Source organism: Mercenaria mercenaria, chromosome 11, assembly GCF_021730395.1.
Source record: "Mercenaria mercenaria strain notata chromosome 11, MADL_Memer_1, whole genome shotgun sequence".
Lineage (NCBI taxonomy): Eukaryota > Metazoa > Mollusca > Bivalvia > Venerida > Veneridae > Mercenaria > Mercenaria mercenaria.
Window position 1 is genome coordinate 36123477 of NC_069371.1, and position 128723 is coordinate 36252199.

At 35.3% G+C, this 128723-nt stretch overlaps 4 protein-coding genes across 10 annotated transcripts; all 4 read left to right on the forward strand.

Moving 5' to 3' along the window:
- The first annotated feature begins 514 nt into the window (after positions 1-514).
- Positions 515-3271, forward strand: LOC123532906 (uncharacterized). The gene is made up of 3 exons (XM_045314508.2): positions 515-1315; positions 1737-1925; positions 2298-3271. Exons 1-3 carry the CDS (start codon positions 562-564, stop codon positions 2516-2518), a joined length of 1164 nt encoding a protein of 387 aa, XP_045170443.2. The 5' UTR covers positions 515-561; the 3' UTR covers positions 2519-3271.
- Positions 3272-9356: 6085 nt separating this feature from the next.
- LOC123530680 (ceramide synthase 5-like) lies at positions 9357-31991 on the forward strand. Of its 5 annotated transcripts, XM_045311417.2 has the most exons (12): positions 9391-9512; positions 10069-10149; positions 16724-16975; positions 19376-19493; positions 19919-20025; positions 21678-21735; positions 22143-22193; positions 23768-23860; positions 24397-24525; positions 28671-28777; positions 29563-29722; positions 30325-31991. In XM_045311417.2, exons 3-12 carry the CDS (start codon positions 16779-16781, stop codon positions 30493-30495), a joined length of 1191 nt encoding a protein of 396 aa, XP_045167352.2. In that variant the 5' UTR covers positions 9391-9512; positions 10069-10149; positions 16724-16778; the 3' UTR covers positions 30496-31991. The 5 variants fall into 5 exon arrangements, with proteins under 5 accessions (XP_045167351.2, XP_045167354.2, XP_053373125.1 ...); XM_045311416.2 differs by lacking the exon at positions 10069-10149 and having other exon boundaries at positions 9357-9512; XM_045311418.2 differs by lacking the exons at positions 9391-9512; positions 10069-10149 and adding an exon at positions 9868-10009.
- A 4236-nt stretch (positions 31992-36227) lies between these two features.
- LOC123531585 (ceramide synthase 2-like) lies at positions 36228-60941 on the forward strand. The gene is made up of 12 exons (XM_045312675.2): positions 36228-36575; positions 37321-37452; positions 38748-38980; positions 46709-46826; positions 47399-47505; positions 49092-49149; positions 51478-51528; positions 53122-53214; positions 57534-57662; positions 58693-58799; positions 59262-59421; positions 59908-60941. The coding sequence occupies exons 3-12, from the start codon at positions 38784-38786 to the stop codon at positions 60022-60024; spliced, it is 1137 nt and encodes a 378-aa protein (XP_045168610.2). The 5' UTR covers positions 36228-36575; positions 37321-37452; positions 38748-38783; the 3' UTR covers positions 60025-60941.
- A 23027-nt stretch (positions 60942-83968) lies between these two features.
- Positions 83969-125041, forward strand: LOC123532589 (ceramide synthase 2-like). Of its 3 annotated transcripts, none has more exons than XM_045314049.2 (11): positions 83970-84331; positions 84727-84936; positions 99610-99730; positions 103872-103978; positions 105470-105527; positions 107733-107783; positions 108976-109068; positions 110164-110292; positions 110689-110795; positions 113912-114071; positions 119600-125041. In XM_045314049.2, exons 2-11 carry the CDS (start codon positions 84740-84742, stop codon positions 119678-119680), a joined length of 1104 nt encoding a protein of 367 aa, XP_045169984.2. In that variant the 5' UTR covers positions 83970-84331; positions 84727-84739; the 3' UTR covers positions 119681-125041. The 3 variants fall into 3 exon arrangements, with proteins under 3 accessions (XP_045169986.2, XP_045169984.2, XP_045169985.2); XM_045314050.2 differs by lacking the exon at positions 83970-84331 and adding an exon at positions 84466-84592; XM_045314051.2 differs by lacking the exon at positions 113912-114071 and having other exon boundaries at positions 83969-84331.
- The last annotated feature ends 3682 nt before the right edge of the window (positions 125042-128723 follow it).

Consider the following 128723-nt stretch of genomic DNA (forward strand, 5'->3'; position numbering starts at 1 on the left):
TTTCTTATAATTCTAGACCATATTATTTGGTATTTACTACATTTTTTACTAACTGTTATCAAATACCTTATTATTTCAAACTAAAGCTCTCTGGAAATACCTTATCATTACTTATGATGCTAATTGTTCTGGTTTTTGAACACACTCAAAACTTTTAAAACAAAATTCAGCGTATTTTGCTACTTCGACAAATCTTGGACAGCTAAATTGGTCGCGAATAAACTGTTTAATATTGTAAACAAAAGAGAAATTATGGTCCATTTGCTCAATCCTTTTACGACTTTACTTAAATCATAAATTCATTCAATGTAGAAAACGTATATGCTGACAAAGCTACTAGCTGTTTATCGATTCCATAAACCATAATGGTAAGGAAAAAAATCTGTTTTACCTTTTTTATCATGAACACCCCAAATTTATCTAAATTAGGCTTATTTTGGCTTGAAAACGGCATTTTTCATTTTTGCAGAATGCAAACATTTGACCGTCGACAATGGATATGTGTTCGGGAATATTCGTTATTTAAATGCCAGAGTCCGTATAAGATGTAATGATGGATATATGGAAAGCAACGGGGTTGTAGAGAGTACCTGCAAAGCAGATGGAAATTGGAGTTACACCCCTACTTGTGTTTTACGATCACTCATTTCAGCGCCAGCGACGGCCACTACACCAGCAAACGAAGTAATTACAACATCATTGACACAAGCAACAACAATTATAGCAACAATACAAAATAAAGAAACAACACAAACCGAAGCAACAATAACAACTGAAGCAACAACCGTAGAAGCTGAAAGAACAACAGAAGCTAGGTCAACTGAAGCAACAGCAGAATTAACAACATCTGAAACAACTACAGTCAAATCTACAAAAAAAGAAGCTGCATCAGTTGAAGCAACAACAACAACCAAAGAAACAACACCAGCCGAAGTAATAGTAACTACAGAAGAAACAAGCACAGAAGCTGAAACAGCAACCGAAGCTACGTCAATCGAAGTAACAACAGAATTAACAACATCTGAAACAACAACAACCGAAGAAACAACACCAACTGAAGCAAAAGTAAACACAGAAGAAACAAAAACATATGCTGCAACATCAGAAACTACATTAATGGAAATAAAAACAACATCAACAACAAGTACAACCGAAGCAAATACGATCGAAAATGCAACAATAAAAACTCTTAAAACAACAAGAACAGAAGTAGCGACAACCGAAGGAACAACAACAGAAATTACTAGAACACTAGAAGCTACAACAATAACGGAAGTGGCAACGACGGGTCATGCATTAAATTCAGCAGAAACAGGTGAAACTTGAATAGGTACTTGTACTGTGTGACACAATTAATAATCAAGGTCCATCTCCCGAAATGTCAGATGTTCCTTTCTTTTGGTGCTTCTAAAGCCAGTTGTCAGCGCATTGGAGTGGCCTGCTTTGCTGACAATATTTGGTTGTGCTTATTCAAGAATGGTGTTTCTGTCTGTTTATTTAATTTTGAAGAAGATTGCAGTTACGATGTTTTGCCTTTAACGCTGTGAACACAAGTAATGTAGTAAAACATTCTTGTTTCACATTTTCCGAGACAGAATGATACAACTGTGTCAAAAGTGTACCACGATATCATTTGTTTATACATTCTATTGACACGTTAATAATGACAGGTCACATATCTCTATACGTTAACAAAGTATGCTATTTTACAAATAGTCCTAATTGTACATTTGCAGTTTGCCCATCTGTTAGCGGCGACTGGATACATCCAACATTTGACCAAACTTTCGAAGTCAGTATATCCAAAACGTCTGTCAAACAAAATGGGGCGACTACGGCATGTACCGGGCTTGCTTCCAGTCTCGTGAAAATTGATATGGAGTGGAAACAGATTTTCCTTGCAGATTCGCTTTCAAATTGCACAGGTGCATGTATATTTCAATTATGCAAAACTTTCATATTCGTCAAACCTTAAACAGTTCAGCATATGTGTTGTCAGTCTCGTGCCGTACAATGTATTTGCTGTTGTTGTTAAAATTTAATCTTTACGTAGCTGTATATGCATGTCTTAAATGACCCGAATTAGAAATTTGCTGAAAACTGTAAAGTAGTTGAACATATTATGTTATTATTTAAGGTACTCGCTGTCCTCCTTTTTTGCTACTATGACAGAATCAAATGAAATTCTCTAAAGCAATAAGAAACGATTTATATGTCCACGCAATAGAAGGCAATGCTATTTTTTGTGTGTTTACACTTGAAGCTTATCTTATTTCAATATAAGTTATTTTATGCAGGCTATTCTACAATCTGTTACTGGATAGACGGGTCGAAAGTTGGATCTTCGTGGCAGTTTTCGGATTCAAGCGCCATGCCAACTGATAATACGGTATTCTGGGATACTGGAGAACCGACAACTACTGGTGGAGTTGGTTGTGTAGCTATAAATACTATTCAACGCTGGAGTGCTAAGAACTGTAATAACAAATGTGGCTACATTTGTGAGCTTACAAAATAGTAAATTGATTTTGATGATAATTTGCCCTGAAGGTGTATGAAAATGTTCCACCTCTTTTCAAAAATTTACATTTGTACGTGTGAAATCAGTATCTTGAAAGATACCTATTACAATGCATTTTTGTGTCTTCACTTTATGAATAGTTTTATAATAATAATTTGTAATATGAATTGCACTTGCAAAATATATTATACAATTATTGAATGACTTACAGGTCAATAATCAAAACTATTGTCTGATGTCCCAATGACTGAGGGTCAATAGTTTTTAATATTGAGGGGCAAACCATTAAATAAGTGTTTATTACGTGACATCTTCGAGTTTGGATTTAGTCCAACTAAATTTAGTGTTGAACTTTATTCCGATCAAAAGCACATACTATGGACCAGCGATTTATATGGGTCATTTAAAGAATTTAAATATTATGTATTTCACGTGCAATTCTAAAGAAAATATCTCGCGTATCAAACTGATATTTTTATTCTGCCCTAGATTAATATTTTAGTAAGTAATAACTGTTTGTATTCTCAGAATAGATAAATAAATAAATACATAGAAGGAGGAATGTACTGTTGTTGATGACATAAATAATACTGGACCTATTGAGGAATCAGCGTGTCTGATAATGCCCAGCAGAAAGCATTAAGGCACTTGGAACACATTAAGTTATACTGTATATGCATGGACTTAGTAACATTTTGTCTACATTTAATCGTGCCCAAGTTGAAAGCTTGTCTGTTGCGTCTGTCGTAATTTCTGACCAAAGAATATATCTGTTGAAAACTTGACGTGTGGAATAGTTTAATACTGATCTAGGTTTAGTGCTGATGAATAACTGATGAATAATAATTTGCACTTGCACAATGTAATTCTTTTTAAGTATACTGATTACTTGTACATTGTACCTGATGTATTTTGTGTAAAAAATAAAAAGATACTTTGCATTTTAATTCTTGTTTAAACTGTTTCCATGTAGAATAATTCTGTAAAGGCAGCCAATAGAATACTTGATTATCCGCATTCTTGAGTTTGCATAACCGTAAATTAAACTCAACAATTAATGCCACCCCACTATTAAGGCAATTTTTACCCGGAATCGTAGCTGTCAATAAAGGAATTTCACAGTATGTATTTATAATTTCCCTGAAATTTATGTCAATGCTATTAGGTCAAAGTATGGAGAAACTTAATACTTCTAATTAAATTTCATATAACTGGCGAAGGATATAATGGAAGACCATACAATAATTATCAATGTTGTATAATTTTACTTGTATTGCAAACACGTCTAAATCGTAACCTTTTTATTATATTGATTAGGTAATTATTTGTCAAATTTAATATCATAGGTTTCTATTTTTTGGTCTGCTATACAAATGTGAAAGTTTAATAATTATATGATTTTGAAATGAATTACTAATTACTCCAAAACATCCCTTAAGCGTGTTTTAACAAAACAAACGGAAGAATATGTGATCCGGCTTACAGCAATATCTCATTCTGGTTTAAGGTAGTGGACGGTAATGCCATTCAGAAATTTCCGTACGATGGCGTAATCTACGTATGCTATTTCGTCATTCTTCGGTCATAACAGAAAACTGTCGCTTTTGAATAACAACCGGAGAATGGCGAAATCTCATACGGAGAATGGCGAAATTTCATATGGAGAATGCCGAAATCTCATACGGAGAATGCCGAAATGTCATACGGAGAATTCGTAATTGAACGGAAAATGCCGATTGTCAATCAGTGTCACACTACCTTAAGAAACTCGAAAGTAAATGTTGAAACCATATTTATTTTAAATTCAAATCATACAAATGTGTTTTTGCGCTATACATAGGTTGATTCAGTATCCTACACGAGCGTGTAGTTATGAGACCAACTATGATCCGGTACTTTGGTAGTTTTAGATTTTGAGGAGAGGTCATCGAAGGCGACTGGACAGTGTAAGAAACTGAAATATGTCACGACTTTGACCATATCCGGCAGGTTTTTGACCAAGTTCGAGCCTCTATCATTGGAATATACTTTAAATGTAATTGTAGGTATATGCCCGCCCTGGATACGGAAGCTCAAGATGCTAGTGTAGGTCAAACTTTATATGGTAGTTTGTGTTCAACTTCTTACATGCTGGTTACAACATATGAATGTTTAAGTAGATGTATCCAATTAACATTCATACGGGTCAGTAAAAGTAGCCAATTAACAATTGTGGCCTTTGACAGACGGACAGACGTTCAAATTTTGCTGTTAAAAAGGCAACATACTAAGCCAAAAGTTCGAGATACTTAATTGTAATTTCGAGTTAGTAACTCAGATTTTAATCTAATATTTATTTTCACAGATTAACAAGCTTGATGTGCAAATGACCGTAAAGGAAGGAACCTTTGCTGTGACATTTTACCGCAGATATGGCCCTTTGATAGTTTTGCTATATAGAATAAAGAGAAGATTCTTGTGTGTCCAACACCTCCAACACTATTAGTCTGACTGGCTTTCAACTTTCACATATGAAGGGCCTTGATGTCAATATGACCATAAATAATGCACTTTTGTCTGTGGCTATTTTTTTTAAATTATGGCCATTTCCATATTTCACAGAAAAAGCCATAGTGAAGAATTTGGTGTGTTCAACTCCTCATACACTTTTTGAAGGAATGGATTCAAAGTTGCTTAGATGCACAACCTTATCTGAATATGACCATAAAGGATGACACTGTATGTGTGGGCATCTGTGTCCTATTGACATAATTCTAATTTTTATACATATATACATTCTGTTAATATGTCTGACCGTATATCAATTGTAACCAAGGTAACACTTTTAGGTCTCGTACATTTGTAGCAGATACATTACTTTTAAAAATGATATACAAATATAATAATAAACATTCTAACATGGCTCGATTTGATTTCCAGTTAAACAAAGAAGAAAGTCAAGCTCTGTACATTCTGCGATAAACAACGGTTGACACGCGGACCGGTAAGAGAGTATTATGACGTTATTTATGACGTCAAATTCCCGCATGACGTCCTGTACTTTTATCAAAATTTCAAAGTTCATTGAAATTCAAGGCCCTTTTGAGCATCTGATATAAACATAACATATCATACAACATGGCATATTAAACAAGATATATTTATGGTTAACAATGTACGAGGAGGATGAGAAATGTTATCAAGGTAATGGACCCGCAATCACAATCGGCGAACTACACATCCTCCATACACGATCTCAGCACTCTCCGGTTTTAATGGAAAGGCATGGGAGCAAGAAGCAAATTCTACATCCACAGAATGCCGAGCCGCCCAAGTAGGACAAGCAATCACTCGGATATCGCCAAGTTTGCTTACGGGTCCATCACCCCAAAACTTAAAAATTGTCTAAAACAAGACATTATATTTTTACATAAGACTGCCAATTTAAGTAAAGTCGTTCTATTTTCACAATTCATAAGTTTGGAGAATGCAATAGCATTAGGATGTTTAAAGCAATAGTCATGTTGTTCGTTTTTTTCAAACATTATTAAAGTAAGTGCAATTGAAGATATAATGAAATTCATCAACTCACAAGTTATTGTTACATAATTGACAGATTCTTTGTTCTCTAGCAATACTGTACAATCTTCCTTTTCTACAGGTAATTTATGATTCATACATCTGAATTTACATACTGTGGCAAGATCGATTGGCAGAAGTTTGAAATATTTCTAAGTTACAAATTCATGCTTATACATGCTGTAATTCAAACATTTACTAGAATTATTAACAATACTATCGATGTTACTCACTGTAGACCTGGAGCGGTCTTCTGCGCATGTCCGGAAGTGGTAACCATTCGGAGCGCACGGCAAAAATACGCAGATTACTGCATGTCCGCACTTAATTAGTGTATAGGTTATAACACACTAAATAGTTGTTGTTCTTTATTCTATAAAAATTGACCTAATTCCAATTCGGAATTATACTGGTGGTGTATGATCTACGTTTCCATGAAAAATTTTGTAATGTTGTTATTTCATTATGAAAATGCTACCTACATGTCAAGCATAGATCTGTCATGTGATTTTAGCAAAAAAAAAATGCAAAGAAAATAAGGTAAATAGCTCTACAGAGCAAAACAACTGAGGACTATTTGTATCCGCCATTATGCGGCTACCATTTTTTTTCGCGCCATTTTTCTTTTTAGTGTCTGTATGCCATTATAGGCTATAACACACTAAATAGTTGTTGTTCTTTATTCTATATAAAATTGACCTAATTCCAATGACCGCAGCACACATCAGGACCCATTTTAAATTTCTGTAACCTACATTTTCTTGAAGAATGTTGTCAGTACTAACTAAAAATCAAAAGAAAAGTGGGGGTAATGTTTGATGCAAAAAAAATAATTTCAGTCAAACACACCAACTGCAAAATCAGCTAAAAAATGAGACCCCAAATTATACTGGTGGTGTATGATCTACGTTTCCATGAAAAATTTTGTAACGTTGTTATTTCATTATGAAAATGCTACCTACATGTCAAGCATAGATCTGTCATGTGATTTTAGCAAAAAAAATTGCAAAGAAAATAAGGAAAATAGCTCTACAGAGCAAAAAGCTGAGGACTATTTGTATCCGCCATTATGCGACTACCATTTTTTTTCGCGCCATTTTTCTTTTTAGTGTCTGTATGCCTATAATATACTGACTAAAGGTTAGGGTATGGATTACTATGGTTACAAAATATATACATTAAAGATACTTATCATTCAAATCGATTGAATACGGTATATACCAGAGTCAGTAATTTATCACAGGCACTCCTGTAGCTTAAGATCTTCAGCTCTCTCGGTTTATATACTGGATTTGGACGGGAGAGCTGAAGTGCACTCCGTAGGGAAATCATACCAATAATCGTGCCAGAAATCTGACACGCTCGCGTTTGTACATTTTAAAAGAAATCGGCAGCAGCACTTTCTGATCAGTTAATATATAGTAAAATCTATCATTGTGCCAAATTTTACGCATTAAAACCCATAATTGATGGCAGAACTACCTGACAATTTCGAACTGGTCTGAAACGTTTACTCTACGCCGCCATCTTGCTCCTTTGAAATACGAGACTGACCTTTCACCCGCGCGAACCGCTAAGAGAGCACTCACATGTGCCGCTTCGTATTTGAAGTTGCATCAGCATCCCGGTGGCACAACAACTTGGGAAAATGGTTATTTTTTATTGAAATTGATTTGAATTATTACTTTCATAGATAAATCCTTAAGAAAACTTGTATGTATAAATCATTTCTTTTGTTTACAAGGTGCTCTAGAGACTCTACATGTGTATTTTTAGCGGCTCGCGCTGTTACGTCATGCGAGAATCTCGTTGTAGCTATTCAACAATGGCCGCCGAAATGATGCTGATCTGGCAGTGACTTGTAAAAATTGGCGATTTTATTGTAAGATTTGCTTCCAGAATTTGATAAATGGTGTTAACTGATGTAGAAGTGATTACTTTATCAAGATATCCATACATCTTCGTTCAAAATTTCAGTTGACTACGTTTGCGACGAAAAGTTGGACAACTTTTTATTTTGGTATGGTTTCATAGTAGGCCTGGTCCAAAACTCTAAAGCCGCAACTATGAAAAAAATAAAATATAAAAAAGCGGCATTTAGAGTTTTGGAAGCCAGGACTAGCACTCCAGTTCCTTTTCAGTCACAACATATTCTTTTATACTTGGATAAATGAAGCCTTGGATAAATGAAGCCTAGCATTACTTTTATCAAAATATTTCAGTGAACATGTAAGAATGAAAACAATCAAGGCCTTCTTGTTGTTTGTCGTTTAATTTACCACGCCCTCGTGGTTCAGTTCCTGCGCATCTGAACCGTGAAAAATTAGACAACAAACTACTCGAAGGCCTTGATTACTTAATAAATAAAATCTAACAAAAGACATCGTTGTTGATAGTTATGGTATTAGTCTATGAATTTTAACGACCCTCATAGGCCTAATGCTGTATGCCAAATACTTAATGTTAACTTTTAAAAGTGTAAAGCTAATTGCAAAGTGATTACGGCTAAATAGTAATTGCAAAGTGATAACGGCTAAATGCTAATTGCAAAAATCGGAATCTTTATGGATTACAAATCTATATTTTTATATGTCTAGATTTTATGGTAAATGCATGTTATCTTCAACCTATCATATTGTATCAGTCTGATAGAAAACAATCTAACATGATAGCTGGATTTGATTGCCAGTTAAACAAAGAAGAAAGTCATACTCTGCGATAAACAACTGTTGACGCGCGGACCAGTAAGAGAGCATTATGGGTCATGCTAATATAGGACAAATACTGTTTAAGAAGTGTTGAAATTATGTACTGAAAGTATTCATCTATCTCCGCAGCTGCTCTTTACATATATATGAGCACTTAGCAATAAGCACTAAATTTTGTCATTTCAAATTCAACAGTTAGCATTCGTCATTTCGCAATCAGTATTTGGCAAACTGTATTCAATATTTAGCGTTTCGATTTCGCATTTGACAGTTGATATTGCGGACCGGCCTTCCATAGTTTTGATCATTTATTCATTTATGAATTTTGCAACATGTAAGTCAGATGTCTAGCATACGATATCAATTAACATATTAAACTTATCATACGCTTTTAATTAACTTGTGTAAAATAAATTTATGTAAATTTATACGTCTTAAAGCACAAAGAAAAAGCCTAGCCTCTAGACCAGCCTTGGAGCATCCAACGCCCTTAACTGTGACAAGCATGTATATATCGTTTTTATTATATACTCGTACAGTTATCTCTGTATCTGTAAAACCGTTGTACTACTTCAGAATCTTTCGATCATGTGAAGTTGACATGCACGAAAGATGAACCCGGTCACGCGACAAAATATTTAAACTTCGCTTACGCTAATATCGGACATGCATGAACAGCGTCGTAGTTTAAGGATGAATTAGGGAATGTAAATGAACACATTAATGTAAGTTGTTACTTTTCTAGTATTTATGTTGATAAATGAAGAAAATCATTCTAAATATATATAAAGTTGTATGTTTTTCCCCTCGATTTGCTTTCTCTGTTGATATTTTGTTGTTCACTTTATTTACATAAGCACGATTACAACTAAAAATTGTCTTAATAAGCTTTATCGAAAAACAAAAAATTTACTGTTACGCATCAATTATAGGAGGTCGGCGGATGCACTTTAAGTAGTCATTAACGTTAGGGAGTAAAATTTTGAGTACTTTCAAAAGTTTGTTGTTGTTTTTCTTTCAACGGATGCTTTATATACATTGCAAGATACTGATAATTGTTTAGGGACAATCGAGTTTGTTTCCTGTATTTATTGTTTACGCGAAATGAAGTAGTGTTAAATGAAACATGACGAACGCCCTTGGCATAAAAACCATGTCGTGTGATACAGCGATATTAATAACACAGATGTTACAATATAATTACATTATTTCTTCGCATGAGGTAGGCTTGAAATTAATATATCTTGTTAATAACTCTTTTTTTTTTCATAACATATGTAGGTTGGATGTTGTGAAATCAAGATTCAAGATTTATGACAGATTTGTATAACTTAAGAAATCAACTTCATTCGCTAAAAAAAGGTAAAATTGTGTGATTCGGAGAGTTTTAGGACATCAAAGAAATGAATCATTACATATATATAGTAGCAGTGAAAAATATGAAAAAAAAAAAAAAAGATAAACGCGTTGAAAGCAAAGTTAAAATGTCCATAAAATAAGACAGGAGATAAGTAAACTTAATATGTCTATAACGCATGTAATGTAAGGACATAAAATATGATCTACACAATGTAATTAACATACAATAAAAGTCGATGTAAAGATCAGTGAAGCACATACTTCCTTGTCAACTTATTCACTTACCAGAGAAAGAAAACGGACTTATATCGATATGCAATTTTTAACTATCACAACAGTAGTATTTATGCGTCGTGTTGCGGCTGTCAAAAGTCTCCCCGTATTTGGACGCAGTGTTGTAATATTTTTTGGTCCTTTTGGATCGTGGAGTCGTCCAGTTTACTATTATAACAGAACTCTGCTTAAGCCGAAAGCCTCGGCTTGCCGGTCAGTAGTCCAAACTATTTGCCAGTGTTACATTAAATACTGACCACGTTGAAAATAGACACCATGGGTCCTTTTTCAACGTTGAGAATTGATTTGTTTGTTTGTTTTTGGGTTTAACGCCATTTTTCGACAGTATTTCAGTCATGTAACGGTGGGCAGTTAATCTAACCAGTGTTCCTGGATTCTAAACCAGTACAAACCTGTTCTCCGCAAGTAAATGCCAACTTCCCCACATGAATCAGAGGTGGAGGACTAATGAATTCAGACACAATGTCGTTTGACCCCGTAAACGTTTCAACATTAAATTTTAATCAAAAGGTCCTTTTTCAACGTTGAGAATTGACACCGCCAACATTTTAACATTAAAATTTGATCAATGGGGTCAGTTTTCAACGGGGTCAATATTTAATGTTACACCGGCAGCCTGTTATCAATAGCCATCCTAAACTGACTACAAAAAGATTGAGCTATTTTAAATTGCTGAAGTACTGAGGAAGTATTGTTGAATAAGATGGTAAAAAAAAATTGGGGTGACCCTAATCAAACCGCGCAGGAGACTCTTAGGTTTGTCCTGTTACGTACGTCAGCCCGTTCGTCCGTCCAAATTTGTGCAATGCATATCTCGATAAGTATTTGACATGGAGTAATCAAGTATCATTGAAGCTGTGGTCATTGCACATGGGTTTGGGGACAGGGGGCATTTCACTCAGCAAGACCACAGTTATTGCCCTTTTTGCATAAAGGACCTAAAAGTTTGTATCGCATATATCTCAAGAAGTATTTGAAACAGAATCATGAAACATTATAGGATTGACATTCAGTGTGTGAAATTGTGCACCTGTGGTTATGTTTGTGTCGCATAAATCGGAAAATAGCTTTGAAGCATAGAATGCAACCAAGGAAAATAATAGCAGACTTGGTTTGATTAAGTTTGTTCATGGGAGGTAATGAAATATGCAACATTAATTACGCCCCTTTGTTTTCATTTTACTGATTCTGCCATTGAAAGTAAGAACATATATAATTTATTTTATTATACAAATTTCCCATTGGTTTAACGTGAATAATATATCATTTTATGAAGCGATTTAATAGCGCACAATCGTTATTTTCTTTTCTGCGCGTGTGATATGGGTTTATTGTTTCGACGCCCAGCAATGGAAATTAGAAGTAGAGATAGACCCTGAAATTTTCAACGATAGAAATACATTAAATAAAGTCTAGAAATTGATTTCCAAATGCTTGAAATAACCAAAAATGATTTTACAAATGTGAAATTATGATAGTTATGCTAATATCAATAACATATTAATATCAATAACATATAATAGTTATGTTAATATCAATAACAGAAGTTGTAATAACTTGCCTTAGGCCCGTACTTATAAGCAGAGATATCTTATTAGTTTGCTTCCCTTGCAGTTCAACAATTGAGTGGAAAATGTAAACGGTTTAAGACACAATGTGACAATGTCATACTTTTTGCACAACAAAAATATTTAGGATTTATTCATGAGTTTCATTTACCTCATATGATTTTGTCAGCCTACTTATGGTAAAAATAATTTTTACAAGCCGATAATAACATGAAATACCAGTTACTATCTTATAGTTTTGCTTGTATCAAAATGTCACAATAGAAGCACTTTTGTAATACAGAACAGGTAGGATTAATGAAGGTGCAATTATATTGATCTCTATTTCCTATGCTTTCTAAAAGAAAAAATATCTGAACTTTGTTATGCTAATTACATTGCCACAAGAATGGTTTTTAATAACACAGCAGGTCGGGGATTTTTACACTCTGGTGGTTTTAACGTGAACTATTCCGTCAGGCTGTGCTATCTAATTATAGGCACATGTGTGTTTGAAGTTGCAGCAGCTGGTACAAAAAAAGCATGTGTATTTTCGATGCCAACATGTGGTGTTTTAATCATTTCCATTTATATTGAGTTTTGTTGGGGTTTTTTTTAATAAATGTGTCGAAATTTTAACTTTTAAGAAAACGTGATTCAAAGAGTTTTGAGCAGTATTTATTTGTAGAAGCAATGGAAATACTCATTTAGGCTGTAAAATATCAAAGGAAAGCTTGTACGTAAGTCAAATACAATATGAGCCGCACCATGAGAAAACCAACATAGTACATTTGCGACCAGCATGGATCCAGACCAGCCTGCTTATCCGCGCAGTCTGGTCAGGATCCATGCTGTTCGCTTTCAAAGCCTATTGTAATTAGAGAAACCGTTAGCGAACAGCATGGATCCTGACCGGATCCATGCTGGTCGCAAATGCACTATGTTGATTTTCTCATGGTGCGGCTCAATTATCACTGTTCCTTCTCAAGAGAAGGAACACTTATGGTGAACATGTCACACTTGACTGAGCATGTAATGGATACAAGGGTATCGTCAAAGGAATACGATTTCCCGTAGGGCGCCGCCATCTTAGACTCATGCATATTCATTACAGATAGCCTCTAGCCCAATATGTGTTTACGCATAATCAATCTTTATTCCAATCTTTAAATAGTGCAATACAACTACGTCAAATAACAGAACAAGAAGACACAATAATAAAGTTTAAATCATGTAACTCCTCGATTAAATATATCATAGTAAAGAATCGAGATTAATGAAATGAATATGCATCATCTAAAAATAGACTCCAGCCAAAACAATTACGTAATAAAATTGTCACTGGTCACGTGATTCCTTTAGCTTCTAACGTTTCAAATTTGCAAGTCATTTCTTTTGTGTACTTTTTTACTTTCTGGTTTGTTTTTTCGAATCGTAAACGAATGTACGAAATTTCTTTGTGTTTTAAAAGTGTGCGGGTACTTGCTGGTGTAGTCGCGTGATGAAAATATCCGGAAGTGAAATACAGACTGCAAGACAAATGCTTCCAATAGCATAATATGTACCGCACTTGCTTATATTAAAAAAACAGCTTTGGGTTATGATAAAACTGTTAATACTTAGATTAGTTTTTAAATAGATCTAGATTAAGTTTGCACAAAACATATTTTTCTCATTGCATTATTAAACATTTGTAACATTATGCTAAAACAATATCCCTTAAAAAGAATATTTAATATGTGCTACAAGGAACCTTTTGGTAAGCTAAATCTTGTCATAAATAATATTTGTGTTGCATAATGCAATGTGTCTGTGGTATGCCTGTATGATATAGATGTCATTCTGTAAAATATTATTGCAGCCTTATATTATGTATTTAATAATTTGAATCTCTGGATAGTACGCTAACTTCTAAGAGAGGCTATGGCTTCGCAGTATAAGTACAGCCATATACCACATAAATATTACTTAATGCATTTGGTCATAGATTTACGATTTTTGACTATAGTAGTCTTTGGTAAACAATACATCGGGATGTACATCCGGGATCCGTTTCACAAAAGTTCATATGTTTAATCCTAAGTTCTCTCCTACGTATAGACTTTGAAATAGGATCTTTGTATCAACTTAAAAAGGTGTCGTTAATTCAGTTTTAGGGCATTTCGTTCTATTTTATGTTCGGCACAGCTTTTAAGAATAGATGAATAGTAAAAATGAAACTGCTTCAAATGATGTTCGTGAAACACCTTACGCTCCAGGACCAAAGATCAGCAAAAAATGTTTAAAGACCTGTCTCGAACTACGGCATGTGATGGACTGACTTTGAGCTCAGTTTTCAAACTGGCCATTTTTAAAGCTACATTCTAAAACTGGTCTCCAAACTCGAGTTTATAACATTGAGCTTTGGCATGGAGGTTATAAAACTGAATTCGGAGACCAGTCTGAGCGTGATTTCTTGTCACGTGTCAGTTTAAATTATTATGATTATTATTATTATTATACCAGATTTATATATATTTATAAATATTGTTCAAATGTTTGAGCTTTGAAACTGGTTCCCAAATTCAATTTATGTAGCCTTGGACCATGTTACGTATAAAGTTTTAATATTGATGGGTGAAAAACAACGGTGGAACCAGTTGCATTAAATTTCGAAAAGGACAACAAACAAATGAAACATGCCTACAATTATAATGAACATAGATAAAAGGAAATCAACAGCAGCAGTGAAAATATATTTAAAAAAAAAATTGATAACGGCTTGAAAAGCATAGTCAAAATTTCATTTGAATAAGGCAGGAGATGAGACTATTGTAACAAATTTCAAACACTTTATTGCTGTATCATAATTATCAGTTGAGTTTATCTTATCTCAAATCAGTAGGTCGCATACTCACGATAAATTAACGTTTTATCAAGGTACATTGTACCTAACTTACGAGAAAAAAAAACTGTCTTCGTCATCTGAGTATATACATACTTTTTAAACTCTTAACATTAACATCATTTCAAATTCGGAATAATAATGACAGCATCTGAAGGTAAAGAGACAAATAGGTTGAAGTCAATAAAACAGCAAAAAACAAAGTTTATCTCAATAAAGAATACAATAAATGATGATTAATGTTGTTTGTGTTTTTATCCAAAGGGAGAAATAGATTGTGAATATGTTTTATATTGTTATGGTATTTTTATGGATATCGTTAAAACATAAAAATGCCAAATACGCTTTATTGCTAATTACCAACCCAAGGGATTTTTCAAAGTAATTTGTTATCAATTCTTGTCACGTATTTATGAATATCAGTATTAATATACATCTGAGTATTATAAACTAAGTATAATTGATGTGTTGAGCACAACTTGTTTAAATATGCATATTTTGCCTCGTAATTACAAATACTTTTATTTACTTCACTTGGTCCATGTCTTCTGGCCTTTTTCGTCGGGTCCTTAAAGATATTTTCCTTGTTACCTTGCCGTCTGCAAAACCATTGCGTAAATGCATATATATGGCTTCATATTTTTGAGTTTTACTTATCGTACATTTTATGACCATTTCTAAAATGGACTGGTCCATCATCCAATTTGGGCAATACCATTTATTATTCAAAGGGGTGTTCACTGAAAATTTACTGACTGAAAGCGAACAGTGCAGACCATGATCAGCCTGCACGGATGTGCAGGCTGATCTTGGTCTGCACTGGTCGCAAAGGCAGAAGCACTTGCTGCCAGCAGGCTAAAGGTTAAAACAGCGAAAAGACCGAAACTTCCGAATCCCGTGGAGGCTTTTTTTCCCTCTAATTATATGCGCATGCGTATTCTTTGGAATGTATATATGCTCGAGCAGAAAATATCCTTAGAATAATCCTAGACCGATAGTCGTATCGGTGACATTCCGTGCTTTAGTGAAGGTGTTGTGTTTTAAAAAAGAAATGTTGCTGTATTGTTACAAAATAAAGAGTGAACCTCAGTGATCCACTGATAACGAATTAAGTACACCATCTTGTTCTATCGCGCTGTATTTTCTTGTTCCGTGGTTTTGTCGGGACGAGACAACGAAGCGACGAAAAAAACCAGCAAAATATCGTTCTGTCTTTGTAGCGAGGGTAAAAGAATGACACAAAAAAGGCAGCAAATTAATATACTGTCATTTTGAAGGTGACGACAGAGGAATGAGATGTTGCGACCGGTAGAAACCAGACTGTGTATTGAACATAAAGAAATACGTACTCTGGTTTTACTGCCGAACAGATCAGCCCATCATAATCAATTATGCATTGTTTTCACGGTCAAATTAATGGAAACACGATAGCAACTGGTAGCGAAGCATTTCTGTTTGAATGTTGTTAGGCAATAATCTTCATAAGAATGTATCGGGTCAGATTTGACGTTGTTGGATATCAACAGTCTAGGCTGACTGACAATAGTCAGATGTGTGATCGGAAGTTGCAACAGCTGGTGTGAAATACTATGATATGGCTTATAGTAAATGGAATAAATATTATTGAATATTATACTGTTATTGATAATATATTCCCTCGGTGCTGGGGAAGAGATTAAAAACTGTCGTTCACGGTCTTTCGGCCTCTGTATCGGACTCCGTATCGGACTAAGGCAACATGTGTAATGCCATCCTCACTAACTCGGGAAAATAGTTTTAATTATTCCTTTATCATTCATTAAATAATTAAATATGTTTCGAAATTTCAAACTAATATTTGACATGCTTGCAGGAAAACTGATTTGGACTGACCCAACCAACGATGATATTAATTAGTATCTAGGACGATGGCACTGAATAGTATTTACGACTTTGTCTGGGACGACAAATGGTGGTTCCCTAACAAAATATTTGGCAAACATTATGGCTGGAAGGATTTGGAGAACCAACCAGGATCCGAAGATTATTATCCACAGGTCGGAGATCTGCAATGGGGTATACTGCTTGGAGCAGGATTGGTTATACTGAGATTTATCCTCGAAAGGTGAGTTCATTTAAATGACATTGGATATGTTGACATTTCTGCTGGAAAGGCCAGTGCATTTTGAGTAGGACTGGGACTGTTGACATTTCTGCAGGAAAGGTCACTGCATTTTGTTTAGGACTGGGACTGTTTGACATTTCTGCTGGAAAGGTCACTGCATTTTGTTTAGGACTGGGGCTGTTTGACATTTCTGCTGGAAAGGTCACTGCATTTTGTTTAGGACTGGGACTGTTTGACATTTCTGCTGGAAAGGTCACTGCATTTTGTTTAGGACAGGGACTGTTGACATTTCTGCTGGAAAGGTAACTGCATTTTGTTTACGACTGGGATTGTTGACATTTCTGCTGGAAAGGTCACTGCATTTTGTTTAGGACTGGGACTATTGGAATTTCTCCTGGAAAGGTCATCGCATTTTGTTTTTGACTGGGACTGTTGACATTTCTGCAGGAAAGGTCACCGCATTTTGTTTAGGACTGGGACTGTTGACATTTCTGCTGGAAAGGTCATTGCATTTTGTTTAGGACTGGGACTATTGGAATTCCTCCTGGAAAGGTCACTGCATTTTGTTAAGGACTGGGACTGTTGACATTTCTGCTGGAAAGGTCACTGCATTTTGTTTAGGACTGGGACTATTGGAATTTCTTCTGGAAAGGTCACTGCATTTTGTTTAGGACTGGGACTGTTGACATTTCTGCAGGAAAGGTTACTGCATTTTGTTTAGGACTGGGACTGTTAACATTTCTGCAGGAAAGGTCAGTGCATTTTGTTTCGGACTGGGACTGTTGAAATTCTCCTGGAAAGGTCATTGCAGTTTGAGTATCACTATGCCTGTCGAACTTTCTCCTGGAAAGGTCACTTCATTTTGAGTGGGACTGGGACTATTGCAATTCTCCTTGAAAGGTCACTGCATTTTATGTACCACTGTGTCTGTTGAAATTTCTCTTGGAAAAGTCACGGCATTTTGAGTACCACTGTGTCTGTTGAAATTTCTCCTGGAAAAGTCACTGCATTTTGAGTACCAGTGTGTCTGATGAAATTTCTCTTTAAAAGGTCACTGCATTTTCATAGGAATGGGTCTATTTAAAATTCTCCTGGAAAGGTCACTACAATTTCAGTATGACTAAGCCTATGAAAATTCTCCTGGAAGCTCGCTGCATTTTGATGAGGACTGGGACTGTTGAAATTCTCCTGGAAAGGTCACTGCATATTAATTTGGCTGTTTGTTGAATTTGATCCTGGAAACGTCAGTACATTTGGAATGATACTGGGTCTGTCTAAATTTCTCCCGGAATAAGTCGGTGCATTTTCATAGGACAGTGTCTGTTGAAATGTCTTCTAGAAAAGTCAGTGTATGTAGAGTAATACTGTGGCTTTTGAGATTTCTCCTTTAAATGCCCGTAATTTAAATTAGGACTGGCTCTGTTTAGATTTCTCCTGGAAAAATCAGAGCATGTAGAATAGCTTAGGGTATGTTGATATTTCTTTAAAACTGGCAGTTCATTTAGAATGAGACACGTTCTATTAAGATCATTTCTGGGAAAGTCAGAACCTTTAGAGTACGGCTGAGTATGTTGAAAAGGTCAAAGGGTCAACGACTGTTTCTGTTGAAATACCTGCTAGAAAGGTCGGTGCATTTTGGATAGGACTGCGTCTGTTAATATTTCTACTGGAAAGATAAGTGTATTTAGAATATAACTGTGCCTGTTGTAATTTCTCCCGGAAAGGTCAGTACATTTTGGTGGGACTTTTCTGTTAAAAGTTCTACTAGAAAGGTAAATGCATTTTGGTTATGAGTTTCCTGTTGAAATTTCTACTGGAAAAGAAAGTGTGTCTGTTGCAGTTTCTCCCGAAAAATCAGTGCATGTTGAATAAGGCCGGACCGTTTGAAAACAAAATCTCGTGGAAAGGTCTGTATTAAGAACAGGACTGGATCTTTGAGATCTCTGATTGAAAGGACGGTACATTTTGGACTGGGTCTCTCGAAATGTCTCCCGAAAAGGTCAGTACTTTTTTAATAAGACTGTGTCTGTTGAAGTTGCTCCTGGAAATATTTCTCCGGTAAAGGTCGGTGATTTTGAATATTACAAAGGACTTGCAATTTCTGCGGGAAATAGAATAAACAAGTTAAAATGACGGACATCAAATAATGTTAGGTCAAATTTTTGAAATCAACTTAGTACTTTAAGATAGGCTTTGCAGTTTAAGTATCATGTGCTTGCATGCGTTTTGTTATTAAAATCAAAAAGCAAAACTATATTCAAGATCACGTAACTGCTCACATGCGATTTAATTCAGTTGATGACATGAATACTGTAATGATGTTTTAGTTTCTACAATATAAGCTATTATACTTCTATATTTTAATACACTAGTTGTTTAAAATGTATATTCCACCTCCAGGTTTCTTATAGCACCGCTGGGATATAAGCTAGGTATAGAACAAAAGCGGTTCCCGTACATCACACCTAACCCTCTTCTAGAGTCGGTTTACAAGCAAAGACATGAACCAAATTATGAAGTAACTTTATTTTATTTTCATCGAACGATATGACATTCAGAAGTTAATCAGGAATTAATCGAACCGACATAGATTTGCAGAATTCAAGTATAACCGCCTGTAACCACACAATCATTATCAGTCTCTATTTTCTATATTAGTAGCAAACGTTACTGGCGTAATGTAACTAATGGCTTTCACTGTGTAGCAGATGCAATACACGAACTTGTGTAGCAGATGCAATACACGAACTTGTGTAGCAGATGCAATACACGAACTTCAGCATCATTTAAAAGCACATGCTACAGCATAAATTGCTTATTTTACTACAATTTAGTATTTACGTCCATTTTAATGGCACTATCGAAGCAGACTGACAAATAAAACAGTTTCGTAGATTAGGTAGTTTTAATGCTGCTGTTAATGAAAATATTACCTTTTTATAGGTGTTATCAAAGCAGACTGATTGGACAGTAAAACAGATAGCAGTGTGGTTTCGGAAGAGAAAGAAACGCGATGCCACGCCCAAAATCAAAAAGTTTTGTGACAGCGGGTACGTTTCAGATTCTGTGTTTATTTTTTATGCTTTAGTAAACCGGTACCTTTTTTATTTTTACAAATGAATGTCTGTTTTTGACCAGTTTGTCACAAAATAGTGTAATTTTGATACAATACACTATATAGGGCTGAACATTGTTTTCTCTAAACATTTTCCGAGAACTGAAAGTTTCATTATACTATCTGTAACATAAGGTAAAAATAAACAGTACACTCTACATTGTGTACATTACTTAAAACATAGGTCCTATTGTACATTACTTTAAAACACTGACCATATTTTACATTGCTTGAAAACATAGGTCATATTGTACACTGCTTAAAAGCGTGGGTCTTATTGACGTACACTGCTTAAAACATAGGTCATATTGTACATACCTTAAAAACGTCGTAGGTCTTATTGCACATTGCTTAAAGACATTTGTCATATTGTACATAGCTTTACAACGTCGTAAAGTCTTATTGCACAATACTTAGAGACTTAGGTCATATTGTACATAGCTTAAAACGTCGTAGGCCGTATTGCACATTGCTTTAAGACATAGGCCATATTGTACATAGCTTAAAAACGTCGTAGGTCTTATTGCACAATACTTAAAGACTTAGGTCATATTGTACATAGCTTAAAAACGTCGTAGGTCTTAATGCACTTTTGCTTAAAGACATTGGTCATATTGTACATAGCTTTAAGATGTCGTAAGTCTTATTACACATTGCTTAAAAACATAAGTCATATTTGACATTGCTTAAAAAACATTTAGGGCCTCCGTGGCCGAGTGGTAAAGGTTGCTGATTTTGAATCACTTGCCCGTCACCAATGTTGGTTCGAGCCTCACTTGGGGCGTTGAATTCTTCATTTGAGGAAGCCATCCCGCTAGCTGATGGAAGGGTTCTACCCAGGTGCCTGCCCGTGATGAAATACTGCACACGAGCACATGGGGTCTTCCTCCATCCTCAAAGCTAGAAAGTCGCCATATGAACTATAACTGTGTTGGTGCGACGCTAAACCGAACATATAAGATAAAAAATATTGATCTTATCGTACATTGCTTAAAACATATCTTATTTTAGCAAACAAGAAGACACTGTTAAATTCTTGAACAGTATATTCGTCCTAGAGTTATACCCAAGTAAGATCTCGGCTTATTTCAGTTGGAGCCAGGAATCGAACCCGCATTGACACAGCAACAGTGCCTGGCATTTCAAAATAGAGCCACTCCATCCGTTGCATCATCGCCACATTTAAATAAATAAAGCTGCTGTATCACTTCGCCAGCAGGCTTATAGTGATAACTACATGAGCGGGAAGACTTTTTAAGACACGAATAGCGCCATTGCGGGCGGAGACAAGTTCGAACCCGCAGCAACATGGAGACAGCGCTTAGCAACGGCAAACCAGAATGTTTTCACCAAGTTGGCGCTTTGTGTAATTTAGTTAAAACATGACGAAATCTTGTATACAGATAGATGCTATCTTATTTACAACAATGGTAATAATTTTATATGTAAGATTATAAAGGGGATCATTTCTCTTTCATGCACGCTGATGATTTAAGATAAGTGTAAACTTTGAAAATTTTTATAGAAATTGTCAAACTGAATGTACTTCATGAAATATGTCATACAAAATTTCTATTTCTTTTTCAGATGGCATTTCATGTTTTATACAACGTCATTTATTTACGGTCTATGTTTGCTATGGAATGTAAGTTATGTTCAACCTTCCTTACCCACCAACAATAACTGAGCTCTTGCTGTAAACATTGTTGTGTAAAACTTACCGAATGTCGCAGTTTTAACGTACAAAATATGTATTTTATGGTGCCTTGTGATAAACGAAATAATTAACCCCTATTACTGTCATTTTGGGTATTGAATGTTATAAACATTCTGAATTAATAAAATCAATAAGACTTTCCTTTGAAGCAGAGAATGAAACCAAGTAAATGGAAGACTCGGTTTAATTGAGTCTGTTCGAGATAGGCAATGAAAACTCCCGTCACGCCCCTTAGCGCAGGCGTAAAAGATTTTTTTCTGCGTCTTCTTTGGCAATGTCTATAAAAAGCAAGACCAAAACATCTACTCATAGCTTATATAAACTGTATATTTCAGAAACCATGGTTCGGTAAAACAATGGAATGCTGGGTAGGCTGGCCAAAGCAGGTAATCTATTGCTGTTTGGATATTTTCGCACCTTACAGTTTTCGATTTGAAATTTACATTTGTTTAAAATTCTTCCATCACAACATATTTTACTTTTTGACCATAAACATCAATCGGCGACAGCGGACCTTTATTACCTACGGATATTTATAACAATTTTGCTTTAACTATTTTTCATTTCATCAACTTTTGAAGTTAACATCCAAAAATCTTTTAAATTGGTCTATGTTATAAAAGCGATAAAGTGATGGTATTAATATGCGTGTAATTATTTACTGGACTATTTTATAACGACTACACCAGTTGTCAAATCAAGTACATTGTCACAAGACTTCTATTTTACATACATTGGCAAGAGACACAGTTTGGTCTGGTACACTGTTTGAACTGTCTTCAGCTAGAGCCCCCTTGTCATAACTACTGACACACGCTTGTTGTTCTGTATCATTTATAACGTCTGTTCCGACATTATATGAGCTGCACCATGAGAAAACCAGCATAGTGCATTTGCGACCAGCATGGATCCAGACCAGCCTGCGCATCCACGCATTCTGGCCAGGATCCATGCTGTTCGCTTTCAAAGCCTACTGCAATTAGAGAAACCGTTAGCGAACAGCGTGGATCCTGACCAGACTGCGCGGATGCGCAGGCTGGTCTGGATCCATGCTGGTCGCAAATGCACTATGTTGGTTTTCTCATGATGCAGCTCAGTTATGGTAAAGTTAAAGTGTATATCTAATTGTTTACTTTACTGTTCATGTTTGATTCTTTTGCTTAGCAATGGTTGTTAACAAATGCATTCTGAAGGGAGGGTGTGTATTTGCACGTAAAAATGAAATATAACTGAGCCATGCCATGGGAAAACCAACATAGTGGGTATGCGACCAGCATGGATCCAGACCAGCCTGCGCATCCGCGCAGTCTGGTCAGGATCCATGCTGTTCGCTAACAGTTTCTCCAATTCCAATAGGCTTTAAAAGCGAACAGCATGGAGCCTGACCAGACTGCGCGGATGCGCAGGCTGGTCTGGATCCATGCTGGTCGCATACCCACTATGTTGGTTTTCTCATGGCATGGCTCAACTAACTTTACTTCAATCAACGTATTTGCTTTTGAATTTGGCTCCGGTTTTTGAGCAATTGTACTAACCAGAATTCTCTTACTTCTGTTTTATTATGGGAATTTATATACCTGTTTAAAATTCTGCACAGAAAGTTAAGAAAGTGCTATTTCATTTGATGAGGAAAGTTTCCAGAATAGTTATTAAATATATATTTGATAAAATTTGATAATTTGTTGTCGACAGGAAATAGGAAACTATTAACTGATTTTTGTAGCTTTATAAAGGAAGCATGCAATTCAAGAACGTAGTTGTATTATAATGTATTTAAGTATCTTTGCATATTCACTTTATATATTGTTGTATAACATTTTTGTTGTTTTTTTTTTCTACAAATAACTAAAACCTTAGAAAAAAACCCAAAAAGTGTAACCAAAATAGTAATTCTACTTTATACATTGTATACCAAATTACAAAATGTGTACTACATACAGTGAATGTTTTTCTGTTTCAGCATGTATCGAATGATATTTACTGGTACTATATGATAGAACTAGGATTCTACTGCAGTCTCATCTTTACTCTACTTTCAGATCACAAACGATCGGTATGTCACTTATTTATTAATTTTTTAATACATTTTTGACTTGGCGCTGAAACAACGACAACGGTCTAATATTAATAGACAAGTTCTACGACCGCAGTCAAACAGACACTGCAAATATGCCGATGTATCAAGAAAAGGCTTTTTTTTTTGGTATTCTAGATGTAGACATTGAAGATTGTTTCAAAAGTTACTAAGAGAAGACGCATATGTAATAAAAATATTACTCACTTCGCATTGAGGAATCTGCACTCCTTCTTTAACGCAATATCTCCGCTGCAGAATTATATTTCGATAAAAATGATAGTCTATAGATATTGTGGAATTAAATAAGAGTCAAACCCCTTTAAAAGCTAAACAGCCTTAGAACTATCAGACCTCCGTTTGTTTTTTGTGCGATACTACAACAGTTTTTACTCAAATAAAAGCAAGTACTGTACTATGTTTGGAATTTAGCAAAAGTTTAGCGATTTTGAATTTTAATTTCTAGGATTGTGACATTAAGCAAGATTTCAGTAATTTTGAATTTTATATTCCAGGACTTCGGACAGATGATTGTCCATCACATTGCAACAATAGTTTTAATTTATTTTTCCTGGATCAGCAACTTTGTTCGAGTTGGGACCCTTGTACTCCTTGTACATGATGCTTCGGATCCGTGGTTAGAGGTATGGCGGCATTCATTTCACCATGTATTCTCCCTTAGTGTCATAAAACCCGTACGAGGTTTATGACAATGTAGACAGATATACTACACATCCATATTGTTACACCTTTACAAGTATTACAACACAAGTACACCTTTACAAGTAATACAACACAAGCAGAAACTATAGATCCATATTATAACACCTTTACAAGTAAATCAACACAAGCAAAAACCACACATCCATATTATTACACCTGAACAAGTATTACAACAAAAGCAAAAACCACACATCCATATTATTACACCTTTACATGTAATACAACACAAGCAAAAACTACAGATCCATATTATTACACCTTTACAAGTATTACAACACAAGCAAAAACCACACATCCATATTATTACACCTTTACAAGTAATACAACACAAGCAAAAACTACAGATCCATATTATTACACCTTTACAAGTAAATCAACACAAGCAAAAACCACACATCCATATCATTACACCTGAACAAGTATTACAACACAAGCAAAAACCACACATCCGTATTATTACACCTGAACAAGTATTAAAACACAAGCAAAAACCACACATCCGTATTATTACACCTGAACAAGTATTACAACACAAGCAAAAACCACACATCCATATTATTACACCTTTACAAGTAATACAACACAAGCAAAAACTACAGTTCAATATCGTTACACCTTTACGAGTATTACAACACAAGCAAAAACCACACATCCATATTATTACACCTTTACAAGTAATACAACACAAGCAAAAACTACAGATCCATATTATTACACCTTTACAAGTAAATCAACACAAGCAAAAACCACACATCCATATTATTACACCTTTACAAGTATTACAACACAAGCAAAAACCACACATTCATTTTATTACACCTTTACAAGTATTACAACACAAGCAAAAACTACACATCCTTATCATTACACCTTTACAAGTAATACAACACAAGCAAAAACTACAGATCCATACTATTACACCTTTACAAGTACAACAACACAAACAAAAACTACACATCCATATTATTACACCTTTACAAGTATTACACCACAAGCAAAAAACTACAGATCCATATTATTACACTTTTACAAGTATTACAACACAAGCAAAAACTACAGATCCATATTATTACACCTTTACAAGTATTACAACACAAGCAAAAAACTAAAACTACAGATCCATATTATTACACCTTTACAAGTACTACAACACAAGCAAAAACTACAGATCCATATTATAACACCTTTACAAGTACTACAACACAAGCAAAAACTACACATCCATATTATTACACCTTTACAAGTATTACGACACAAGGAAAAACCACACATCCGTATTATTACACCTAATACAAGTATTACAACACGAGCAAAATCCACACATCCGTATTATTGCACCTTTACAAGTATTACAGCACAAGCAAAAACTACACATCCATATTATTACACCTTTACAAGTATTACGACACAAGCAAAAACTACACATCCATATTATTGCACCTTTACAAGTACTACAACACAAGCAAAAACTACACATCCATATTATTACACCTTTACAAGTATTACGACACAAGGAAAAACCACACATCCGTATTATTACACCTAATACAAGTATTACAACACGAGCAAAATCCACACATCCGTATTATTGCACGTTTACAAGTATTACAACACGAGCAAAAACCACACATCCGTATTATTGCACCTTTACAAGTATTACAACACAAGCAAAAACTACACGTAATAGAAAGAGTAGGGGTTCACGAGAATAATTAGGTTATTTCGAGAAGGCGTAGCCTTCGAGAAATAACCTCATTATTCGAGTGGCCCCTACGCTTTCTGCTTTGTATCATGGTCCGCCAATATGAACAACGCATTCGGCTACTAATTTTGATTGACAAGTTAACATTTCATTTTAAGCGTTGGTACTATCACGTGACAAGCGTTCTCTAACTGAAATAAAGAACGGTTTCAAAAAGTTCAATTTTCCTACAATATTCTATATGTAGGCAGGACCTAAGACGTGTTCTCTAACTTAGTTAGGGTACGGCTTATAGTCACGCCTCTTCCTCAGTTGAAGAATATTACAGATAGAAGTTAACAGTTATAATGACACTGCAGGTAAACCATGATACAAGTCCATATTATTACACCTTTACAAGTGTTACAACACAAGCAAAAAGTAACGTGGTATTTTCACATTAAAATATTGGATGAAACTTGTATTTATTATGGAATTCTTAAAAGTTTGTTTTTTTTATTAAATTATTAAAAGTAATAGATAAGCCTACACAAACAACTGATACCGTGCAGCAATGGTATATTGCACACAAACGAATATATCCTGTCTTTGTTGTATAAACAATGTTATATTGTGTCTAAGCACATTTTCGTTTTCCACTCAATTGTGACAGTACAAGGGGTGTTAACTAATACATACCTTTTACCTGATGACGCAAGAGTTGTCATTCTGTGATAGGAATTATCAATGTCTGGTCACGTATGCTCCAACCCAATTGATTTAAGTAGAGTTATTAAAAAATACAATTCTTTCCTTTTCAGATAATTCACTTGAATAGCTTTCCAAGTTTAGTTTTAACTTTTCAGTATGCATGTTACACATAAAGTTGATATTTTAAAACTTCTTGCTGCTTAATCAGATTTGCATAATATGAGGATAACAGAGTTGACTGACTATTGTAATCAATTCATTGTAAGTGTTTATCTTATTTCCCGATTGGAAAGTGATGTTTTCCTGTTCGGAATCATTGACATTCAGAAATATAGAAGTTAAATAAAAATGTTTTTAAGAAATTTTTGAACGGTAGAAATTTAGAATATATATGTTTACTTTGGAATATTTAATTTAATAACCCCGTGTATACTGTTATGCATCGGGCCTTTTGAAGGAAACAAGTCAAAAAATGATGATTTTGCTGTCCGAACGGGAAACAAGTTACTTCATTTAGTAAATTGTTTCCCGTTCGGGAAGTACAGAAACCATAAATTGATTCCTCGAACAGGAAGTTTCCCGTACCGTTTATGTATTTTTATCTTATACGGTCAATATTTAAGCAAACTATTTAATCCGGAATACCTGATATTGATACGGATTTCCTAGATTAAATACAGTATTTCCACCCATTTAAATGTATGAAATGCAAATGCGAATTCCAGGTATGAAGATTAATTACATTTTTTTTTACACTCGACCACTTTAAAACACGAAACTTCTTTACGTTCTGCCAGGAATTATAGCGAATATTTGAAGCAAAAATTTTGATAGCAAAATGAACAAAAAACAAGTTGTTACGTACAATTTCTGATGTTTAATTGTGAAATCATTCATGCGTGAAAACGGTAGGCCTATATAACATCAAGGGTTTGCATCACGTTTTCCGGTCTGCGATAAATTTGATGTGATATATGAGTTAAATGTTGATGAAAATATTTTTTCGGTTGACTGTTGCTAATAATAGAGGATAATTTTATAACACTAAAAGAAATTTGAATGCAGTTGATTTGAGTACACCACACGAAACAACACTTTACTTTGGTAATTCTCATATTTCAAAGTATTCGTAATTTTAGGCTCATTTTCCAAACTGATAACAAATCAGACTTAATTAATTAAGGAGAGCTCTTTGCTTTACACAAGAATATCTGTATAGATAAGCACAAATGTAGGCTGTTTTGATCTTAAAACTTTTCAGCAAGCAGAGAAAAGTACACTTATACTCATTTGGATGATAACTATTTGAGCCGCGCCATGAGAAAACTAACTTAGTGGGTTTGCGAGCAGCATGGGTCCAGACCAGCCTGCGCATCCGCGCAGTCTGGTCAGGATCCATGCTGTTCGCTAACAGTTTCTCTAATTGCAATAGACTTTGAAAGCGAACAGCATGGATCTTGACCAGACTGCGCGGATGCGCAGGCTGGTCTGGATCCATGCTGGTCGCAAACCCACTATGTTGTTTTTCTCATGGCATGGCTCATTTGATCAGCTTAATAGCCGATTGTCAAAGTAATAGTAAATGGTTACCTTCTTGCACTGAAACCATTTGTACTCACAACTTGCACGGATGTGATATAAAATGCCTGGCTAATTATTGTTTCTTTGTTTCAGATAGCAAAAATTGGAATATATCTAAAATGGAAGACTTTTACAGATGTTTCTTTTGCCATATTTGTTCTTATTTGGACTGTAGCCAGACATTTCATCTTGCCTTTTGTGTAAGTTTACACCTTAAATTCAATTCTGTTCTTCAGGTTCTGTTTCCCGCGGGGGTTTTGCACTTTTATTGTCATAATAAGAAGTCAAGCTGATTTTAGTTCATAGTTTGTGTTGGTATCATGCAGTTTGTTTGTTGTATATTTCTAATGACTTCTATGAACGATATATTGGCATTTCCTGTACCTATGTGTAAGTCGGGTGTATATTTTTGATACGCTTGTCCAAAGCTTGTCGCCATTTCTTTTACATATTGCAGCCCATATTTCGTTCACATGTTTAAGCAATATTATCATCACGTCAATAGACAAGTTGCCATTTCCGTTCTTATCTAAGACTTATACTTTTAAATTTATTCATTAGACACAATGTATACAATAATATTAATATTCTGTAAATAAAACTAACAAGAAAATACGTATAGCCTATAGTGTACTTGTAGGAGAGTCAGAGCAAATTGTTTTAGCCGCATCTTTGGCATTTTTGTAGTTGAAACTGAATTGGATTATGCTGTCAGTCAGAAACTTAGACGGCTCATATACACGCCTTCGGCACATATATGAATCCCTTTACCTATACAAAATATTCTCTGTATTTTTATGCTTCTGATGTCATAATACTCCTGTATCAATTTATTAAAGAATTTGTATCAGAAACACCGAATATGACAGAAAAACATGTATTGAAGGCACAATCTGTTAAATTGACTCAAATCGCCACCCCTTAGGATTTACTCTCCTTTGGAATGGTTGCGACAATGACGAACTACATTTTTTTTTTCTTTCAGAATATTATACACTACAACCATAGAAGTACTAGACATTATTGATGAACCTACATTTGTAAACTACTTTTTCAACTTCTTTTTATATCTACTCATGATACTTACATGTATATGGTCATATTATATATATAAAGTGGTCTACAAGACGCTCACTGAAGGAGATGTAAGTATACCCCAGATTTATTATGGTTACGTTTGATAATTGTTTTATATAAACTTCAGTCACTTCAGGACCATATCGGTACTTTTTCTAGAGTTTCACCCGGCCCTAGAACAAATTTCTGCAAGACATCTAAACCTTTGCTTCAGAAAAACGAAAGGGAAATGGTTTCCACTAAAGAACATATTTGAGCCGCGCCATGAGAAAACCAACATAGTGGGTATGCGACCAGCAAGGATCCAGACCAGCCTGCGCATCCGCGCAGTCTGGTCAGGATCCATGCTGTTCGCTACGGTTTCTCTAATTGTAATAGGCTTTGAAAGCGAACAGCATGGATCCTGACCAGACTGCGCGCATGTACTTAATGAAAAATATTGTCAATCAAGAATTGTTAGTCGATAGAAACATGCATGGTCAAGATGCTGCAAGTGACATGACGTAACGTTACATTTCTAACTTTTTTAATCATTGCATTTTCTGCAACTATTCTACCTTCCGCCACGCAGCTATAACACGAAAAGTGAAAGAATTGCAAAATAAAAGCATTTATTAAAGTAGTTCCAACATTCAGAGAGAAAAATTAATGCAGACTTTTCTCCATTTAGGTCACAGATACCCGAAGTGATTCGGAAGAAGATGCTGATATTCTAGAAGAACAAAATGGAGTTGATAATGCAAAAGAAAAAGTAGAAAATGGAAATGGTAACACTGTAGAAAACGGCAATAACAAATTAACTGAAAGTACATCTAAAAATGGTAGTACACTAAAACATTAACGAAGTACAGTAAAAATTGAGAAACTTTCGTGATTTTTAAAATGGAATCATTCTTAAAAAGTGGAAACATTTATGTAGATATTGGAAACAATGGCATGGGCAAAGTAGAATAGATGACTACAAACCAAAAGGTAATGGTAAACGCTGAAGAAAATAGGAGTAAATGGAAACTAAATGGAAATAGCTATGCATTAAAAAATCGAAATATGCTAAAAATATCAACACTGAATAGACATGAATTTGAAAATGATATTCATACAGAAAATTTAGTCATTTTTAATAATGGAAGCATGAGGATGAGATATTGACACTTTTAAAAGAACATGAAAACGGGAATAAAATGAGCATATTGAGAACTCGAAAATGGAAACATTATGAAACACTTTCAAAATACCAAAGAAAGGCGTTAAAACAGAAACATTCCTAAATAGTGGAAATAATAAGGGTAGTTGTTTGATATGGGGAATAAAAGAGATTTAATCCCAGATCGAAAACAAAAACAACAAAAGTTTACAAGATTGCTCAAAACCCCAAATTACACTACTGGTTACTTTGGTCGAAATAACAGATATCAGTCGAAAAGAAAAAAACTTTAGAATAAGTAAAAACATCGACCTCTTCTGTCCCTGTGTTAAACACCAGAATGTTTACTTATAGGAAATAAAAAAAAGAGACAGAATGGTTAATAGAACAATGATTGATTTTAACAGAAAATTGACTCTTTGCTTAATTGTCCAAATAGCCATGCTGAGAGTACTAGAAGTTCGCAGATATTTTCGCGGCACTCATATTTTCAGCATGACATTAACGGACAGTATGGATATAGTCTGGTACACTGTTAAGGTCGGGATTTTTTTTTTTTTTTTTATGTTTTTATTTTAATTTGTTTCGAAGTAAATGGGAGCCTATTTGGGCCAGTCATACGTATTCCTTTCGAGTAAGCAATTGTATTCGTAGAATATGTATCTATCTTTGCTTGGTGCCATTACAGTACTATTTTATATGCATTTTTATCTATTCATGTAACTTTATCTTTTATCTTTTTTTAAAATTTTTATATATATTTATCTATCGGGCTTTATTCACACCGACATTGTTCGGGTCATATGTAGACCTTCCGCAAGCCAGCTGGATGACTTCCTCACTGGCATGACAGCCCGATCAGGGCTAGAATCCATGGAATTGTGGGAAAAGTGATTCGAAGTCATCAGTGTTAACCACTCGGCTACTTTTGAATTTGAATAATGTTCTGAAACGAATAAATATACTTAAATGTTTTTAATGCTTTGCTTTAAAACATTTAAAGGCCGTAACAAAGCTGCACTAGGTGTGGCTTATTTGTTACAATGGAAGAGAGTTTTGCCATAGTCTTTTCTGCCTGTCTATCGATCTCCTTTTTATAAGAATAGTCACTTGATAATGTTTAATATTTTAAGTTTACTGATACAGAAATAATTTCGTTATTATTCTTTCATCGAAGAATTGTCATAATTGTGTTTTGTTTTGTTTTTGTTAGCTTAACCTTTAGCCTGCTGGTGGCAAGTGATTTTGCCTTTGCGACGAGTGCAGACCAAGATCAGCCTGCACATCCGTGCAGTCTGATCATGGTCTGCACTGTTCGCTACTCCGTCTGTTAATTTTCAGAGAACACTCCTTTGAATAATAAGTGGTACTGCCAAAACTATATGATGGACCAGTCCATTTTAGAAATTTAGCAGGGTAAGGGTCAAGAGTCACACCAACAAAATTTAGATCATGTGGCGATTTTTCCATCTTCTGATGGTAGATGAGGTCCCTGTGTGCCCCTCTTGGTATTGTTACAGGCATGAGCGGGTGTCCCTCTTAGTATTGTTACAGGCATGAGCGGGTGTCCCTCTGGGTATTGTTACAGGCATGGGCGGGTGTCCCTCTAAGTATTGTTACACCTCTGGGTATTGTTACAGGCATGGGCGGGTGTCCCTCTAAGTATTGTTACACCTCTGGGTATTGTTACAGGCATGGGCGGGTGTCCCTCTAAGTATTGTTACACCTCTGGGTATTGTTACAGGCATGGGCGGGTGTCCCTCTAAGTATTGTTACACTCTGGTATTGTTACAGCATGGCGGTGTCCCTAAGTATTGTTACACTCTGGTATTGTTACAGGCATGGCGGGTGTCCTCTAGGGATTGTTACAGGCATGGCGGTGTCCCTCTAAGTATTGTTACACCTCTTGGTATTGTTACAGGCATGGGCGAGTGTCCCTCTAAGTATTGTTACACCTCTGGGTATTGTTACAGGCATGGGCGGGTGTCCCTCTAAGTATTGTTACACCTCTGGGTATTGTTACAGGCATGGGCGGGTGTCCCTCTAAGTATTGTTACACCTCTGGGTATTGTTACAGGCTTTGGCGGGTGTCCCTCTGGGTATTGTTACAGGCATGGGCGGGTGTCCCTCTAAGTATTGTTACACCTCTGGGTATTGTTACAGGCATGGGCGGGTGTCCCTCTAAGTATTGTTACACCTCTGGGTATTGTTACAGGCATGAGCGGGTGTCCCTCTGGGTATTGTTACAGGCATGAGCGGGTGTCCCTCTGGGTATTGTTACAGGCAAGGGCGGGTGTCCCTCTGGGTATTGTTACAGGCATGGGCGGGTGTCCCTCTAAGTATTGTTACACCTCTGGGTATTGTTACAGGCATGGGCGGGTGTCCCTCTGGGTATTGTTACAGGCTTGGGCGGGTGTCCCTCTGGGTATTGTAACAGGCATGGGTGGGTGTCCCTTTGGGTATTGTTACAGGCATGGGCGGGTGTCCCTCTGAGTATTGTTACAGGCATGGGCGGGTGTCCCTCTGAGTATTGTTACACCTCTGGGTATTGTTACAGGCATGGGCGGGTGTCCCTCTGGGTATTGTTACAGGCATGTGCAGGTAAATGGTAGAACCACTGATCTTCGTTAGAGAGCTGGATGAAGAATGCCCTAAGCAAGATTTCGAAGCGCATACGGTAAAGGACAAGTGATTCGAAGCAGGCGACCTTCACCACTAGGCCACAGAGGCTGTTTTTGCAAAGTGTTTCCTTCAAAATAAAAGAAATAAAAACAACTCGCTTTGTGGATCTTATTGCGATCATTTCTTTGAACATTGCTTCTACAACTATAAGAATCTTGCATTTGCAATGTTCAGCCTTTACCCTGTTAAATTTCTAAAATGGATTGGTCCATTATTTGGGCTGTACCACTTGTTTATCAAGAGGGTGTTCACTGAAAATTAACTGACTAAATAGCGAACAGTGCATACCATGATCAGCTTGCACGGACGTTCGCCTTGTTACCGATCATTCAAGAGGTTTCAGATATTTATAAATCAGAAGTATGCAACATTTGGTAATTTAAAACAACGTAAAAATGAGGAGAAAAAAAGTGAAATATACGATAAGAATCACCCAAATTGTTTTGATTCAATTCATACAACAACTGGATGGATAGTACAGGGGTCACGCTTTTAATAATTTGGTTTGTTACTGACCCTCTGCGGAAATAAATGGGGGTCAGGGTGGAGTTGCGCTAGCCTTATTCCCGTATTTATTATACTGATACCACATATTTCCGTGGAGGATAACTAACAAACTCTATAATTGTTTTGTTTTATCGACCACTTATTTTTAGCGTAGAACAACATGAAAATATACTGACCCTCCACAGAAATATAGGAGGCTACCATGTGACTACCTTTTACCCAATGAAAATGCTAAAATCTTATGGGAGGTAAAACAAGGACTGTCGTTACTTATCACGGTCGAGAGTGATACAAGAATATTTCCGAGTAATTGTTAAACAGACACAAAAAGTGCATTATATGCACAACAGAATGTGAACACCACTGCTAAACATTAACGTCCAGCAATTCATTTTGAAGTTGTAATTAATATCAAAATGACCTGCACCGCTTCGGTACCATTGTACACTTCAAATACCTACCAGTTCTATAACGGATAGTTCACACGACTGAAATTTAGCATACAAACCCAGTAAATGTGTCATTTATCACCGTCTATTTTTTCGTGTCTTTATCTTATCCTATAGCAAAAGTATATGAGCCGTGCCATGAGAAAACCAACATAGTGGCTTTGCGACCAGCATGGATCCAGACGAGCCTGCGCATCCGCGCAGTCTGGTCAGGATCCATGCTGTTCGCTTTTAAAGCCTATTGGGATTGGAGAAACTGTTAGCGAACAGCATGGATCCTGACCAGACTGCGCGGATGCGCAGGCTGGTCTGGATCCATGCTGGTCGCAAAGCCACTATGTTGGTTTTCTCATGGCGCGGCTCATATGTATTTCTTAACCTTTAATCTGCTGGCTGCAAGTGATTCTGCCTTTGCGACCAGTGCAGACTAAGATCAGCCTAGCACTGTTCGCTATTCGGTCGGTAAATTGTCAGCAAACACACTTTTAAATAATAAATGGTATTGCCCAAAATGAATGATAGACCAGTCCATTTTAGAAATTTAGCACAGTAAAGGTTAATTTAAACATGTGGTAAAGTCAACCCCCGAGTAAAGTCACTACAGTAAAACTAGCTTATTAAGACTTCTAATTCTTTTTTCCGATTATCCGTAATTAGTGTAAATTTTACTGTTTTTACGAGAGGGTGGTCTTTATAGATGGGTTTGACTGTATATACTCTTACACGATCTAACTTGGCTCTTTGGAGAAAATAAAATTTGAATGGTTTTGCTGTACAGACAAATCGCTACCGGCTGTGTAACGTTTATATTAACCTTTAGCCGTGCAGGCTGATCAGTGTCTGCACTGTTCGCTATTCAGTCAGTAATTATAAATTTTCAGTGAACACCCCTTCGAATAATAAATGGTACTGTCCAAATTGAATGATAGACCAGTCCATTTTAGAAATTTAGCAGGGTAAAGGTTAGAATAGATTTCTCTAAGGGAGATAGTCACTGATACCCAAACAACATTTAGGTTAGACAGTACTAAATGTCTCCGTTATTATTTTCTGTGTAAAATTGAACTGCATAACATCCTTTTATCAGCCTTTCCGGTTTGGTTTTTTTTTTTGCACGAGTGTAATAAAGCTTAGATGATGACGTCATTTTAAGAATATGAGACCTTTTTTCGAATTTACTCGGTCTATAATAGGTAAAGGTAGAAGTGTTCTTTGTCTGTTAAAGCATGAAAAGCAAACATGTGATGAAATGAATATTATATCTGTGCTTTTCCTTATTGATTTAACAAACCCGTTGAATAAAAATTATAAAATGCTCGACAAGCCCCGCATTTTATATTTTAATAACTTGTTATATCACTCTATGCTGCTACGGACTACATTCGAGTGGGTCCATGGAAGCACATAAGGCGATTATTTAACAGAAATTGAAACCCGATGAACTGTATAAACAGATGAACATGTAAGTGAAACTTTTGTATAGTCGCTTTAAGATATATCGCAACTAAAACCATTTTTGGTAAGTTTTTTTTTTGTAACGCTATATATCATCATACTAGTTTTTGTTATATGAGCCGCGCAACGAGAAAACAAACATAGTGCGTTTGCGACCAGCATGGATCCAGACCAGCCTGCGCATCTGCGCAGTCTGGTCAGGCTCCATGCTGTTCGCTAACAGTTTCTCTAATTGCAATAGGCTTTGAAGGCGTACTGAATGGATCCTGACCAGACTGCGCGGAAGCGCAGGCTGGTCTGGACCCATGCTGGTCGCAAAAGCACTATGTTGGTTTTCTCATGATGCGGCTCATATATAATACTCCTTAAGAATTGACATAATCATGAACATCTAAATATAAATTGTATTTGGATTATAATACCATTATCATGTTGGCGTTGGGTGTTTTTTACATTCAATGCATTCATGTTCATTCACACTTGAAAGGCTGCAAAAAAAGGACGGGTATCATATGTCATATGATCTCGGTTTTATAGTAGCTTCTCGTTTATGAAAAGTATTAATGCAAAGGTTATCAAATAATTGGATGTTAACAAATTTCAGTTACAAAATCGTTTTATTATTTACAATCGCAGTATTTGCTGGATTTTTAGTACGTCTTCATGTGATGATTACAGACAAAAGTAAGTGACCAACGTAATTACCTTAAAAACAACCTATTTTCTGGCACACCAGACGGGGACTTTTGGCGTTTTCATTGGTGCTGGAAACCTGCGACTGACACCTGAGGTGTAAGATGACTCTCGTGCTATAAAGGATGTATAACAAACTATATATAAACACATATATATATATATATATATATATATATATATATATATATATATATATATATATATATATATATATATATATAGAAGATTTCAGAAGTAAAAGTTTTGTTTAAATACGCTGCTGTAAGAAAGTCAATTGTTTGATTTTTTTTTTACTATTTTTTCTTGAATATGTTATGCATGATTCTGTCACTGGTTGTAGGTGCGTATGGGAATATCCGGCCCTCTCTCTCTCTCACACACACACACACACACACACACACACACACACACACGGCAGAGCCTCGTTATCGCCAAAACAGTTACTCGCGAACCGGATTTTCCCATCTGCACCGACATCCAATGACAGATTATTATGAACTAAGTTGAATGCAAATACGAAACAGATACGTGACCAGTTCTTCTAACGGTCACGGTGACTAGCTATGTCTAAGCTACTGAGTAAGTGATTATAGGTACAGTAGGGCTACCTTAGGGATGATTAGGTACGGTCGTAATACCGGTTCAGAAGTACCGTAATCAAACAGTGAGGGTAACTAGGGTACAGTGGGGCTACTGTATGGGGTGACTATATACTGTCCTGCTATTGTTTCAGCATTGTCGTGATCACGGTCGTGCAGCTGGCGTGGGACTAGGTACAGTCGTGCTTCTGACACAGAACTGTCGTGGTGACTAAATAGGTCATTCTTCTGTTTGTGCTATTGACTCAGAAGTACTGTGATCAAAGGTGAGTTTATTGTTACTTTTTTCTTTTCATTTACTTGCATTCTCAATATTATGTCTACATTCCATATAAACCATACAGCCCCAGCGATGCATAAATGTCAATGGTGAAAGTCAGAGGCAAAAAGAACAAAAAGAAGGTTTTATTGCCGTTTCTATAATTCTATTGGCTTCGTTGCACAAATTCCTAGCAAACGGGGTAAAACCATCAAAGGCAAGTTCTACAAAAAATGTATCTAAAGCTGTTAAAAAAATATATACATGAACGTCCAAGTAAAGCTTTTAAAGACACATAACATGACAATGTGTCCGCCCGCAAAAAAAATGTACAGTCTTTCTTAGAACAAGCAGCGACCGTAAAGAAATTGATCGTAAAGAAATGCTGTGACACTAAAAGTGCCCTCTGATTTGTAATTTTTGGTGTCTCAACAGTACACCAAGAAGATTGCAGCAATTAGGCCATGAATAGCAATACTCCAAAAGAGTGTTTCTCCGCAGAGAGAATGCTTTGAAGGAATAACATGAAAATAGTTTTGACCCGATTGCTAATTTAGGCATACTAAGACCAATGACAGATTTACTAAATCACAGTCCTACATGAAAACAAATGTTGTGTTAAAGGCTGCGTATAGGAGTGGTAATAGAACTAATAATGATTTTCAATTCTTATTTGTATTTTATGTCTGTAGGGGGAAACAAAACGACAAGTTTATAGAGAAAGGGTTAATAAAATCAGTAAAAGTGGATTTTACTATTTTATATATGGTCGTGGTCGTGGTAATAGTTACGGAGTGGTTTTATACATTCTCTGATATACATTAGCCTGATCAAAGGTTTTCGACCTACTCTTTCTTAATTTTGTATCAAAATTGAATTAACCGTAACATTCCGTATTAAATAGTTGATTATTCATATTCTACTGTTCGATGAGTCAATAATTTTGTAACCTTTAAAAAAATAAAAATAAATATTAAATAATTTGATATATAGATACCAGGAAAGAACGTCTGATTGTTATTTGACGAGCAAACATATTCTCTACAACTGTTTATTTAACAGTATCAAGTGTTAGAAAACATAATTTCCTCGGCTTTCATGAATAATTGATCCCGGGGACTGTTTTACAATTAACATCAAGAGGGCATAAGATCGATATCAATGTGTATCGGTTCAGCTTTGCAGCTTAGACAAAAAATATTCTCTAGTATAAAGCAAGAGCCAAGAAACGATCTAAATCGGTCTCAATAGACGCTTGGTTATCAATAAGCGCATTGAGAGACGTTTTCTTTTTCGTATTAGAGATCAATTTGTACATAGTGCGGCTGAGAGTACAGAATGCTGCTGAAATCTATTACCGATGCTATTTGGGATGAGAGTTTGTGGTTCCCGGGTGTGTTTGCTGGAAGGACTTATGGCTGGAAGGATTTACAAAATGAGCCGGGATCAAACGTCTACCTCCCTCAGATCTGGGACCTCCATTGGAGTATTGTACTCGGTGCATTCCTGGTGGTATTCAGATCAGTTCTTGAGAGGTATGTGAAGTTGTTTTTTTTTTCAAGTGTTAAGCTCAAAGTTCATCCCATTTTCTTTCTAATCCAAATCGATATCAAACATGTATCTTTTATACCAATATTAAGATTTTATTCTATGTTATGCACTTATTGAATGGCAAGCCGATCAACAAGTGTTTTATTACATGACATCAGAAATAATTATTTTCCTCTTTTTTCAAGTTTTGACGTTAATCCTGTAATAATCCTATTTGATACAAATTGATGGTGCAGTCACAGTTCAAGTGTTAGGTTCTGTGTTGCTTTCCTCTTTAATCGAAGAGAAGAATTTTGTCTGCAGCTTGTTAGACTCTTTGTGCTCTGACTTCAGACACTTTTTTTGTTTAGTACATTGATGTTATAATACTTCGTGTCGATCCTATTCGTATGTTTTACTTTAAAATGTCTGGTATTTTGTCACTAAATGTAAGAGCTTTTCTCAGCGGGGAATTATTTGTTAACACTGTCTTTTTCTAAATTGTTTGTAAACCGGATAACTGCGATGCTGGCACCCCACCCCACGCGTTTAAACCCCATATCCATTATACATGTTACTGACCTTTCCTAGGGGTGCACTGTGTTCAACTAGCTTTTTTGTCCGTTTCGTATTATATGTTATGTATTTTGTCTTGTATGTTGAAGGTGTAATTTCCCTTAACCACAAACCACCCCACTCCTTTTTCAACACTTGTGAGGTTTTAGCACCAAGCTGACCAGTATTTTTACCACTGGCCGTTCCTGGGTGGTTCCCCACTTTTCGTTTTGCCAACGTTGCCTGTCCGTTTGTTTTGCTTTATCTGTATCTGTGTTGGTCTTGTTTACGTCCATACCTGTATTGCTGTGGTTTTGGGAGGCTGCGTGGCTTTGTTTATTAAATATCCATACTTGTATTTTCCCTCCCCCAAACCTCTATCCCCCTCCTTCCTCATCCCCAAACATACACACCTTCTTTACCCATCCCCATTTTTATATCTTTCATATAATCAAAATGTACCTGTTGATGAATACTTGATGCAATTCCTCTGATATATCTTTCAAATACAACTTCTGTTTCTGTTGGGCCTACCTTGCAATGTGTGACTTTGGCTGGATTTGCAATGTTGTCTGCTTTCAGGAAAACTACTGTCAAATACAGACAAAACATATATATAGTATAACTTATGAACGGGTGGTTTACATAAGGGTTCGTGTAATATATCAAAATATAATACATGTAAACGAAAATGCAAAAAGAGAAGTGAATGTAAAACAAACATACTAAAAGAAAAAAGTAAACCAGAAAATACCTACGTTTATATGATTTTCAAGTAGACCTGTACTATTTTGCAGTCAGTTGGTAAATGTGTCAGTTTTAGTTGAAAATTAAAGTCTTAAAATTTCAAGTTTTTGAATTAATAAACTGAATTCAGTTTTGTTTACTTTTCAAAGTAATGTGTTTACCTGTTTGTGGTTGAGATGTATTTCAAAAAGTTACTAGACGTATTGTTAAGGTAACTATGACACTATCAGTACAAGAGATCAAAATAATGATTTTAGCCATTTTTTTGTGTGAAAATAAAAATGTTTCATTGAAAAAAACTCTTTTGAACTTCATTTATTTTCACAGAGAAGAAATTGAAACCACGGTTATCAATATATTGATTTGTTTAAATTTTAGAATATTAATTATTTGATTTTTTCTTCTGTCAACAAAGGAACATTACACATTATATGGTCCTGTCTTTTTTCTAAATTTAAGTAAATAACAATGTACTTAAACATTATTAGCACGGTCACACAATACTGTCAATTTGTTAGATGTTTTGTCCTTTATTTGTTGGTCTAGTCAGTGTTTTCTATATGTTCTACTTTTGGGTATATATTTATCATCGGCACATGCATACAGTTCTGTAGCGTTATGATTTGAGGAACATCTTAACCTAACCACGTTAAATTTCTAAAATGGACTTGTCTATCATTCAATTTGGGCAGTACCACTTCTTATTCAAAGGGGTGTTCACTGAAAATTTATAGACTGAATAGCGAACAGTGCAGACCATGATCAGTTTGAACGAAGGTGCAGGCTGGTCTTGGTCTGCACTTATCGCAAACGCAAAACTTATTGCCGCCAGCAGGCTAAAGGTTAAGCCTTGTTTTTTGTGAACATATAGTGTATCAATTGTGTAATTATTTATGCCAGTAATAAAAATTGCATACATATATATTCATAGATGTAAAACTACTTACTAAATAACGCGAGGCTTTCGAGAATATGAACTATATTTAGTGATGAAAAAAAAAACAAGATATAAGAAATATATGTTGACTTGATGGATACAGAATGGTGAAAATAACAGTTATCGTTTTGTAACATTCGTTTAATTAAACAATAGTAGAATAACCTTTACCCTGCTCAGTTTCTAAAATGGACTGATCTATCAATCAATATGGGTGATACCACTTATTATTCAAAGGGGTGTTTACTGAAAATTTACTGACTGAACAGCGAACAGGGCAGACCAAGATCAGACTGCACGGATGTGCAGGCTGATCTTGGTCTGCACTGGTCGCAAAGGCAGAAGCACTTGCCGCCAGCACGTTAAGGGTTAATGCCATTTGAAATACTTGATAAACAAATGGTTAAATACTACATCGTGCAGAATATTCCTAGATTAATTGAAACATTCTCAGAAAAAAAGTAAATGATGTAAACGTTGTGTCAAAACATTCGTAATTAGTTCTGAATGGTACCGAAATAACTTGTTCTAAATCATACAAAATGTTTTATAATAATTTGAATTATACTAATGCATTTAAAAAGCAATCAATAAATGCCCTTCAGAACATTCTATGAGATACAGAGTGCCGTCTGAACGATATTGACAGCTATTGTTACTGAAAACACATTTGCGATAGAAATGAAACATGGCATGTATTTTTGAAAAAAATAAACAGCAAACTCTTTGAGGCAACGCCACTAGAGGATTTACATTCTGCAACTTCTCGGTTAAAATTTGACTGACTGTACTCACTTTTATGTAACCTAGTTTTTCATATTTGCTCTCATGTTTGTTAAATTTTATAAATGATGTGTTCCTTTATAAACTACTATTAATGAATGGCAAAAGACATTCTCATTCTTTTAAAAGCCTTTGGTACTCTTAGTAGGTATTCGAAATTAATTTATTACGTTGTCTTTTAATGTTCTAGTCTATCAAGGAAGTTCTCAGTATTTTGTACAATGCAGTTAGTGGCTACTTTTGGAAATATTAAAAAATATGACGTTTATAAATGTTTGAAAGGTGTCTTCATTAATACCTATTAGATCAACATACATTTTATATATCGGTTTGCAGTCATTAAAATATAACACTTTTTGACATCCATGGTGAAACAGATTCACATCTAAACTTTACTCAAAATATATTATTTTTTGTTAGCTTTTATTTAATGTAGCACATGCTGTAAAAAACCTGAAGGGATTTCGTGTTAAATGTATGCGTTATTGCCGGGATATACACATGCATAAACATCTGGTAAAAAGTAATCATTTGAACTCCAAGTAATACTATACAGTCATGTTAACGCACCGAGTTTTCATATACATTTTGTAATGATATTTCTCCCCACATACAAAAAAAGGAGTTAACTGTTAATAAATTAACAAGTACCTGACACTAACAAATATGCCGTACTTTCACAACACACGAGTTCTATCATTACATTGCCCAAAAATGATGAATGCGTCGCAACGTAACTTTTCCACAAAATTCACTGATCTGAACCAGTGTAAGAATATAATTATGACAAGTATGTTTAATTCCATAGAAATAAGATACTTTATATGCAATCCTAGTATAATTTATCTTACTCTCTCTGATCACGATAAAGGATTAGAATTATTTTCTTGACCACACCCAGGCTTATTTGCTAAATTACCAGAAACAAACATGACACCTGATACAAGTCTGTTTAGACTCATCAGTTGAAATAACCTTTGCATTTTCCATAAATGACAATATGTTTTGTTTTCTCCTTGTTGTTTAAGTCATGTTGCCATAATATAAATCATGTAGTGACTTTCTAGCTTATTTCAAACACATTCCAGTTTGAATGTTATTTAAGGCAAGGGCGGATTCCATAATGAAAAGACCTCGGACTTTCTTCAAGTTACAGTTAAATTAAACGTGAGATCCAATCCCAAAGAGATGAATGGCAAGTATATTAAGAGAAATATCATAACCACCGAGACCTCTGTCTCATTTATAACAAACTCTGTCAGAATACCATTTAAAAGCACAGAACACAAAACAAAAAAAAATAACAATAGCAGACTTCATTTGACAAAGGCTTTTGAAATCTGCAACATTGCTAGCACACTTAAGCAATGGCTTAATCGGAACTGTTCTGTACAGATACATCGAATTGACATCACAATCCCAATTACTAGCAAATAGAATAACACTGAATTCATGTTCAGAAAAAATATTACAAAGACTGCTGTTGTGACAGTTGAAGATCACTAAGAGGAATAGGTCGCAACTGGAACATGTACATATATCAATTTATACCATGATTTAAATAAGAGCATTAGAAGACATAAACCATGAGATATTAAAATAATCTGCAGTACGTGTGAAGGGGTAATTTTTAATTAACTCTACTACATTTTTACGAAGTCTGCAAAAGCCTAGAACCAGTCAATACAAGCAATGCGAAGTAATGTCAGAGCAAAAAAAAATCCTCTATTTGAGCAATACATCGGTCAATTTTTAGGTCAAGTCAATGAATGGTCCCATTAATTGTCTTGACGTATGAAGCTATATACAGCAAACCTTATTAGTTATTTACGTAGGAACACGGCAGTAACTGGGTGTATTTAGACTTAACCTGTGGAATCTAATGTTGGATTTTTTCCATAGCAGTTAAAGCTGTTCAGTCAGATTTTTCTCATTGGAATTTTGGTCCATAGCAATCAAAACGTGGTCAATCAGATTTGTTCTTTGAAATTCCATTCCATAGTAGTTAAAAGGTGATCAATCAGACTTTCTTTGTGCAATAGATTAGCTTGCAATTTTGTTCCTTAGCAGTTAAAGGTGGTCATTCAGATTTTTGTTTATTGAAATTTTGGTCCATAGCAATAAAAAATTTGGTCAATCAGATTTTGTTCTTTGAAATTCCGTTCCATGGCAGTTAAAATGTGGACAATAAGACTTTGTTCGTGCAATAGACTACCTTGAAATTTTGTTCCATAGCAGTTAAAAGTGGTCATTCAAATTTTGTTCATTATTTTTAAATTGTGCAACTCCTCAAATACATTTATTCTTTGCGCAAATGCATTTTTCGCAATTTAAAAGTTACTTTTATCAATATATAGTAAATCAAAGTAAATTAGTGACTATATGCTTAAGTTTATCTCGGTGTACATCGGGTGGTATGCCCCTTTAAATATGCCCATTGAATATTTATAATTACATTGATATGACTTGAAAAAATTCTTCGAGCAGAACTAATCGACATTTAATTGATTATACAACCTATACAACCTGTAACTGAAATGAAAGAATAAATGAGCCGTGCCATGGGAAAACCAACATAGTGGGTTTGCGACCAGCATGGATCCAGACCAGCCTGCGCATCCGCGCAGTCTGGTCAGGATCCATGCTGTTCGCTAATGGTTTCTCTTATTGCAGTAGGCTTTAAAAGCGAACAGCATGGAGCCTGACCAGACTGAGCGGATGCGCAGGCTGGTCTGGATCCATGCTGGTCGCAAACCCACTATGTTGGTTTTCTCATGGCACGGGTCAAATAGTGTTTATAAATAGAATAGATAACAATTTAAGGTTGCGATTAAGTGTTACCATATGCACGGTTTCACACATATAATCATTTCTTTTGTAAAAGTTAACAATGAAAACAAACAAAAATCTTAAAAATCAATTTTATAACGTTTTAAAGCATTCTTAAAGTAGTCTCGTTATTTCTTTGGTTACGGTAAGGAGGTAAGCGACTATAATTGGTTTATTGATTATCTTGTATCGAATAATGAACCATTTATAGTATCTTACCAGATGTCTAGATGATATAAAATCTCCATCATCTTTTAATGACTAAACCATGTAATCATTCAAGAACTGCTTTCCCCATCTCTCCGAGTTCCTTTTCTTGGAAAAGTGTTGTTTTAAGCATTTTTGAACAGCCAGCATTTTACACAAACGCTGAGTTATTTTTCTAACATAAATCTTGCAAATATATCATTCAGTTTCACTATTATGCTTATTTTCGCTACAGTTTTGAATGAAAATACTTTTTTCACCAACCAGGAATGACAGTGTGCCATGCAAATTGTCAAATGCTAAATGACAAATAATTATTGCAAATGCTATTTACCAAATAACAACGTCAAACATTATCAGAATTCAATTCAGTCAAATTCAAACATTTTATTTAAGTCTCATCTTAGTGTATAAATGAAACATATAATTATATTATGTACACTGCATGTAACACAAAGCCAGTCTATACATATTTGTAAGAGACTATACCTGTAAAACATATTAATAAAACATTTCAGGTTCACATAAAACGATATGAATCACAATGATGCCATTCTAATATAGCTAAAATACTGATAACAATTGTTAATACCATGATATTTACATTAGTAAATGAGTAAAACAGTCAACAGTAGGAAGTTATGACCTAGAATAAAGACGTTTTCTTCTTTCATTAAGTATATTACAGCAGGTTTTGATGGCAATAAATACCACCTTTTCATTACTTAAAGTGTTTATTAATCTTTCATTATCAAACATTATACCGTAAGTCAAATTTGGTAAGTCGTCAATTGCAAATTAATTCTTTCCTGATATCATTGTATATTGGACAATGGAATAATACATCGAGGGCTGAGCGCGAAACTATTGTATCTTGTTCTTTATTTATATACAGTTACAATAGTTTCGCGCTCAGCCCACGACATGTTTTTCATCTCGATAACACCCTGACAGTTAAACCAGCTTCTTCCATTCAATTCTAATTTCTCATATCTCCCTGTCTCAATTCTCATGGGCGCAACGTCACATCTAAATTTTGTAAAAGCTGATCGATAACTATGTAATAGAATATTCTGACTTAAACAACTTGTATGATTGTACGTAATTTGTTGTAACATTTGATTATTTTCTAACATGGCATTCCATTTTTCTTTTTCATCTTCAAATAATTTCATATCTATCAACGAGATTAACGGTTTAACATTTGTAAACTTACTATCTAATAACTGTATACAATTAATGTTTTGCAATAAATTTTTCAATCTATAGTATCCATTCTTAACCATTCAGATCAGCCCGATAGAAGATTAGAGTATTATATTTCCAAATAATTAAAACTTACATTTATTAGATTAAGATACACAGATCATTAACTGTAAAAATAATGAATAAAGAATTTGATGACTATCATTTCTCATTTTGAAGTAAGCATTGATCAAATTATCTATTTTACATTTAGCAACGGAAATTTACGATAAAGTGTAGCATTAAAGTAATTGGCATTTAGCATTGAATATTTGTCATTAAGCATTTGGTAATTAGCATGGCGCACCGGCCTTCCCTAGTATGTCAATCATCTTTCGTCCATTAGATTTTACGGACTTCCAACAAAATATTAATGCCAATATAATTTTACAATACAAATCTGAAATAACTTTACCTTGTCTATTTATAGATTGGTTATAACGCCTATAGGATACTACCTGGGCATACCTAGAAAACGACAGTATAATGTCACACCAAACCCTCTCCTCGAGACAGCTTACAAACAGAACAAAAAACAAGACCTTCAAGTAAGTTTTTAACTATTATATAGAAGTACATGAGCTAAGTACGAATTATATAGCAAACTTAACTTTTTTCACTTATTATTTACAGAAAGAATAAGAAGGAATATAAAATTATCTTTACTTGAAGACTAAGAAATTTTCATGAAATCTGTAACTGAAGATAGGTTATACTTTTTATGACAAACCCCTGAATTTTAGTTCATTTTTAACGCCTTTGGTAGCAAGATATCTAAGTTACTTCTTTCCATTTTTGTTGGGGGGTTTTATTTGGCAAACCGCCACCGTGGCTAAGTAGATCAGGTCGTTGACTTGTAGCCTATCACTTCTGAGGGCTTTCGGTTCGTGTCTTTAATACGGAGATTGTTGGCAATCTATTTTAACATCCGTCTAAAATTAAATACTCTGAAGGTTTGTTCCAGTTCACCTAGCAATTTTACCTTTGGAAGATGGAATGACTGTAGTGTAAACCACATTTTATTGAGGAAACACAAACAGCTATTAAATGATACAACTACCAGATAAAATAAAAAACTAAATCACTTTATCCTTTTACGATTGCACTTTATACATTTCAGTTATTATCAAAGAGAACTGATTGGACACCTCGACAAATAGAGGTGTGGTTTAGAAAGCGAAAAAAGCAAGATGCAACGCCGACTATAAGAAAATTTTGTGACAGTGGGTAGGTGAAAATACATGCACCTGTACATTTTCTCTGTTTTCCATGCCATTGAAAGCAATAGCGACTAATCAGGGATTCGGATTGCTGCAATTCTATTATCTATAAATAGATTGATACTTTTTAACAGGTTTTGAGACCTATGATCTTTTGTTGTTGTTTCCCCCACTTCAAAGGAAATTGTTGATAAATTCTCCGATGGCTTTGAATAAATATTCTATAGCACGTTTTTAATCAAAGGTATAATCAATATTAAACAGATCACGCTTACAAAACCTATTACGCTTTACGTTTTGTAGGAGCTCGTATCAATTATGTACAGCCGTTTCAATACATAGTTTAGCATGTCAATATACTGTTTAACTTTAAACCCAAGTAGAAAAAAAGGCGGACAGATATGCAAACTTACATCCGAAACTGGTGTCAGTTGTAATCACAATTGACAGTATTAGTCTAGGCAGAGACTGTCATTATTTCTTATGGATTTTGGGTAAATTCAATTATCACCAAGTTACTACTAGACGCGAACCAATCACGGAAAATTGCTGACTTTGTTTCTTTGTTTTACGCAAAGTTACCCCATAAATTTGCGTTGAACACTTCCATCCCATATAACAAAATGTAATAAAGCGCACTATAATAAGATATTGAGTCATATAGATGTATATTTCTATCGCTAATACTGGTAATATCTGTCAAATAGATGGCAGATGACTGCATTTCTGTTTTTGTTACAACCGCTTGCTCTGGCAACTTGTACCTTTCTGCAAGGATTTTACAGTATTGTCAGGATTTAGTGTCAGTTTTCGCTAAGCCTGTGATATGAAGCTTAATTTGATGCTCAACTGATAAACGATGAACATTAAATAAGTTCCACATTTGACCTAGTAATCCTATTGATAAGTGAAAATAGTTTTTCGTCATTTGACTGCTCGTTACAAGCTTTCTCTCCAAAATAATCTAATTGCGCTAATATTTCTTCTGTCATTGATTTTACTAACTTTATAACCCTCTATGGTATTTTAGAGCTCGTCGTTCACAAAATGGGAATTCTTTTTTTTTCACCTTGTTTGATGAACAAATTGGGAAGTATTGAAATAAGAAATACGCAGTATTAGGTATTATTAAATCTATGTACACAGTACCTTTATTCATACAGACAGTTTCGTTTGTTAGATTTTTTAAAATGGGTGAGGTATTGTCGGCGGCCGATCGATTGTGTCTGAGTCAGTGTTGGCTTTGGTTGTGCTGTTTGTTTAGGTCGGCTGTTCTTCAATAATATAAGAGCTGTAGTTACCTGCATGTATTTTGTTAGAATAATGACCCAGTTGTCCTTAAAAAATTGATATGTTTTGGTTTAAAGTTTTATTAGGTAGTTAAATTACTCAACTACTCGATTGGTAATGTTCTTTGATATATAGCAATGTTAAGTTGAATGGTTTATCAAACGATGATTTAAATTTGACAATATCTGTTGTAGGGTTCTTATTTAACGTAGAAAATGATTCACAGAGTAAAACCAACATAAGTTAGCACCCAAATTGATTATAAAAGCTTGAACTGTTTACAAAATATTTACGTATTTTCAGGTGGCGTTTTCTGTTTCATACAACATCATTTACATATGGTCTGTTCGTGCTGTGGAATGTAAGTAGTTCGTAAAATTAGTAAAATTATGATTATAGTTTTATTAGAATAAGGATTATATAGTTTATCTATCTAATTATGGTCTACTGTGAAATCAAGTCTTATATGAATCACTTTCCACACGTCGCCTTATTCCTGGCACCTTTCTCATATGCCCATGATAGGACGCACCCAGAGAGCGAAGCCACGACCTCCCGCTATCGAATTGACACTGTAACGGAATTACATACACGTAGTTCTGAAGCCTTATACATTCTTCTGCACGGCATATCTTCAAATAAGTACTTCTATATGATAGCAACATAAAAAGGGGTTGAGGATGGCATGAGAACGGATAACAGGTTATGGGACAGAAGACACAGGAAATGAAACGATACTAGGAGAATGAAATGTCAAATTCTTGGAGAATGGAAGGTCAATAACTTTGTAGAATTGAAGGCCAGTTTACTTGGGGAACGGAATGTTTAGTTTAAACGAGTTTTCGGCTAGCCAATTTCACTCTGTGAATTCTTTTTAATAGGTTCTGACACTAATGACAAAACACTCTATCGAAAAAACTGAAAGTGGAGAAACCATCAAACTGACTGCGGAAGGTCGGTGGTTCTATCTTAGTGTCCAGCCGAAGGGGTCTTTCACCACCATCAAAAACTGGAAAAGGGAACGATGATCTAGTGGTTAATGTATCTGTTACTTAAATACCTAGGCTCGTTGATTCGAGCTCCACTGGGGTCACGACCACACTTTCTCATATAACAACAGTACCGATTTTTCCAGGAAGCGGATTCCAGTGTGGTTCAAATAAGATTGGTGCTTTTATCACAATCGAGCTAAAACAAATTAGTATAAACTAAAAGCTGGAAAGTCGCCATATCACCTTTCATTTTGTCAGTGTGACGTTAAACCCAACCCAAGATAAGAAATAAAACGAACAGAAAGGGTCAGTTTAAAGTAATAATCCGGATGTGAATGCTCTCAATAACTGAAGTGAAAATACAGTATTCTAGTGTATTTTGTAATGTTAAAAAAAGCTCAGTTAATGAATATTTCATCAGTTTTCTGTTACTAAGTATTGATTAGTGATATCAAACATGTTTTCATTACTCCCAAGAGTTTAAGAATTGTTGCAACAAATTGAATGCATCCGTTTTGGAACATGAAAATGGTTATTTGCACCATAAATGGATTTCATTAGGTACTTAATATTGTTTGCACGAAAACGCATGTGATTTTTTTATCATTTATTGATCAATGTTATTGTACAGACTTAGTTACACATGTGATGCTTAACATATGTTACAAGAAGACATTGTGTCTCTAATAAATTACATAACATATACTTGATTTAAGACTAAGATATAGCAAAAACGTGTTTAAATAAATATGAACACAACCTATTCTGTGTGGCGTTTAACTGACCTGGAGTTTTTTCCGTTTTTATCGTATATTACATGTAATGATTGATCGCCGTGACGTCATCATTAACGTGAAAAGCATAATTAAGTAGGGATTTAAGTTATGCTTCAGATAACGTAAGCAATGATAAGACTAATGTGATTTGTAAACAAATGCTTCCTTAAAATGGACGCTGAGAAGCGTTTAAATGCGTCTCTGGTCATTTGTTGTTGTTTTTTTTTTGTGTGTTTAACGCCGTTTTTCAACAGTATTTCAGTTATGTAACGACGGGCAGTTAACCTCAGTAACCAGTGTTCCTGGATTCTGTACCAGTACAAATCTGTTCTCCGCAAGAAATTGTCAATTTCCCCACTTGAATCAGAGGTGGAGGACGAATGATATCAGACACATTTTTTTTTATCAAATCGTCACGAAGAACATACGCCCCGCCCGTTTATCGAACTCACGACCCCGCGATAGGTAGATCTGCGCTCTCCCTATTGAGTTAAGCGGGTGGGTTCACGTCTCTGATCAGCTGATACTATTGAAGCCATGTAATTTATCTTATCTAAATACCTGTTTGTTATGGTATTCTTGAAAAAGTTTTGTTGTAATATTGAACAATGTATATTGAAAGTGCGACAAAAAACCAAGACACCTATATAACCGGTTGTCTTGACAGAGTACATATATGTAAATATACACTATTTAATTTAGTTATCAGTATCTACTGCGCCTTCGTTTGCTTAGTTTTTTAATGTTGGTGACGATTCTACTGTGCTGTCATCTGCTTCATTTTACTGTTGGTAGTGACGATATTTGTTAATTATTGAGCAGCACGATTTGTGTTACTTTTCATATTGTTTAGTCAGTATTAAAGTAATATAAAAGCGATACAACTTGCAGGTGACGATACTATACATTTTCTAATTTCAGAAACCATGGTTCCGATCAACACGAGAATGCTGGACAGACTGGCCAAAACAGGTATTATACTATTAAGTTCTACTAATTCCATAAATCGAATATGGTTCAAGATCAGATGAACGTTATCACCATTTAATTAGTAACGCCACGGGCAATTGTTCTGACTCTTTGAACGACAGGCCGTTCAATAAGTGTATAATATATTGTCAGAATTTAGACATTTAAGTACGTTTCTGTTTCACAGTTTGTTTAAAATTTGTGTAAAAATGCACCTATCCGAGTGACAACGGTAACTGTAATACAATTTCCTGTTTGCCCTCGTTTTGCAATATGGTTTAGTGTATATTTGACCGGCCAAAGGCTCCAAAAGGTGTTTTGGTACACATTCCTTTATGTGTCTTGTTGTTGATTTGCTTTGCCTATATATTTTGATGTACATGCCCGTTATATACACAATCATACACATTAACTGAAGGCTTTTGTTTATAGGGACTTCTGTTCTTGTAACGTGGCTATTCCATTTTGGACTTTTGTAATCGTTTTGATACACATTGATTCATTGTCCTTTCTTTTCTTTCATTTATTTCAATATTTAGATCGAACTTTATACATGTTAATGAACGTAACAAAATCATATAATCGAAAGATGCTATTTTAGAACACCATAAACATATATACTTTTTGGCAAAGAAACGGCCTCTACTCGGTATGTTTTTTTTGTGCATAGGAAGAAGGACCTACAAAGGGACTGTATACATATTTGGAAAATTCAACTTCAACACTTTTTATTATTATTATTATACCAGATTTGTTGAGCGCCCTTTTCATATGAAATATACATTCAAGGGCGCTTTACAATTAAACATTTGACATATCGCAGATATGTAGGAAAATCACAAAACATGGCATATGCAATCATAAAACTGAAACATTTAATATTTCAGCATTCTTGGAGAATTACTGCATGACTTCTTTGCTGTACATTTGCTAAATTGCACAAAACGAAGTTTATTGCAGTTTTCACCAAAGCTGTTTATCGGTGATATGTCGTTTGTAGATGGCATATCCAGGTGTTATATAACTTCATTTTAATAAGACAGTCTGTATGAAAGATAAAATTTCAAAACCGAGTTCGCTTAAGGGAATAAGCACATAGCATAAATTCTAAACATGTGTCTTTTCTTGTGTTATTTTTTCTGACTGCAATATTTTTCTCAGATTTTTATAAATATGGCTGCAGTAGCAGAAATATATTTACAGAAATAGAACGGTACATGGTAAGCGTTTCGTATAGAAATTAAAAATAAACATTGTCCATTTTTAAGTTAATTTTTCGCTATATATTGTCATCACTTCCTTTAATTATTCCTAAGGAAACAAGGTTAATGTCCAACAGGAAAAGCCACATTAAAAAAGAATGGGGTCGTCAATACATCACCCCACATGGAAATAATATGTATGTGTAAGTGCAAACATGTACATACCAACCAGCTGAGCACGTTCATATTATCACGATTTAATGCAGTAATACATAGACACATACTTGGAACGGTCAGTGGAAAAAACACCATTGGGGAGTTCAAACTAGTTTACTGGCGTCCGTATGTTGCACACCAGTAATATTTTTATATTTTATCTATATTTATTTTTCAGTACATATCAGATGACATCTACTGGTACTACATGATAGAGTTGTCCTACTACTGGAGTCTGATTTTCACCCTCGTCAGCGATCATAAAAGAGCAGTAAGAAAGTCTCGTTAACTCAGCAAGAAACTATTGTTTGTAAAATACCCATGCGAAATAATCTCACTAAACCTAAGCTGTGGACCATGCTTTATTGTTGGCTTTATTCATAAAAATGTTCACTAGACCTGTCATATGTATGTCAAAATTTCATCATACACTTAACAAACTATATCGACTATGTGCTGGAATATTGCAACAAAACTAGAAAGTCAAGATCAGTTTAACCCACACATTTTAGGTCAAGAATAATTTCTGTCAAAAATCAATAAAAAGTGAGTACTCAGAAATCGTCTATTGGTACAGATTTTTGCAAGACACTTATAAATAACCAAACATTGTGTGCACAGATGGTAGTAAACCATAGCAACGCTTTTGGAATAACGCAGAAAATGTACATTCCTTTTGCAATTTTACCAATATTCAACTTTTATTTTCACTCACTTTATCATTGTTTTAGTGCAATAAAAACATTCTATGCCATACTTGGTGGAAATGAAACATGTTAAACAAATTCAGCCAAACTGTAGGCAAGTATCTTTAATAAAGACACGTGTCTGTATCACAGCTTAAATAAGAATCGCAATCTTTTTTGAGCCACACAAACGAATAAAAGTTATTGTGAGAAATATGCCTGGCACATATATTTGGCACAATTTTATACTGTAAGATATAGACCGCCTGTGATATCTATTGATAGAAAAACAATAACAATGTTAGGTCTGTTCAGCGTATTTCGCTCCTATTGTCCGCAAGTAATTTCATTATGAGTATTATACAGACATATCATATGTAACAGATAAACCAGTCACCTTTCTGTTAGCTTCACCAATTCGGGTACAGGGTTTTGAGAAAAATCATCTTAAGGCCACACCAAATTGATAAGTTGTTCATCGGATTTTTTTCTGAAAAAAATTGAGGCGGCGAGCGAAAAAATAATTTAAATATTTTTTTAGGTTTTAGAGAAAATCAGGAGCGAGCGAAGAGCGAAGAAATATATTTGTCTTCATTTGGCTCTCGACTGACTAATAAAAGCCTTAAAATAGAATGTATAACCCTTTTAAATTAAAAAGTAAGTCCCCAGGGATTGAGAAAATCTGACCTGCAGACGCACAACAAAGCGAACTCGTGAAAAAGGTAATAACTTTGTCATACAGTATACTGTAATCAAATAATGCATGCTTTTGAAAATGCTGTTAGAAAATATGTAATAAACAACAATGCATAACCTTACTTTACAAAGTTTTTGATACATCAGCTATCTATGTGAGTGTTACTAGATCTATTAAAGCTTCTGATTTGAAACTTAGAACAGTTATTTACTGTCAAAGTCTACACCTGGAGAAACAATACTCTTAAGTCTGAATCTAGACAGAGTTATGCCCCTTTTTAACATAGAATATTTTAAATTAAGTTTTATATAATGACCAATAGCTCTGTACTTTCAAAGCTTTTGACTATTATGCCCCTTTTACTGGCAAAGCTCTGATTCAGAAAAGTCGAGCATGATGTCTTATGTACAGCTCTTTTTCTAACTTTAAACTTTAAACTTTCATAACATATTAAATTTGTTAAAACAAAGTCTCAATTAAAGTCTGAAATGGAGATTAACTTGCATTAACATTAGTCTACTAAATGATTGGAAAATTTGAAAATCGAAACTGTTCTGAAAACAACTCATAATGTAAATTCCTTACCCCACCAACTTTCGTATGCAAATGCTGATCATTTGGACTGGAAAAAACAGAAAACAGAGAAGTGACATGCATCAATAAGTATTTACCCTTACCAAAATAATGTAGATTGATGTTATCAAATAAACTAGTATGTTTTTCTTCATCCAGTTTTCAATGAAATAAATCGATTTTTGTAGCATGTATGATGTAATGTGGTAAACATTTGAAGAAAATGGCGTAACTGCATAAAGGGAAACAACTTTAATGCAACTAAATAAGTATTATGATTCATTACAGACTATGTGTGCGTAGTATGTATTTATTTTGATTAAAATCCATTTGAGAACAATCTAAGACTGGAATTATAAGCATTTATACACTTTTCCGTAAAAGTAGCGCACCAAAAAATTTTGGATTGATTTTTTTCAATAGGGCGAGCGCAAGCCAAAAACAAACAAAAAAATTTTTTTTTATGTTTCTGAAAATATACGAGCGGCAAATCCGATGAACAACTTTTTAATTTGGTGAGGCCTAAATCTGCGATAATGGAACACAACTTATGCATTATTTTGTAGGTTTTCCAAGGTGGTTGTAGGATTGTTGTTCTATGTTTTTGGTATGATCTTAAAAATCATACCATTAATTTACCTTAATTCTTATTAAGATAATCTAGACGTCCTGGATTTTTTATAAGAAATCTGATCATACTTGACTTTAAAGTTGCAAATCAAGATTAATTTTTGACAATTTGAAGTGGAAAATAACCAGCAGTCAAAACATGAACAGGCTATTTTGAGCTTTTAAAACTGTACATTCAAAGCTAGTAGAACATCTTTTGAAAGCGTAGAAAGCAACAAAGCAAACTTTAGGTCTGATAGAGTCTGTTCTTGAGTTCACCCCCTATCACCGAATTAAGCAAAATTCTATGACACATACAATGAATGGGCCTTATAATCCCAAAGGAACAGAAAATATAAACTGAAACTGAAACTGAATAATTTGATTAAACGCCTTTTTTTATACAATGATATATTCAATGGCGTTGTACATAATAATAAGTTATTATAACAATATTAATAATGACAATAATAATAAAAGCAACCTTATTGTCAACAGTCATGACCGCACCCTCCCCTTGAGGTTCTGTTACCCCTATTGCCAATACCAGTGCTTAAAGCAACTGGTACGCCCTGACGAGCTGCATACAGAGGTTCAAACCCCCCGCTTAATGGTGCCATTATATACTATTTAAGAAAGTAATACTACACACTACCCTACATATAGAGACCTACCAACAAGTGCGTTTATTAAACAAACCATGGAGATATAAATGTTGAAATGTAAAACCTTTTACAAAACTTTAAGAACTATCACCTGCTGTTTTCGCATGATAAACAGTTAAATCTCTAAAATACAGTGTCTTAAGATTTGTTTTGAATGTGTCAAGTGATTTACTTTTGCGTAGTTCTAACGGCAGTTCATTCCAAAGTTTTGGACCAATAGTACAGAAACTGTTTTGCACTTGTTGTATGGAACAACATAATGACATTCAGAATTTTCAGACGATCTCAAACCTTGTCTACTAGGAAAATACTCTGTAAGCAATTCTGTTAAGTACAGAGGTGCTCTGCCAGTGTGACAGCTATACATGAAAGAAAGTATCTTGAACTCAGTTCTTGCTTTCACCGCAATTAATGTATGTGGAACAATGCTTGTTTAGAACCGTCAAATTTTCTCCTGTTAAGGACAAGTTTTGCGCACATGTTTTGAATACGTTGCATCTTACGCACCTCACAGTTAGCTACACCATACAGTATGACATTGCAATAATCCAGATGTGAAATAACTATTGACAAAACTAAAATTTCAGTGGCTGCTTTTGTTAAGTATTTTCGGATGTTCTTAATTCGTAGGTAATTCAACATGGCTGTACGACATTGGCGATTTATATGACCTTTAAAGTTCAAGGTTTCGTCAAGAAATGCACCGAGATATCTAATTGTGCTTTCACGTTTGACATCATCACGAGCAATGTTAATGGAATTTGTAAATTATAACAACACAGAGTTCAATTAATTGATGTAAAATATAGAATTATCGACTGATATCTGCCAGTTTCTCTCTGTCGTTCGCATCTTCATCGACACAGTGATGAATCTTGCAGAAATCAGCCTCATTATGCAATAAGTGAATCAAAGCGTTAGCAATCGATTCGCAATGGAATGCTGCAACGCAATTTATAAATTCTATAATAAATCTTTACTTTATTGGTTGTCCATATGCCTACGTGCCTGTTCAGATATTGATTGCTTTCCAAAGGAAATTCGTAAACATTAACACACACGCACGCACGCACGCATTATATGATAAAAATAATAATCAGTACTACAAGAGCTAGTAAATCCAGCAAATTGTCTGTTTAGTAATAACAAACAAAGACTCGTATATTCATCAAATTGTTTGTTTTACATAAATATAAAGGGTAAGTAATAAAAACCGAACCTGTTTATTTTCTGTATTACTTCATTAATATCAAGTCAAGATCAATGTATCATTGTCTTTTAACATGCAGTTATTGTTTTTTTTCTGTTGAAGCAAAATATGAGCTGTATTTTCGAGTGTATTTTCGTTTGTATATTCCAGGATTTTAAACAGATGTTGATACACCATATAGCATCAATTGTACTAATCTACTTTTCTTGGCTGACAAATTATGTTAGAATAGGTACATTAGTACTCGTCATTCACGATGCTTCAGATCCGTGGCTAGAGGTAATCTTTCTACTCTATTTTTCTTAATTTTAGTTTGAGGTTAATCCTTTACTGCTTTGCGCCATTAGGCGACAATAACCCCACACAACGAGGCTAATTATTCCTACAAGGACGAATATCACGCAATGACGTACATATACTTATTGACAACGCCCACTAGTGTTGTCGGTCTCGCCATTAGCTCCGTTTTTTGCTGTGTTACCATCTAAACCTGATTATTTTACATTCAGTTTTAAAGTGTACAGATGATTATTCTTTCTTGCTTTCCGTGAAATTTAATATATCTTCGGCCGAAAATATTATCGTCTTAAATAGTTTTAATGACGTCTTTATGCATACTTTAAGTTCTCATTTGGTTTTGAATCACAGACACCAAACCACAGACACCATTAGTAGGTAACATGTTGTCTGCAGCGTCACGTGCGTTGCACGGCGGTCGATTTTTAATTTGAATATCGGCAACCAGATGTATTGCCGCATGCGGCGGATAATTAAAGAAACGGGCTTCTTCTTGTAGCGTGCATGTTAATACTAGTGAAGTTAGAGGGAATATGACTTTTGTATCACAACGATTTTTGTAGAATTTATTTGAAAAAAACACCTCTTCAGTCTAATATCTGTGTTATATTTAGAATTGTTACATATAAATTTTCAGACTGATTAACCGTACAAGTCTCATAAATAAGGTTAATAAATTGTCAATATATTATACCTCATTGAAGTTCCAATGTCTATCCCTTATTTTGATTAACTGTCAATCCTTGAAATGACAATTCGGTATGTTTGAGAATGTGTGACTGTTTACAAGTCTTATAAATGTCTCTTTTTATACCTTTGTTTGATCGAATATTGATTTAAATACTGAAAACTCAATACATTTATAATTAATTAAATGTTTATACTTTGTGGTGATTTTTTTTATCAATATGCTCTGATATATTGTTTACATTTTCCTTCAAATGCTTGTTTATATTAATTGTTTACATTAATATATGTAATATCAAATAAAACACCAATATTCTAACTTCAGATCGCCAAACTGGGTATATATCTCAAGTGGAAAACTGCTACCGATGTTTTCTTTACTATATTTGTTCTAGTTTGGACAGTTGCCAGACACTTTCTCTTGCCTTACACGTAAGCGACTGAAACTTTTTTGTATAGTGCTAGTTTGTAAAACATTTACATGAATTTACATTAAGAAGGAGAGAAAATCTTTAGAATCAAGAAATTCTAACGTCTTACTGCCAGACTTTATTTCCTCAGGATGTTGAAATTTAATCTATTAGTCTGAGATGTAATATTGTTTTGCACGAAATCTATTCAAGTCTGTTGCCGTTTACAGAAATATATTATAATATTTCTCTCCTGTATGAACAGTTGTATAAGGAACATATTGTTCGGTGTGAAAACTTTAGAAAATCTGTATAACGCAAAATGTGAGGCAGCTACCCAAGAGCCGGATGTTTGTTGGGTTTAACGTCGCTCCGACACAATTATAGGTCATGTGAGAGCCGGATGTCCCATTACGCACATACAATCAGTAAACTGTTCATTATTATGTAAGAAATGTCTGCCCTACATGTGTTTTTTCTTCAGTGTATTATTCCTTACGACGTTTGGATACCTAGAATACATCGACAAGCTCACATTTGCCTATTACTTCTTCAATTTCTTCCTTTACCTGCTTATGGCCCTCAGCTGCATATGGTCCTATCATATCTACAAGATGGTCTTTCAAAAGCTCCGACAAGGGGAAGTAAGTCTGATATTGTCATAGTATAAATAAATACAATTGTTTCAGACCTTTCGCCTGTTTCATATGTCCTTGAAAAATTCACAGTTGATATCCCTGAATGTTCAAAAGCAGTGTTACGATTTCCTACAACAGAAAGAGGCGCAGTTAGAGATTTTAGTCCCAAGTCACTTATTTTAAGTTACGAAAAGGACTATAAAATAATTAATTTCTGTTTTCGATGTATCAGTACACTCAAAATGAAAGATTTGCTTTCTGTTTTGTCATCGCAATATTTGCACATCTTTTGATGAAGTTTTGCATGAAAGTGCAAAAGGGAAGTACATGTGTCGTTTTTATTTTAATCAGTTTTCCTATAGATAATAAATTGTTCCGTACATGACCTGCAAATTATGGCATATTCCTAAAACGTCCAACAGATCTAAGGGTGAGGAGTTTAGAAAATGACCATAAAATGAGCTAATTTGAATATTGTTTTTTGTAATGCAGGTTACAGATTCACGCAGTGACTTGGATGAGGACACCAGCTCAGACGAGACCAATGGGTGTAATGAAAGTAAAAATGGGATGGTTAAAAACGGAAACTTTAACAATTTGCAGAAATGATACATCCAAAGGAAAAACGAAACATTTGTATAATTGAGGTATATTAGAAAAGAAAACGATCATCTCCTATGTCGAAGTGAATATCCGGGTTGGGCGCGTTTGTATAATTACATAAAATTAAAATCATGAATAATAACAAAAGCAACAAAACCAATACACATCAAGATATTACCAAAAGCCATATATGGAAGTATTTACAGAAAAGAGACTATGAATAGAATAAATATCGGTCTTCTTTCTACACAATTCAAGAGTTTTCTGCTCACAATGCCGTTTTATACTATTAAAAATGTTGGTGTATCGTCAAAATGCTCGGAGTAATTTTCTGAAAATTTTATTTACAATAAACATCGTATCACCGGCCTTATTTGCTGAAACATGGCCAAATGGAGAGTGATCCCACTGTGATTTAAATGTTTTGATTGCTATATGCAACACTCCTTCTACTGTGTCGTCAACCTGGGGATGGCCTGATATATCCTACCACTACAGCGTCAATCTGCGGGCGGCCTGCTGCATCGTACCAGTTTAATGTCAACCTGCGGATGGCCTGATATATCCTACCACTACAGTGTCAATGCCTGGGTGGCCTGCTTCATCGTACCACTATAGTGTCAACCTGTGGATGGCCGTCTGAATCATACGGCTACAGTGTCAGTCTGTGGGTAGCTTGCTGTATCGTACCACTACAGTCTGCAGCTGACCTGTTTTGCTGGTTGTGACTGTAGTTTCGTTTGGAATACTCAATGCTTCGAGGAAATATATTTTTACTTTTTTTAAGTTACAGTCTTTTGTCCATATGGATGAGTGTACGCACGGGTTTACTTGATTCACAAAACATATCTAAGGTGATGCCAAAAGACACTTAATCTTTTGTAACAGTTTGTTTTCATTTTTTAATAAAAACAATGCTTAGATTTTGTGTAATTTATCAACGATTGCAAGATATTTGAAATATCTGAAGTTATAGAATGTCAGTTGATACAGGTGAAATTAAGATGCGCTCGGGAATCTTCCCTTCTACTTACGCTATGTCGTGTTAATATCCAATTTAAAAGGCGAGATGGAGCTGACAAACTTAATTTTGTTAATAAGGAAATTGATTTCACAATAACAGTGTTTTTTCCCTATTTCCATGGAAACTAATATTTAGTGAAAATTAAAGTTGAACAAATGAATAAAAATTCCTGTGTAAGTTACATGATAGTTTACAATTAGATATAACAAAATGTAGTGCTTACAGTGTGAAGGACGAAGTCATCTTATACATTTGACACAAACATGTCTTTCATTACCGAATCGCGAGCTATATCTTTTATTTACGTTTCTTTTTTTCCCTGTGTCTCCCGTTATTTTTACAATATCGCGCACTAAATTTCTGACAGATTAAAATCGTCCGCTAATGGCGGTAGTTTGAACAGCAAAAGTTCTTACAACGCGCCACAACGCACGTTTTTCGCGGAAATGCCCGGTATATTTTATGTGCAGTGCTTTCGAAGATAGGTAAGAAAGATTATAAACTAAGATGAACTGGCCGACTAATAATAGATTTTTATAATATTTTGACTGACCAAAGATATAACGCAAACCTGATAATGATATTTCCGTGTAAGGTTGAAAGTGCGGAATAGATCATTTAAGACGGGACGTCCGTAAACAATCGTAGACAATCCTGCGTTGTGACCTCTGCGATGTCCCGTCTTTTCGCGATGTCACGACCACGTTAAACCGTTGGAAAATAAACACGTTTATCGTTGCAAATCAAAAGCAATGTCTAATATAAAATCAAATTTCTTGTAGAACATTTGAGTATTTTACGCTTAATTACCTACAAATGATAATATATCGTTGATTTTGAAATTAATTTTGTTTAACCATACAACAACCAGCTGGCTTAGCTCAATAGGGAGAGCGCCAATCTACGGATCGCGGTGTCGTGAGTTCGATTATCGGACGGGCCGTATGTTCTACGTGAAGATTTGATAAAGGACATTGTGCCTGAAATCATTCGTCTTCCACCTCTCATTCATGTGGGAAAGTTGGCAATTACTTGCGGAGAACAGGTTTGTACAGGTACAAAGTCCAGGAACAATGGTTAAGTTGACTGCCTGCCGTTCTGTTGAAAAACGGCGTTAAACCCAAAACAAAACAAACAAAATTAACCATACAACATTGTACTTTCTAATCTCATTTGTGGAATATCAGATAATGATACAAACTGCAGTTTAAACAAAGAAATTTTAACATCAGTATCAGGAGTGTAAAAGCGAGAACGTTTGTGTTTACTAAGTTTTTGAATTAGAATAGATGTAATATCTAGTGTCGTATTTGAAGTTTTGCGGGCGAATATCGTTGGTTAATGTGTCGCAGATATCCGTTTCAGGTGTTCCGCAAATTAAAATAAGTTTGCGACATATATGTGGCCCGGTGGTCTAGAAGTAACCCGCTTGACTGTCAAACTAGACGTTGGGGTACGAATACCGGCCAAGGCACTGGAAATTTCTGAGATGCTGCTTAACTAAGTGGCCAGTGCTGGTTCTTCCCAGGAAAGGCGACTTCGTGTGTATAGGTGTTATGTACTGGGTACGTTGAAGATTAATTCTGTCTATTTGCAAAGAGTTAGGCTATGTACGTATAAACCTGTATCTAAAAGGATTTCTGTCTCTCCGTTCTGGGGATTTTCTCTTGTTCTGTCCCTCTGGCCAGGTCTCTTTGTGTCTGTACTAGCAAAGAATGAATTTGGCACTTTGCTCTATGTAAAGAACATTTGTACGTCATGGAAGAACGTTTGCAATAATTCATTATTTATTCAATTTATATAAGCAACCGATAAGATGAATCTGTATGTTTATGAAAAGGGGGTGGGAAATTAGCGTCATGAAATTATTTTCGATTATTGTGGTTTACATCTGGTGAAGTTTTGCAGATCCTTGACCACTTTAGTTCCAAAAGCAAGTACCATAAGCAACACACTATAAATTTAAACATTAAAATAGCTAAGTTGGTGAAACTAAACAATGCCTGCTCCCATTGCATTTTTATCCAACAATTGACTGAATGCAAGAATCCAGGTCAAGAAAACTCTCATAGGAAAATTTTGTTGCGTGTGTAAAACGTTCATTAAAAAACTCATTTAGTCCGCGCATGCTTTATATATTGCCCGTAGGGGTACCTGCGGTCTTCCTGCACAATAAAAGGCTTGAAGGTCGCCATATAATCTATATCATGCCCCTACCACAACCAAAGAAAATAAAACGGTTAAAACGTCCATTAAGTTTCTTTCACCTAAATATATTTAATCTTCGATTGACTTCCGTGGATTATATTAATTTAAATACCTTCCCTCTTTTATACCTTCAAATCGCGTGTTAACAGCCTATATATGAAACAGTGGTTTCACATCATATGCAAGTACGTTTACTTTGTCATGTGAACCCTGATGTTGCATCCGTTTAACCCCGCGGGATATAACGCTGATATCGTAAATGTCATTTTATGGTAGTTTTACACTTACTGTTACAATTACACCTCCAGTTTATGCCAAGTTTTTAAGTCCATTACAATTGAAATTAATTTTAACAGAAGGAGAAGAAGAAGAAGAAAAACAAGAAAGTTTATTAAAGTCACAATTTCATACAATACATAGAATATAAAACATAAAATGCATGTATAAAGCTGTGAGAGACTATAGAAGAAACATTTACAATATGTACAATGTATAACATCGCATATTTATAATTTAACAGTTAAGGTAATTCATAAAACTTAAACACATAGGTGCGCATTGCTGTAAGAGTTTAAAAAGGAAAATCAAAATCACTGAGACAGCAAATAAAACACTAACTATTTTAATTATACAGTATATTACGACGTGTAGTTAAAATATCTAAGCAGGTTCTGGCACATATTTTAACAAGATTACTTTCAGACATAACAAATATAAACTTCTCAAAGATTGAACAATTAGAAAAGCTTGTATCAATATCATTTGCTCTCTGTAGTAACTGAGATCTCAAGTCATTATACAATGAGCATATACAAATTGTAAGCAATGCGTGTTCTATTTTCTATTTCATTATTGCAATTAAAACATTTTCTGTCTTCAGGAGCTATTCCCTCATACCTTCCAGTCTCTAACATGTTTCGTTGCGCTTTAGGAGTTTTTTTAAACCTCTTTAAGTCATAAAAAAACAGAGAAAACTCTAAAAAGCGTAAGTTTTGCTATTGAATTTGATATAAGATATAAGGTATTTCGATATGTTTTGTATCAAACATATGAAATCTAATATCAGTTTCAATTTTGATTTATGTTAATCTCAAGGCATGAACCTTTAACCAATCTTACCGTCCATACATTTCCTAAAGAAACTGGACTGTTGTTCAAGTGAATTAATTTAAACTAGTACGGGAATACTTCACATTATAGGTTAAGATTTAGCAGTACATAACGAAACCGCAGAAATACAACAACTTTACCAACAATCTACCTGTCTGTCCAATACATATTTTACGTTACTGTCCCGTACGGCTGGATACTAAACGTTGCACCCACTAAAATACCCGACACACCTTGCCGGATATCGTAAACAGACATCACATGGATAGAAAAACTGCGGTGGGGAGTTACGCGGTCCTCGTTGCTGCTCGGAGATCGGTGTATGGCGCGTATAAAACGCAAAATGATCATATGATTACCTGATACACGGTCAATAAAAGGACATCTTTGTAAGAGTTAAGGACAAGTACCGTGTAAAACTGAAGTACAACGCATTAGAAACTGACAAAACGTTCTTTGAACGTTTGAAGAACGTTTTTGTCCCCTTTTCCTTCTTCTGTTGTGTACATATGCCAAGCTATTCAGAGTCAGTCTGAGACTGGATCAAGGTAGCTACAGGCGGACACTAACACGGCCGATGAAGGTCTTCAAAATTCCAGAATATCTCCACCAATGACATGCAACAAGATAAAGAGAGAGTGAGACAGTGAAGCCCCGTTTTAGTATTCCCCTGATGAACGTTATCATTTTGGTCCCGTTGAACACTGTGTGTAACTTTCATGCGTTCCTTGTCAGTAATCGTCCATTGAACGTGCGGTCTGTGTCTGGAACACCTCCGGTCGACCCGTTGCATATCAGGGAGTAGTCCGGCTGCGAACGAAGTCCACCGTACATCAACGGACGTAAACTGACGAGTACAGGACAAGGATTACACGAGTTCCAAACAACACGTATGCTAGTGTGTAGCTACCGTACATTCAGCGGGCGCTTTAGTCCGTTGTAGTCCGTTCCAAGTTTTATGCACAAAACTTTCCACCAGGCCTGACAAGGAGCCGAATGAGAAACAGAAAAGAAACGCATGCGAACAGAGAGAATAGATTGAAATTTGGTCCGTAAATGCCAGAATGCCATTTGTAAAAAAAAATTAAATGTAAACAATTGCTGAAAACTACGTGAAACCTAGCTATATGAAATTTCAGCACTGGGTCATTATTGAAAATGCATCAAAACGAAGGCAGATAACAGTTCTTTAAAAATGGTGGGTTTAAACGGCGTTGGACTTCTGAAAGTGTGTACCCTTTATGAAGCCTTTTTTCGGAATTCAATGCATATATGACAATCGTTTTGTAGAGTTATGGACATTATTTATAAGCTGTATTTATGTTTTACACTAAATTGGCTTCACAAAGGAAGAGAGAGAACTGTGTCAGAATATTTTTCCAGTACGTGTTCTGATACAGAAACATAGACAATGATCTTCTGAAAAAAGATATCACAGACGAGGTTTTGGTACAGGTGCCAGCAATTATTAGTCTATAACAACAAACTTAGCATACCAGATAATTAGTAGAAACACCGTGCGTACTAATTTTCGTAATGTACAAATTAAGGCCAACCTAGAATTGCAACAAAGTAGAAGAAAACTACCTCGAGACGACTTGTTGTTTCTCTATTAACACACATTAGAAAACACAAGTGAAGAAGTACCAAATGTTTAAACTATTGTGAAACGCAATTTACACGAAGACATCGTTTACCCATTCATCCGGCTACATGGCCATACGATTCTGATTTATGTAAAATTATTAATTTCTTTCAAATATCGTTTTTGTTTTCGTTAACATCTTGTAAGGAACGTATGGTTTTAAATTTAAAAATATGTATTAAATCGCTTTATCATTACATTTAGCTTGCCTAGTCCCAGTCTATATAACACTGAGAAATATTTTCATTTTGATATGTTTGCACACATACAATGTAAGGCAATTTCTAGAAGGGCAGTGTTTCGTTCAACATTTTTAAAGTTTTCCCCCGGGGTTATCTTCCTGCATCACTTTTTCTTGCGAAATTGATATGTAACAAATACAAATGGATTCATGCAAAATGATTAAGTGGGTATGGTTATACGTGCATTTCGCGATACATAAGCACCCCAATTGTTTTCTGTTTATGCTATTTAAAATGTGTAAGCGGATAAACCATGCAGTATATTTCTTTTAATGCTGCAATGTGGAATAATTCAATTCAAACTGGATTTTTGCAGGGGTTATACTCTTCTTCCCTGAATCAAAACGAAATAATCTGTGAACTGGAAGATACGTGGTTAGTTTCTGTCTAGTGTTTCACAGGCTTGTAAGAAATAAAAGACATCTGCAAACTTAAAACTAAACGTCTAAACCATTCTGTTCTTTTGGCTGAATGAATTGTACAATTACCAATCAGAGCAGGATTCAACAATTTCAGTATGACTGTCTTGATCTAGGTAAGTTATAAAAGGTTACAGCAACTGTGAATACTGATATCAGAACAGACGGACATAACTTACAGGTGTCAGTTACTAGTCTACGACACCCGAGCATACACCAGGTTATCATTTATATTAGTGTAGTGTCTGTACCAATTATCTATGAGATACTGTTAATAGTATTAGGAAACGAAATAAAAACAGCATACCTGAATATACCAAACAGTTGCCAGCAGTAGTAATAGCACCCGGGGATATTCTTGAATTTTCTATCACTTACAAAATGGTAAAATTTCTCAGGTTTTACAAAGCAATTATTTAAATCAAGTAAAGAAACAACATATCGTAAATACAAAGGAGTGGACATCATTTTTTCAACTACTTTACAATAATTATAATATTAGTAAAATGTTTTAAAAACAAAGAGATTTTTCTTTCAACAAATTTACTGATGCTCATCACTTAGTGGTACAAGACTAGTAACAAAGAAGTCGAGATCTCGATCCTCCGGTCAGGTGAATGGTCTTCAGGCTGAACACCACTAAATCCAGCTGTTCTTTATTTCATATAAAATCCACTCACTTCATAACGGTGTTTCGACATTTTCTAGCATATCAGATTTTCAGAGACTTTTATTCCCATAAAGAACTAGATCGCTACTTTAGAAAAACAAAAAGAAAAGGGGGTGTTAACTTTTATATAAGAAAACTACAGTTCGTTAAATACAACCCGCTGAATTTACTACTTTCCGCTTCTTTCAATTTCTCTTTCGTGACATTAAATTCTTACGCCGCCATTTTTATCTAGCATGCGATAGGAACATGCCGATTTCATTAGAATGCAAAGTGATACATACTGAAACGCGGTAGGGTAAAAGTAAGCACGTTGCTGCCGAGAAAATGCACTAGGAAAGGAAAAAAGATTAGTACTATTTATATTTGGACTACTTGTGACTAGACCTGCGGAGGCTTACATTCTATTTGGTAGTGATCAGCCTATAAGAGAAAATTTTTGTTTGATTTTTCCATGAATTTGCATTCATTCTCAAAGTACACCTATTTCACAATGATTCTGCTTTGTTTTGGTGCAAAATATTGAGAAAATATAGAGAAATGACAATTCATTACAGGTCACCCCCATCCCAAAATATGCAAAATTTAGCCTGTGCAAGCAATATTTCAATTAATTTTACCTTATTCGTGGAATTTAATTTAACATCATTGAATCGTTACGAATTTTGTCCTTTTCATTCAGAAAACATACTAATTTCAATATTATTTAGACAGCTGAAGTGCTAAATGCGAGAAAGACATTTATCTAGGTCCATAAAACGAACAAAATAGTGCCACCGTCGAAAATTCGATCTAAATTCCAAAAACACAAGAATTTAGCGTTTTCATCATTTGTTACGTTTAACATCATAAAGAATAGTTTTAATGGCATTTCCATTCATTTTCGAGGGTTTTCAGAAAATAACATGTATTGCCCCTTAAGGCTGAACACCACTAAATCCAGCTGTTCTTTATTTCAATAAAAAACCACTCACTTCATAACGGTTTCGACATTTCTAGCATATCAGATTTTCAGAGACTTTTATTCCCATAAAGAACTAGATCGCTACTTTAGAAAACAAAATAAAAGGGGTGTTAACTTTTATATAAGAGAAAACTTACAGTTCGTTAAATACAACCCGCTGAATTTACTACTTTCAGTTTGTCTGTCAATTTCTTATCGTGAATTAAATTCATTACGCCGCCATTTTATCCTAGCATGCGATAGGAACATGCCGATTTCATTAAATGCAAAGTGGATACATACTGAAACGCGGTAGGGTAAAAGTAAGCACTTTTCTGCCGAAAAAATGCATAGGAAAGTTAAAAAAGATTGTACTACTTTATATTTGGACTACTTGTGACTAGAACCTGCGGAGGCTTACATTCTATTTGGTAGTGATCAGCCTTCAAACCGATTGACCAGAATACAACATTTCTCGGGTTGTTCGTCTTTCACTTGATTCATGCCAAGATGATGTCATAAAAACAAAGACAAAAGTTCAACAAGAAAAGTCTCATTCAAAATACAATGTTCACCAAATATCAGTTGACTAGCAGTAGAATGTCTAATATTCAACAACACTTTCAAATATTTCAATATAAATTGCTTTAAAATAGTAATGTTTTTAAGCCCCATATCTCGTAATAATACAATTAATTCTGATCAATCATATGATCAAACAAATGTCATTGTAAATCTATATCAATAAAACCTACTGCTACAGGATACCTAACGACTGCTGTAGAGATGATTAAATATGTAAAAATTCTTTGGATGCATAGGAGGCAACTATGGAAAATGATAGCAGACTCTGAGTAAGTATATGAAATATGTTACACCCATCACGTCTCTTGCACTGGCTAAGCACATTTACATAAAAGAGACACATACAATAATCTTGTTTTTTTTATGTAATAAGAAAAATAAAGCTGTTCTTGCTTGAGCCCAAAAATGTACTATGGTTTTGTTTGATTTACATTAAAAAAATGGCGATAACTAACTTGATAAGATCAACCGAATACATTAGAGAATACCAAATACTGTTACATTGCCGATCTACGTCCCTGAGGGATGCGATTTGAGGTTTAACAACCTAATTAACAGGTATATTATAATACTTTTGCAGCACTGGGTACTGGTATTTGTGGCGAGTCTAAATACGGATCAATCAATCTGGACAGTCACAATAATGTTGATAATCAAAAACTATTGTACATATAACAGGATTCTACTTGATTGTTACTCAATCTGGACAGTCACAATAATGTTGATAATCAAAAACTATTGTACATATAACAAGATTCTACTTGATTGTTACTCAATCTGGACAGTCACAATAATGTTGATAATCAAAAGCTATTGTACATATAACAAGATTCTACTTGATTGTTACTCAATCTGGACAGTCACAATAATGTTGATAATCAAAAGCTATTGTACATATAACAAGATTCTACTTGATTGTTACTCAATCTGGACAGTCACAATAATGTTGATAATCAAAAGCTATTGTACATATAACAAGATTCTACTTGATTGTTACTCAATCTGGACAGTCACAATAATGTTGATAATCAAAAGCTATTGTACATATAACAAGATTCTACTTGATTGTTACTCAATCTGGACAGTCACAATAATGTTGATAATCAAAAACTATTGTACATATAACAAGATTCTACTTGATTGTTACTCAATCTGGACAGTCACAATAATGTTGATAATCAAAAACTATTGTACATATAACAAGATTCTACTTGATTGTTACTCAATCTGGACAGTCACAATAATGTTGATAATCAAAAACTATTGTACATATAACAAGATTCTACTTGATTGTAACCCAATCTGGACAGTCACAATAATGTTGATAATCAAAAACTATTGTACATATAACAAGATTCTACTTGATTGTTACTCAATCTGGACAGTCACAATAATGTTGATAATCAAAAACTATTGTACATATAACAAGATTCTACTTGATTGTAACCCAATCTGGACAGTCACAATAATGTTGATAATCAAAAACTATTGTACATATAACAAGATTCTACTTGATTGTTACTCAGCTAGCTACACAAACGTCATGTTATCATCTTAGATCTGTAATATAATACATTGTAGTACCCGGATATAATTAATACTGTGCATCTGATCAGCGCTCTAATTCCGTTTGTAATACAGATTCATGTGTAATTTCACCCAAAACAAATGACGATTGATATTGAAATAAACCTTTTTAAACAGGGTCAAAAATAACGGTTCTGGTAACAAACGAGAGTCAAAAGTTATTCTATATCGCCTTATGTATTCATTTCATAAACTTGGTCTTACTGTGAAATGCATAGAATTGTAATGTATACATAGAATTAAAAAAAAAAAAAAGATTTTATACGAAAAAACATGTAATGTTAAAAAGCATTTTGACTATGCCAAATGAACCATTTTATCGAATGCATATTGTATTGGCCAAACTTAGCATTGCTCGGAAAGCCATGAAAATGAAAGTATTATTTCCGTGTGTGTCACATGGACTTTGTTTCAAAGCAAAGCATGCATGTTTTAACAAAATTTTACGAAGCAAAGTTTCTAAATGTTATGTATAGCAGTCGAATTTTACCCCCAATACTGCTATCTAGTTTGTCCTAATAAGTGACAAGAAAAAGACTTTAAAAGTAATAGTAACAGGGTTGCTTTTGTCACCATTTTCATGCCTCCACATCTATGGGGTGGGAGGCATATAGCATTGCTGGTGTATGTTCAATAATGTTGTATATACTTCTGTTTGCCGTACGTCCTGAAATCTTTTATGTCAACTCCTCCCACACTATTAGACTGATTTGCTTCAAACTTTCAAAGATGAACAAGCTTGATGTGCAGATGACCATAAAGGAAGGATTTTTTCTGTGACTATTTTACCGCAGTTATGGCCCAGTTTTGATATATGGAATACAGAGAAAACTCTTGTGTGTCCAACTCCTCAAACACTATTGAAAGGTTTCACAGATGAAGGACCTTGAAGTGAAGATGTCCATGAATAATGGGTTTTTTTTATGTGGCTTTTTTTCTAGATTTATGGCCCTTTTTTAATTTCACAAAATAGTCGATAGTGAAGAAATTGGGCGTGTTCAACTCCTCATCAATTTTTTGAAGAATTGGGTTCAAAGTTGCTCAGATGCACATCCTTATCTGAATACAATTACCTTCTTTCTTTTGATCAGACTGCACAGATGTGCAGGCTGATCATGATCTACAATGGTCACAAAGGCAGAATCATTCGTGTCCAGCATGATCAGGATTAATCAAACGATCGAATGATTTTCAACCGAGATCAAAATGGATATGTTAAACTTGATACATGTATACGACTTTTTAATTATGCAAGTACATGTTTAAGTATCGGCTGTTACGCTAGATGTCTACAGGAAAAATAAATAGTTCGGTATACTTTCGTTTCGTATGAATGTAAATCATATATTTAATTCTGTAGAAAAGGCTAATTTAATTTCCTTGTTAGCATAAATCCGTCAAATAGCCAACATTATGCATACATGAGACCGAATTTTCAAGCAGGCAATTTGTTTGAATAGGTTTCAGTGGTTAGAAGTTCATAACATAAAATTCCTGAATTGTATATTCTTAAATCACTGTTTTAGATATTAATTTCCTCCTACCTCAATGTACGGTTAAAAGATGAAAACTTTTCGTCCTTAAGACATCTAGGATATAGGTGACCTTGTAATAAACAATGACTGCGGTTTAAAATGTAGACTATTCCAGGTGATAGGGGTGTTATGTTAGTAAATGTAAAGAAAATATAATTGTTAAAACCGCGTAACCGATCTAGGTGACTGATAGCTCAGGTGGTATTTATGCAACTAAACTGATGATATTAAAAATGCATAGAAGAAAGGTCCATGGTTTGAACCCTTTCCGATGCTTTTATCTATTTATTTATTATTTGTTCTTGATATTTAAACAAATAGGTCAATGCTGTTGAGTTGGGAAATATATGAAACATATTCGCACCATTGAAAGCAACTTCCGCACTCCTTTTAAATTATTGACAAAGTTTCGAAACAGTAGTCCGTCAAGCAGATGGCGGATAAAAGTAATGCTGAATAAGCCGAGTTTAGTTTTGGTTTTAATTTACAGATGTTGAACTTCATTGGGAAATTGATCAACCGCTGAACGGGTCAATTTACCATCACAGGTTACAATTGCGAATTGTTGAATGGAAGACAAAAGAGCGCTAGAATAGATTACGTAAATCTTTACTTCTTAAGGTAGCAAGCTGTAGATTTTGCTAACAGCTGTGACCGACGAAAAATAAAAACATACAGCTGTTACAGAAGAGAAATAAGAACACACGAGTGCAACGCAGGCTTGAAAGAAATGGATACACTAACAAGCAACACTAGAAGGGGATATGCCTCCAGATGCTCATCACAGTTTACATTTATAAACTAGTAGAAATATTAAAAACACTGCTGAGAAAAAATAAAAGAAAACACGTTTCCAGTTAGTTACTTTGTCTCTATCGGTATAGTTTTGTTTTTTTCAGTCAATGTGGAAATGTGTATTAGACAACAAAAAGCATGCATTAACTTTAAGTTAATATTGGACACGTTTGATAAAAATGTCAACTAAGTTTTTTCCAGTTTAGTTTATACTAATTTAGTGTAGGTCGATTGTGAAGCAAGTTCTACAACTTATATTAATCACTCTCGACACCTCATTCCTGATGGAATCCATCGCCACGATGTATGAGAGAAGAGAAGCCAGTTTCCCTTTTAATGCTGAACGCCAAGCAAGGGAGCTACTGGTATCATTTTTCACGTCTTTGGTATGACGCGGCCGGGGATCGAATCCACGACCTTCCAGTTTCACATTGTACCTGGTGACTTTCATAGGTCCTAATAAAGGAAGAAATGCTTCTACTAATTAACATTTCTGTGATTTCACTGGAATATATCATATGTTACTGTTTCTTGTATTTTTAAGTTATGAAAGTTCCCTTTGTTCAAGAGAACAGACAAACTGAATAACGTTTTCTTTACAAAAATGTGAAGCACAAACCTGTGGCTAGCGATGTTACCGAAAAATATGATAAGTAGTGTTTGCTTTTTGGTCTGCATTTGTTTATAGTGTTATGAAAACAAACACAAATAGCATAGCATACAACAGATAGCAGGTGCGCCGCTAATTGTTCCATAACAACAAATACATTAACACTTACCTGCAATACGTTACTTTGATAATAACAAACGCCTGTCATTTGATGGTTTAACGCAATGTATCAACTGTATTCAGCAGCAAATTTGAGTTATATACTGCGAAAAATTACCTAACCATTTTTCCTAGATTCTTTTACTAGTATTAACCTTTTCCATAAAAACAAAAACTCGGCTAAATTCTTACAAGACAGCTACCCCTAATAAGTTATATTTTTATTATCAAACTGTTGTTATCAAATGAAAATGTTTTATCAAACTTCATTTGATAGCTAGCATAAATAAATATTTGGCATATCGCGGAAAGCATATATGCTCATTTTTTTTCGCAGGACTCGAGGTAGCTTTACTTACTTTCATTGTACTAAGTTTCCATTTCTCAGTTTCAGTTTGCATACAAAAAAGCCATGAGACAAATACATTTTGTAAAGAAGATATTACATATAGTCATGCAAATAACGTTAACAACACTAGGATTATGAATATAACCTCAACAATCCGATAAATATCATAATTATAGTGGAACACAATCGAAGGCAATATTTGCCCTAAATATCTCATCTTAGAAATGGTGTAAGTTCCACGGCATAGGCCGAATCACCAGGTGGATGACTTCCTTGAAGGAGTAAGGGGCAAGTGTTTCAGCAACAGCTACCTCAACTTCAAAGGCACACAGTCTCCACACATGCACGTAATGTTTGAGACAAGTTTGGTAAATATGATTAAAAAGGTCCGTGAGAAATATATGACCCATGTAAACAAAACTTAGAGAGGTCCATATTTTAACGCTACAAACCAAGTTTAGTGAATACCCATCAAGCAGTTCGTAGGAAGAAGTCGTTAAAATATTCTAGTTTAGCTTTGGTGGCATCCAACTGTAAAAGTGTTGAACACCAAACATGTGGGGTATCTAAAAACATCGAGTCTTAAACTCTTGTAATAGAACATTGAATAATTTTACCAAATCTTATGAAGTAAACGTTGCAAACAGCATCCCCATAAAGGTTTTGGTTTAAACAGTATACAGAATAAAATGCGTACATACATGCATACATACAAGTGAACTACGCATGAGAAAAATCTACATAGAATTTGAAAACAAATCCTCGGAAAAGAATAAATTCGTTTGTGTAAAGTCAAATGTCGTCGATCTGAAATAAATGTAAGTGTACGTTCGTGTTCGTATGTGTGTGCGTGTGCGTGTGTATGATGTAACATATTATGAGATTGAGAACGATAAAAGAAAGAAATGAACAAAGAAAAAAAAGAAAATGAAATTTGCTGCAATCAACAATCATCCTAAGGCACCTAATATGTCCGCGATTCTACAATCCAAAACATGGCAACGATGTATGATTGGATGTGCAAAAGCACGGCATTGTTTTCAGGTTTTGATAAGGTTTTTTGCATACTTGACATACCTTTAACCTATACTTTAGATAAAACGAATAAACATTTCAAGTCTTTCGGTGATGTTAACCAAAAGCCAAGATATTTTAGAAATCACGACAAAAAAAGACAGTTATTTGCGATAAAATCACTTGAACATTGGTACATTCCTCAGTGATAAGATTATAGTGTGCAAACATTACATCGCAAGTTTTATTACTAGACTGAAACTGATATTCTATGTACTGATTCGCTACAAATGTCACAACACATTTTCCTGCTTTTAGTATCTATAAGATGATTAAAAGCATAATAAAATATAGCAGTTATGTAACAATATGAATTCATCACGCGTTCAAAAAATCAAAAATACATAAGACACGCAAGATGGAAAAATATACGCCTTGAAATGTTCTGAAAGCCCGCCAAGATTCTCGACTACCATGCGGGAAGTCAGATTATGTAGGTGCACAGTGGGGCACCGCCTTGAAATGGTCTGAAAGCCCGCCAAGACTCTCGACTACCTTGCGGGAAGTCAGATTATGTAGGTGCACAGTGGGGCACCGCCTTGAAATGGTCTGAAAGCCCGCCAAAACTCTCGACTACCTTGCGGGAAGTCAGATTATGTAGGTGCATAGTGGGGCACCGCCTTGAAATGGTCTGAAAGCCCGCCAAGACTCTCGACTACCATGCGGGAAGTCAGATTATATAGGTGCACAGTGGGACACCGCTGTCAGGATACGAGTTATATGACCCAGGGAAGTGCCTACGACTTTAGTATCTTGAACAATGGTTTGGGTCCAATCGCTAAGGTGACTATGTCTTAGACTAGCTGACAAACGATGTAGAATGTCCTTTGTTAAAACGTAGAGCTGGTGAGACCAAATATCTCATATCCTTTCCGCAGCCTTAACGTACTAAAACGTATTAGCGTCTGATGGCCCTTTCACGCTTCCGTAGAAACAACATTTATTACACGAAACTTATTTTGAAAATATTTCTGAAATGTCTAGGTCTGCAGCTCTCAAATACGGTTATATCTTACATCTGAGGCATATACTGACACTCTCAGACAACATCAAAAATGACATTTTGAGCGATTTGATGAAGTTTCAAAATTATCAATGTACCCTTGGTCCGTTACGGACCCCTGTGGGATTTCTGTTTATCCAGAGCTCAAATATTTTTTCATAGATTAAAAGCTGACATGCTGTACTAAAGCCCAGGTAATTTCAATTCGTAATAAAGTGCTGAAAATTGGCTCCCCAATAGCAAAAAAAAAAAAAAAAAAAAAAAAAAAAAAAGAAGAAGAAGAAGTCCACGCGCATACATTTAGACGGGGTGACCCCTGCGCGTGACCCCTGACTATCTACGAATCAAAATGCGGCTTTCGTTTTCAAGTTTAACATTTCTACTTTCATTTTATTTACCTACGGAAATAGCTGAAGGTCGAGTGACGTCATTTTCTGTGTTGTCAAAAACATACATATGCCTGGCGAGATTGCATAAATATGTGCTGGCCGTCATAAGGTTATATAGAATTTTCCTCTGGCTACATTGCCTAAATGATTCGTGTACCAATGATTCGTAAATGATTTCTATTATGAGCTAGACAATTTCAGGGATCAGGCAGATCACTAAATGTTTCAAACTAACAATCTTCAATTAAAAATGATTAGCTCAAACTCCTATAGACTGGAGACTCTATACTTGACTGGTCTTTTTGTTGAAGTTCCCGTCAGACAATGTCTTTGAATCAACAACATACGAGCCCTATCGCATAGATGCTCGGCCTCTGTTCTCTCAAACTCTATATGATTGCACTGACTCCTGGATGCTCAGCGCCTATATGCTATCATATGTAGCATTCAACTACCATATAGGTATATCCCCGATGCCTTGGCTGTACTTCGCCAGTAATGCTGAACCGTCTATAAGCTGGAACTCTCTTACTATCTCAGTGGATTACCAAACTCTGGGTCTCTGTCTCAGCTTTCCGATGCTCAGCCTATATTTGCTATAGTCTATAGCATTCAACTATCATAAAGGTAAAACTCCTATGCGCTGGCCCTATAGCTCGAAACCTTGTTGAAATTCTGAAACTCTTCTTTAGTCTATGAACTTCAAACGTCTTCTTTTTATGCCCCCACTTTGTGGGCGGGGGCATATAGATTTGCCCTTGTCCGTCCGTCCGTCCGTCCGTCCTTCCGAGAATGTTGTGTCGCGCCTAGCTCCAAAAGTATTTGACGTAGAGTCACAAAACTTTACAGGAATGTTGGTCAGCATGTGTAGTTGTGCGTTTGGGGTTTCGCTTCCGGATTCATTCAGTCATGTAGGAGTTATGGTCCCTGACTTTGTAAAAATTGGTCATTTTAGTGTTGTGTCGCGCCTAGCTCCAAAAGTATTTGACGTAGAGTCACAAAACTTTACAGGAATGTTGGTCAGCATGTGTAGTTGTGCACCTGGGGTTTCGCGTCCGGATTCATCCTGTCGTGTAGGAGTTATGGCCCCTGACTTAGTAAAATATTGGTCATTTTAATGTTGTGTCGCGCATAGCTCCAAAAGTATTTGACCTAGAGTCACCACAGTTTACAGGAATGTTGGTCAGCATGTGCATTTGTGCTCCTGGGGTATCGTGTCCGGATTCATTCAGTCGTATAGGAGTTATGGCCCCTGACTTAGTTAAAACTTGGTCATTTTAATGTTGTGTCGCGCGTAGCTCCAAAAGTATTTGACCTAGAGTCACCAAAGTTTACAGGAATGTTGGTCAGCATGTGCAGTTGTGCACCTGGGGTTTTGCGTCTGGATTCATTCTGTATTGTAGGAGTTATGGTCCCTGACCTAGAAAAAAAATTGTCATTTTAATGTCATGCAATGTGGGCATCTGTATCCCATGGACACATTTCTAGTTAATAATTTATCCGCCCTGACAGGGTAACTGCAATAGTCTCCTTATCAAGGTACTGGGATAAATTATTAGTTGAATCCTCGATGTGTCTTCTTCCACCGCTGGATACCGAATGAGCTCTATGTCATCCATCTACCTATTTATACCTTAGCAGACGTGCTATTTTTAGAACTTGTTTCTGATTGGTCCAAATTTAAACATAGCGTTTTACAACGAGTACTTGCTCTATCAAATATCTGGTTCCTTTTAACTTTTGTATATGACATAATGTGTGATGCTGGGACCCAGCTATCCACATAATGAACCCAAATCAACTACAAATGACCCAATTTCTATTATTTAAAGCAATTTGACAATCATTATATAGCTATGACAACCTGAAAAGGGAGTCAAGCACTACCTGTGCTTATGTGTTACGTTATCAATATATTAGATATACAAATTATTCTGACAACCGCCTTGAAATGGTCTGAAAGCCCGCCAAGATTCTCGACTACCATGCGGGAAGTCAAATTATGCGCTTGAAATAACAGCCCTTCTGTATATTTATAGCATGTATCTCTAAGTTACATCAAGTTGTATACAAGGATCTCTTAAAGGACTTTAAAAACGCATGATTTAAATTTTGCCCAGATGTTAAATAACAAATTCATTAAGTTAAACAAATTTCTGTAGTTCAACACTCACTAAAATTTCTATTCAAAGGATTTTCGCAAATCAGTTCTATATAAAGCATGCCAAACGTTGCTTTATGTTACTATTATTGTATTTTTCAATGTTTCTAATATTCTTATTATATGCATGATATTCATATTCAAAATTTCGTTATTCTTACTGTATGTTTGTGAATGTCATTCAATGTTTCGTTGAGGCCTCCGTGGCCGAGTGGGTCTCTGACTTTGAATCATTTGCCCCTCATCGATGTGGCTTCAAGCCTTTCTAAGGGCGTTGAATTCTTCATGTGAGGAAGCCACCCAGCTGGCTTACGGAATGTCGTTGGTTCTACCGAGGTGGCCGCCTGTGATGAAATAATGCACAGCGGAGCACCCGGAGTCTTCCGCCACCATCTAAGCTGGAAAGTCGCCATATGACCTTTATCTGTGTCGGTGCGACGTTAAACCCAACAAAAGACAATAAAATATTCGTTATTCTTACTGTATGTTTGATATTCGTACTCAGTGTTTCGTTATTGTTACGTTATGTTTGTGATTGTCATTCAATGTTTCGTTATTTTTATCAGAACGTGGACAACCGATGCTTTCTGTAAAATTCCTTATCTGTTTTTTAAATTAAATATGTTTAAACTACAGAACAGCAAAACCGCAAAAAATAATATGTCGTTACTGAAGGACATTTTCTGATTTGACGTTGCGTCAAACCCGCAACAATGACAAAACTTCAGAACAGCTTGTACACTTTTTTTTCAGTAATTAAAACGTTAACATTTACACACCTAGTACCCCAAATAATTGACAGAACTTGACCGGGTCCGTAATTCGAAACTGCTCTCCTGCCACTGTAAGAATAAGGATATATATAGTAGCAATCACAATATCATAGAATAGGAATGACAAGTGTTACAACAAGAATAACGAAACATTGAATAACAGTCACAAGCATACAATAAGAATAACGAACTATAGATATTCAGTAACACAGTTTACAATATGAATAACAAAACTTTGACTTACAATAACGAACATACAATAACAATTATATAGATGTATAATTTAGCAACGTCTGACATTCTATACCCTTGCAGTAAATCTCTTTTCATTAGCGAAAAGTCCCTGTCTGTTCTTCTTTTATTGTATAGAATCAATATCAACAATACCGTGCTTGATAAATTGTAGTTCCATATCGTACCGTTGTCGCCTAATTGAAAAGAGGGATAAGGCTTACTGGACCCAATGGTACAATATTTGTAGCTAATTAATCAGATACTGGTTCATACATAAAGCGTCTGTCGTTTTTTGTTGGGGTTTTTTCATCTAATGAATAACAGAAATGGCTTTGTCGCTTCGTAAACGATTTAGAAAACAAAACTAACAATCTGATGGAAATTATACTTAGATATTTTTAAATTAAACTATATTGATGTCATTTCGTTTTTTAGCTCAGCTGTAATTTTTCTATCGTCCGTAGACCATTGTCCTGCATCAACATTTTAATTAAACGTCTTCTCCTCACAAACTACTGGTCAGAATTTCACCAGACATGGTTAGTAGCATCCTAGCATGGAACAAATATTTTTTTGAAAAGGTTCAGCTTGGTCCCTTTTAGGGTCAAGCAGCAAGCAAAGCTCAAAACAGAAAAACGTTTCTAAGTGACTTCTTGTTACGAAATATTTGGTGGATCTTCAGCAATTTTGGCCTGTAGGATCCTTGCATTTAAATGTTTCCGCTCGACAGCAGGTAGAGGCTGCCATTTCTGAAAAGGTTTTGAACAAATTTTCTAGAACGTTTGGCTGGACCTCTCTTAAGTTTGCACTAATGGTTGTGCATGTAGGGACCATCGCAGCAAAACGTACAACAAGCTTGTAATGGCTTTTAAGATCTCTCTAATGAATGTTCTCCAGACTAAGTCAGAAGCAAGGTCTAAAGGTCAAGCTCGTCCTCATGTTAGCGACTAAGGCCCGACATGTGCCTCTTGTTATAAAACGTAATGTGGAGTATTCAGTATAAGTCTAGTATCCTTTGTATTTAATTCATCAAACGATCAAATAAGATTTCCCACGGCAATTGTATTCAAATGTGCATATAAAACGTATCAAAAATTGGCCCATCCTGTTAACTCGAGGTGTCTCAATTTCACGTTTAAATACTGTCGTGTGAAAGTAACCAGCTAGTGATTAAATTGTAAATAAACTTTTACAGGTTTAAACTTGTACGGTCGTAAGAAAGCAGACACCACTGATGAGAAAAAGATATATAGGTGTATACAGATCTTAAAATATCGAATTTCAAAACATTTTATTAAATTAGTTTACCAAGAATAACCAAGACTCAAAATGTATGAGAAAAATCAGAGCTATATTAAAATGGAAATTCTATATGACCAAAACCATATCAACCATTTCTCGGAAGGGAGTTAACATGCACCTTCTATTTAAAATGTACCTATAACTTGCATATCGGAAGAGGCGTTCGGAATCACATTTCCCTTGCGAAAATTGAATTACTGTTAATACAGTGGAGACGTTCTCTAATATAAATGTAATGTCCGTACTGATAATCATCTTCTTAAGCAAATACGCCAAAAACAACGCTGTCGAAATGTCCCATATTTGCCACATGGTGCTATAAATAAAACTTGCTAGTGTGAGATAAGCGATATGCGTTTCAGGTGGTAAGGGAGCGGGGTTTGTCGAATTTTTGAAGCACATCCCAGATACTCAAAGATTTCCGTTTGTATTTAATCAGAAAAATGTAGCAGCACTTATGCTTTAGTCCTTAATATAGCAGTAATGTGTGCTTCAAACTGGCACTATTTATTTAGACATTTGAAATCCCCTCTAAAACTAATAGGCAATTGAACCTACCCCCGCCCCTCTAAAAAAAATAAAGGAAACTTGGGCATTTTTTCTTATTTACACTCGTTTGTATACTTTCATATGATTTCACCATGTTGTAACATAGGTTAACCCTAAGGGTGCAAAGCCTTGCTGAGCAAAGTGACTGTCAAGGAGTGAGTTTTAGGAGAAAAACAGGTCAGAAACACTTATCGTCATTTTGCTGCTCGGTGGCAGGGGAGCAGTGTCGAATTATAGCCTCGTTCGATTTTTTTAGATATTCGGGGTACTTTTGTTCGAAATGTATTAGTATTAATGTTTTAATTATTGAAAGTTAATTCTCAAAGAAATCAATGTGTACATTAATGTAGCTATAAATAACGCATTTGTGAGTCATTATTTATGAAGGAAAATTTGAACGAAGCCGTGTGTTTTCTGTACGAAAATGACAGTAAGTGTCCTTGACTTTTTTTTTTTTTGCTAAAATTCACAACGTGACAAAAACGTTGCTTTACAGGACTTTACATTTTATCGCGTGTATTGGAAATAACGAAATAAAGAGATGGGTGAGAATTAAATACCCATTTATTCTATTGGTGATCCCAAAAATGTAAATTTATTGCGTCATTTTGAAGCATGCATTACTGCCATATTACAATAACGCACAAGTGTTGCAACTTTTTATCTGATTAAATACAGACGAAAACCTTTGAGTATTTGGGGCATGATCCGACATTTCGAATAACTCGCTCACCAGCCACCTTAAGTTCAAATCGGACTTCAAAAATAATAATTCACAAAATTGATGGATCTAGGTGTAGCCAAATATTCACATCTGCCATTTTATAGCTACATGTATTCACACACTGATTTAGAATTACCTTTTAGTAATGAAAACATTAATACACTTTTAACAGAGGTGTCCTAAATATTTCAAGATATTGACCGGGCCATAATCATCATCAGTTTTGTACTTGAGCAGTAGTTTTGTTGTCGTTAGGTACCATCTGATACTCTGCTGTCTGCAAAACAGGGTAGAAAATATTTAATCATGTTTTATATACGTATATCAGATGTAATGACTTATGCAGGGACAAAAAGTGAAGTTTCATATACTCCAGCTAACTTCGGCGGAAAAATGCCACTGTCTTATTAAAGGAATGTCTTCTTTAATGTCTTCTTTAACAGCGGCGTGCGATTTTCAAAACCCTCTAAATTTTCAAATACTCAAAATCGAATATCAACAATTTTCCCTCAATATATTCACCAAAACTGTCTGGTACGGTTTTTGAATACTTACAATAGCTGTGTCTACAGCATTTAAAGACCGTAAGACGTCCAAGACGATGTCGTTATGTGGAGAAATCTAGAACCGTACCAGGTTAATGTTTTGTGGAAAATATGGTTACGTACAAAACTAATCATACATTTGGATTTGTGCGCATATTTCAAAATATATCAGTGCACGTATCAAGGCATGCTTGCACGCGTAAATATAAACATGCACGCATAAAGATGTAGTAGATGCACGCCTACATGTACATGAATGAACTAGTAATTACACGTGCACTTGTGAAATTATACGTGGTCATATAAATATATATATAACCTATGCGCATGTTAATTCATAAATGTATGGATTTGTAAGCGGACGTATATAATTTAGCTGCACCTACAAGTTTACACGCGCACGTATATTTTACACATGCACGCATATATTAGCGTGCTCATACATATACCATGCACTATGAATATACAAGTGAAAGCTAATGATTCAAATTCCTCGTATACATACGTGTGCACGCCCATTTTTGCAATGCACATACATATTTGCGCGAGCAAGTACAAATGAAATGTCTGATGGCTGCGGGTTTTTGGTATATTTATTTTCTTTTTAAATGCAGTGTATTAATATACATGAATGAGAAACAAATACAAATTTAATGTGCCTCATATCTAAAATGAACTCTGCCTGGCCCAGCTTGTGGTGTAACTATGGGCTGGAATACCGTATCATTGATAGATCTCTGGATGTGATTCGGAATGAAATAAAGATGCTATGATTGTCAGAAATACACTTTAACTTTGGTAGCGGGATAAACCCGCAACCAAAAACGAGAGACATGGATATAAGCAGAATGGATGTGAATATAAAAAGAGAATCATTTATAAACAAACAGCTATCAATTCAAATATGCACAAATAGACTGTTTCACGAAATTTCATAATTTTCGTCCTTAGATCTGTCTTAACGGACTTTTAAAACATATTTCATTCATAGGATTTAACTTAATATCATTTTAAACGATTTTCGCGACATAACTATCACCGTTTTGTACTATTAAAGCTCTACAATGTAAGAATGGCCAAATTTGAAACACATTTCACCTTAGTCTTTACTTGGTCTTAAAAATGCTTCGTAAAACGGGCTCGTGATCTGCAATGAAAATAAAATAATAATAGTAATGATAATTAATAAAAGAGCATTTGAGTAAATCAATGCATTTGACTTTCTTGGTGTAAGTAAAAGAAAACTGGGAAGAAATATTTATCGTCTTACACTCTGAACCAGAGCAGCCGATCACTCGTGGTTATCGATTAACAGCGCAAGCATCTCTCGTGATCCAGACAATATCGAATACATGCGTCTCAACATAAATTCACAACACGTTTAAAATAGTTTCAAAGATGCGGCTCGATTTTCTTTCATCTTATGAGTCTATGACAAACACATATACTTTGATTTGGTTACGAAGAGTAGTTTTATGACTTGTAAGAAATACGTCAAAGTTTAATATCATTCAGCACAGGATATTATTGAGTATAGGGAAAGTAGGATATGGCTAATGGCTGTTGAGTTGCTATTTTTATCTTAAATATAAATATATATCGCCATGATTCATTGTATTTGTAAATCACAAGTAGTTGACTAAATGCATCATTTATCGTGCTAAAACGCGGAAAACAGGTAAGAAAATATATTTTTTGTGTAATATAGAGTAGTCTTTTTTTAGTTAATCGATATTCATTTGAATACTAAGTGAAGAATGCAGTGTTAACCTTGGCAGTTTATCTTCCTGTTTAATTGATTCTGTTTATAATTTTCCTTGTACTTGTAGTGTGAGCTACATATCTAACTAAATGCATACTAGTCATTACTAGACTATCGGCCGGTGTCCGGTCTCGGTGATTATATACTCTACGGAGGGTGATAGGAAGGTTATTTTCAGTAAGAGGATTAAATAATTGGACGTGTTATACATTTCGGACAATTTTAATCTTGTTTATTATAACATAATGCAAATCTTGACGTAATGAAAATAGCAAACTTTGTTTAAAACGATTTGTAATTTCACGTTACAGGATAACTTAGGGAATGGTTTTGAACACAGTTTATTCCTTGATCTGGAATGAGAAGTGGTGGTTCCCGAAAAATATATCCGGGCACAAGTATGGATGGCAGGATTTAGAAAATCGAGCCGGGTCTAAGATATATTTACCGCAGATATGGGACATTCAGTGGGCACTAGTATTTGGCATTGGTCTAGTGTTTATCCGATATATTCTAGAAAAGTAAGTGAATATATAAGATAATACACCCCTTCCTCCACCCCCGCCCTCTCGCACGTCCATTTTCCCTTATCTGCATGATGTAGACTCGAACTTGACTAACAAACAATTTTAAGATATTCTAATTAGAACAGTCATGTCCTCATTTTACGCTATACCCACCTCTGTTACTTTATACATAATTTATTTTAGGTAGATTGTGAAGGAAGTTCTACAACATATATTAATCATTCCCGACACCTCATTCCTGATGGAATCCATCGCCACGAGGGTATGTGAGAAGAGGCCAGTTTCCCTTTTAATGCTGAGCGCCAAGCAAGGGAGCTACTGGTACCGTTTTTCACGTCTTCGGTATGACGCGATTGGGGATCGAACCCACGACCTCCCGCACTTGAAGCGGACGCTCTACCATTTGTTTATCACTACGATTTACCCCCAACCTATAAACAGTCTGAAAGCTAGTGAAAACCTAATCCTTCCTTAAGACGAATCTTGAAACGAAGAGCATCATCCCACTCGTATTTTATGTTGCCCATAAACCCACAAAAGATTGACAAAATTACATTCGTACATGGGACGTTTTGTTAAGTATGTATACCATTTATACGTATCACTGGTTCAGTGGCCCGAGCTTTATTACACAATATAGTCTGCCCCTGTTTAGAGATGTTACGGATGAAGATCAATGTTGAAATATACAGATGTTGAGCGACACTCTTAAATCTTTTTAACATACAGCTGTAAAAAACAATTCCTTTAATGTTTTGTTTTTCATAATGTACAGTATACACTTTGTTCATTAAAAACGCATTTTTTTCTTGAAAGCGTCATCTTGTAGCAAAACATGTTAATTATTTTGGGATTGTACACATGTATGAAACCATCGTCTTGTAAGCTTCTTTTCTTTTACCCTATTCAGTTCAACGGGCTTTTAGAAATCCTTCAATGTGTTTAAAAAATATACACACGATTACAGACAAAAAAGACATCTTTATCTAATCAATGGCCCCTTTTGCAACCCCTACTGCTGTAAATAAACGGGATGTCAAAGTATTTTGTTTCTAACTGCACTTAAAATGACCTATAGGTTAAGGGCATGTTTGTTTCAATCTTCTGAAAAGCTGATTATGTTGGTTTAATCTAAAATTTAAACAGCTTTGCAGTTTTGAATATTTAAACTTTTACATTGTCAAATAAATATGTGGACTTAAGCAACTCCGCTTGGACACATTTTACAAATAATGTATGTCGCTAACTAAACTTATATGAGCCGCACCATGATAAAACCAACATAGTGCATTTGCGACCAACATGGATCCAGACCAGCCTGCGCATCCGCGCAGTCTGGTCAGGATCCATGCTGTTCGCTTTCAAAGCCTTTTGCAATTAGAGAAACTGTTAGCGAACAGCATGGATCCTGACCAGACTGCGCGGATGCGTAGGCTGGTCTGGATCAATGCTGGTCGGAAATGTACTATGTTGGTTTTCTCATGGCGCGGCTCATTTATGTATTTTTCTAACGTTCATTGTTCCTTATGGCTTACAGAAGTGGGTGGGTGCCATTTTGCTAATTATAAGAAATCCCTCTCGTTATTTTAATGGTACAGGGATAGAGCGTCGGTCTCCAGATCCGAAGGTCGTAGGTTCGATATTCCTGAAAAGTTTTTTCCATAAACTCGGGTACTGGTTATGAATTTAGGGGACAGTCAACATGCGAAGTTAACTTCTTTTTTTTTTAAACCTCCTTAAAACATGTAATAATAACTATTGATAAACTTAAACACACACATTTACAAAAAAAAATGGTATAGTTTATTGTAGAAGTGATCAGTTTGAAGTGTCTGGCGTAACGATCATAACTTTTAAAGTATTTATTGTTAAAACACCTCCTTGTGATGTGAAAGTACCATTATTTCCTCGGTTTTAAACAGGATGTACAATACCTCTTTAATCTCTCGCTAACGTGATATTGCATTTTATAAATGCATTAGGGATGGACATATATATCCAACTGCTGTAAAAGGGATATTTTGAATACGCCATATTGTTTTCAAGTCATCATGGACACAAAATGTATTTTAGCTCACCTAATCACAAAGTAATCAAGGTTTGCTGTTGTGATAGAGATAGCCCTGTGTCCGTCATGCGCAGTTGCCAGCAGTTTCGCTGTTACCACTCCGGAGGTCACCATTGTGGCCCAATCGTTATGATATTTGGTTACAATGTTTACCTAAATAAAATCTCGGATAAAAAACTAGGTCACTAGGTCATTTCATAGAAAAACCATGTTTACATTTAGTACCTGATGACCATAAACTTGGTGCAGCATGTTTGCATCAATGATCAGTTATGGTCAAAACAAGACCACTAAGTCAAATAATAGAAGTACATTTCTAACATACCAGCAGTCATATCAGATACATGATTTTAATGAAATTATGTTAGATTTTGTTGTTTTTTCGGTTACGTTTGAAACTATGAGATCTGGGAACAAAATACTATGGCATTAAGTTAAATCATGGAACAAATTTGTAAGCACATTAGGGACCTGGTATTCATGAAAATGTGTAATATTAATATATAGATCAAGTCATTGGGTCATTTATGGAAAAAAATTAGGTCAAATCATAGAAAGACTTAGTTACGAGTCTAGAGGCCTAGTTTGCTATCAATCAGGTTTACACGAAACATGGTCGGTATGTTTTTCGTTACTGAATGTAAGCCAAAAGGACTACTGAGTAAGAGGGGGATTAATAGATAGGGGTAGAGGAAGAGCAGTGTTAATATGCTCTGTTAAATAAAATTTTGCACAATGGTCCCTTTCCATTTTGAGTTATAGCAACACTGTTGACTGATGAAATCCAACACTCTGCCTTTATGCAGATTTTTATAATTTTGTTGAATTTCTGGATAAAACATTAATCAAACAAGGCCCTTTTTCTTGTTTCTTGGTGTCGAACTATAGCCGCATTCCCCTGCAAGGGACATTTATACAGATCTGCGATAAATAAAAAAAATCTCCCCCGTTAGATCGTTTCATTTAACTGGTAACCAAAAAGGACAACAAAATTGGAATTAATTGGATGAAATATAGATATCTGATAATGCATCATTCACTACGGATTAAATACAATTCTTTTTTCTCATTTGTAGTTTCTCTTGAAATAACATGTGTTATACCATATAAGGAATTCTTGTCGAGTTAATTGGTGTACAGTTATAGTATATCAATATTTGTTGTTCATATATTTAACCGAAATATACCAGGTTGTAGCTTTGAATAAGTGATTTCTTTAAATGAGCCACTCCATGGGAAAACCAACATAGTGGCTTTGCGCCAGCATGGATCCAGACCAGCCTGCGCATCCGCGCAGTCTGGTCAGGATGCATGCTGTTCGCTAATGGTTTCTCTAATTGCAATAGGCTTTGAAAACGAACAGCATGGGTCCTGACCAGACTGCGCGGATGCGCAGGCTGGTTTGGATCCATGCTGGTCGCAAACCCACTATGTTGGTTTTCTCATGGCATGGCTCAAATATTATTCATTTAGGTAGAAAAAATTTATTTCTCCACACGTAAGTTTCAGTCGTAATTAATACTTATATTTCAGTATTTCACTGAAAATATGGGATACATGACAATGCGTAATAATAAGAACTTTTCTGCTCATTTCTATTCTGCTTTGGTCAGTTATTACCTGTGTAATTATAAGGTCATAAAAATGTTTAACTCGTGTATGTTCTAGTAGCTCGCTCAGGGAGCTCCCCGTGAGCAATGTAGGCACGGGCATGCACATAATTTTCAGAAATAAGTGTTTTTGGGGGCCTAGATATACTGAAAAACGTTCCTACGCACATATGTTTGAGATATTTTATATATACTACGCCCCTGTAGCTAGTAATGTATACCGTACGAAATAATTTGTACGGTCTCGCAATTATAACATTCCACGATGGTCACGCATGCTGAATGATTCAGTGTGACTGTACATAAACTAAAGAGTCTGATGTAGGGTAATGTTTTAAAGGTCTATAGCTCATATGATGATAAAGTGATTAACATTTTTGTTTTGATAACAGTGCAATGTTCAATATTTAAACGCATTTTCCCTATATCATTAAGCACTACATTTTCAAGCTATTTTTTGCTTTGTTATGTAATTATATGAAACGTGTTATAAAGTAGGTAGACCAGCTTATATCAAGAAAATAAAAACTATTAACATGGAAATTGTATTTTTATACATGTGCATACTGAGAGGGAAAGGGACTCATATTTTTTTCTCACAGAAATAGTATAGATACTTACTACAAACCCTCTTTACTCAAGGGAAACAACCTGTTTATAGAATGTCAATCTCTTAATTCTACTCGAGGTATTTCGGTGTAATAGAAAAGTAATCTGTATCTATATTACCTGCAAAATAGGTTAACACAGTCATGCATCGAGACATTTTTCCTATACCTTTATGCACATATAAGTAGGCGGCAGAGACCTTTCCCTTAACTTTATCAGGCTTAAAATTTTTAGCTCACCTGAGCACAAAGTCGTCTGTCGTGAGTAGTCAACAATTTTACTTTTAAGGCCCAATCTTCATGAAACTTTGTCAAAATGTTAATCTCTATAACATCTAGGATGAGTTCAGGTCGATTAATACATTTTCACTTGATCTTCATAAAACGTTGTCAGAATATTTGCCTCTGTGAAGTCTATGTCAGTGTTAAAACTGGTTTACCATTGGTCAAAAACGAGGTCAATTTGTCCAATCATAGAAAAGGTCTTGCTAACATTCTAGAAGCCACATTTTCTGCCTAATGTTTATAAACATATGTAAGACTTCATGTCTGTATGTCTGTATGTACAAAACTGGGCAACCTATAAAGGTACAAAAACTAGGTTACTGGATCAAAATAACAGAAAACCTTATTGTCATTGTAGAGGCCACATTGTCTGCATGATCTTCATAAAACCTTAAGAATGCATGTCTGTTTAAACTGTATATCATAAAAATTGAAAAGAAAAACGTTGTTTTAGAGGCCACATTTTATATTGATATAACCCTTATCATGCTGGACACGATTGCCTTTGCGACCAGTGTAAATCTTGATCTACCTGCACATCCATGCAGTCTGATCAAGACCTGCACTTTTCGCCATTCAGACAAGATCATTTTGGTAAGCACCGCTTTTAACAGCCGATGGTACTGTTAAAAGTGGTGCGTACCAAAACGATACTGACTGAATGGCGAACAGTGCAGGTCATGATCAGACTGTACGGATGTGCAGGCTTATCATGATCTGCACTGGTCGCAAAGATAGAATCAATCGTGTCCAGTATGAAGATAGCTTGAAAGACAATTCAACAGTACCCATTTTACAAAATTTAATGTTTTAAGAGCTTTTAGATTAACCCTTAGCCTGCTGGTGGCAAATGATTCTGCCTTTGCGACCAGTGCAGACCAAGATCATCATCCGTGCAGTCTAATCATGGTCTGCACTGTTCGCTATTCAGTCAGTAATTTTACAGTGAACACCCCTTTGAATAATAAGTGGTATGGCCCAAATTGAATGATGGACCGGTCCATTTTAGATATTTAGCAGGGTAAGGGTTAATATGATACAGTACCTTTAAAATTAAACTACAGCTAGTCTGAATCATGTAAAGGTCACTGTGTGTATTGTGGCAATATTTGAAGATTTTTGAAATGTAAACATTAGGTACAAAACGAAAACGTAAACGGTTATTTAACTTTTTAAGTTATAGGGCAACGATACTGGGAGGAGGCTAGAATAGCGGAAAGGTTACAGACCAGCACAGATCACCTTTGGACCAACGGGAAATAGTTTCCGGCTTCTGGTTAAACAGAGGTACTGGCCAGTATTCGAACCCGAGTTACGATTTTGATGACATCGGTGCACAGTTCCCTGTTGAAACACTCTCGATTGTGTTAAAATCCCATATGTTAATGATTGAATTAACCCAGATTTGAAAGCTATAATCAGAATATTTTTAGAGCCGGCGACCAGCGATGCCACTTTTCCTCGTGACATTATTAGCGGTTTGTCCTAATTTATTCCTAATCAGGCTTTGAGCGAAATAGGGAAGATGTAAAATTCATACTGTGAAAAGTCGGCGCTTACATGAAATACTGTAAGGTTAACTTAATCGCCGGAACGCCACGACTCAACGCAAGTACATGTTAAATAAGCTTAAACGCGAAACAAAGACACGGCCCAGAAATTAAGCGTATTTTGTCTTTTCCATGAAAGCAAACGTATAATCTTTTAAACGGCTTTTTGTAGCATTTTAGGTCAGGTCATTAGTACAGAACATTCCACAAATTGCCCAAAAGCGAACTTCGGACAAAACTATATCTTTGTTGTGTGAAACAAATGTTCGCTTTGTCTTAAAGTTGAACGACCCTATGGAAACAAACAGGACAAAGTTCGACGCACCGAAATGAATTGCGTTTGACATATATCCAGGAGAAATATACTTACTTAATCCTACTATTATGTGCCTGTATTTTCGCTGACAAATAAAAAAGAAGTCTTTGTTGCCGTTAAAATACTTCACCTTTTCATTCAAAAGTCTGATTTATTGAGATATGTATATAAAAGTATGATGTTACATTGTAAATAGGCGGAATTTTTCGTTAGGATTTAATTTCGTGGATTGTCATAACAGTGAAATTCACACAAAAAATAGTCTTCTGCGAATAACGGCGATTGTCGTATGATATTTGTAACAAGAATGTCAGAGCCGCCGCAGGTTCATATATAACAACTGGATCATAAATCTGCTGAAGTTTAAATGCATATGATGGGTGTAAATTGTCTCAATGGTCTATTAATTATTTTTGATATAATTAGAATTCTTGATAGTATGAGATTTTTACCACTTTGAGGGTATGAGATTTTTATCACATGATAAGCGATGGGTTTTCAAAAAGTTTTCATAACGTTTTTACTTTTTGACATACCATTCATATATCTGACATTCAATATATATGTACCTTTAGTCTTTCTTATACATACAAAGGAACAAAATTATTATTGAAATCGGTGTCCTCTGCGAGTTTCGGCTTTAACATCGGAAATGTCCGAACATCCATCGGATTTTATCTTAACATAAGAGAACTTGTCATTTTTTTCGTTCAACTTTGATTTCTGTTGCAGCTGTGTCTACTTTCCCGTAAAGTATGTTTATTTTAGCTCATCTGAGCACAAAATGCTCCGGGTGAGCTTGCGTCTATCTTCGTCGGCCGTCAACAATTTGACTGCTAACTCTCTAGAGGTCTTAATTTTAGGCCAATTTTAATGAAACTTGGTTAGGAGGAATGTTACTCTATAAAATCTCGATAGAATTCTTTACTGAGTCATTTAGGTTCAAAATTCAAAAATTAGGTTACTATGTCAGTAAATAAGAAAGACTGATATATTCTAAGGACAACCTCATCTACATGAAACTTTGTCTGATTGTTTGTCTTCATAAGATCTAGGTTACGTTTGAAACAACTTTGTTTACACAGAGGAGGCCAAATTTTCTTCTTGATCTCCATAAAACTTTGTCAGAATATTTGTAAAACTCGATTATGTAGGTCAAAAACAAGGTTACGAGGATGAAATCATAGAAAGATCTTATAAACATTTAAAATACCACACTTTCAGACTTGGACAGAATGCTCATCTGTTTAAAATCTGAGATAGATTTATGACTGGGTCACTTGGGTAAAAACTACGTCAGCAGGTCGTTTAGTTGAAAGACAGGATGAATGATCTGCCTGATTGACATAAAACGTGGGCATAGTGTTTGTCTTTGTGGGTTCTAATTTCAGTTTATCAGATTTATAAATATTATATCTTAATACCACGCCATCATCTCCCCCGCCCCTCTTATTGTTTACAAATTCTTGATATTGTGTCTTAGTGAATTGTGTCATCATTGCCCCTCCCCCACCCCCGCTCAATACACGTCCGCGCGCACGCATACATATTAACCGTCCGTATTTACTAAGTAGAAATTATAAAACCATGTCAGACTGGCCCTATTTCGAAATAATTTCAGTTATTTACCTCGCGTTACCCTCTTCCAGTGAACCACAGGTGAGCGATCCATGGCCACTATGACCCTTTTGTTAATTCTTTTTTGAGCAGTACAGCAAAGCCCAATTTTAAGTACATGCAATTAATAGATATTATTGATTTTCTTCGTCAGTAAAGCGCTTTTTCAAATTCTGTAATGACAAGATAAAATTATATATCCCTTTGGAAATAAACTGATCACTTACAAGTTGCAGAAAATTCAACAAGCGTTTTGTTCTATATATAAATCGTTTTTAGCAAAAAAAATATGAAAATTACCACCAGAAAATATAAAAGCATTTACCTTTTTACATCAAATGATGCCATGATCAAAAGGTTTCATGCAACAAGCACCTGCACGTGACAGTTACAGTAGTGAATTAATCATTAAGTGATTTGACACATCTTTAATACTTAGGAGCAAGTATAGGATGTTGTTCCGTTGTTTTATTGCACAACGGAATAAAAGTAACAATAACTTACTTAATGCGATATCACTTTAAGTGATAGCTTATAAATAGAACCCTTTCACCCCCCCCCCCCCCCCCCCCCCCCCACACACACACACACACACCCGTCACACACACACAAAAGATTCTTTTCATCCATTTAAAAGTATCAACTTTACTAACTACACTTGCGTTAAAATATCTTCATAGATGTGTTGATGTGTTGGTGGAAAATGCGCAAAAGGAAAATAAATGAAATCATTATTTTTTAGATATTTTATTATACTTCGCTATTAAAACGGAAGTTAAATATCTAATACAGATGTATGCTGAAGTCAAATTCACTTCTGTAATGATCTGATTAACTCCTGTTGATACCATCTTTTCATCTCTTAGTATGACACCATCGTTTAATGAAGTCTGTTAGAATATTATACAAATTTTAATTTGCATGTACTACGATAATTTCAATCGTTTGAAGACTGTGCAATTTGCATTAAACCAAAGCTGGACTAGTTATTGCCAAGGGGATTATTTATCTGATTTTAAAACAATTACGGTAGCTGAAGCTTCAGCTGATAAGAATGTACAAAGGATGTGGCTACTTTGGTGAAATTGCGATAAAATCTTTAAAGATATCCAATGTACATCACTAACATAATTTCTTTTAGATACTATCTTTAAATGTAGAAAAGCCTTTTCAAACAAATTTAACTTGAGTAAATATACGAGATAAATTAACTGTTTTTGTAGAACTACGTTCGTAATGTGGCCCGGTGGTATAGTGGTAACACGTTTGACTGTCAGTCCAGAGGTTCGGGGTTTGAATCCCGTCCAGTGCTGGAAATTTCTGAATGCGGTCCAGGGCTGGAAATTTCTGAGATGCTCTTGAGTGTCTACAACCTAACTAAGAGGCTTATGTTTCACAGAAACGATTCGCGTGCATCGTCTAAACACCGACACTTCAAAACCAGACTGAGCTAGACTAAGTTAGCCGGACAGGCCTGTATCTAAAAGGATTTCTCCCTCTCTTTCTCTGTTCTGGGGGCTTTGTCTTACTCTGTCCCTCTGTGCAGATCGCTCTGTGTCTGTACCAGTAGAGGATGAATTTGGCGCCAAGGGTGGTTGCCTGCCTAAACGCCATGTATATAAGTCATCTGTTAAAAAAGTATAGCAGCTGCACATTTATACTGTCCTCAGCTATACATACATTAAATACATTTAACTATGCATTATCAAAACTGTTTAAAGAATACGTCTATTTTTTAGAAAACAAACAATACCAGTGTATTTATTCATAATTTAATGTCCTATATATTCTTTATTCCAATAAATTATCAAAAAAAAATATGTACACAGACAAAAAACAATATTGGAACATTGCTTTTGTCAACTCGTTCGCAAAATTGTTATTTGAAAAAAAAATATTGGGACGGCGCTCTTATGTCAATTGTTTCACAAATCATTCCAGAAATCTTAAAAATACTTATCGAGAAAAAAACATTACAGGCAAACAACTGACGTTTGAGTCAATTATAAAACAACTGAAGAAACAAGAAATATGCGCAGTGCAGTTGGAAAATAAATAACATAAAAGTGGAAAGTTTTTGCTCTTTGAGTGATTCAGACAAAACCTTTGTGGGATAGGTACTTTCCTTCCGGCCATATCTGTCAGATCTTCTCAAAGAATACTGTATTTGGCATTATAATCATCTACAGCTGAACATCACATGACAAAAATATCTTGCACGGAAACGTCTGTAGTTTATTACACACAAGAAAGAAGATCAGAAACCGTCATCTACCTGGTAGACTTTAATTGCGCCTGAAAACCACATCTGTCAATGAAACATTCAGTATTTACCAGTTATACGCCCGCACACAGCTCTTTCTGTTATCTTTGATTTATAAAATTAATGTTTATTAACCAGACTTTTAAATAGTGTTTATTAGAATACTCATTATATTTGTTAAGACATATCAATATAATTGCTAAATGTACAGACAGATGCATAAAACTGTAAACAGTACCATTCAGAATAAACGCTTTTGTGATCACCCTGTGTCGTCGTCCGGCCGTCCGTCCGTCCGTCGTCCGTCGCCAACGATTTGACTGTTAACACTCTAGAGGACACATTTTTGGCCCAATCTTAATGAAACTTGATCAGAATGTTACCCTCAATACAATGTTGGGTGAATTCGTTATTGGGTCATCTGGGGTCAAGAACTAGGACATCAGGTCAAATCAAAGGAAAAGCTTGTTAACACTCTGGAGGTCACAATTTTGGCCCAATCTTAATGAAACTTTGTCAGAATGTTACCATCAATAATATCTTGGACAAGTTCGATATTAGATCATCTGGGATCAAAACCTAGGTCACCAGTTCAAATCAAAGGAAAAGCTTGTTAACACTCTAGGGGCCACATTTTTGGCCCAATCTTAATGAAACATGGTCAGAATGTTACCCTTAATAAAATCTTGGACAAGTTCGATATTGGGTTATCTGGGGTCAAAAACTAGGTCACCAGGTCAAATCAAGGGAAAAGCTTGTTAACACTCTAGACGTCACAATTTTGACCCAATCTTAATGAAACTTGGTCAGAGTGTTATCCTTAATAAAGCCTTGGACGAGTTTGATATTGTGTCATCTGGGGTCAAAAACTAGGTCACCAGGTCAAATCAAAGGAAAAGCTTGTTAACACTGTAGATGCCACATTTATGACTATATCTTCATGAAGCTTAGTCAGAATGTTAATATTGATAATCTTAAGGTCCAGTTTGAATCTGGGTCATGTAGGATCAAAAACTAGGTCACCCAGTCAAATCAAAGAAAAAGCTAGTTTACACTGTAGAGGCAACATTTATGATCATATCTTCATGAAACTTAGTCAGAATCTTAAACTTGATGATCTTTAGAACAAGTTCAAATCTGGGTCAGGTGGGATCAAAAACTAGGTCAATAGGTCAAATCAAATGAAAAGCCTGTTAACACTGTAGAGGCCATATTTATGACTGTATCTTCATGAAACTTAGTCAGAATCTTAAACATGATGATCTTTAGGTCAGTTTCGAATCTGGGTCAGGTGGGGTAAAAAACTAGGTCACCGGGTCAAATCAAAGGAAAAGCTAGTTAACACTTTAGAGGCCACATTTTTGACCATATCTTAATGAAACTTGGTAGGAATGTTAATCTTGATGATCTTTAGGGTAAGTTTAAATCTGGGTCAGTTGGGGTAAGAAACTAGGTCACTAGGTCAAATCAAAGGAAATGCCTGTTAACACTTTAGAGGCCACATTTATGACTGTATCTTCATGAAACTTAGTCAGAATGTTAAACTTGATGATCTTTTTCAAATATGGGTCATGTCGGGTCAAAAACTAAGTCACGGGGTCAAATCAAAGGAATAGCTAGTTAACACTTTTGAGGCCACATTTATGACCATATTTTAATGAGACTTGGTATAAATGTTAATCTTGATGATCTTTAGGTCAATAGGTCAGGTGAGCGATATTATTAATTTCACTCAGCGTTGCAAAAGACATGCAGTGAGAAAACGAACGCTTTCATCCGATAATCTTTCGTATATCAAAAATACCTATGATACGTTATCAAGCAATCTAATTTGCCAACTTAGTCACGTGACATAGGTTATTGTAGGTCATGAAAACGAGCTTAATACGACTGCGCCGAAAACAAGGTTTCAGTTTCGACAGAAACAAAAATCATATATATGTATAAGGATATAGGCAAGTTTGATAAGCTGGTGTGATAATATTTGCATCGTTTTATTTTCCTACTTCAAAATAAAATGTAGATCTGATCACGTGAGCTTTTGGTGCACGAGTATCAAATAATATCAATCTGCACAACTGATAGGCTATCCTGAACGATTAGTACTTGTACTTGTTTAACGCCTGTATGTTTCTGGAATGTATTGTCAATGGAACAACTGTTGACAGTATTGATTCCCTGGGCTCGTCAATAGCGAATTAAAAGATCTACTGAATGCAATACAATTACCATACTTTTAATCTAGATAATGGTTCACAGACACGGCTGGTTACCAAAAGCTGTCTTAATCATTGGATTAATTCATCATGTGGCGACATGGCTGTTTTGCCATGACACTTTGTACCGATGCTTGATACATTGTTGTATATTTTTTTCTTAATGGTGTAATTATACGTATATCAATACCTTGTATTTTACTTTACTCTTTAATATGCATTACACAATAGTATCAGCTTTCTTTGTCTGGGTTTGTTTCCCAACTTACATAAATTATGTACGTATACGAATGACAGTTTGTGTTTGTTTCTCTGTGTTAGCAGTTACACATATATCAGTGCCTGCTTTGTGACTTTTGTATCTTGGCCTTGAAGTATATTTACGTGTACCCAATTCATTATTCATGTGTCTTTCTCTTTAATATTTCCTTAAAGTATAAAGTTTTACAATTGCTAGGCCTTAGTTCGTGCCCATTTTTCTGTTTAAGCGCTGTTTGGACCACAACGCTATAAACACGCATAACCGTTTTTAAAACATTTTGATAATAAAATATCATCAATGATATAGGTGCAGTGAATGTTTATACATTTAATTCAATATAGTTACATGTTAGTACAATAAATATTCTCTCCCCTTATTTGCAAAATACAAAACATCCGACTAGAGCAAATACAATGTTCATGGACTCAGAACATAGCCTACAAGTTGCATTACTATAAGGTATGAAATACTTCACGTAGAGGGCTCTGCATAATGATTGCCTTATGTCTGCAGACAAGAGCATCAACATTCAGTGCAGCTTCGCCCAGGCACCACTGGGTTGTCTAAATTGTGTTCTACAGCGCCTGATGGTCTGGCGGAGAACTTAGTTTATTAATTGGCTTCCCAGTAAAGGGAAATAAATGTGTATCTGTCTTTGTGTAAAGATGTCTGCTTTTAGGAAGTGTCTTTAAACCATTAAGTCTACCTACAATTTTCCATCAAACGAAACGGTTTTTTTTTATTACAGAGGTTACACCGTAGTTTGCAGTTGCATGTATTGAAAACTACTTTAAAAATACATAAGGAACTATATATGGTACTACAGTCACGCGGATAGAGACTTAACAGCTGATTTGCATGCTCAGTATCACAAAACATAGACAGCGTTATTGTTTGTCACATGGTCTGAAATGTGATAATTAAATTGGAAAGATCTCATTTCAAAACAAAGTACACCGTAATGATTGAATAATTGTATTATTCCAACACCACATCAGTGACTCTTGTAGTTCCAATGCGTAGAGTCGCTTATTTCAGCTCAGTTAGGTGTTGTTTCTGACGTGTTTGAAAATAATATATCAATACGTCAATGGACTTCGCTCAGTAAAATCCTGGCAAATCTTTAAATCTATCTCACAGAAGCGTAATATAGAGATACTGAATAACTCCCCATGAATGGCTTAAGTACATATATGCTCTTCAGAGCATATTTAATGAATTTCTTGGATGCATAGTTTACTGCTTATTTGAGCTCGATCTTCTGTATCATTTTCATCATGGCATCTATTATAAATTTCCCAGAGTTATGTTCAAATGGGGGAGCTCGGATCTTTTAAGGGGCTGCTACAGCTAAAAGTAAAAATACCGTTGAATGATTTCTTCTGAACGGGATGGTGGACCTTCACCAAGTTTGGTCGGTAGCATCATTTTACGGTCAACTTCAGAAATTATTCATATTGGAGCACTCGGTCCCGTTTTAGGGGCCGCTAGAGCTAAATATAGAAATACTACCTTAAAACAACTTCTTCTCATGAATCGCTGTTTTCAGATGACCATAATAAAGAGACCTTTCAAAACGCCCTCAGCCTGCTCCAATGGTCGGTGTGGGGTTTTTTTCACCCAATTTTAAAGACCTGGGAAGGATTTAGTGTTTGAACTGTTCGTCATCTGTCACACTAATGTATGTAGTCAACTTGTGCTGCCTCTGGAACTTTCCACATCTGGAATGTGATTCGCTTCTAAAGTTGCACATTCTCTAGCCTGTTTAAGCTCTGAAACTCAGGTTAGCGATCTAGGGTCATTATGACCCTCTTGTGTTCTATATTTGTGAAAAATAAGTACGTTTAATAAAGTTCATTGGGTTTATTTCAGGATACTCTTGGCCCCTCTAGCTATCAAACTAGGTATTCAAGTACGACGTTCACCTCATGTAGCGAAGAATCAAATCCTCGAAGCTGCCTATAGACGGAAGAAAAAACCAGTTGACGTTGAGGTAAATATTTCGAGATACCTATAGTCAGATGTGGCGTCACTAAAAAGCGCAACGAAACGGGGATATACTTTATTTAGCATTATATATGTCAAATCTGTATATAAAGATCTAACGTGGGAAATAGTGGCCTTTATTGACAGGTAAATTTACACTGTAATTTGTTCAAAAAGAACCCCACTGACAGAGACATATTGTTTTTCCTTGTCCGTCCGTCCGTCACACTTTATTTCCGATCAATAACTGGAGAACCATTTGACTTAGAACCTTCAAACTTCATAGGGTGGCCGGGCTTATGGAGTAGACGACCACTATTGTTTTGGGGGTCACTCTGTTAAAAGTTAAGGTCACAGGGGCCTTTTCCGATCAATAACTTGAGAACCACTTGACCCAGAATGTTGAAACTTCAAAGGATGATTGGACATACAGAGTAGATGACCCTATTGATTTTGGGGTTCACTCTGTTAAAGGTCAAGGTCACAGGGGCCTGAACATGGAAAACCATTTCCGGTCAGTAACTTGAGAACCACCTGACCCAGAATGTTGAAACTTCATAGGATGATTGGACATGCAGAGTAGTTGACCCCTGTTGTCTTAGGGGTCACACTATTTAAGTTCAAGGTCGCAGTGAACAGAACTTGGAAATACATTTCCGGTCAATAACTTGAGAACCCTTCAAACTTCATAGGGTGATAGGACTTACAGAGTAGATGATCCCTATAGTTTTTGGATCACTTCATCAAAGGTCAAGTTCACAGGGGGGCTGAACATAGAAAACTCTTTCCAATCTTTTACTTGAGAACCACTTGACCAAGAATGTTGAAACTTAATAGGATGATTGGTCATGCAGAGTAGATGACCCCTTCTGATTTTGGGATCACTCGATCAAAGGTCAAAGTCATAGGGGCCTGAACATGGAAAACCGTTACCAGTTCATAACTTGAGAGCCACTAGGCCCAGAATGTTGAAACTTAGTGGGATGATTGGACATGCCAAGTAGATGATCCCTTTTGCAGCCAACCATCAGTGTCTCTTTGACTTTCGCTCCTGTCCCCTTATACGACTATGCATTGGGGCAGACATGCGCTTTTCTACAAAAGCATCTTCTAGTTTCTATTTGGCTGTATGCCACTGTTGAATTTAGGGCAAGTGTGAGACTGGATAACCATAGATCGGTATTTACTTTCATTTCCTGGTGACTTTCAGCTTGGTTTTCGTTCACATAGAGTACGTCTTGCTATGTATGGAGTCCTTTTTGATATTTTTTACATACTTAATTTATTGATATATCAAACCCGGTCTTCTTTTTTAAAAGTGAAGAGTGAGGTATGAAGGACTGCAGTTTAATTCCGTATTTCCCGGGCTTCTGTTTCTACATTTTTTTATGTTTTATTATGTCGATATAAGCGCCCATGCATGATGTTTTATTGATATTGTAAAATAAAATGGTTCACTTGAGAGTCGTAATATTTGATGAAATATTAATGAAATATTATTAAGTCAAAGTATATATCTAAATTAGTGATATTTCTGCATTTAATTCGCTCACTTTATGTGTTGCTATTTAGAGAATCATTTGGTATTAATAGCTTATTACCTTAGTTTGATAGATCAGCAATTACGCTTCCAACATTTTTGTTTTCAAAAATACCTAGAATGAAGTATGTTGCTGCGGGACCTCACTCTGCCTTACATACAGTCAAGCCTTACAGACTTCCAGCCCTACCCCTTCAAACCCCCCCCCCCCCCCCCCCCCAATTCATTCCCCCACCCTCTTACCGTACATACAAACACTAAAAGTGTATCAGATATATTTGATTAGGAAACGAGTATAAAATGCTTCTCAATGGTTAATGCACTTATCCACTTTTGCGCTGACGTAAAGATATGTTTTATTGGTTAAACAACGTATTTTATGAAGATAAATCATTTTATGAATATAGAGCATTTGAAAAGAACAAAAAAAAACAACAAACATTTTCTGACGATCGCATGATATTAATTAGATATACTAGGTATAACATACAGCGACATGCTATAATGGCGTTTAAACAGATATATTTCATGCTTAATGCATACATGAATAATTTATCTTTCGTCTTTCTGTCTCAATCAGGTGGGAAAGATACGGCTTTTAGCGACACTTTGTAATGATCCGGTGTTACCGCTCATTTGATACCACTGAACTCGTGCTCCAGTTTTCTTTTTTTTTTTCCTTTTTTTAATATGACGATAAGACAGTAACTATATGATCAACCAAATCCGTAATAGTTTGTTGTTTTTTGTTGGTGTGAAATGCAAGATCCTGCTGTTAGTTACTAATACATCATTGTGAAGGTAGATAGACAAAATAGTTCATTCAAGTAGTAGTACTATTTACAACAATAACAAGGTATTAAACAGATATGTAAGGTATTAAATACATTGATATACGGATGGCGCAATCAAAATATTTTAAGAAAAATATGTATATCTCTGCATCTTATATAATATATATGTAATATATTCAAGCAGTAATGTCAGTCTATATATGCACTATATAGACTAATTAGATTGTTGGATATACTTATACTGTTTAACCGAATTTGAAAGAGCGTAACATATAATTGAGCCGTGCCATGGGAAAACCAACATAGTGGCTTTGCGACCAGCATGGATCCAGACCAGCCTACGCATCAGCGCAGTCTGGTCAGGATCCATGCTGTTCGCTAACAGTTTCTCTTATAGCAATAGGCTTTGAAAGCGAACAGCATAGATCCTGACTAGACTGCGCGGATGCGCAGGCTGGTCTGGATCCATGCTGGTCGCAAAGCCACTATGTTAGTTTTCCCATGGCACGGCTCAATTATTGTTCCTTCTGAAGAGAAGGAACACTTATGGTGAACATGTCACACTTGACTGAGCATGTAATAGATACAAGGGTATCGTCAAAGGAATCGATTTCCCGTAGGGCGCCGCCGTCTTGGACTCATGCATATTCATTACAGATAGCCTCTAGCCCAATATGTGTTTACGCATAATCAATCTTTATTCCAGTCTTTAAATAGTGCGATACAACTACGTAAAATAACAGAACAAGAAGACACAATAATAAAGTTTAAATTATGTAACTCCTCGATTGAATATATCATAGTAAAGAATAGAGATTAATGAAATGAATATGCATCATCTAAAAATAGACTCCCGCCAAAAAAACGTAATAAAATTCCTGGTCACGTGATTCCTTTAGCTTCTAACGTTTCAAATTTGCATGTGATTTCTTTTGCGTACTTTTTTACTTCCTGATTTGTTTTTCGAATCGTAAACGCATGTACGAAATTTCTTTGTGTTAAGTGTGCGGGTACTCGCTGGTGTAGTCGCGTGATGAAAATATCCGGAAGTGAAATACAGACTGCAAGGCAAATGCTTCCAATAGCATATGTACTGCACTTGCTTATATTTAAAAAAAACGGCTTTGGGTTATGATAAAACTGTTAATACTTAGATTAGTTCTTAAATAGATCTGATTAAGTTTGCACAAAAAATGACAAAACAAAACATATTTTTCTCATTGCATTATTAAACATTTGTAACATTATGCTAAAACAATATCCCTTAAAAAGAATATTTTATATGTGCTAGAAGGAACCTTTTGGTAAGCTAAATCTTGTGCGTTGAAACTCGAACTCGCTTATCTCAAATGTCGGCTATCTCGAAGACATTTACAAGTCCCGTCCCATAAACACGTGCACAAAATATCATTTTAAGTCGAATATCGGTTATCTCGAACTAAAACGCTACGAGAAATATAGCAGTAGAAATATGGTTGACAGAAGGTGACACCAGGATCACCACTCTGTATAACTGGTTGAAGTCTGGGTTAGGGATAGAAAGAAACTGGATTCTATTACTACAGAAGTAATTATAGAAACTAAATATATGAACATTGCATAGTTTATCGAAGTAAACAAATATGACACTGAAAAAGGCAGTCTGAAGTCTGAACTAGTGGCAGAAAGAATCTAGTAAGTATTTAAACTAACTATATCTATATTTAAGTTAACTGCGGGACAGTTTGAAGAGTTGAAGTCTCGATTACGGACAAGATTAATCTAAATTCTTATACTGAGAGTTATTATTGAAACTTACTATGTTTATACTTCAGGTTTTATCGAAGCAAACAGATATGACAGTGAGACAGGTTGAAGTCTGGATGAGAGACAGGAAGAAAATGGACTCTCATACTACATTACAAAAATTCTGTGACAGCGGGTGCGTGCAGCAATTTTCATACTTATCTAACCCAATTTTTGTGCTTCTTGAATATATGTCACCATTGAAGTTTGCCTCATTCCCCTACATCTTGAAATTGTCGTCAGATTTATTTGATAAGCCTCCTTGGCCGGGTGGCTACGATCGCCTACTTTATATCCTTTGTCACTCACTGATGTGGGTTCAATCCCTCGCCTGCCGTGTAGAATCTTTATGTGCTGAACGTATATATCTGGCTCACGGCAGGTCGATAGTTATATCCATGTGCAGGCCTATTCTTCACCACAAAAAAAACTGGGACAGTCGCCATATGACTGATTTTTTTGTCGGCGTGACTCTAAAAGTCAACAAAACGATAGGAAAGAAGTAAACAGTAAACACTTTACAGAATGCTCACTGAAACTCTGGGCAATATTGAACGTTTCTTTCGCTTTCTACACTGTATAACTTCAAATTCATCAAGCTGCGGAGTACTGACATTAGTTGTGAAACAATTTCTGTCTGTTTAATGTAATTTCTAAACAGAAAATCTATAAAGAGAGGGGAATAGGTGGGTTCTAGTAATTACATAGACTGTGCAGAAATTCGTCTTTGTCAGGAATTTCCCCCGTTCCAGACAAACCCTTAATCATGACATTTGTATAAGCATGTTTACTCGTTTTCATTGTGTTTGTTTGCTGTTAGAAACGTGCCGGTGTAAATATATCTACAAGTAAACAGCTGAAAGATGCAGCTGTGAGAAAAGGAAATCCTTTTTCTTTCAAACCTTCACTAAAGGCGTCAGGCTCTAATGACAACTTGCTGTATTTCCAATTTAAAGAGCTATCGAAAACAAAACACCACTTTCTGCTAGACAATCGTGGCTTTACTGCTGTAAAATCAAAAGTTTACTCGAAATGTTTATTATCGCTAAGTTCATCCAGTGATTGTATTCGCGGGTGTTGCAATTGTTATAAATAGTCTCAAGTTTACTATATGTCGCCAAACATTTATCTCGCATGCAAGTAGTTCAGATTTCCAATATATAGTGAATTTTTAGCCCCGGGGACCCATTCAGGGAGGAGGGTGGGGGTGCTCTCCTACGGGAAACGATTCCAAAACGTGAACGGTTAGCTCATGATTACCGATTGCTTTTCTCTCTGGTGGCTGCCGTGTACAGAGCATAGGCGTCTCAAATGCTTATTTCAGTCATTTTTTTAAATATTTTAATGACAATTGAAGCACATAGTATCAAAATGACTGTGGATCATGATATATGCTGAGTGAAACATATAAAATGCAGGTCGTCGCGTTTAAAAATGCCATGTATTTATCCGACTTTCGCTTTTTTTGTAAGGTGTCTGTATTGAAAGACTGTTTAGACTTCTCACACGGATGTTTGGGAGAAGTTCCGTGCTTACAAAATACCAGAAACATGAAAAAATGTAATACTGCATGACAGTAATACTGAGCAAATTAATTAATTTGGTGATTAATATCTTTTCTTTTCAGATGGCATTTTCTCTTTTACGTCACAGCGTTTACATATGGTATCAGCGTCATGTGGAATGTAAGTTATTTCTGTTTCTTTTTGTTCATTTTCCTCTTTCAGTTTAAAGGGACTTACCCACACATTTAATGGGGAAAATAATTTTGTAAAACGTTGCAACGGTTTACTACCTGCTGCACAATATTTTGCAAACATCTTATGTCAATAAGTTTGTACCACTAGTCACTTTCAGAGTTCTTGAACTTTTTATGGATTTTTTGAGAGAAAAAATATCGCCTAAAATGTGTGGGTTAATCCCTTTAAAGTAAACTGTTATAGAACTAATGGATAGTTCTGACAGAAGTCTCCACGTACTGGACTCAGTAATGTTGTTTGTTTGAAAGCATTCTGCACAACCAGACGAAAAGGGAGAGGGGCGCAGTTCATTTCTTCTCAGATACAGACTCGATGAAACAGTGTTGTTATTTTGCTTGGTTGTGTTGTGCGGTTCCAAAGAATCCTTGTTCAGTTGTGTGATTATTCAGAAATAAAATCTTGTTTATGAATCATGCTTCTGTAACATGTTAATGTGATTGTAGCTTGTAGTTATTTCAAAAAACAGCACGTCAGTTATTTCTTCTCTGCAATCTAGTCAGATTTATGAGTAGAATTTATGAATATTGATAGAATTACGCAGCGTCATCTCATAAAGTAACAGAGTGAACTTCAAAGAGCACGTAATTATTTATTATATAGAATTATAGCAAAATTAAATTAGGAGATAAATTATCATCTAAAAATACGAGAGATCTAGCCGTATATATTTCCAGAACTGTTAACACAAAATAGGAAATGACTCCACACACGTAAAGTAGTCAAAAATATACAAAATGTATACATGTTCTTGCTGTTGGCAGACTATGACATAGGGAGTCATATTAAGAAGTTACAGTTGCTTTTTGTTGTTTAGTTGAATTGATTATTGAGAAAAGACATTATGTCATTGAGCAATTCCAGGCTTTAGAACTATTTATAAGTCAAATGTCTACATACGCGTAATTGCTCAGCAGCTATTTTCACGGGTATTGTTTTTCAAAACAGATATATTATTATACATTTTTGTAACATAACATCTTAACAGTTATTAGTTTTGGTAAGGAGACACGTTATAATTACTAATTATATATGGATTTCATATCATATCATTCAAGTAATGACATGAATTAAACAGCGAGAGGAAATGGTATATTTTAACCTAGTCGGAGACTCTAGATTCATGTTCCTTTAATAAGTTTTCTTACATATTTACTTTGTGCAATTTAAAGTTTAAAAACTATAAGAAAAATAATTCTCAAAACTGACTTTTGCTGTTTTATTGCTATGCAAACAAGGCCATACAGCCGATTCGGTATGCCTCAGTAAGGCACGGTGCTGTTGGTAACGGCGGCAGGGCGATAATTCGAGGTGAATACGCGAAAACCACAAAATTTCGCACTTTCGCGTATTGCGGCTGTCATTGATTAAGGTTCAAGCCGATGATTTCATACTAAAACAGGTCAACTTGTTTTTGAAACGTATCTTATGAAAATGGTATAAACTTTTGTTTCAAATGTGTTAAACCAAATGTGTTTAACGAAAACATTGTTAATTCTTTTAAACATGTCTTACGAAAGCCGTTTAAACTCGTCTTACAAAAGCAGTTTTTGTTCTTAGAAGTGTCTTACGAAAATGATTTTAAGCTTCTTATTTTCAAACGTATCAAACGTGGTTTTCAAATGAAGTACAATACCTAATTTAGTTACTTCCCTAGACGCCCCGTTACAAATAATAATGGAATTGCGTTACAAATTTAACTATAATAGCTCTTGATATTTCTCTGTACCGTACATTTTGCACATAAATTTAGATGTTGTGCACAGATTCTTTCTCTGGGGAGGTTATTTATATTCGGTGCTGGTTAAGCGGGAAATAAAATACCTATCTCTGTAAAAATGTATCTTTCCTCATTAACGATGTCGTGAACAGCACTGTATGTAAAGTTAATGCAGTATTATATTTAGTCTATAAATGCAGTTGAAAATCGATATTTCGAACTCGCTTATCTCAAAATTCCAGCTTTCTCGAAGACATTTTAAATCCCGTCCCGAAAACACGTGCATAGAATGTCATTTTAAGGCGAATTTCGGTTATTTCGATTCAATCCATCTAGTTTCAGATGTTTGTATAGATGAAGACATCAGTTTTCTTTAACTGTTTCGCTATATAATCATGCTTCTTTAATTTTAGAAACCATGGTTTAGCAAAACGATAGACTGTTGGGTAGGATGGCCTTTACAGGTAAGCTTAACCATCGAAGCTTTATACTTAAAGCTTTAAAAACCTACATTTTCAGGTGTAATTGTATAACAGATCAAAGGTTTGTCTGTGGTATTGGCCCAAAGCAGACTGAGAGCCAATAACACTGATCATTAATCTGTTACTGAACCATTGTGAAAACACATCTCTATGTCGTTTTACTCTGAAGTATATCAAATGGAATACATGCTAATTAAGATTATCTCATTTACCTGAAAAAAAAAACACCGTATCCATTCTCGTTGACATTTGTTGACTGGCAGTAAATTACATGAAGTGATGATACAGTTAGACATATGACTCTGCGCATGCCTGTACATGTACAGTGATGCACGATCTGGAACGATCGTGATAGTACATCCTTATGTGTGTAATAAATCAAAATATGAGCCGTGCCATGAGAAAACCAACATAGTGGGTTTGCGACCAGCATAGATCCAGACCAGCCTGCGCATCCGCGCAGTCTGGTCAGGATCCATGCTGTTCGCTAACAGTTTCTCTAATTCCAATTGGCTTTGAAAGCGAACAGCATGGATCCTGACCAGACTGCGCGGATGCGCAGGCTGGTTTGGATCCATGCTGGTCGCAAACCCACTATGTTGGTTTTCTCATGGCACGGCTCATATTTGTGTGGAAATTAGGTTTTGCTTTACGTAATCTGTAGTTTGATAACATGAGTTATACTATTGCTATGCCACGCATTTTAATCGCAGAAACATACAGTACTCAAATCCCGCTGGAATTTAACCCTCCTAAGAAAAAAAGAAATGGTTCCATGGAGAGTTTCCCATTTGATCCTGATTGGTGATGTCGGGAGTACAAGCGTGTGAGGGTTAAACCTGAGGACAAACTTGAGGTTGACCAAATGTCAAGCCAACATTCAGTATCGTAAATGAAAATTCAGCTTTATAACCGTAGGCCCAGAGGATGTACCGCAAAAACAAATAAAACCCTAAAAAACTTCTTTAAAAGGAACCACACTGTAAACCCGCAATATATAAAATACTGTATGTCTGGTCTATATGTTTCCTGCGCCTATGAGAGCATGTTTCTGCGGAATGTCACCATAAACATTTCTCCCTGAATGTATCCAGACTGACAGATGCGATATTTATTTCTTATTTATAGTATGGTAGTGTTATATCTATGCTGACATGCGGCAACTTTATTTCAGAATGTCACAAACGATATCTACTGGTATTATATGATAGAGTTAGCATTCTACTGGAGTTTGATATTTACCCTCATCTCGGACCCCAAAAGAGCAGTAAGTAGATATATACAGTGTAGTACTGTTGAACCTGTGTTAACCGACATCAGCTGGTACTAAATACATGTATCGTTTATCTAACCTTTAGCCTGCTGGCAGCAAGTGAGTTTGCCTTTGCGACCAGTGCAGACCAAGATCAGCCTGCACTTCCATGCAGGCTGATCGTGGTCTGCACTGTACACTTTTCAGTCAGTAAGTTTTCAGTGAACACGCCTTTGAATCATAAGTGGTACTGCCCCAACGGAATTATGGACCAATCCATTTTAGATTTAGGTAAAGGATTTAAGTGTAAATCGAATTCCGTTGAAATAAGTTATTTAATGTGAGTTTTTCTCTGATGAATGGACATTTATTTTGGCGACCGTCCCTACGTTTGATCTGTGATATTTCTCTTATATACGTCTTCTTCAGCTCCAGCAGGACGTTTCTATACTGACATTTTCTGGCTTTTTGCTCCGAAGAACCATTAGATGAAATTGTGCTGTGCTATTTTAGATGTTTAAGTTCTACTTAGAAAATTTTGCAATATTTACAAAAGGTATCTGTTCAGCCAGGTTGCCAGGCTGATAGATATTTTTTGTCTATATCTTATAATGCATGTGTGCTCAGGTGTTCTTAAAATTTCAAGAGAGGGGTGATATTACAACATGTTTACTAATACTTTCTAATTATCTATACGTGTTGTAGCATGCCAGTACTAAGGCTGTTGAACTTGAATGTAACACAGAAAGTGTAATGTTAACTGCAAAGTCAAGTTCTCCTTAACACGACTTTCGATTGTAAAAAAAATGCTATCATACTTAGGTCCTTTTCAAAAAATGGATTACTCCTATATTTAAAATTCTACTGGAAACGTATTTTAGTATACAGTGGAACCTCCTTAATCCGAACCTATCTAATCCGGAAACTTCTCTAAGCTGAACAAATGCAAGAAACCTCCGAAATATAAATACATGTAAAATATAAATAATAAAAGGAGAATCATTTTCTTTCTGTAATTTAAAATTAAACATTGTAAACAAACGAAAAGATAAAGAAAACTTAACACAAAATGAAGATAGAAAAATCTGATACATGTTTTCTTTGTAATAGGATTTCTACCAGATGTTTGTCCATCATGTAGCTACCATTGTGTTGATGAATTTCTCGTGGATGGTTAATTTTGTAAGAATCGGAACACTGGTGCTAATCGTTCATGATGTTGCAGACCCGTTACTCGAGGTACGGCATCTGGACAGAAAATGTTTCAACCTTCATTCACATATCACTCAGTATGCAGCCTGCATACATTTCTCATGTACATAATTATTTTTATTATTTACAAAGCTTGATTTTGAAATAAGGAAGTTCGTTTCTATAAATCTGTTACTTTACTTTCAAGATGTTAAATTAGGTGTGGACTTTGTCGCGAGTTGGTACACATACTATATACATTTGTAATACTTTTTTAAATTTTTTATGGTCCTTTAATCTAGCAGTTTCGACTGTTTTTAAATACATGTACTGTATAATATTATTCTGAAGTGTAGAGTATTTTCCTACATGGCCTGCAGTTATATAAGGCAATATCCTAAATAGAAAACATTACCGATTTCTTTTTCTATTTATTTTTTTCAGCTCACAAAGATGGTTAATTATTTAAAGTGGAAGAGATCTACAGACTGTATATTCGTCGTGTTTGTAATTTCTTGGATCACATCCAGGCATATCGTTTTTCCTTATGCGTAAGTTTTTCAGATGTTGTCAGCAGGCCTACTAACTTCTATATATGTTCTTGCAAGAGTTAGTTCCCTTTGTAATATGTCCGCCATTTGTACACGCGTTTTAGGTTACAACACACTAAATAACTGTTCTTCTTTATTCTTTAATATGAAATAAGTCAAAGCCTCAAAGCGAGCTCAAAGAAATCGGATTAAGCTAAAAATATTATGCATCATTATTTGTCACAAAGAAGCATCCCTACTCACAAGAAATTCAGGGAGACCTATCACTTGAAAAGTCTACATTTAGTGTCACCATGCCTGTAAACAGTGAAATCATAACGTTGCATAAATATGGGAAGCCGGTGTCTCGGTGACGTCATTACCGCGTTCCCGTTTCTTACTGCTTAATGTGGGTTATTTTTCCATTTTCTTGCCGATGCTGATCCTTTAATGAAAATATATTTTTTCAAACAACTGGAAAGCATTCTTCTATATTGTTGAGTGATGAATAGTTTTGGCAATGAATAAAGTTCTGTATTCACTCCGGAAAGAAGTACTTCCTGTAGCACCTATCCTTAGGTGCGCTTTTTAAGAACTTCCGACGAAACTTTTCAAATCCATCACCAGTGTGGAAGATATTGCGTTAACCGTAAAGCTACGATTCTCGACTCGCTAATATGAACTAAGGCAAAGCCTCAAAGCGAGCTCAAAGAAATCGATTTATCTAAAATATTATGCCACCATTATTTGTCACAAAGAAACTATTCACTTTCACAAGATATTCAGGAACCTATTCACTTGAAAAAGTCTACATTAGTGTCACCATGCTATAACATGAATATCATACGTTTGCAAAATTTATGGAAGCCGGGTTCAAGCGGAGTCATTACCCTGTTCCCGTTTCTTTCTGCTTATAATGACAGTTTTTTCATTTTCTGGCCGATGCTTGATCTTTAAATACAAATAATGTATTTTTTTTCCAAACAACTGGAAATCATTCTTTCATTATTGTTGAGTGATGAATAATTTTTAGCAATTGAATGAAGTTCTGTATTCGCTCCGGAAAGAAGTACTTCCTGTGAGCACCAGTCCGCTAGGGTGCGCTTTTTAAAAACTTCCGACGAAACTTTTCAAATCCATCACCAAGTGTGAAAGTATACCTGCGTTACCGTAAAGCTCGATTCTCGAGCTCGCTATAAAATGGAAATATTTCCAATGGCCGCAGCACAAATCGGGACCCATTTTAAATGTCTGTAACTTACATTTTCTTAAAGAATATTGTCAGTGCTGACTGAAAATCTGAAGAAAAGTGGGGATCATGTTTGATGCAAGAAACATATTTTCAGTCAAACACACAAACTACAAAATCAGCTAAAAAGATGGGGGCCTCCGTGGCCGAGTGGTTAAGGTCGCTGACTTTGAATCACTTGCCCTTCACCGATGTGGGTTCGAGTCTCACTTGGGGTGTTGAATTCTTCATGTTAGGAACCCATCCAGGTCGGTGCCCGCCTGTGATGAAATAATTCACGTAGGTCTCCTGGGGTCTTCCTCCACCATCAAAGCTGGAAAGTCGCCATATGACCTATAATTGTGTCGGTGCGACGTTAAACCCAACAAAAAGGCTAAAAACTTAATGAGACCCCAAATTGTAGTGATGGTGTTTGATCTAAGTTTCCATGACAATAACTGTCATATTATTTTTTTATTATGAAAACGCTACCTACATGTCATGCATAGATCTGTCATGTGATTTCAGCAAAATAATTGCAAAGAAAATACGGGAAATAGCTCTACAGAGCAAAATAACTGAGGACTATTTGAATCCGCCATTATGCGCCATTTTCCTATTTAGTGTCTGTATGCCTTTACGATTATTTCTGAATAAAGGGCTTTTTCATTTAGATGTTCACGAACCTATTATTTCCTTTTACATGCTTCTCCCATATATTGTTCATGCTTATTTAGTACTGTACTTCCATTAGTATTTATTGAATTACTGAAGATTTTTAGAAAGCAATCATGATATGGTTTATATCGTTGATTACATGCGCACCGTCATTCCCTTGTTCCAAGTTAATCCATTTTCACCTCAATGTTCAGTATTCTGTAAATTGTTCTTAATTGAATCATCTGCTGAAATAGTTCGTTTGTAATGCTAAACTTAATGTCATTCTTTTGTTCTGAGATAGAAAATGTTCGATTATGGCTCTATTGATCTGTTACCATCAAAGGAAATTTAATAATTTTATTCCAGTATTATCGACGGTTCGATTAATTGTGCCTTACACGCAGTCGTTTACCATTCTTTTTTTTTTTTTTTTTTTTTTTTTTGGTGTCAGTTTGTCTGAATATTGAACTTTTCAGATATTTAATTTGGAAAATGTTCCCACGAATAGACATAATACTAATACAATTAGGCCCCTATAAAAGCTGAGGAAATGCTCATTTATTGGTTTCGAATTACATTTTGTTTTTAAAACGGTTTAAATTACTTTTCAGCTCCAATATAAATGGTGATAAAATTTGATCTTTTTAGACAGAAAGTCCAGTTGGATATTTTCCCATTTCAAAAATTGGATTTTTGCTAATAGGTGTATCCGCTGGACTTTCAACTTTACATAATGACATTGTCAAGAAAATAGAAACAATATAACCATAAACTGTATATATCAGTTCAATGTTTGATTTTTTTCTCCAAAAAAATAAGAAAACAAAAAAAAAACATCCGACAGTGCAAAAAATTAGGGAAAGTCCAGTTGGAGGTTTAAAGAAAAGTCCTTGTGGATGCCTTTTCGATATATAATGTAGAATATGTATGACTAACTTATGCTGAAGTTTTTATTTTTTTTAATGTGCACACCTCAGGCTCTTATTAAATTAAACGTACGCGTACATGCATTAAACATTACCTCTTTTTCATCTTTAATGAAGTTTGAATATATGCTGAAGAGAAAGTTATTTGCAAAGTAATCGATCTGTAATATAAAATTAATTATTAATACATGACTGACACGATAATAGCCTTTCGCAAAGTTGCTATGGTTTAAATTAATTAATTTTGCATTGAAAACGGTACTGATTTCTGTTGGCAGTGCCAAATATATAAAGTACCGTGTTCGTTTTCTTTTCTGTTTCAGAATTTTGTATAGCACAACGTTTGAGATTTTATCTGTGTTCGGCGAGCCGACGTTTTTCAATTTTTTCTTCAACTTCTTCCTTTACCTTCTTCTTGCCCTCGGGTTTATGTGGACGTACCATCTTTTTAAAGCTGTCATCAAAAAACTGTCGGAAGGAGAGGTAAGCACAGTTTGGATAAAGTCAATCCCTATTCAGAATGTTCTGCTGTACAGCACAAATGAATAACGATTACAGACGTACCAGGTTTTCCGTGCAGCGACCAACTATTTGCTTCCATCTTCTGTGCCATCCATGTCGCGTTCTGCTTGTTTTCGAACACATAAATTTTCTTGGCAAATAGCCACTCATTCATTCCAGCAGTTTAAACTTTCTAACCCAGACAAAAATAAGTACTCAAATATTATTCAAGATAACAATATAGTTTTGAGTTCTGCTTTTCTTTTCATTGCCATCTACCTTTTTATCAAGTGCCTTTACATTTTCTCCAGTGGTTATCGTCCGATTAAAAGAAAATTAAGGACAAAAGTGAAGATAATTAAAAACATATTCAAGACAGAGTTGTGTTTTTGCCCTCTGAACTCTTTTCTGTATTGTTTACTGTCATTATATCCCCATCAGTGGTCTTAAAATTATCAGTCAAACAAACAAAACAAAAAAATAAGTGAAAAGTGAGATAATTCGAAAATTATTCAACGTAAAGTTCTGTTTCTTGTTTTCTGTACTCTCAGCATCTTCTTTAATTATGCCATCTCCCGTGAAAAATAATTGGTCCGAACAAAAGACAAGTAAATACAAAAAAGGTAGATAATTTAAGATATTCAAACTAAAGATGTAGTGCTCTAAGCCTCAGTGTCATCTATCATTGCGTCTTGTTTCATTATATATTTTTCAGCAGTTCAAACGTTATCCTCCGGACAAACAAAATTAAATACAAAAAAGAGAAATGATCAAAAATAATCAAGTTAGAATTCAGTTCTTTTGCTCTGCACTACTCCTTTATTTCATTAAATTCCCTTTAGTGGTCGGACATATATGTGTGATAGACAGAGGGACGGATGAACTGTATTTCTATAAAATGCATTAAATTGATTGCGATAGTGTCCATATTCAGAAATAGCTTTCTTTACGACCAAGGAAATTGAATCCTTATAATTAATGATACACTTGAATGCTTTCGATGTTATTTATAGTAAATTTCTTTTAAAATCGGCGCTAAGTCAGAACAAATACATGTGGCTCTAAGGCTGTTTCACACTCAGAGTCATTATTGTGTACGGTTTCTTTCTCTGCCTAGTATATTTGATAAGGAAATAAATCTTTCAAGTTGCGACCTTTGCAAGTGAAATCTGTCGCGTTGTCGGAACGAAGATATAACAATACGTCAGCTCGATAGAAATCTTATTTGTCCGAGATGTCGTGTTGTCGTTTCCTCGCCCCGCAAACACGACATCTCGACATTGCAAGAATGAATACGGACACAGCTGTGTAGATCTGTTATAAACTCGAAATTGGGCACACTTAGGTCTTAGGTCTAAATTTCCGAGCTGAAACAAGTATGACTATACCGTTGCTATCGCTTGTCAATGGCAGCTGTTCATTTTCCATAGTTTCTATTTAAGTTTTCCTTTAAATATTTTATTTCTAGAAAAGAAAAATCGATTCTCTGATTCTCATATTGTCATAATGAAACGCAGAAAACATTAGGTTATAATGAATTTATGGAGAAAACAAAGATTTGAACCAATTAAGGCTTGCCTTTCAAGATCTTAAATTGTGGTCGATAAACATTACCACGAAAAAGCAAGGTCAAGGTTCGGTATTTTCGTATCTCAATAAAGGCACGTACAATTGTTACGAAGCAGATTCTATTTATGATATTTAGTAATGAGTAGAACTTAGTATTGTTTTGTCTTTTGGGTATACTTGACAAATAATAAACTCATAACTGTTTCTGTATGACTATGTTCTCCATTAAGTTTTAAAACATTAACAGATTTCTAAAATTGTTCTAAATATTATTCATCTAGATGGAGGTGGCAAGAACAATGTTAGATTGCGATGATTGGCTATAAATCAGCCATTCTTAGTAGCATAAAACTGCTGCTATTGTTGTTTTCAAGAGGTGTTTTAACGGGAGAATACATGTTTGTTACCAAGGAGATCGTATGCTTTTAAAACACCCTTTTTATACTGATTTATACATGGCGTAAATGTTTAACGGCCCTGTAGCGCATAGTTAAAACTGGTCAGGGCGGAAACGAACGCTTATATACAAAGTATTCATTTAATTTAGATTTGTACACGATTTATACCAGAATAGCGTTAAAGCATGTTTGTTTTATATTTATTCTTGCATAAAACTACTTTTTTCACTGGATCCGCCCATGTATAAACGGGAGAAAAATCGTGTGCAAACAAGGCAATTCACGTGCTGTTAATACATGATTTTTATTTTTGAAATGCTTTGCCAGGGATATATATGTGTATTTTTGCGCACACTGATATTTGGCATCTGCGTCATGTTTCTTCAATAACAACCTCTTCTTGTAGCATTGTAGATACAATGTAATCCATAGTATATTTAGCTGTATCTGTTTCCAACCCCAAACGTACTGCCCCCATCAATATACGCACTAGCTTCTCTTAGAGTTCACTGCCTTTAAAAAGCGTCTGTTCAGTTATTGTAAATAACAGTGAATAAATAAGTATCGCGTGTAATTTGTGCTATTGTTCGTTTTTAGGTATTATATTTATGATTTTGGTAAGTATCAGTCAGTATGTTTTTAGCCCACCATCATCAGATGGTGGGCTATTCAAATCACTCTGCGTCCGTGGTCCGTCGTCCTTCCGTCCGTCCGTCCGTCCGTCATTCCGTCCGTCCTTCCGTTAACAATTTCTCGTTATCGCATCTCCTCAGAAACTACCAGGGGGATTTTGACCAAACTTTGTCAGAATGATGTATTGGTACCCTAGTTGTGTCCCCCTGAAAATCAGACTGGTTCAACAAATTTTTAGTAAGTTATGGCCCTTTGTTTATTTCTATAATTTACATAGATTTATATAGGGAAAAACTTTGAAAATCTTCTTGCCCCATACCACAGAGCCTAGGGCTTTGATATTTGGTATGAAGCATCATCTAGTGGTCTTCTACCAATATGATTCAAATTATTTCCCTGGGGTGTAATATGGCCCCGCCCCGGGGTCACATGGTTTATATAGACTTATATAGGGAAAAACTTTGAAAAACCTCTTGTCCAAAACCACAGGGCCTAGGGCTTTGATATTTTGTATGTGACATCATCTAGTGGTCTTCAGCTAAGATTGTTCACATTATCCCCCTAGGGTCAAATATGGCCCCGCCCCGGGGGTCACATGGTTTACATAGACTTATATAGGGAAAAACTTTGAAAATCTTCTTGTCCAAACCACAAAGCCTAGGGCTTTGATATTTGTAATGTAGCATCGTCTAGTGGTTCTCTACCAAGTTTGTTGAAATTATCCCCCTAGGGTCAAATATGGCCCCGCCCTGGGGGTCACATGGTTCATATAGACTTATATAGGGAAAAGCTTATAAAAACTTCTTGTCAATAACCTACAACATTCAGATTTGGACAACATGTATGGTTTTGAGTGGCAAGATGAACCTTGACATGAGTTGACCTTGATTTTGACCTAGTGACCTACTTTCACATTTCTGTAGCTACAGCCTTCAAATTTGGACCACATGCATAGTTTTGTGCACTGAAATAAACTTTGACCTTGACATTGACCTAGTGACCTACTTTCACATTTTTGAAGGTACAGGCTTCAAATTTGGACCACATGCATAATTTCGTGTTCCGAAATGAATTTTGACCTTGATTTTGACCCAGTGACCTACTTTCACATTTCTCAAGCTACAGCCTTCAAATTTGGACCACCTGCATGGTAATTGTACCGAAACAAACTTTGACCTTTACATCGACCTAGTGACCTACTTTCACATTTTTGAAGGTACAGGCTTCAAATTTGGACCACAAGCATAGTTCTGTAATACGAAATAAAATTTGACCTTGATTTTGACCTAGTGACCTACTTTCACATTTCTCAAGCTACAGCCTTCAAATTTGGACCACATGCGTGGTTTTGTGTACCGAAACAAACTTTGACCTTTACATTGACCTAGTGACCTACTTTCACATTTTTGAAGGTACAGGCTTCAAATTTGGACCACATGCATAGTTTTGTATTCCGAAATAAAATTTGACCTTGATTTTGACCTAGTGACCTACTTTCACATTTCTCAAGCTACAGCCTTCAAATTTGGACCACTTGCATAGTTTTGTGTACGGAAATGAACTTTGACCTTAAGATTGACCTAGTGACCTACTTCCAGATTTCTGTAGCTATAGGCTTCAAATTTTGACCACATGAATAGGATTGTGTACCGAACCAAACTTTGACCTTGATATTGACCTAGTGACCTACGTTCACATTTTTGAAGGATCAGGCTTCAAATTTGGACCACATGCATAGATTTGTGTTGTGAAGTGAAATTTTACCTTGATTTTGACCTAGTGACCTACTTTCTCATTTCTCAAGCTACAGCCTTCAAATTTGGACCACTTGCATAGGTTTGTGTACCGAAATAAACTTTGACCTTAAGATTGACCTAGTGACCTACTTTCAAATTTCTCAAACTACAGTCTTCAAAATTGATGCACATGCATAGTTTTGTGTACAAAGAACTTTGTCCTTGAAATTGATCTAGTGACCTACTTTCACATTTCTCAAGTTACAGCTTTCGAATTTAGACCACATGCACAGTGTTGTGTACGGAAATGAAATTTTACCTTGAGCTAGTCAGTAAGTCTTGAAATTTGAACACACAAAAATGACACATTGGTGGGCGCCAAGATCACTCTGTGATCTCTTGTTATCTAATTTCTCGAAGAATTTGTGTAGAAACTTGACACTACGTTCGTACTCATCCGTACTCCAAATGTGTGTCCGTACTCAATATAACTCGAATGTAAAGTTATTATTCTTGAAATTGTGATCGAGTCCACCAAATTGTGAAATCATATGAACAATTATTGGTAATTTTATGTTTTTTATAATGAGAGATAAAAAAATCGCTTAAAAACCTTCAGGATGTGCTTTTGATATGGTTGTTTATTTCCGGGCCCTGGATACGGATATTTAAAACATGTTTACCGTTTCCAAGAACAACAGGAATGGTAAATAGAAAATGTACCGGAATCGTCAAGTCATCACATATGAAAACAATACATAATTCGTCGTGAAATATTTTTTTATGCAAGAATAGCGACAATACACGTTTGCTTTGTGTATTAACGTCTGCAGAAGCCCTTGGGATATGTTTGTGACCTCGACCTTCGGTCTCGGTCACAAACAATCCCGCGGGCTTCTGCAGACGTTAATACACAAAAAAACGTGTGTTATCCCTACATTAAAAGCATGTGCAGAATCTCTCGGGATACCTTGTGCCCTCGCCTTCTAAACGTCTCAGGCACCAACCATTCTCTTGGGATTCTGCAAATGTTCTAATACACGGCGGAAACGGGTATTTCGTAAAAACTTTTAAATAAAAAGTAAACTTCAAGTGTTTAAATAACGGGCAAAATTATCCCTCAGAAACTATCCTCTTATATGCTTTAATATGCTTTTGTGTTGTATTATTTTAGGTAACTGACACGAGAAGTGACTCAGAGACGGAAGATAGTCCACACGAAAATGGTGTTGCTGTAGCCAATGGGAAATCTTAGCTTGACGACTTTTCCGAACAGCTTCAGTAGGAAAAACATGTACAGAGTTCTACTAAGAAATATATCGGCAAGGAAACTGTCGTGCTCCTTTAAAAACGAATTATACAACTATTTTGAACGCTTTAATTAGAAATGGGCCGTTCCTTGAGAAAACCAGAATTAGTATTTAGTGACATGATATAATTATTGCATAATAAATAGTTTAGGGTAGTGAAAACTCACCTTTTTGTGTTCATGCATAACTAGAAGTTATTTTATTGAAATTCATTATCTTAGACAAATCAAACTCTAACATACTTTACAAATGTTATTTGTGTTGTCATGACAACCGAAATACAAAATGTACAATTAAAAGATAAAGGGATCGTGATGAAACCAAAGACGCACGGTTAAGTTGTTTTAAGTAGTTTGTTTTCAAACTCTGTCAGTAATCAAATGTATGATGTAGAGTTAGTGAGACGATAATATAAAATATACACGATCATACTACTTAGGCCTACATAAATGCGTTTTTGTGACAAATTAAAGATATTGAAATAAAAATTAAGTTAATTTCTTTACATTTTCAAATTTGAAAGAAAAAAATATGAATATTTTGTTATCTCGATCTAGGTTTTGTCATGAAACGGTCCAAGCATAACGATTTTATAATTGAACAGTAATACTGTGTCTATTAACTATAGATTCGTTTTTCAAAACCATAACAAAAATAACTGAAAACGATCATCAGGCGTATAAGATACAAATTTCCCCCCTTCCATTGTATCTAGTCAGTTTTCACCCATATTCTAGCGTTGCAACGAAATAAACTGTATTAATCTTTCATTGAATTGTTTAGTAGCAATTATAGGTTAATAGATTTTGTATCAAGTACGCACGAGTTGTGAAGCGGAAATTTTGCCCAAATTTAATAGCGCGATGCAACTCCGCGGAAAAACGAGTGCATATTTCTCGGTGCAGAGCTATTAATCCTTATTACTGCATTAGCTGTTGATCAAAAAATGGGATATGTGCATTTTACATTTGTTATTGGCTGTTATTGTAGACTAGAAACGGGTTTTCTCTCAGCATATCCAGGTATACAGCATGCAGTATGCCTTTCTTTATAAATTCCTTTTCAGCATGTCCTAAATTTTGAAGAAAAACATCCAATTATTTCATCAATATGTTTGATTTTAAGGTTTTATATAGTGGCAGTCGATTGCAGTGATATAACTGCAGTGGAATTACAGACAATGCGTTGATTTCTTTTAGAAATAAGTAGGGTATATTATCATGTGGAAATCTGCCCTTTTGTGTATAAGCTGTGTAAAGGGAGACTACGTTTACACTCCAGTAGACTCATTGTTTGTTGGCGGAATTAAAGATTGGAATGATGATTAAAAATACTGTTTGCATGCAATAAATTTCTATGATAGATATCCACTTTAGTATATTTTTACATGTATGTTTTTAAAAGTTAATGTCATGAACCCCATCAACTTTGTTTGCCACATAGACACACGATACACAAGCACAGACTATGTTGAAACCCATTACAACGTTCATAGACGGAAACCATATGTCAAAGACCCAGATTTTTAAGGGGACTCTTCCATAGAGTTAAGTCATTTTTAGATAAAGAAACACAGTTCTATTCGGGGCTTCCAAAGCAATATTTGTTAAACAGTTTGTAATATGATGAAAAATTTCCACTTTTCTGCGTTAGTCACGCGGTATAACTGATAAGATTGTGACATAATGGTGCTAGAATTTTATTCAGCACTTAAATTCTCAAGCATTGGTTGATGGCATAAAAACACATGTTTGGGTAAAAACAATTGACACGTGCATACTTTAAAGAAGAAATCTGGGTCAAGATACATGTATGGTTTGATGACGACTTTTACAAAAGTCCGATGTTTATGGCGTTCTTTATAACAGAACAAGGGTTTTCTGTATCTCTATGGACCCCCTTCAGGAGTTCAAGAGTAACCATTGTATCAGCTGTAAGTGCAAAAGACAAAGTACATCCATGTTGTTTCCGTTCCATCGATCATTTATAAGTGTAAATATGTTAAAATTGTTAGTGTATGGAGGAAAGCAATGTACCAGATGTTATTGTTTGTTGTTGATGTAGAACTTGTAATTGAAGTTTTTTTTTATTCTTGATCTTTTCCACTTTAAGTGACAGAGCTATGTAAATGATATAAAGTACATGAATAGAAACATATTGATACCTCTTGAACCACGATTTTAATCTCATTAAAACGACTAGAATAGAATAGAATAAAATAGATAATGTAAGTTTTATCACAAAAATATCTGCGCAAGGGTTAGTTCGTATATTGCCCAAATATTCGTTTACTAAACAATAGCAGTTTCACTGAGTATTTAATTGTTTGATGGAAGTAGTTATTACAATTGTGCATAATAGATCTAACTTTCCTGTTAAAACGCATATATTGTTCATTCGTATTTAAACTTGGGTAGATTAACGGGTATCGACACTAGTTTGATATTAACAGATAGAAATTCTCAAATTAAACTTCAGTTTTTGCGAAATAGTACCAATTTGTGAAGTTTTTGGAGTACTCTGGCTTTATTACAGTACACCTAGAAATGCCCACATTTAGTTGTCATTTTTGTATAATGAAATTAAGCGTCCTGGGTATATGCCGACTTTGTTTCTTGCCAGTCTCTGTGTACAAATGTATTTGCTTTGATCATGTCAAATATCTGAAATATTTGCTTTAAATAGTCATGTAAGGTGTCTGAAATATTTGCTTTGATCATGTACATTGTATCTGAAATGTTTGCTCCGATCTAGCAAAATATCTGAAATATTTGCTTTGATCATGTACATTGTATCTGAAATACTTGCTTTAATCATGTACATTGTATCTGAAATATTTGCTCCGATCTAGCAAAGTATCTGAAATATTTGCTTTGATCATGTACATTGTATCTGAAATATTTGCTTTGATCATGTACATTGTATCAGAAATATTTGCTCCGATCTAGCAAAGTATCTGAAATAATTGCTTTGATCATGTACATTGTATCTGGCATATTTGCTTTGATCATGTACATTGTATCTGGCATATTTGCTTTGATCATGTACATTGTATCTGAAATATTTGCTCCGATCTAGCAAAGTATCTGAAATATTTGCTTTGATCATGTACATTGTATCTGGCATATTTGCTTTGATCATGTACATTGTATCTGAAATATTTGCTCCGATCTAGCAAAATATCTGAAATATTTGCTTTGATCATGTACATTGTATCTGAAATATTTGCTTTGATCATGTACATTGTATCTGAAATATTTGCTTTAATCGTGTACATTGTATCTGAAATATTTGCTTTGATCGTGTACATTGTATCTGAAATATTTGCTCCGATCTAGCAAAATATCTGAAATATTTGCTTTGATCATGTACATTGTATCTGAAATATTTGCTTTGATCGTGTACATTGTATCTGAAATATTTGCTCCGATCTAGCAAAGTATCTGAAATATTTGCTTTGATCATGTACAGTGTGACTGATATATTTTTTTTGATCATGTACATTGTATCTGAAATATTTGCGTTGACCATGTACAGTGAGACTGAAATATCATCATGTACAGTGTATCTAAAATTTTTGCTTTGATCATGTACATTGTACCTGAAATATTTGCTATGATCATGTACAGTGTACCGGTATCTGAAAGATTTGCTTGATCGTGTACATTGTATCTGAAATATTTGCTTTGATATTTTATAATCTGCATAATATGCATAATTTTTACTAATTGTTTTACGTACGTTGATTTAAAGTATCTTCAGTAGTACATGATTTTTTATTAATTCAGTATCATTAATGATGCATATCTTTTTTATCAAAACCATGCGTTCGTTTTACAAGTGTGTTGAACAAGTCACAAACTATAGTGTTGATTATTGATTTTTGTAGAGTTAATTGACATTGAAATCCGAAGATACATTGCCCATTTTACCACTTAAACATTTTTGTTTCTTTCATTTTAGAATTTGTTTTGTTAAAGGTTTTGAGGACATGCTTTCAGATTTTCATCACACTGTTTCAAGAGATGACAATGTCCAAAAATATTTTGTGTTCTAATCTAATGCATTACGAGTATGCTATTGAAATAAGAGTTGAATTCTTTCTTTTTTACATCATATATATACTGCGTTATTAACGCAGAAGAACCTTTATTTTCTCTAAACTTAATAAATCGCTCTTATGTTATGTTTTATTTTTGATTACTAACATAATATAAAACAATTTCAAAACATAATGTCATAAATCATGGGGAGTTCTTTTAAAGGAAGTGTTAATTGATACTCGCAGTTTATATTTTGTTATGTTCCTTTCTTTCTTTTGTAATGTTTTACAATATGTTATATTTAAACAGAAATTCCAGCTTAATACTCACTGGTTTGAGTTGAGTTTGCACAGTGCTTATTTTTAGCTTTTGCTAGAAAATATGTTACTATATTTTGCTATGTTTTTGACTTATAAGACCTGACCTTTTTTGTGCACCTGTAATTCGAATCATAAATTGCGTTTACAGTTATTTTTATATGCACTTGTATTTTATGTCATTATTAAATGTACACTTCATTGTAAGTAACGTATTCCGCCAGATGAGACTGTGTTACATATTTTTGTAGTGCACTACACACTGCACAGTCTCTAAGGTAATATAGTGGCATTTGGAGACCAGTTTGAAAAACTTCAAAGTCCGAATGTCTGTTTTTGAAATGCAGTCACCAGACTGATTAATGGCAAGGGAGCAGTTGGAGCTGGAAACTGGTCTCAAAACTCAGAGTACGGCTCTTTTCTATACGCTACCCGTGTCACTGCGGCCATATGATAGGTATAACACAATTAAATTTTTGAAGCAAAGTTCAACCTAACCCTAACCTTTGGTGGTGTGTACCTACTCTGTGGAATGTTTCATATGGAAAAGAGTTTTTTCACCAAATGCTTGGAATACAGTGTTCAAAAATTGAGTTTGACGGATCACTCAAAACTCCAGTACCATCAAGTTGGTTGTTTTAGCAAAGTTTTGAAACAGACCAGTGACAAGAACTCATTTTTACCGTGTCTCCTTACTCAAGTTTTATAAATCTTGACCCATGAAAGGCCTTGAACCTCTGGCCTGTGCACTTACCATAACACCCACCAGTAAGTGTATATCAAGTTAAAACTATAACAAACTACGAGCATACGTCTCTTTTTCAAACGAATATACATGTGGGCAACTTTTTATTTTATATTTCATTTAAGTTTCCAAAACAATTAATAACCAGGATAGGTGGATATAAATTTGATTTGAAAGAAAATAAATAGTCAACATTTTTAATCTGGTCTTTTGATTTTTTACGTTCCCACAGGAAAGCGCGCATGTATCCGCTTCTGTTGTTAGATTTGTACAGTAGAAGATTTTAGAGGTTCGTTAATACAATGATACAGCGGTGTCCCTTGATTACTTACTGTCTAGCATTTAACAGACATCGTCATTGTCGTTTGATCATTGGCTAAGTAACAAGTGCCAAAGACCTGCGGTGAGCTATAAGTTTAGTTTATACTAATTTATTTTAGCTCGATTGTGATGAAAGCTTATTTGAACCACAGGCACCAGTATCGGACCTGGGACAAAAATATGTTTGTTTTCATCCTAAATGAGTTCAAAATGAAAAATATGTAGTAAAATATGAGCCCCCTTCAAAATATACATATGTCTACTGAAGGCCAGAATCTCGAGAATCGAGCCTGCGAGCAATGGGTTCTCTTCCCGGGCTGTTGTGAAAACAATTCTTTAGACAATTAAACAAACTGCCTATCACCATTTCACGTGTACATTTAGCTACAAAATGAGACCGACCCCAAGTTTCTAGCCCTTCCCGTTCATGAAATATCTATCAGAAAACGAGTGCCTTGCTGTTGCAAGTTCCAGGTAGACAGAAATGTGGCACAACGAAACGGTACGAAATCACGGACTAAAATATGCTTGTCAGCCTAGCAAGGGTCAAATTCAATAAAAAATACTAAATAGTATAAATAAATACATAAACTAGGGCCACTCAGTATCGTCAGTAGCATCTCAAACACGCGATATTGGCGTTTCAAATTTTTCCACGGTCTTTCAATTGAATGCTACGCCATGTGGAACTTGCAGCAGAAAGGCATTCGTTTTCTGATAGATATTTCATGAACGGGAATGGCTAGAGACTTGGGGTCGGTCTCATTTTGTAGCTACATGTACACGTGAAATATTGATAGGTATTTTGTTTAGTTGTCTAAAGAATTTATTTCACAACGGCCCGGGAAGTGAACCCATTGCTCGCAGGCTCGATTCTCGAGATTCTGGCCTTCAGTAGACATATGTATATTTTGAAGGGGGCTCATATTTTACTACATATTTTTCATTTTGAACTCATTTAGGATGAAAACAAACATATTTTTGTCCCAGGTCCGATACTGGTGCCTGTGATTTGAACCACTCTGGAAAGAAAAACAGTACTGGTATCATTTGAGAGGTCTTGGTCGTGCCCCTAGTGGGGCTCGAATCCACGACCTCCGGATTGAGCGCCCGACACCTTAACCACTAGACCACTTTTCTTAACTTCTTTTGAACTGTCTTTGTGATCATGGAGTACATTCATTTTTACTATAACAGAATGCCGGTGCTAGGGGGGGGGGGGGGGCGTGAGGGGTGTTGCACATTTCATAACCTCGCATGAACAGACTCAATCAAACCGAGTGTGCTATTATGTTGCTTAGCGTTTTATGATTCCAAAGGATCTTTTCACTGATTTTATTTACCAAACTTGCTACTGAAGCTATTTCTCAAATTTGTATGTGTTGTTTAAACATAAAGCGTTCTGTAGCTTCAGTAGCTCTTTCTTAGGGTGAGCAACTTATGCAATTATCATAGTGACAGGTATTTATGAAGGGTTATACATTTGTCAGTTCGTATGTCGCTGGAATTATGGACTTCTGAATTCTTAAGTCGTCAGTTGACAAATGACTTTGGTCAGAAGATAACCCCTGTTGTTTTGTAGATTACGGTTTACCACTGAATAACTAGAGAATGACTGTTCCATTTGTGGTCAAACTTTACAGCATGGTTACCTGTGGTCAGTAGATGACCCCTATTATACTGAGTTCGTAGGACAAAGGTAAAGGTCACAATGACCTTGGGATTGAAAATGCTTGGGTTTTTTTGCTTGTGGTCCGAAGACCAGTATTATTTTAAGAATCAGAAGGTCAATATCATATTCAAAATGATTGAACTTTGGACTATAATTGGTCCTAGGACGGCCAAAATTCATGTCATAATTGCCTGGTCTGTAGGTGACTAAAATTGATATCAGTGAACAAGATCACAAAGCTCTTAAAATGGAAAATGGTTTCCTATCAATTTCTAGAGCACTTCGGGATGCATATGACGATTTTCTGTGGTCAGCAAGTGACCCGTATTGCTCCGGTGGTCAATACGTCAAAGTTCAAGGTCGTAGTAACCTTGAGATTAAAAACGATTGACCAGTTAATGGAGAACTGAAAATGCCAGATGCAATTTTTCTTCACCAGTCGCGTATTCGTGAAAATGAAAAAAATTTGTTTAAACTGTGCAAACTGTAAGGAAACATTTTGCGAAAATGTATTATTTCACCAGCTGTTAAAGGAATACAGTTCATCTGCTGATTACACACCATTACAAGAAGAATTATCTAGCCATTTTTTCAGTTATTGATCAGAAATTGATTTCAATCTTAAGGTCTCTGTAGCATGCAATGTCATCTGCCGCACACAGTAAGTCATCCTTTGAAGTATGTAATTATTATTTCAGCAATACCAGCCTGGTTAATGCTGGATGAAAACCCAAGAAAGTAGACCAATCGAAATTTAATGAAATCTCCATCATTATATAAGGTATCTTCTTGAGAAGTGACATGCATTGTATTTTCTATTTCTTCTGTATAAATGTAACATGCAAGCATTGATGCTACAAAACTATACATTAAACAGTTCATAAAGTTGTTCAACCTGGCTCGTGTAACCTAACTGCCGTCAAATTACCCAGGAAACCACATGCTTGTAAAGGTAATTCTGCGATCAAGTTGCCCCTGTAACCACAAGATCGTCAGTTTATCCCAGTAACCACACGGCCGTCAAGTTGTCTCTGTAACCACACGGTCGTAAAGGTAATTCTATAACCACACGGACTCCAAGTTACCCCAGTAACCACACGGCCGTCAAGTTACCCCTTTAACCATAAGATTGTCAAGTTACCACTGTAACCATACGGTCTCCAAGTTACCCCTGTAACCACAAGGTCGTCAGGTTACCCCAGTAACTACACGATCTTCAAGTTACCCCTGTAACCACACGGTCTTCAAGTTACCCCTGTAACCACACAGTCTTCAAGTTACCCCTGTAACCATACGGTCTCTAAGTTACCCCTGTAACCACAAGGTCGTCAGGTTACCCCAGTAACTACACGATCTTCAAGTTACCCCTGTAACCACACGGTCTTCAAGTTACCCCTGTAACCGAAGTCTTTAAGTTACCCCCGTAACCACACAGTCTTCAAGTTACCCATGTAACAATATTGCTATCAAGTTACCCCTGTAACCACACAGTCTTCAAGCTACTACTGTAACAACATGGCTAGCCGCTATCAAGTTACCCCAGTAACTACGGTCTCCAAGTTACCCTTGTATCAACACGGTCTCCAAGTTACCCCTGTAATCAGACGGTCTCCAAGTTACCCCTATAACCACACGGTTGTCAAGTTACCCCTGTAACCACAAGGTTTTTCAAGTTACCCTTGTAACAACATAGTCTTCAAGCTACCCCTGCAAACCATAAGGTCAAGTAATCCCTGTAAACACAAAGTCGTCTAGTTGTCCCTGTAACACAAGGTTGTCAAGTTATCCCTGTAACCACAAGGTCCTCAAGTTACCCCTGTAACCACAAGGTTGTCAAGTTACCCCTGTAACCACAAGGTCCTCAAGTTACCTCAGTAACCACAAGGTCGT

Excerpts from the sequence above, each read along its gene's own strand:
- LOC123532906 (XM_045314508.2), top strand. The coding sequence starts at position 562 with ATGGAAAGCAACGGGGTTGTAGAGAGTACCTGCAAAGCAGATGGAAAT. Across the intron at positions 1,316-1,736 it reads ATTAAATTCAGCAGAAACAG|TTTGCCCATCTGTTAGCGGC; the intron begins GTGAAACTTGAA and ends GTACATTTGCAG. Across the intron at positions 1,926-2,297 it reads TTCGCTTTCAAATTGCACAG|GCTATTCTACAATCTGTTAC; the intron begins GTGCATGTATAT and ends TATTTTATGCAG.
- LOC123530680 (XM_045311416.2), top strand. The coding sequence starts at position 16,779 with ATGGCACTGAATAGTATTTACGACTTTGTCTGGGACGACAAATGGTGG. Across the intron at positions 22,194-23,767 it reads GGGTAGGCTGGCCAAAGCAG|CATGTATCGAATGATATTTA; the intron begins GTAATCTATTGC and ends TTTCTGTTTCAG. Across the intron at positions 29,723-30,324 it reads AGACGCTCACTGAAGGAGAT|GTCACAGATACCCGAAGTGA; the intron begins GTAAGTATACCC and ends TTCTCCATTTAG.
- LOC123531585 (XM_045312675.2), top strand. The coding sequence starts at position 38,784 with ATGCTGCTGAAATCTATTACCGATGCTATTTGGGATGAGAGTTTGTGG. Across the intron at positions 51,529-53,121 it reads GGACAGACTGGCCAAAACAG|TACATATCAGATGACATCTA; the intron begins GTATTATACTAT and ends TTTATTTTTCAG. Across the intron at positions 59,422-59,907 it reads AAAAGCTCCGACAAGGGGAA|GTTACAGATTCACGCAGTGA; the intron begins GTAAGTCTGATA and ends TTTGTAATGCAG.
- LOC123532589 (XM_045314049.2), top strand. The coding sequence starts at position 84,740 with ATGGTTTTGAACACAGTTTATTCCTTGATCTGGAATGAGAAGTGGTGG. Across the intron at positions 105,528-107,732 it reads GTATCAGCGTCATGTGGAAT|AAACCATGGTTTAGCAAAAC; the intron begins GTAAGTTATTTC and ends CTTTAATTTTAG. Across the intron at positions 109,069-110,163 it reads TCTCGGACCCCAAAAGAGCA|GATTTCTACCAGATGTTTGT; the intron begins GTAAGTAGATAT and ends TCTTTGTAATAG.